General features: G+C 39.9%; 3 protein-coding genes and 1 non-coding gene across 5 annotated transcripts in view; 2 read left to right on the top strand and 2 right to left on the bottom strand.

Moving 5' to 3' along the window:
• Positions 1-21,331: 21,331 nt before the first annotated feature.
• On the bottom strand, positions 21,332-21,437 carry LOC131238301 (small nucleolar RNA R71). The gene has a single exon (XR_009167705.1). It is a non-coding gene; the product is annotated as a small nucleolar RNA R71 (small nucleolar RNA).
• Positions 21,438-41,684: 20,247 nt separating this feature from the next.
• LOC131236527 (CHD3-type chromatin-remodeling factor PICKLE-like) lies at positions 41,685-118,123 on the top strand. The gene is made up of 18 exons (XM_058233764.1): positions 41,685-42,094; positions 50,303-50,385; positions 50,475-50,769; positions 51,317-51,387; positions 51,678-51,974; positions 58,220-58,284; positions 61,771-62,192; positions 63,182-63,306; positions 67,102-67,291; positions 73,638-73,726; positions 81,739-81,923; positions 82,011-82,165; positions 85,787-85,845; positions 99,281-99,361; positions 99,494-99,606; positions 116,585-116,705; positions 117,089-117,116; positions 117,215-118,123. Exons 1-18 carry the CDS (start codon positions 41,824-41,826, stop codon positions 117,841-117,843), a joined length of 3,279 nt encoding a protein of 1,092 aa, XP_058089747.1. The 5' UTR covers positions 41,685-41,823; the 3' UTR covers positions 117,844-118,123.
• A 3,734-nt stretch (positions 118,124-121,857) lies between these two features.
• LOC131236526 (probable inactive ATP-dependent zinc metalloprotease FTSHI 4, chloroplastic) lies at positions 121,858-140,436 on the top strand. Of its 2 annotated transcripts, XR_009166781.1 has the most exons (18): positions 121,858-122,183; positions 122,890-123,145; positions 123,580-123,955; positions 128,925-129,183; positions 130,149-130,280; positions 131,768-131,842; positions 131,916-132,041; positions 132,143-132,252; positions 132,331-132,409; positions 132,508-132,645; positions 132,737-132,848; positions 133,940-134,103; positions 134,239-134,344; positions 134,480-134,556; positions 138,928-139,071; positions 139,161-139,327; positions 139,955-140,062; positions 140,152-140,436. XR_009166781.1 is itself a non-coding variant. In XM_058233763.1 (17 exons), the coding sequence occupies exons 1-16, from the start codon at positions 121,905-121,907 to the stop codon at positions 139,302-139,304; spliced, it is 2,577 nt and encodes an 858-aa protein (XP_058089746.1). In that variant the 5' UTR covers positions 121,858-121,904; the 3' UTR covers positions 139,305-139,327; positions 139,955-140,436. The 2 variants fall into 2 exon arrangements, 1 of the variants encoding a protein (XP_058089746.1); XM_058233763.1 differs by having other exon boundaries at positions 139,955-140,436.
• A 1,645-nt stretch (positions 140,437-142,081) lies between these two features.
• The window catches only part of LOC131236525 (pentatricopeptide repeat-containing protein At3g21470), a 2,014-nt gene continuing 539 nt past the window's right edge, over positions 142,082-143,556 (bottom strand). The window contains exon 1 of the mRNA XM_058233761.1: positions 142,082-143,556. This exon is cut by the window's right edge and continues 539 nt beyond it. Within this exon, the coding sequence (XP_058089744.1) occupies positions 142,201-143,556 (1,356 nt within the window). The 3' untranslated portion in view covers positions 142,082-142,200.

The following is a 143,556-nucleotide window of genomic DNA, read 5'->3' as shown; positions in this document are numbered from 1 at the left end:
TGGTTCTACGACCGGACCGTCCGTGTTGGTTCCTCTGACTGCGTGGGCTACTGAAAGGAAATTAGGCTGAATCACTAGCCGGAGATAAATTTTTTAGAATGCAGAAAAAAAAATAATAATAAATAAAAATAAAATAAAAATTCAGCGGTTCAATTCAACTCTAAAAATCAAAGTATACTATTATCACTGGAAAGCGTGATTACGGGATAATAGCTTATTTGTGGCTGTAATAAGGTTCAAAAATCCATGTCTGAATGTGGCCACAGTGTGTGGCTATAAAACGAGGCAAACGAAGCTCTTGGATTTTAGATTCCTTCTCTCTGGGCAGCGTCTGTCATGAGGAGTGACCAAAGAGATTATTCGCAGCGTACACGTCCACATGGTGCAGCTGTGAGAGATCCAGGGCATTTGCTTGATGGACCCCCGTCTAACGGGATGGGGCTAAAATAGCAGGAAAGTATTCAGGTTAACTGGGACGCACGCTGTGAATTTTAAGACAGGCCGTCGGGCAATTTTTTTTCTCTAACCTCGTTTTTTTTTTTTTTTTTTTCTGTGGCCCACTCCGTAAGTACGCTGGCCTAATTTTTGAGCCAGGAAATGTTCACGATGGTCCTGACTGATGCATGGTTGATGCCGCTTACATTAGTACCCTAGCTACAAATGGTCCTTTCTATCTGTCCTTGCATGGCTCAAGTCCTGGTGGCTTCTCTTGGGAAAGTCGAATCGTCTGTTCTGCTCCGCGTGGCATACATACACGGTGATCAAGACAGTTGTTTCTGTGCCTGATCATGAATGGGGACGCGGATTAGATACGGTCTGGTTGAGTAGCAATCTCGCTATTCAAGTGACGTCACCCGGTTTTTTGGGCTCCACTGTGATATATGTGTTATATCCAAAGATTCGAGACACCATTTTAGAGAATGATCCAAAGATCGAAGCAGATCCAAAGATCAAGTGGACTCTTCACGTAAAATAGTGGGGATTCAACGCTTATCATCAAAAACTTCATGGGAGACAAAAATAGTTTTTGATCAAGCCAATATTTATGTTTTCCTTCGTTCATGTCTGTATTTACTCATAGACAAATTCGACATCAAATAAACATCCTCGTAGACCTAAGAATGAATCAACAGTGGGCATCACTATCTCCGCTATTTTCTATGGTGGGCTTCACTTGAGCTTTTGATCTTTGGCTAGTGCCATAAAAGGATCTCTCCAAATGGATGGATGGTGTGGATACAACATATACAACATTGTGGGGCTACAAAATTTGATGATCGTCACTTCAATAGTGAGATTAGCTATTTAACCACTCAGTATCTAATCCGCATCCCATGAATGGATGGCAAGCTCGTTGGTTGCATCTAAACTAGGGACCTGTCTAGGAGCATGGATTTAGAACCAAACACCCTTGATTTGAAATTTCCTGTATATGAAATCCACTTATTGTGTTTGGCACCCTGGATTAAGAATCGACTTTAATCCAAAAGTAGCTATGCATGGTGTTGATGCAGAAATCTGGCTCACCCTCTCCGAGCTCCGAGCACTAGTACCAAGCCCTATAAGCCTGCACAGGATGAAAACAAAGGAGATCCTGGCTAGAGTAGGAAACCCTCCGATGCCAAAGTCAGGCTAGGATTTTGGGACTAAGTAGTGTAGATGGGTTTCGGGTGAGAGATTTTGCATACCTGTATTTGCAAATGAGTTCCCTATTTATACTATTTGGTTGGAGTTAACGTGTCCGTCGTTCTCGACACAATCTCCGCCATTACGCGGGAGTTAAGCGACTGGAGGCGTTGGCGGTTACCCTGAGATCATGTGTCGGAAGTCACTCCTCGCATGCGTTACTGGAGATAATTCCTGAGCGTAATTATAGATAGTTCCATCTGAGCCAACCCTTTTTTTACGAACCTTACTAATGACGATCCGAGTCCATCGGTAGGCCGAGCTCGATCACTTACAGGTGAGGATCTAATCGGGGTCACAGGTTGGAGCATATAATGACTTCTTCTGGGTTCCAGGTCGACGTGAAAGCTCTACAAAAAAACTTGGCAGCCAGGCACTTGATCTATTAGTATCCACGTTACACTGACCTGTCAAGTGACCTACTCGGATTCCAGATGGGTCTAACTCTGAGTTCTGCTTGTTGGCTCGGTGGGAGAGTGCTTTACTTCTAAGGTCAGTGACACTGATGCCGTCGTGATTCTGCCGAGCTGAACAAGACCATTTTTCTCATAACAGAAGCCCCCTACTAAATGCCTTAGAATATGGTCTGTCACACCCCTCATGATGACAGATCGACATAATCGAGGCGAAGCTTCGCTATCATGGATCACTGTTATCGAGGGGACATACTGCGCCGACGACTCTTCGATCGCTAGCTTGTTAGGGGTGAACACATGGCGACGGTTAAGGATCTGAATCGTCTGAGGGGAGTAGGTTGTTGCTCGAGTAGACATCGGAAGGGGGGGAAATGACTCAGCGCCGATCATTATTTAATGGTACTATCATGAGGCTCAGTAAACATGACGTTCGGGCTAATGGGCCATTGCCACGTGTGGTGGAGTGCTCGACTCAGTGACCCTTCAGCTCCAATGATAGTTGTTTGTCATTATTGCAGTCGGCTAACTGAGGCTATAAAAGCTAGTTTCCTTTCTCATTCGAACTCTCCTCCTTCCTGCCTTTAGAAAGTTTCTGCTGCAGATCAACTCTCGAAGTAAGCGATTTCTGGTGAGTCTCTCCTCTCATTCCCGTCTTCTTTCAATCTTTCCTTTAGCTTTACCATGTCGAACGGATCGAACGAAGTTCACGCTTTTGAGGGTGACTCCGAGTCGGAGAGCATCGACTCCAGGCACGGGGACTCGGAGGGTCCATTGGAAGCAATACCCCTCTGACACCATGCTAAGACAATCGTAGGCGCAAAAGCCAGGGCTCGCCCTAAAGGGACTAAGAGAATACCCTGAGACCCGGCTGGTAGGGCTGTGGCTGGGCCATCGAGTGGTTGATCCACTGAGTTTGTCCCCGACGGCTCGGTTCTTGTTGAGTCTTAGATGGCTGGGATATGAGCTGAGTATCAGATTCCTGACTCTGTTTATATCCGTGCTCCAACCCCTCATGTTGCACCAAGGGACCCATCTGATGGAGATATCGCGATCTTCATCTGTACCCTTCAATGCGGGTTGCAATTCCTGCTCCACCCCTTCGTGCACATGATGGTCGTACAACTGTAGTTGGCTTTGGGCCAGCTTGTTCCTGACGCCTGGAGGACCTGATAGCCTCTTACGTTATCTGGCATCAGCTCAAAAACCAAGAGCTGATGCCATACGAATTCATGTCCATATATCAGGCCAAGCACAACCCCTTCAAGTCGTGTTGGTATTTTTTTTGGCGATGACTTATCACGGCCCAGGCCTCGTCGCTAGGCTCCCCTCTTCCAACAAAGAATGGAAAAATAAGTGGTCCTGAGCATTGGGAGAGTGGGAAGCACCTGCGTCCGAGTTCGGTGGTCTACGGGTCAGAGTGCCTACACCAAACTCTCCACCCCAGGTTGAATCTTTCAAGATGTATGCTCCGCCTTTAACTTCTAACCCATTCTTTTCTGATCTGATCCCTTGTTACCTTTTTACAAGGTACCGAAGGGTCCTCCCAAACTCTCTTCCTTTCTCCGAGCCTGGGTTGCAATGGCCAGAGTATTGAAGGAAGAGCTCCGCATCTAGCACCACATCACCATTCTAGACAACCTTCTTTAGTCCGGCCTTTGTAGATTCAAGCCTTTCCCTTATGCTCTAGGTAACTTGTATGTAGTTTTGAATGCAACTTAAATTTTCGTTGTAGATGTTCCGCTGAGCTGAGCTATTTTACACAGGTATAACTGAGGCTTCAGGATCCAATAAGAAGAGGAAGCAGCTTTCTCCTCTCAGCGTGATGATGCGCGCCGAGCCTCGCATGAAAATCACCGCGCAGAAGAAGAAGAAAGTTCTTCATGTCGAGGCTGAAGCCACTGCAGCTCCTGCCTCCACTCAAGAAATCCCTTTAGCTATTCTTTCTCATCCGCCTGGGGTGGAAGGGGAAGTGGTCGGAGAGACCATTGTTGTAAGCCCTTCCTGCTCTAGGATCGGAAGGGAACTCACGGTGGAGGGTGAGCACATTGAGCTTATGCCCGCTGAAGTCGATTATTTGGTCGGCAAAACCCAATCTTTGCCCAGGGGTGGTGACGTGCCTGAAGTTGAGCTTCAGGCCTCGGCCGCCGGTGGCTTAGCGGAGCCGCTGGGCTCGTTCCCCCCGTTGGGTCGGGAGAATTTCCCTCCTTATCGACTGGGCCGCGAAGCATGCACCCGAGGCAGGGATTGCCTGTAACACCCGTTACTTTTCTTTAATGGTAGATACTTGATCCCACTGTTCTGTATGATGTGGCCCACTTGAGCATTGGATTGCCATCATTTTTAGGCCCTTGCCCTAACTTGACTCGACAAGACGGATGGACGGAGTGGATTTTCCCCACCATCTTTGTGGGTCGCACCATGTTTTTGAAAAAAAATAAATTAAATTAAAGTGACGTGCTAATGCACATCACTCCTCTCACTGTAACCAACCCCAACTCCTGCTCCTCTCTCCCTTCTTCTTCGGCTAGCACTCGCATGATCCGAGCTATGATCATTAACCATTCGTCGTGTTGGGACCCACAGCATAATCCAAACCATCTATCATGTTCGGACCCTGAAGTAATCACATTCATTGAAAACGCTTCCCCGGATTCCAACTGTGCGGTCCACTAGAGTTTCGGATCTGCTTCATTCTTAAGCTCCCAATCCATCTCAACCTGACAAAACAAATGAATGTTTTAAATCCTTCATCATGCACCTTAATGGACCACATCATCATCATCATCCATTTTTCACCAAAACTAGGATTCGATTACAGTTTTCGCGCAAGCAGTGAAGTTAAACGAAACTTCCGTTCTTCCTTCCAAGCCCCTCTCCCCCCCACACGATCCGCCTGAAACCTTTATAACCTAATCTTAGCCACTCCTTCCCCCTTCATCCAATGGTTCTAAATCTTCGAACGCCTCATGTTTCAAATAACTAATCAAAATCACCCAGATATCCATTTTGGAGTCTTCTTTTTTTATTTCTTTAAACCGCTTGCGTTAGCTACAACCTCCAACTCTCCAAACACTTTAAGAGCTTTCTCCAGCGTCAAAAGCCAGGGGCATCAACGGTGGGAGAAGGACATAAATAAGAGAGAGAGGGGGAGAGAGAGAATGAGATCGTGAGAAACCTCATGAGTCATTGAGTTATAGCTTTTCATGACTAGTTGTGGGACATGATCTAGAGGAAGTAACTCTAAAGGAAAAACACAATAGGAAAGAATAGAAGAATAAGAAAAGAGGAAGAAGAAGAAAAAAATGAGGAAGAAGATAAGAGAGAATCACCGCCGAATCGACTCATCGAGTCGAACCGTCGACTCTTCACATTCAAACAAATTCCAAGTTTAATACAAACCTTGTATGCGATCCTTGATAGGTAGACCCTCTAACCCATCTGATTCAAAATAGTACTCTAGTTAGGGTTGATGCTATTGATTAATTTAGTCAATTCATTGAGTTAACTCAGTGAGTCATTGGGTTGAGTACTTAGATTTTGGCTGAAAAATATAAACATTAGTTTAATCTATGTATGACCAACAATTGTAATTTCATGTCAGATGACTTCATCGATTTACATAGAAACTATAAAGAGTTGCATTGAGTCACTTAGTGTATAATGCATTCAACTGAGTCGAACTGGAGCAGATTCGGATCATCAGCATGTTAAGATCAATCATACATTAAATTTCAACACACTAGATCAGGTGACCTTCCCTGTTGAAAATTTTAGGTTTATATATATATATATATATATATATTGATTTGATTATTTATTATGTATTAAATTTATTTAATCATTGTCATTAGTTGCATATTATTTTATTTGATTTCTTGGTTTTATATTATAGAGATAATTTATTTGAGTTATTATTTGACTTTATTTTTATTATCGTGGCATGCTTAAATTATAATTATTTTCTTATTATTACATAATGAAGAATGTATTTTAATTTACAGGTGCTCTGCCCTGGGTCATTCCCGAAAGGATCGGCACAGTACGAGTGCTCTGCTGAGGGTTATACCCGAAAGGATCGGCACGGATGCTCTGCCTCGGGTGATTCCCTAAAAGATACGCACACACGGGTGTTCTGCCCTGGGTATTACCCTAAAAGTTTATTCACTGGTATTTTGCCAAGGGTCGTTACCTAAAAGGATCAACATAGGTGCTCCGCCGAGGGTCATTCCTTAAAATGATCAACACACACGAGTGCTCTACCCTGGATTGAACTAGAAAAGATTTTAGATGACTATCTTATCTTATTTTGTTATTATGAAAAATAATTTGTTATTATTGTCACGTAAAATGCTGATTCAATACTCATAATTAATCCTGTTTATTTTATTATGTTGTATTGGTGTTAAAGTAAAATTTTTAATTTTGGGAATGATTTGACCCTACGAGCCGTCGCGCTCACACCCGTATAAAGTCTTTTGCAGGGTTTGTATATGAAGAACCAGCTAGGCAAGATTAAAGACCTTTATCTTCGTTTATTTAAAAATCAATTAAAATTCAATATATGTTGTTATTATTTATTTTTGAATGTCAATGTAATTAAAGATTGATTAGTGGACAATATTTAATGACAATGATTAGTATCATTTTAGTTGCTCTGATTACCTTGAAGATGCATGAAATAATGTGGGTTGGGGTATATATTTTATTTAAATACAACTCATGGTCCTGAAATTCGGGTTCGGGCCTAGCCAACTTAGGTTTCGATTTTCGGGGCGTGACATCGACAACACCCTAACCCACGGCCCTGAATCGTTCATTACAGACTTCGCTTCAGTCTGTTACATGATAGACTCTTAGCCTTATCCAATCTGTTCATTTTGACTTCGTATTATTTCTAACTCTTATCCATATTTCAGGCGTTGTCGATGTTCATGTCGGTTCGGGACAAGTTACGGGCGATAATCCGGATGGAGGCGAAGAAGGCCGAGCTGGCCTCGACCGAGGAACAGGAGAAGCTGAAGGGCCTGGTGGCAGAGGGGCAGTTGAGGGAGTTGATGATCCAAGGAGAGGTTAAAGAGCTCCAGTCCCACTTGGACTTGGCTGAATCCGAGCTGGCAGACGCGAAGGCCCATCTTGGAAGGGTGGAGGACGACAACGTTCGGCTGACAGTTGAACTAGGACAAGTCAAGCTTGATGTTATTGCCGAGTTAAAGGCGGTTGTGGAGGAAGCCCTAATTGTGTAGCGAGTCGAGCTCGAGGCTTCAACTGTTTCGAGAGTTGTTGCTGCTGTTAAGGAATTCAAGTCTTCAGCAGAGAAGGCTGTCGAGGTCGATAGGGTCTACTTTTATGGCTATAATGCCCGTCTAGATGATGTAAAGGACCTCTATCCAGACCTCGACCCCGACGCTTTAGCTGCTGAGGACGCTGAAGACATACCCGCCGACCAGCCCACAAGTATTGGTGCTCCTCCTGCCGACCAGCCTCCTAGTGTTGATGCTCCCCCCTCGCGACGACTGAACTATGTTCATTTTATATTTTTTTTCAACTGGATATTACGGTGCTTTGGCACTATTTTGATTACTATACTTTTTGTTGATTTACTTGTTGTTTACGATGTTCGTCGAATGGCAAGCCGATCTCTTCTTTAAGGGTCAACTCGTCGAAGGGTTATATCTCTACACGTGAGAGATGATCCTTCGTAGCATGCTTGGGTGACGAGGCGAGCACTTCTTTAAGTGATCGGCTCGTCCGCGAGACTTGGCCCACACTTGGGGTCTCATGTAGGATATATAGGAAAAGCGTAGAAAAATGCATCTTTTATTTGGAGCGTAGATTCATCATTGGTAGTGTCCACCTTTACATTGATTTATTTAAAGAAAGTAGATTTCAGATGTCGGCATTCCATGGGTGCGGCAGTGGACGCCCCTCCAAGTCCTTGAGATAATAGGAGCCAGGTCTAGTCGAGCTGACTACTCGATAGGGTCCCTCCCAATTTGGTCCCAGGGACCCAACTCCACGTTTCGCAGTGTTTTAGAACACACGACGAAGGATGATGTCTCCCTTCCAGAACCGCCTCATCTCGACCCTGAAATTGTAGAAACGAGTAACCTATTGATGCCGAGCCGCGATCCATAGCTCGGTTGTATTCCTCAATTCCTCAGGCAAGTCAAGACTTGTCATTATATGCTCGACGTTCTCTCCGTCCTGATAAGATTGTACTCGAGTAGTGGGGAGTCCTATCTCGACGGGAACAACCGCTTTAGTGCCATAAGAAATGAAGAACGAGGTTTCTCCTGTTGTTGACCGGGCCAGATGCCTTTTGCTTTTTCGAGCTTGGTTTTGAGATGATTCTTTATGATCTTATTCACGGCTTCCACTTGACTGTTGGATTGGGGATGCCGAGGTTATGAGTACGCATTTCTGATGACGAGCCCTTGACACATGCCCTTGAACCTATCATTGAAACTACTTCCCATTGTCTGACAATGGTGTGAGGAATGCCGAACTGGCAGACGATATTCTTCCAGACGAAGTCTGTCACTTTCTGCTCGGTGATCCTAGCAACAGGCTTGACTTTAGCCCATTTGGTAAAATAGTCGACTGCTACGATTGTATACTTAGTCTGTCATTTACGTTGAGGCAGTGATCTGATTATTTCAATCCCCCACTGGGTAAATGGGAGTCAACTCCTCTGTCGGCTGCCTTGGGACGGCCGCAAACCTTTGCCATTTATTACACTTCTGGACGAAGTCTCTGGAATCTTCTCGAATAGTCGGCCAGGAGTATCATTGGCGAATAATCTTTTAGGTTAGAGCTCGGCCACTAGAATGATTCTCGCAGATCCCTTCATGAGTCACTCGGATCACATACTCTGCATCATCTAGCTGGAGACATCTCAGGTATGGCAAGGAAAAGCCTTTCTTGTACAATATATCTCCTATGATTGTATATCGTGCTGCTCCGAGCCTTAGACGTCAAGCATCCAGCTTATCCTCGGGGGTCTTGCCATCGTTGAGGTACTCAACTATCAGATCCATCCAACTTGTGGTCATTTGGACGGGTTGAATGACCTTATGGACGAGACGATCAATGCTCGGCTCGCCGAGGAATTCCACTGGGACGATCCTCAGAATACTCCCTTCAGTGGCCAAGGGCTAACTTCGCCAGAGCGTCTGCCCAAGAGTTCTCAACCTTGGGTATTTGATTGATTTCGAATTTCTGGAATTTACTCATGAGTTTTCGAGCTTGGCCGAGATAGGCCACCATTCTAACTTCCTTAGCCTCATATTCTTCTGATATATGATTTACGACAAGTTGGGAATTGCATCGGCCATTGAAAGTTCAGATTCTTAAGGCAATCGCCAGCCTGAGTTCGGCCAGTAGAGCCTCGTACTCCGCTTCATTATTCCAGACTTGGAATCCGAGCCTTATTGCGTACTAGACAGTTGTTGAGTCTAGTGCTACAAGCACAATCCCTGCTCCTCCTCATTTTGAGTTCGAGGAGCCATCTACAAACAGTACCCATTTTTTTTGCAATATTTGTCTTTGCTTCGAGCCTTCAGCAGGTGGAGAGGTCTTGAGGATCATAAGGTTTTCTATCTAACCGGCAGATGCGCCCAGGTCGGATGTTTCAGCTTCACTGTTCTGAGCGGTGAACTCCACTATGAAGTTGGCCACCGCTTAGCCCTTGATGACAGTCCTAGGGGGATATTCGATGTCGAATTCACCGAGCTCGATTGCCCACTTGGTCAAGCGTTCGGATACTTTTAGCTTCTGAAGTACCTAGCGAAGGGGTTGGTTGGTGAGGACGACTATGGAGTGTGCTTGGAAATATAGGCGGAGTCGTCGGGCAGAGACTATTAATGCCAGAGTGAGTTTCTCCAGGCTCGGATATCTCGTTTCGGTTGGGACCATGGCTTTGTTAACGTAATAAACTGGAAGCTGCTTTCCTCCAAACTCTTTGATGAGAGCCGAACTTACGGCCAAGGATGAGACTGCCAAGTAAAAGAGCAGTGGCTCCCCTTTCTCTGGCTTAGATAGCAATGAGGGTGACCACGGATACTACTTTAGTTGTTAGAACGCTTGCTCATAGTCCGATGTTCACTCGACCTTCTTATTGCCCTTTAGCTACTGGAAGAAGGGGAGGCACTTGTCGGTTGCTCTGGAGACGAACCGACTGAATGTAGCTACCCTCCCGACGAGGCACTGGATCTCTTTCAAGGTTTAAGGAGAGCTCATGTTCAGGAGAGCATTGACTTTGTCCGGGTTCGCCTCGATCCCCCTCTTGCTGACCTAAAAACCAAGGAATTTTTCCGAGCCCACGCCAAATGCACACTTGGTTGAGTTCAGCCTCATATGAAACTTTCGCAGAATGGATAAAGCCTCAGCGGGGTCTGATATGTGGTCGGGTGCTTTGACGCTCTTTACCAACATGCTGTCGATGTATACATCCATGGTTTGGCCGATCTGACAAGCAAACATTTTATTTACTAGTCGCTGATATGTTGCTCCCGCGTTCTTCAGGCCGAAGGGCATGACTCGGTAGTTATAGAACCATTTATCTGTGACAAACACCATCTTCTGCTCATCTGAGGGGTGCATTGCTATCTCGTTATAGCTAGAGTATGCATCCATAAATGTGAGGAGCTCATGCCCAGCCATGCTGTCGACCAGTTTATCAATCCTGAGGGAGAAGTTGCCCTTGAGGTAGGCTTTATTTAGGTCAGAGTAATCTACACAGACTTGCCATTTTTCGTTGGCCTTTTTTACGATCACAACGTTGGCGATCCAGTCTGGATAATGGATTTCTTCGATGAAGCTTACCTTGAGCAACTTATCCACCTCCTTGGTAATCGTCGTATACCTTTCGGGCTCGAAAGCCCTTCTCTTCTGCTTGACTAACATTTGCTTTAGATCCAAATTCAACCTATGGACCATCACTTAAGGGCGATATTGGGCATGTCTGGATGGGACCATGCGAAGACATCTCTGTGCTGTCGTATGAACTCTAACATATGCGTCTACTGGTCGGTAATCAGTGATGATCCGAGTTGAACTGTTCTGCTTGGGTCGATATTGTCGAGCGAGACAGTCAGGAAATTTTCCATGGAAGAACTTCCCTTCGAGGTGCTCTCCTTGGGATCGAGCACATTGACTGTAAGGGTTTGCTTTGACGTGCCCTTTCTAACGGCTATAGAATAGCACCACCGAGCTTCCCGCTAATCTCCTCGGAGATAACCGACTCTTCCAACAATAGAAAACTTCATCATTAAGTAGTATGTAGATATCACTGCCCTCATGGAGTTGAGTGACGGTCGTCTGAGGATGACATTGTATGTTGATGGTGTGTTTAACACCAAAAAGTCCACCAACAAGGTAATGTTGAGTGTCGAATGTTGCATCTCAGACCCCAGTAATTGCCTGATTTTACGTACATGATAAGGTTTAATGCCATATTTTAATCGTGTTTTTATTACAGGATGAAATCAGGAGTGTGTACTGAAAGATGATGTTAAGAACATGGATTTGGCGCTCCAAAATTACCAGAGCACGGGATGGACTCCAGAAAACCAATAGTGAAGATTTTACACGCCTGAGATTGAGGAAAGCAAGGCAAAGGGGCTCGAAAAGGGTCCAGAATGCAAGATCACATGTTTCCCGCCATCCGATCAACTCGAAACTTCATACACGTGATGGGGACCATAAATTAACCGTACATATTAAATTTCAGCCATTGACGATCTCGAGAAGTGGTCTAACGGCCAGATCAGCCCCTTAATTCATTAAGTGGGGCCCGCTGGATATCTGGATATACATCAATTTTGGTCCTGACGGTGGAAATAATATGAGAAAAAGGATGGACGGTGCGGATTTCTCGAAATCATCACAGTGGACCTATATCTATAGCATGTGTACACATTACACTTCTGGACGAAGTCTCTGGAATCTTCTCGAATAGTCGGCCAGGAGTATCATTGGCGAATAATCTTTTGGGTTAGAGCTCGGCCACTAGAATGATTCTCGCAGATCCCTTCATGAGTCACTCGGATCACATACTCTGCATCATCTAGCTGGAGACATCTCAGGTATGGCAAGGAAAAGCCTTTCTTGTACAATATATCTCCTATGATTGTATATCGTGCTGCTCCGAGCCTTAGACGTCAAGCATCCAGCTTATCCTCGGGGGTCTTGCCATCGTTGAGGTACTCAACTATCAGATCCATCCAACTTGTGGTCATTTGGACGGGTTGAATGACCTTATGGACGAGACGATCAATGCTCGGCTCGCCGAGGAATTCCACTGGGACGATCCTCAGAATACTCCCTTCAGTGGCCAAGGGCTAACTTCGCCAGAGCGTCTGCCCAAGAGTTCTCAACCTTGGGTATTTGATTGATTTCGAATTTCTGGAATTTACTCATGAGTTTTCGAGCTTGGCCGAGATAGGCCACCATTCTAACTTCCTTAGCCTCATATTCTTCTGATATATGATTTACGACAAGTTGGGAATTGCATCGGCCATTGAAAGTTCAGATTCTTAAGGCAATCGCCAGCCTGAGTTCGGCTAGTAGAGCCTCGTACTCCGCTTCATTATTCCAGACTTGGAATCCGAGCCTTATTGCGTACTAGACAGTTGTTGAGTCTAGTGCTACAAGCACAATCCCTGCTCCTCCTCATTTTGAGTTCGAGGAGCCATCTACAAACAGTACCCATTTTTTTTGCAATATTTGTCTTTGCTTCGAGCCTTCAGCAGGTGGAGAGGTCTTGAGGATCATAAGGTTTTCTATCTAACCGGCAGATGCGCCCAGGTCGGATGTTTCAGCTTCACTGTTCTGAGCGGTGAACTCCACTATGAAGTTGGCCACCGCTTAGCCCTTGATGACAGTCCTAGGGGGATATTCGATGTCGAATTCACCGAGCTCGATTGCCCACTTGGTCAAGCGTTCGGATACTTTTAGCTTCTGAAGTACCTAGCGAAGGGGTTGGTTGGTGAGGACGACTATGGAGTGTGCTTGGAAATATAGGCGGAGTCGTCGGGCAGAGACTATTAATGCCAGAGTGAGTTTCTCCAGGCTCGGATATCTCGTTTCGGTTGGGACCATGGCTTTGTTAACGTAATAAACTGGAAGCTGCTTTCCTCCAAACTCTTTGATGAGAGCCGAACTTACGGCCAAGGATGAGACTGCCAAGTAAAAGAGCAGTGGCTCCCCTTTCTCTGGCTTAGATAGCAATGAGGGTGACCACGGATACTACTTTAGTTGTTAGAACGCTTGCTCATAGTCCGATGTTCACTCGACCTTCTTATTGCCCTTTAGCTACTGGAAGAAGGGGAGGCACTTGTCGGTTGCTCTGGAGACGAACCGACTGAATGTAGCTACCCTCCCGACGAGGCACTGGATCTCTTTCAAGGTTTAAGGAGAGCTCATGTTCAGGAGAGCATTGACTTTGTCCGGGTTCGCCTCGATCCCCCTCTTGCTGACCTAAAAACCAAGGAATTTTTCCGAGCCCACGCCAAATGCACACTTGGTTGAGTTCAGCCTCATATGAAACTTTCGCAGAATGGATAAAGCCTCAGCGGGGTCTGATATGTGGTCGGGTGCTTTGACGCTCTTTACCAACATGCTGTCGATGTATACATCCATGGTTTGGCCGATCTGACAAGCAAACATTTTATTTACTAGTCGCTGATATGTTGCTCCCGCGTTCTTCAGGCCGAAGGGCATGACTCGGTAGTTATAGAACCATTTATCTGTGACAAACACCATCTTCTGCTCATCTGAGGGGTGCATTGCTATCTCGTTATAGCTAGAGTATGCATCCATAAATGTGAGGAGCTCATGCCCAGCCATGCTGTCGACCAGTTTATCAATCCTGAGGGAGAAGTTGCCCTTGAGGTAGGCTTTATTTAGGTCAGAGTAATCTACACAGACTTGCCATTTTTCGTTGGCCTTTTTTACGATCACAACGTTGGCGATCCAGTCTGGATAATGGATTTCTTCGATGAAGCTTACCTTGAGCAACTTATCCACCTCCTTGGTAATCGTCGTATACCTTTCGGGCTCGAAAGCCCTTCTCTTCTGCTTGACTAACATTTGCTTTAGATCCAAATTCAACCTATGGACCATCACTTAAGGGCGATATTGGGCATGTCTGGATGGGACCATGCGAAGACATCTCTGTGCTGTCGTATGAACTCTAACATATGCGTCTACTGGTCGGTAATCAGTGATGATCCGAGTTGAACTGTTCTGCTTGGGTCGATATTGTCGAGCGAGACAGTCAGGAAATTTTCCATGGAAGAACTTCCCTTCGAGGTGCTCTCCTTGGGATCGAGCACATTGACTGTAAGGGTTTGCTTTGACGTGCCCTTTCTAACGGCTATAGAATAGCACCACCGAGCTTCCCGCTAATCTCCTCGGAGATAACCGACTCTTCCAACAATAGAAAACTTCATCATTAAGTAGTATGTAGATATCACTGCCCTCATGGAGTTGAGTGACGGTCGTCTGAGGATGACATTGTATGTTGATGGTGTGTTTAACACCAAAAAGTCCACCAACAAGGTAATGTTGAGTGTCGAATGTTGCATCTCAGACCCCAGTAATTGCGATCACTCCTTCTGAAATGACTTTATCACCCGCAAAGCCGTGCAATGGGGTTCGAATGGGTCGGAGGCATGACCTATTGATACCCATCTTGTCAAATAACTCAGAGTACAAGATGTCAGCCGAGCTTCCCGTGTCGACCAGAATGCGGTACACCTTCCGATGACTATAATCACGATAACCACCAGGGCATCGTCATAAGGATGCTGAATTCCGTGTACATCATCCTCTGTGAACGTCAAGTTGCACAGGCTCATTTGAGGTTTCTTGCTCGGCCTATCAGCTAAGTGGATGTAGTGCTCAGGGTCAGTACTCCGAGCATGAGCCTTTCGGGCTTAGTTTAAGTCCCCGTCCCCTGACGATCTCCTGCATATTGTCCGGATCTCAGTGCAGTCGTCCGCTGCTCTACTCGGAGGCTCATCCTTCCAAGCCTGTTTTTCTTCCTTTGCGTACTGACGCAAGTGTCCCTTGCGAATAAGAGTCTCAAAATTTTCTTCTAGGTTGACATAGTCATTGGTGTTGTGCCCATGGTCGTGTTAAAAATGACGGTATTTGCGCTTGTCTTGTTGGCCTGCACCCGTTTTCATGCAACTCAGACACATCAACAACTTTTTGTCTCAAATCTCCAAGAGGATCAACTCCGGATATGTATTAAGAGGGGTGTATGAGTTGAATCGGCTTTCAGGCTTTCTAATCGGCCTTTAGCTGCGGGATTCATCCTCATCTGACCTCTTTCCACTCGTGCTTGGCTGGAATGGGACATCTTTGTGCTTTTTGTCTCAGGAGGAGTTTTCTGTGTGTTGGGCCCCCTTCTGAGAGCTGAAGAAGTCATCAACATTTAAGTACTTTTGGGCTCGATTCATAAATTCTTCTATCATGTTCGGAGGTTTTTCCTTGTTTAGAATATGAATTTCCCCTCATTAAGCCTGAAGATTATAGCGGATAGAGCCATCTTATCGGAGTAGTCGTCGACCTGCATCACTTCCTCGTTGAATCTGAGGATGTAGTCCTTCAATGCTTCCCCGTCCTTCTGCTTAATGATGAGTAGGTGTGCGGAAGGTTTCCTGCGTTGCTTTCCCACAGTGAATTGTGTGAGGAACACTTTACTGAGCTCAGCAAATGAGCCAATAGACTTTGGTTTCAGCTATCAATACCAGTCTTGTGCGGCTCTTGTCACGCCCCAAGCTCGGAAAACAAGCTCACAAAATTTTCGATCGCCGAATCCGGTGCCGATAGCCTCTATAGTACCCCACTCTCGGCTCTCAGCGCCCATATGCCAGATTCCGATCCTTGGATCCTACCAGGAGGATTTTCTAACGTACATTTATCTCGTAAGAAGCATGACCACAAGTTTACCCAAATACAAAGGTAATATCATCATCACATATCCACTAATATAATCATTTGAATACAGTACTGAAAGGGAAATACATATGACAAAATCAAAGCTCCAGAGGTCCGCTGAATGCTCCAAGCTCAATGCTGCTGCAACCTGACGCTACCTGCACGCATCTATCGTGCATAAGATTATAAAAAGCTTAGAGGGTGATGAAAGTGTATGCACAAGATAAGTGCTAAGCACACAAATACAACGCCGTAATCATAAAATATCAGAAATACTGACAAGATCATGAATCATAAGATATCAGAGTAAGCGAAAATACTGACAAATCCATGACTCACACAATATCAGAGTACACAATACGCATCAGCTATATAAATGCGGAATCATAGAGAGCCAAATATCATATGCCAATGATGCAATGCAATAGGCAAATCCTGAAGAGTCACGAATATCAGCAACCCTATCTAGGCCATACATCAAGCCTGCGTGTATCGCGCGATCATGTGGGGATAACTCTGTCTCACAAGGAGTCCCATAAACATCTCAGCCCAATGACATCTCCTTTAATCAATCATCTATCACAACATGCATACGAATGATGGGGGTCCACAGAAGGATGGCGGATCGAGTCCAGATATCAAGATAGACTCACTGATTTAAAATGCGTCACGATAGTTTAGAAAAGAATTCAACTTATAGCCACCACAACATCGGATAATGCTCTTGATGTGGGACAAAGTTTTGCCTTCACTATGTGCACAGTAGCCTACCAATCACTGATAGCTCGCTCAAGTCCTCATACCCCGCCCACTCAGTGTTCGCCCACGTGTGCCCGTCCACATGTGATCACAGTGATGGAGCGTCACAATATCCCTCACCGAGGGCAAATCTGAGTTTAAGTGCAATAAGTGGGCTTCCTTACCCTCTCTATCGCGCAATAAACTAGACTTCCCTATGGGGCCCAATATATACACAAAGTAGGCTCCAAGGTATAGGTATCATGATTTTATGCTGTCACATAGTTATAATCGGTATCAATAACTGGCATCGACAATTAGCCTCGACAATGTGGACATTTAACCAACATTGCCCCCAAAGAATGGCCCACATAGAGCCTAACACATCGTGGACCCATGGCCTCACGCAAGGGCCTAATACATATCACTATGGGCCTCACTCATGGGCCACATATACATTACAATGGGCCACAACAGTGGGTCTCAAATGAATCAAAGTGGGCCTCGACACATGGGCCATAAATACATCGCATCGGGCCTCATATACATCAAGTGGGCTGCAACAACGGGCCGCACCAATGGGCCTCAAATACATCAAGTGGGCCTCTCACATGTCACAATGGCCCTCTACCCATGCACTCCAAATACATTTCAATGGGCCTCAACCGATGAGCCTCAAATACATCTCAATGGGCCTCATATATTCAAGGTGGGCCTCAACTATGGGCCTTATCACATCAAGGTGGGCCTCAATAACAGGCCTCATATATCACATCGGGCCTTATCAAATGGGCCGAAACAATGGGCTTAATATATATTACAATGGGTCATAACCCATGTAGAGATCATTCGAGAGCATTTCGCAAGAATGAATCGTATCGAAAGATCATCTAAACCGCACTCCAAATATAAGTGGTGATAATGATTTCCACCATTAAAATTCCCAAGGCCTACCATAAATCTGATCATAAGGTCACACAGACCTGAATTAAGAGGAAAAACAAATTTCCCATTGATCCAAAACTTCTGCACTCCCAAAGGATTTCAATGGTAGATGTTCAATCCTCACTGTGCGGTATGGTCCACTTGATAAATAGATCTGTCTTGTTTTTGCCTCAAGCCTTAAAATGAGCTTGCTAAAAGAATGGACGGTTTGGACACATCCATCAGGGGTGGGGTCCACTGGCCATCCAGCGAATGGACGGCCTGCTACGTATATGATAATGCTTAATGGAGTATTTTAATTGTATTTTTGTTACAGGATGAAGTCAGGAGCGTTAATTGAAAATTGATGTTAAAGGCATGGAATTCATGATCCAAAGTTTCCAGAGCACGGGATGGACTCCAGAGAACCAATAATGAAGATTTTACACGCCTGAGATTGAGGAAAGCAAGGCAAAGGGGCTCGAAAAGGGTCCAGAATGCAAGATCACATGTTTCCCGCCATCCGATCAACTCGAAACTTCATACACGGGATGAGGGCCGTAAATTAACCGTAAATATTAAATTTCAGCCATAGAAGATCTCGGGAAGTGGTCCAACGGCCAGATCAGCCCCTTAATTCATTAAGTGGGGCCCGCTGGATATCTGGATATACATCAATTTTGGTCCTGACGGTGGAAATAATATGAGAAAAAGGATGGACGGTGCAGATTTCTCAAAAACATTACAGTGGGCCCTGTGTATGCAGAGTGTGCATCGTGCACACTTGCACCAGCTGCGCACCGCACCACCAGGACGGTCAGCGCCAGCGCTGACCCGCGCTTCTTCGTCGAAAACGGCAGAGCCGTCCAGCGTCTCCGCAAACCGAACCGCGGTCATCGGTTGTGGGGCCCATCTAGTGTCCAAATGGACAATCCAAACCGTCCATCCGCTTCCTGGGGCCGATATTATCATCGCCTAGATGTCCGTTTGGTTCCATGCATGTGTACGGACGTTGACTGCTGAAAAACGCAAAATGGACGGTGAGTTCAAAACTCTGTGGGCCACCGCAACTCTAACTTGAAATTGGGCATTCCTAGCCGTTTTTTCATCCTCCATGCAATGGACGGAGTAGATTATTGAAATAATTATCAAAATGGGTCCCACCATTGCCGCAGCAGCGGGTTTCGCGTCCGTGTAACGGACGGTCGCTGTCCGTTTTTGCGAAGGATTGTGGGCCCTGTACGTCACCCGTACGGCCTATCCGAGCCGTCCATCGTGTAGAGGGCTTCTAGAGCTTCAAAACCATGTTGATATTCCTCGCCCATGCGTACACACGTGTGCGGTACAGAGGCCAAAAGTAGACTGCCCCGGGACGTTCAAAACTGAGTTTTTTTGAGATTTCTTCTGTGGTCCGCGCTAATGGACCTTCAAAACCACCCATTCTTGACTGAAATTTCGTTCTGAATCCAATGGACGGGGTGGATTTTCCAGAAAATACCTCTGTGGGGCCCACCAATCGCTTCGAAAATTTGTACTCCGAGTCCTTCTACGACTCAGCCACCGACGCCATCCAGCGGCTATAAAAGGGGAGTTTTGGACGTGGGAAAGGCATTCGGAACCAGGGGTTCCAGATCTGGAGCAAGGGAGAGAAGAAAGAGAAGAAAGAGAAGAAAGAAGAGAGAAAGAGATTGTTTGGTTTGACGTTTCTTTTATGAATTTTATTTAATATTTTTTATGGATTTTATGGGTCACTAATCTCTCAGCTAGGGCTGAGATGAAGCCCCTAATTTGATTAGCTCTTGTATTGGTTGATTTACTTTGAATATTAATTAATTTGTCTCTTTCTCTAAGTGGGCTTTATGGGTTTAAATTCTATACTTCTCCATCTATGAACTTGATTAAAGTATATATATGGATGTTGTTTGGATGCTTATTATAGGTGCTTGTGTCTGATCAAGAACAAGTTTCCCATAGAGGAAGAAACAGGGTGCTTTAATGAATGTACATTCCATGTACCCGACCAAGGACATGGGATATGTCATTCATGGCATTGCTTAAAGGAATTAGACAGTCTGTATGCCCGATTAAGGACACAGATTGTGCTTTCTCTATATAAGTGGTATCAATCTAGATCAAGGTGAATCAACAGACAAAACAAGGGTTAGGATAATTAGGGGTGGATTCGAAAGTCCTAGTGCTCTCTCTCTGATTGAATTTTCTTCCCTGTTCTTAATTAATTATTTTTTCATAAAATTGTGCTTAGTAATTCATTCCATTATTTGTTGGATTAGTTAAGGAGAATCATAGATTTGAATTGTGACGACCAGTCCTCGTGGGAACGATCTCGTAATACGTACCGTATCTACATCTGATTCGTATACTTGCGAGTTTAAAAATCATTTAAATCATGTTGGTTTAAATAAAACATCAAGTTTTTGGCGCCGTTGCCGGGGACTGTTTCGTTCCAAATTGAATTTGGGATTCTCTCTTATCATAATTCATAGTCTTAGTTTTTTTTTACTAACTTTAGAAACTAACCTATTTCCTGTTTTGTAGGGACCTGACATAAACTACTAATTTGGTAATCTCTTTCCAAATTTTCTATTTTTTTTTCTTTTTTTTTTTTCCAATTTCTATTTTTAGAATTAAGGTTTTTTTTTTCTTTTTTTTTTAGAAAGTTTCTATTTCTAAGCTATTTTATTTTTTCCTATTTTCTAATTCTAGATTCTGATTCTTCTTTCAAGTAACTTTCTATTTTCTAGTTTAAGTTTTATTATTGTTAGAAGAGTCTTTAGGTTTTATTTTTTTTTAGAAAGTTTCTCTCTTATTTTCTAATTTCCTATTTTTTAGAAATTTTCCCTTGCTTAGGATTTTTTTTTCTAGCATTATTTTAGTAAATTTAATTTATTTTTGTTTTCTTTTTGTTTACAGGAATTGAGGAAGGAAGCTGCTAAATAACATTGTCTTCAAAAGGAGGAGCTCCCTATTCTTCATACATCAATCATCTCCTTTTCCGGGTTCTTTCTTCCCATTCTTATTTACATAGTTTTAACTTGTTTTAGAATCTCTTAGTTTCTAGGTCTAGTTTTATTTCTCTTAGGTTGCTTCTTAGTTTAGTTTCTTTCTTACATTGCAATAACATAGTTTATGCTAGGACGTAGATCTCTGAATATAGAACTAGCACTGTTTGATCCTGAGATTGAAAGAACAATTCGTGAAAGATTGAGAAATAATCCTGTTGAAATGGCGAATGAGACTGAAGTTAAAGCTCTCAAAGATTATTCAGCTCCTGTCCAATTTAATGCGCCTTCATGCATAGTGTTGCCAACCACTACGGCAGCACACTTTGAACTTAAACCTGGAGTCATACAATTGTTGCCATCCTTTTATGGATTGGACAAGGAGGACCCATATCATCATGTGAAAGAATTCTTAAACATTTGCTCCACCTTTAAGTTCCAAAACTTCTCAGACGATTCGATCCGCCTACGCTGTTTCCTTTTTCTTTGAAGGATAAGGCGAAAGCATGGTTGAATTCTCTAGAAGTTGGATCTATCACTACATGGGACCAACTGTCTAAGAAGTTCTTAAACAAGTTCTTCCCCGTTCACAAAACCAATGCCCTCCGTAGAGAAATTACTAACTTCACACAAAAATAGGCGAGCACTTTCATGAATGTTGGGAAAGATGGAAGGACTTGCTTCTTAAATGTCCTCACCATGGTTTTGAGAAGTGGCAACAAGTTCAATACTTCTATGACGGTCTGACACCACAGAACCGTCGCATGGTTGATGCCACCAGTGGAGGGTCATTCATGACCAAAAGTGATGTCGAAGCGTGGAACTTCTTTGAAACCTTGTGCGAAAATTAACAGCAATGGGATTATTCAAATAGAGGTGACAGAAGTCCCCAACCACAAAAGAGAGGTGGTATATATGAGATAGGAGTCATGCCAGAGCTGAGCGCCAAGCTTGATAACCTGACAAAGAAAGTTGATGCTCTGGTATTAAATAATGGACCACCACAAACAACTCAAGTCGAGGCATATGCCACATGTTCTAGTCCTGCCCATCCTATGCAGTCTTGTCCATCTGGTGCAGCATTCCCGAACTTCTCTCTGAACAAGTTCATGCTATGAACACTTTTCAAAAATATGGGAATGATCCTTACTCGAACACATACAACCCAAGGTGGGCTAGACATCCAAATTTCTCTTGGGCAAAAGGACCACAACAAGGAGGACCATCTGGAAATCCTCCCATGCAACCGCACCTCCAAGTTGGCAGTCAACAACCTCAACAGTTCCACAATATCAACAACTGCCTACACAATCAAGGAAACCATCTATTGAGGATACACTCCATCTTTTCATGCGAGTTCTCTCCAATTCCAAAAAGACACCCAACAAACCTAACTGGCCACCAGGAAAGCTTACATGCAAATGCACAATCCATTGCCAAGTGGAAGTACAAATGGGTCAACTAGTCGCTACATTGAGTGAGAGAGAAAAGGGCAACTCCCTAGCCAACCCGAGGCTAATCCAAAGGGACAGATGAGATTGGCTCTAATTCCAACCAAGGGCAATATCATGAAAGCCAAATCGATCACTACCCTTAGGTCATGCAAGCAGATTGATAATAGAATAGAGATGCCTGGGGATGAATCAAATTCTAAAATAGAAGATCAAGATGAAGCAGAGAGCCATACCAATGCATCCAAAGTCCAAAAGCTCTCGACTCTCCAAGAGCCACTAATGTGCCACCTTATGTGCCCAAAGCACCCTTTCCTCAACGTCGGGCACCAATAAAGAAAAGAAATAACTTTGATGAAATCTTGGATGTGTTTCAAAAAGTGCAAGTCAACATCCCGTTGCTTGACGCTATCAAGCAAGTCCCTGCTTACGCTAAGTTTCTTAAAGATTTATGCACTCAAAAGCGTAAGCAGAATGTTCATAAGAAAGTCTTCCTTGCAGAGCAGCTCAGCTCTATGATTCAACATAACACCCCTCCTAAATTTAGGGATCCAGGAGCTCCCACCATTTCTTGCGGCATAGGAGATCATAAGATCGGGAAGGCATTACTTGATTTAGGGGCGAGTGTCAATTTGTTACCATATTCGGTTTATGAGCCTAGGACTTGGTGAGTTAAAACCGACTAAGGTAACATTACAACTAGCCGATAGATCTGTCAAGGTGCCTCGGGGTGTTATTGAAGATGTGTTAATCCAGGTTGATAAATTTTATTTTCCAGTGGATTTCATAGTTATAGATACTCAGCCTGTCCAGAATCTTCATAGTCAGATCCCAGTCATTTTGGGTCGTCCATTTTTGGCCACATCTAATGCTATTATCAATTGCAGGAATGGAGTTATGAAATTGTCCTTTGGTAACATGAATATTAAACTCAATGTTTTTAATGCAGGACAACAACCCTCAGATTTGGATGACATATTTGAAGTGGACATGATCGAGAGCCTTGTGCAGGACTCCTTCCGTACATCTTTTGAAGATCCTCTTGAGACCTGCTTAGCACAATCGGGCATGGATTTTGATATTGATAGTCCCATCCATGAAGTCAATGCATTGCTCGACTCTACTCCTATATTGGAGACTGAAAAATGGAGAGCGAAAGTGGAACCTCTCCATCCCTCTGAGACTCTTCTTGACAGCATAGCTCCCAACTCTGAGAAGACAAAGGCGAGCAGGCTGCTTAATGTTCTTAGAGCATATAAGGCAGCAATTGAACGGAAGATAGTGGAAATACAGGGAGTATGCCCCACGATATGTATGGATCATGCTGTGGAAATGTCGCATAACATGCAAAGGAAGCGTGATCCTAACATAGAAGAAGTCGTTCGAGCAGAAGTCCTTAAATTATTTGACGACAGTGTCAGTTGCCTTATTTCAGATAGCACAGTTCATGGGAACTCACATCACTTATCTGGGATCGGCTAATGAAAGTGTTGAGGTATTCTTGTTTGGCTGAAGACGTTAAACTTAGCACTCATGGGAGGCAACCCAGCCTTTTGCTTTATTGTATTGCTTTTTATTTCATTCATTTTCATTTTTCTTAAGTTAGTTACTTCAATGTTTGTGGGTAACATTACTGCAAACCCTCACGAGACTACAACTCGTCCACTAGGGGTAACCTAGGGGTTTAAAGGCTTGTTGCATGCGCTAAATGCAATCGAGAGCACCTGCGAAAGTGGTATAGGTAGGATCTTCTTTTCTTTTTCTTTTTGTTATTTTTGCTTCTGTTAATTTCTCTCTTGCCCTAACTTGCTCTTACATTGATAATTTTGGGAAGTCTCTTGATTCTCCGTCCAGGTACTATCTTTCCCTCATTCCTCTTTTATTATTCGTTGTCCCATGTGCATCGCATGATTATTTCTTTTACATTGAGGACAATGTAGATTTTAGGTTGGGGGTGGGAGATTAGGTAACCTAATCAGTATTTTCTTGGTCTTGAGCAAAATGAGCAAAATTTGTGAAAATTTTAAAATTTTTCTGGAATTTCTATTGAATTCAAAGTGATTTTGAAGGATAGTTGTGATTTTACCATTATAAGCTTCATGATGTTGGTAACTAATGACTCTTGGATTCGGCCATCTGCTTGATTTCACAGTCCATTTTGATTTGTTAATCCATGATTAGACGTTGTAAACATTGATTGAGTCATGATTTCACATATCACATCTCGCTCACACATTAAGCTTTCGGTTCGATAACTGAATGATTAACTTGGTAAAAAGAAGAATTAAAAGGCTAAGTCACATAATCTTCACCATAGGTTTGCTCCCTATAGGTATAAATTTGATTCTCCATAGTTGACTTATAAAAAATGAGGCGACGAGTTTTCGCCATAGGTTTGCTCCCTATAGGTAAGAATTTGATTCCCCTCATTTGCGTTACTGCTCATAAAGAAAATCAAAGGTTGGTAAAATTAAAAATTAATCTGTGAGATAAGTGTTGGTTTCAAGCTTGGTTGTCACGAATTACCAATGATATCATGAGATTGACAATTGGATCTCTTAATGTTTGTAAGTCGAGATTACACTTTACATTCATGGAGCTCGATGTTCAGAAATGTTCTAATTAATGGATTAATATGTTGAACTTGATTATGAAGTTTACTGTGAGCTTGATTTCAGGAGAAAATTCTACTTACCATTCATGAATCTTAGAATTTTCACATCTCAGCTGTCTGTTCACAAGTTACCTGAGTTACAGGAATCATCTTTTATTTCTAAAATTATTTTTCGCATACTTTGCTCGGGACTAGCAAAATGCTGGTTGGGGGTTGTGATTAGGGTCAAATATTGCATATCAGACCCCAGTAATTACCAGATTTTACGTATATGATAATGCTTAATGGAGTATTTTAATTGTATTTTTGTTACAGGATGAAGTCAGGAGCGTTAATTGAAAATTGATGTTAAAGGCATGGATTTCATGATCCAAAGTTTCCAGAGCACGGGATGGACTCCAGAGAACCAATAATGAAGATTTTACACGCCTGAGATCTGAGGAAAGCAAGCCAAAGGGGCCCGAAAAGGGTCCAGAATGCAAGATCACATGTTTCCCGCCATCCGATCAACTCGAAACTCCATACACGGGATGAGGGCCGTAAATTAACCGTAAATATTAAATTTCAGCCATAGAAGATCTCGGGAAGTGGTCCAAGGGCCAGATCAGCCCCTTAATTCATTAAGTGGGGCCCGCTGGATATCTGGATATACATCAATTTTGGTCCTGACGGTGGAAATAATATGAGAAAAAGGATGGACGGTGCAGATTTCTCAAAAACATTACAGTGGGCCCTGTGTATGCAGAGTGTGCATCGTGCACACTTGCACCAGCTGCGCACCGGACCGCCAGGACTCGAAAACGGCAGAGCTGTCCAGCGTCTCCGCAAGCCGACCGCGGTCGTCGGTTGTGGGGCCCATCTAGTGTCCAAATGGACAATCCAAACCGTTCATCCGCTTCCTGGGGCCGATATTATCATCGCCTAGATGTCCGTTTGGTTCCATGCATGTGTACGGACGTTGACTGCTGAAAAACACAAAATGGACGGTGAGTTCAAAACTCTGTGGGCCACCGCAACTCTAACTTGAAATTGGGCATTCCTAGCCGTTTTTTCATCCTCCATGCAATGGACGGAGTAGATTATTGAAATAATTATCAAAATGGGTCCCACCATTGCCGCAGCAGCGGGTTTCGCGTCCGTGTAACGGACGGTCGCTGTCCGTTTTTGCGAAGGATTGTGGGCCCCGTACGTCACCCGTACGGCCTATCCGAGCCGTCCATCATGTAGAGGGCTTCGAGAGCTTCAAAACCATGTTGATATTCCTCGCCCATGCGTACACACGTGTGCGGTACAGAGGCCAAAAGTAGACTGCCCCGGGACGTTCAAAACTGATCTTTTTGTATTTTCTTCTCTGGGCCGCACTAATGGACCTTCAAAACCACCCATGCTTGACTGAAATTTCGTTCTGAATCCAATGGACGGGGTGGATTTTTCATAAAATACCTCTGTGGGGCCCACCGATCACAGCTGCGAAAATTTGTACTCCGAGTCCTTCTACGACTCTGCCACCGACCCCAGCCATCCAACAGCTATAAAAGGGGAGTTTTGGACGTGGGAAAGGCATTCAGAACCAGGGGATTCCAGATCTGGAGCAAGGGAGAGAAGAAAGAGAAGAAAGAGAAGAAAGAAGAGAGAAAGAGATTGTTTGGTTTGACGTTTCTTTTATGAATTTTATTTAATATTTTTTTATGGATTTTATGGGTCACTAATCTCTCAGCTAGGGCTGAGATGAAGCCCCTAATTTGATTAGCTCTTGTATTGGTTGATTTACTTTGAATATTAATTAATTTGTCTCTTTCTCTAAGTGGGCTTTATGGGTTTAAATTCTATACTTCTCCATCTATGAACTTGATTAAAGTATATATATGGATGTTGTTTGGATGCTTATTATAGGTGCTTGTGTCTGATCAAGAACAAGTTTCCCATAGAGGAAGAAACAGGGTGCTTTAATGAATGTACATTCCATGTACCCGACCAAGGACATGGGATATGTCATTCATGGCATTGCTTAAAGGAATTAGACAGTCTGTATGCCCGATTAAGGACACAGATTGTGCTTTCTCTATATAAGTGGTATCAATCTAGAGCAAGGTGAATCAACAGACAAAACAAGGGTTAGGATAATTAGGGGTGGATTCGAAAGTCCTAGTGCTCTCTCTCTGATTGAATTTTCTTCCCTGTTCTTAATTACTTGTTTTTTTCATAAAATTGTGCTTAGTAATTCATTCCATTATTTGTTGGATTAGTTAAGGAGAATCATAGATTTGAATTGTGACGACCAGTCCTCGTGGGAACGATCTCGTAATACGTACCGTATCTACATCTGATTCGTATACTTGCGAGTTTAAAAATCATTTAAATCATGTTGGTTTAAATAAAACATCATGGACTGCGCAAGATAATGGACGGCCTGCTAATGGCTGGATGGCATAGATAAGACACATACATCGTGGTTGGGACCCATGGTCCCTGGCCTTCCATCCAACCACGCACGCAGCAGGACGCTGCTGCAACATCCGCTGGATGTTAGCAGCAGTAATGCCTGTTGATATATATATATATATATATATATATATTAGTTTTTCTGCAGTTTTTCCCATGTGGGGCCCGCATCAGGACAATCCGACCCAGTCGTTGGATTCTATGGCTCAAAACAGTCTAAATAAGTCCAATATTCGATGTGTTTTGGTGTATAGAAACATCAAAGTGGGCCATAGCGGATTTAAACAGTAAAACTTACTGTTTTCAAAGATATGGCCCGCCAGATAATCGGATTGGCCTCATATTTCGGCTCAACGTTTAAAATGAACTGGGGAATGGAATGGACAGCGTGGATTAGTCCCATACATCAAGGTGGGGCCTACATGAGCAGCCCACCCAAAAACCTTAAATATATATACTTTTTTTTTGCTGTGAGTACATCCCACTGTTTGTTCACACTTTACTAAAAGCACGTCTAGCGTCCAGAGATGCTGGATGGACGTTGTGAATATATTCATCAAGGTGGGTCCCTCATGGACGTGGCCCACTTGATTTCGATCAATTCGATATTTGTGTTTTCCCATCACTCCAAGGTAGGGCCTACGTGGCTTGGATGGTGTAGATCCAACACGTCCATCAAGTGGGTCCCACGAAGGTGGACGACTTGGATAAATTACATACATCATAGGCCATCAACAAAGGAAGAAGAGAGAGAGAGAGAGAGAGAGAGAGAGAGTGATGGAGGGACCCCGACACCATGGGCCCTCCCTTCCATACATCACAACATACATCAAGCGGGTCTCATTACATTTAAATCCACCGATAAAAAATCAACGGTGGAGATCCTTTCTCCACCAAAATGCAAGGTCTAGATGACCCTATTTATGCAAGGAAGGTAAACATCATGATGAGGTTCATGGAGAATGGCCCCATCATGGAACGATCATGAGAATCAAGGTGGGCTATCGGCTACACCTAGGGTCCAAAGTGTGATCCATACCATCAATCGGTAGGCCTCACTTGGCTTATCATCACAGCATGAAATCTAGGCATATAAATCACCCACCATTATACCTCCTCTTCCTTCTTCCGCCAATGCATGTTGGAGCTCCAATGGATGAGATTCAACGGTTGAGATTGGTTTTGGATGATGAGATTGGGTGGTAGGAAGGTGGGCCACACCTAGCTTTCTCATGGAGCTTGGACGTTTACTCCTCTCATAGGGTTGCTTGCTTGAAAATGAGGAAATGAGAGAGAGAGAGGGGATGGGATGTAAAGAGAGAGAGAGGGGGATGGGTGATGGAGTAAGTGATGTATACTTGAGATGTAAGGGTGTGTAAGAGAGAGAGTTGACTTTGGGGATAGTGTTGTACTTGACATGATGTGGTGATTGATGGGATTGATTGATGGGACATGTTGTAGAGATTTTTTTGGGATTGCAAACGCGCGACATTTTCTTGAACTGAACGCGGGCCCACATCTCTTGGTCAGGGTATCGGATCGGTATGCAAGACATGGAATTGGAACCGCGGCCACGGCGCGGTCCCAAGGATATAAGTTTCGAGTTGAGCCGACTCTGATATAAGGGACACGACTCAGGGTTGCGCACAATGCTGATAATAGATCATGGGTCGCCGGAATTCAACCAGGAGGACCGCGAAAGCCTACAGAACAGTACAAGCTAGGATACAGGTCTTACAACTCTATTAAGCGTTAATGAAAATGCCTGACACATGATTGGTCCGGAGGCTGACTGAAGCTCCATCCAAGAAATAAGACTTCATGTGCTCGGTAGGATCCCCAAAACCTGAGTAGGGCATAATGGGAGGCATCTGAAACCTTAGAGGCATTACCGCACTCATTATCTTGCTGGTGAATGGGGGCTCCGTCTATTCCATCATCGCTTCTATGGTAGTTGGGGCGTGAGTTTTGTATGTCTGGCGCATCGTGTCGATTTGCCCTCGCGGTTCCTCGAGCAGAGTCTCCCAGGGATCTCTGTTCTCGACCACTGCTTCCTGAGCATGATCAAGCTCAGGAGTCCTTTCGTGTCTCCTCCGTTCCAGTTCGTGGCAGAGATCGGTCGGAGCCAATGCCGAGCTCTCGAAGACATGCGTCAGGGCTCGGTTCGATGGCTCCCTTGCTCGCGTCGGGATCCGACCAAACACGCCTCGTAAGGTGCCTTGAGACGCTGCAGGGGCTGGATGTTCAGCAACCACTAGAGCATTCACCTCTTGATCAAGAGGTGGATGATGTCTATTTATTTGTTGTCTCATCTAACTGACCCCATTAACTAACATTTCCATTTGGTTCTGTAATTCTTGGTACTTGCCTCCTCGATTCCTAAATCGCGGAGTAGGCTCTGTAGGCGCAGATTCTATTTGCAACTTAGAGGTCAAATTTGTGCCCCAGACGACTCAAGATTAACTGCAACAGTGGGTGCATGCATTTTCTTCTTCCCTTTTGCCATCTCTCCCTGATAAAGTAGGAGTGGTTTTTATTCGATTTCCCATGAAGGCACTAAAATGTTTATGCAGAAATCTGGTTCACCCTCTCCGAGATTCGAGCACTGATACTAAGCCCTATAAGCCTACACATGATGAAAACAAAGGAGACCCTAGCTAGAGCAGGGGACCCTCCGATGCCAAAGTCAAGCTAGGAATCTGGGTCAAGTGAGAGATTTTACATACCTGTATCTGCAAATGAGTTCCCTATTTATATCGTTTGGTTGGAGTTAACATGTCTGTCGTTCTTGGCACAATCTCCGCCATTATGCGGGAGTTAAGCAACTGGAGGCATTGGCGGTTACCCTGAGATCGTGAGCTTGAATTCGCTCCTTGCGTGCATTACTAGAGATAATTCCTGGGTGTGATTATAGATTGTTCCATCTGAGCCGACCCTTTTTTACGAACCTTACTAAGGATGATTCGAGTCCATGGGTAGGCCGAGCTCGATCGCTTATAGACGAGGATCTGGTCGAGGTCAGAGGTTGGAGCGTATAATGACTTCTTTTGGGTTTCAGGTCGATGTGAAAGCTCTACAAAAGAACTTGGCAGCTGGGCACTTGATCTATCAGTATCCATGTTACATCGACCTGTCAAGTGACCTACTCGGATTCCAGACGCGTCTAACTTTGAGTTCTGCTTGTTGGCTCGATGGGGGAGTGCTTTACTTATAGGGTCAGTGACACTAATGCCGCCATGATTCTACCAAGTTGAACAAGACCATTTTTCCCATAACACATGGTATATTAATAGGAGTTTGAATTTAATTATTAAATTAACTTTAATATTTATAAGTAGTGAACGTATGTGATGTTTGACACAATGATTGCAATAAGCTCGCTGAAATATATACTTTGCTCGAAAATGATGAAATTCTGAGTCTTGGATGGGCCATAAGAACAATATCACGATCGAGTGACTAACCAACAATTTTTATCCGTTGATTTACATGGACAATGTTTAGACGACATTGATCATCGTATAAAAGTGATTATAGTGATGTAATTGATAATCTAGTTATTTTTTGATATCAGAGTGAGACATGTGTCCATTAGATTAATAGTCCAGTGACACACATGTTACACATGTAACTCTTAAGGGGAATTTAGATGTAATTTGAGCTTTCAACCTACATTTTAAACTCCCGCTTTGAGGAGATTTGAAACCCCCAGTAACTTTATGGTGCCAAACAACAAGGGGATTTGAAATCCCCCCAAATCCATGGTGCCAAATGACCCTTGAGCAACAAATAATGTCAGAACAATATTCATATGCTAGTTTCCTTCGTTGACCCTATGTTGGCCGTCGGTTTGTTTTTTGTCACGCACCGCCTATGGAGGCGTGCCAAAATTAATATAACACTTGGATTCAAACTAATCATTTTTTACCCTTAAAGCATTAAATTATGTAGATTTGTCAAATCTTGGAAGTATGTAGCAGAAATCGAACACGAGAAGATTAGTCGTTGGATTAACTACTTGTATAATATTTGTAATGATTAGGCGATAATTAAATGGAAAGGTTCTTCCTCTGAATATAGGTTCAGCCTTGCCTTTTACAAGAAATAACTTTTCAGCATACCAACGCAATCAAGTAAGAAGAGAAACTTATAGTTTGTTATTGGGAATAGCTATTATATATGTGTGTGTGTGTGTGTGTGTGTGTGTGTGTGTGTGTGTGTGTGTGTAAACTTCTTTTAAAGGAATTGTTTGTTTTGGACAAGGATCAAGTCCCGCATATAAGAATAAACTCAAAATACAACTAAAATTTTGTCGCTATTCAATTATCATCATTCTTAAGATAGACTGAGCTAAAGGTAAATGGATAAATTTAATTCATTTGTTGGATCTAATTGCGTTGCTCCGCTAATTTTCCTACTATTTGTAGTTTTCTCATGGGATATGAGAATAATTCATATGATAGTTTTTAGGTTGTCATGGTGGCTCTTTGGCATATATCTTTAAATAATATAATGTTTCTTCCTCTTCACGGCACCTGAATTGTTGCTATGTCGGCCTTTCAGATCCATTTGTATCTTCGTGTCAATCTAACCATTTTTATTTTTTTTTGCTTGACAGCTTTCTACTCTTCCCGCTCAACCGTTTTTCAATCGATTGTGTTTCTCTATCAACATGCTATATATTTCTCATTCCATGACACGTGTCCTTTTCTAAATGGATTTCTCAAGAATTGCCATAAATAGGATACAACCCTTTTATACCATGGGGATTTTTTCTCAACCATTTTGCTAGCTCCCAATTATCAGGGTAAAAAATATATGGCCTAAGTTTGGATTGCATGGATTTAAGCATGTAGGGGAGCTAAAGATTGTGAGGATTTTTTGGGTATGGCCTCTTATAGAAATCCCTTGCTTAATACCATTATGAAGTAAATTCGTTGTCTTTTTTATGTATGGTATAAAAAAACACTACCTACTTTTTTCATTAATTAGAAAGTGATGAAGAGGACGGGTAAATCTTTTGCTTTTGGGTTACATTTGTATAACTATAATTAAATAGTAGTTATTTTCATGAGCACTATTGAAATATAAATTTTATGTTTTAGGAGTTTTTATTAGCCAGCAAGTAAATATTATACATAAGTGAAACGACAATCACTTAATTTACTTTCCCAAATAATTCATTTTATGAAAAGAATGTAGTGATTACTTTGTGGTGTTCTCCCTTTTCATTACTATCCTGATATTTCAAACCATGCATAGGTTGAAAAACTTAATTTTCCATTTTCATTGAAATCCATAGAATTGGTGGTATTCAAACACCCAATTAAGGGCATGTATGAATTGATGTTAAACTAGGGTATGCAAGGGCAAAGATATGACATAGGCTGGAGGTAATTTGACATTAGCATTAAAAAAATGAAACTCTTCACCCCTGTTTATTTTTCATAAGACGTGTGTATGTGTGTGTGCACTAGAACATGCCTTACATTTTAGTTTAAGACTATTGGGATTGTAGTCCCGCACAAATATTCTTTTTTCTTTTCCTATGAAGTTATCACTTAAAGCGTCAAATTAGATATAATTTATTCTTTCCATAACTATTTGTTTATTTTTTCTTTTAAAGAATAATGTGAGGATGAAGATGTGAAACCAGTCAATTTGATGTGGCATTTTTGCTTTTCAAGCAGGTGCATAAATTTTGTGGACATAAACTAAATGCTTCTCTTAATTTACCTTCAATGTTCGTATCACATTCACTCCATCCATTGGTTGCGATAACAAATGTTAGGGCATTAACTGAAAAATTTAATCAAGCATACCCAAATGTCAGGTACACCACTCAATGAGAAATTACAAGAATTGGATGTTGTTGGGATTTTTGCTGCGGAATCACACAGATCTAGATTTAGGATAGCAATACAATGACACCAAGCACACACAAGAGAATACAGATTTAACGTGGAAAACCCTAACGGGAAAAAACCACAGCACAAAGCGACAGATCTCCACTATGAAAATAGAAATTATAAAGAGAGAAGACTTACCCGATTCGAACAACCTCGAATCTCACCTTTGCTACACCCTTTGATTTCCCTAAAACACCTTTAGAAAGCCTTAGAATTATTTTCCATCACCAAGAAAAGCCCTAGGAACACCTATTTTTAGTTTAGGCAACTTCTCTTTCGCATCCCAGTTGCGAAAGGACTCAGATTTAAGACATATCGCAACAATTTTCACCATGTCTTCAATCTTCAACCGTGTAGCTTCTTGACCTCTTTTCTTATTATGCATCACATCATAGCTTCTCTTACACACTCCGTCTTCCTTTTACACCATCACCAAGCTCAAAGAAGTTTTACAGACCTTGAACTTCTCTACAGGAACGATCTAGGAGAGCATGTCCATTAGATCATAATCCACATGCCCAACCATCTTTGCTCCTGTCTTCTCAAAAGGAAAGACGTAATCTTCTTACCATCTCACCGTTACCCAATATTGTTTGTCGGGGTACTTGCTCACAACACTGACAGCCTGTGAAATAACCGGTCTAATTAAAACCATGGCATACACTGCCAACCGCATTCGAATAAAGCTCATGAGATATCTTGCTTTTCCTTATCTGTTTTGAGACATTTCCTGAGGAAAACTTGAGGAGAGATGCATAGCAAACGCTCTCCGATTTTGCCTGGTTCATCACATGCTTGATCAATACCTACCCAAGGTATTCTGCTCGTGATTACTAAAACCTACTCCTCTTCTAGTCTCAATGTCGAGAACCATCTTTGCAATCCCCTGATCCTTCATCCTAAATGTCTCACTTAACCGAGTCTTCAGTACATTGATTTCAGACACATTGATTTCAGACACGTCATAATTGGCGATCTTCATGTCATCAATTCCTGACTCCACATGAATTAATCAAACCACTACCTAGGCGACAGGTCGAACCATGACCTCCTGCAAATTTTTTTCTCAGCCCTTTAACTTCGAACCGCTCTAGTTGCTTCATGTATATCTGCTCTTCTAATTTTTCTTACAGAAGTGCAGACTCCACATCCATCCTTCCAGCTCAAGATCACATTAGCCAACCAGCGCCAATCACGGATCTAATAGACACCTGCTATACCGTCGACGCGAATATCTCTGAGAAGCCGATTTCTTCTCTTCGAGCATAACCCTTCGCTACCAACCTCGCCCTATATCTATGTTATATCCTCCTGAAGATCCACCTGCATCCAACCACTCTTCAGCCCACTGGAAGCTCCACTCGCTCTCATATGTCTGTCTGGTACAACGAATCCATCACATCGCCCATAGTCACCTTTCACTTCTCAGCACCAGGCTCACCTAGAGCCATCTAAATAAAAGATAAATCCCCTGCGATATTGGAGTCGTCCATGTACCCCACCGATATCCTGTGATCATGTCGTGTGACTCTTCTCACAGGTGGCTGCTCCACCTACTCTGTATCCCCGTCCGCGCGTCTCAACCTTCCTGCCCTGCCCGCTCATGTGGCCATGCCCAACATGCCACACACATGCAGAGGTGAAATTCGCTACATCCACTGCAGCTCTACCTTTTGAAATGCTCCCGATCAACCTATACATATTACCGAGTCGTTGTGCTTTCATGATTACCTGTGCCCCCTTAAATACCTTAAGAATACTATCAATACCTGTGTACTTGCATCCTTTTATCGCAAGTATACCAAGAAAAATCAGATTCTGTTTCAAATCAGGAACGTGCCTGACATCAGTCAAGGTACGCTCCACCCCATCAAACATCCCGATGCACACCGTACCAACGGCCACAACATTACAGGCAAAGCCATTGCCCATAAACACATGTCCACTATCGCACTCCCTGTAGCTAGCGAACCAACTCCGATGAGGAGTCATGTGAAAAGATGCCCCTGTGTCTAGCATCCACTTGTCCTTACGATCATCGTATGACCGCCTGATAGTAGACACAGACAAAACATCACCATTACATCCACTCGATTCATCTGACGTGGCAACATTGGCTTCCTTGTATGAAGCCTCAGAATCTTCTTTTTTCGATTTTGAATTTTCACAATCCTTCTTCACATGTCCTTCCTTCCCACAATTCTAGCACTTTACCTTTCATTTGCCCTTACCCTTGGATTTGGATCTAGAACCTGAAGAACCCGTACCTTGTTCAGAATTTCTACCCCTTATAAATAGTGCATCAGAAGACGTCCCCATGTTGCCGTTTATCTTTCTCATAACCTTCTCTTGAATGGCCGAGATAACGGTGTCGACACTTAGAGTTTTATTCGTACTGCACATAGTATCCTTGAATGACTCATACGACGCTGGAAGAGAATTCAGCAACATACATGCTTGTTCTTCATCTTTCATCACTTCCTCCATATCCAGCAGTTTGCAAACTAATTTATTAAAGTTGCTGATGTGAGCCTCCAGATCTCCACCCTCCGCCATCTTGAAGTTATACCACTGCCGCTTTAAGTGCAGGCGATTTTTAGAGGATTTTTTTGCATAGACATCCTCTAACTTCGCCCATAACTTAGCCGCAGTTTTTTCCCTCGTGACGCTGTAAAGAACCTCATCCGTGAGATATAAATGGATCGATGATAAAGCTTTCTTATTAAGAGTATTCCAATCATCATCAGTCATAGTAGACTTCTGCTCCTTAAGAGCACCATCTTCGCCTTGCTTGATTAAAGAACCCATCGTCTTGATTTTCCATAACTCAAAATTATTTTTCCCTGAGTACTTCTCAATCTCATATCTAATGCTCACCATTATTACTAATCCCTCAGATTTAGATCTGTGTCCCAACGATAGCTTTGATACCACTTGTTGGGATTTTTGCTGCGAAATCACACAAATCTAGTTCTAGGATAGCAATATAATGACACTAAGCACACACAAGAGAACACAGATTTAACGTGAAAAATCCTTACTGGAAAAAACCACGGCACAAAGCGATAGATCTCCGCTATGAAAATAGAAATTATAAAGAGAGAGGACTTGCCCGATTCGAACAACCTCGAATCTTACCCTTGCTACACCCTTTGATTTCCCTAGAACCCCTTTAGAAAGCCTTTGAATTATTTCCCATCACCAATAAAAGCCCTAGGAACACCTATTTATAGTTTAGGCAACTTTTCTTTCGCATCCCAGTTGCGAAAAGACCCTTTCGCATCCCAGTTGCAAAAGGACCCTTTCGCATCCTAGTTGTGAAAGGACTCAAATTTAAGACATATCGCAATAGATGCTCACGCTCGAAAAAGAGATTACAAGAATTAGATGCCCACACTCGAAAAAGAGATAAATATAAATGTGAACCAGGAAATGAAAATGATTTTATCTAATGCAATGATTTCTTCTATTTGAAAATGATTGATTGAGTAAATCAATATTATTTCCTTGAATTTCTCAATTTTCATATATAGAATGTTATCTCCCTTTTCACCCTAGCTTAAAGAAAATGAAACCTTTTATTTTCCACAAAATTTATTAGCATTGACATTTTCCTATTTTCATATACTTTTTGGTATTTCTCACTAATAGTTACCAAAAAAAAGTTATGAGGGCATGGAAATGACATAGGCTGCCATGATGTTTTAATGGCATTCACTCACTTCGTCCGTTGTGCCACTACATATTGGGACATAATGTTTGGACAATATCTAATGGTACCAGATTAACGACGTAGATACAACCATGTGACAAGTGTGATGTCTTCATAACATGCATTGAATATATGAGAACAACACATTAATATGCAATTTCTCGAAGAATAGCAGCATCAGGATGGTCTCCGGATGAGGACAAGTAGTTGTTAGCAAAACATCAACACTAAAAGCACATCTAAGAGATGGTTGTTACAATAAGATCGTGATCGATGAAGGCAAATCACGATTGGGAGGAGTGTAGCCATTATTTTACAAATGGTGACATCTAATATTGCCACGTAGGTAACAATTATTCTCAAGACATTGCTTGTAAACCTATAAATGCCATATAAGAGTTCAAAGTAAAGGATTTCGGCATCAATCCAAAACACAACAACTCAATAATCAATCCAACGCAATGTTGTTTATCCAGTCATCTGGGGTATTTATCTTTCTCTGCCACTTAATGTCAGTGGAACATTAGCTAAGTAAATCCCTACCTTAAACTGAATCAACTTAGTGATAACTGGTAACTATAACCACCAGATGTAATTTCCTTCAAGCTTCACTTATGTGCCTTCAAAACCTTCATAGGGCCCACTACAAAAAGTAGTGGAACAATGATACCCATGGTTGAAACCTTCCTAGGGTCAGCAATGATGTTTATTTTTCATTTGACTTGTTTATAAGTTTACATATATGTGGATAAAAAGAAAAAACAAATATCAACTTGATAATTGGTCCCATGAAATTTCAATGACAGATGTTCAATCCCCACTGCTTCTACCTTATGTGGTGTTGCGCGCTTGTATTTTGAATCAATATCAAAGTTAGACACAAGCCTTAAGATGATCTCGCAAAATGAATGTACTATGTGTATATAACACACACATCAAGCCTCATATAACTTGGTGACATTAAGACACTATCAAGATTGGTGGTGTCAGGTGTGTGCCACACCATGCAATCCGCTTTCACTAAATTACTGCATCCTAAAATTCTTGGAGAGTTGGAACAAAGGAAGCGGGTTGCTTGTGAGTAGGGGTGCACACGGTTGGGTTCCGGTTTCGAAACTAACCAAATAGTTAAGGAGATAGATGAATTGGTCACTACCAGCCGTTGATATGGACCATTCATGTGAAGGGGTCACTACCAGCCGTTGATATGGACCATTCATGTGAAGGGGGCCACCTGTAGTTCTCATCCCTTTTGAAACCGGATCCGAACCGTGTGCACCCCTACTTGTGAGGGCACAAAGTTTTTTTATATGCCTAAGGCTGTGTGGGGACCACAAAATTGCGTGTGGTAAATCCACTTTGTCCATCTGTTTCTAAGACCCCAATAAGCTATGATTCCAAAAACCAGACAAATCCAACACACATATGGGCCATACCAAAAGAAACAACGGGGATTGGACAAAGAAGTTTTGCTTCAGGATGATACTTGTCCCTACAGTTTATATGAGTGATAATAACCCCATGAACAGTCTGGATGACATATAAACGTCATGGTCAGCTCTAGGAAGGTTTCAATGGTGGATGTTTTTGTTTCCACTGTTTCATTTGTGTGGCCCACATGAGTTTTTGATCTTTCTTATATTTAGAATCCTGCCCTATCGTAGCATTTGAAAACAGATGGACGGAGTGGATTCAACAAGGACAACTCCGTGGGCTCCACACAACCCCGGGCACAGGCATATTGCTACTCAAACATTCTTCAGCTTCACTCGGATCGGTAGTGACCTGTCTCTGTGCAAACCAGGAAATAATTATCAATGGAAAAGTTCACTTCGCAGCTAGGCCTCACCACGATGAACGTATTTTATCGATGTATGTGGATTCATTTAGAAGGATATTTTACGGCATGAGTAAAAAATTCAGCAAATCCAAAGGTAAGGTGGACTGCACCCGAAGAAGCGATGGTTACATTTTCACGCATTGAGACCTTTTTAGGGTCAACCATGATGTTTATTTGCTGCGTTCATAATGTCAATTAAACCTGACCAAATGAAAACAAAAAAAAAAATCAGCTTCAACCAAAACTTTTGTTCCCACTTTAAGTTTTCAAGGCGTTCAATTCTCACTGTTTCACACTGTCTTGTCCACTGAGCTTTGGATCTGCCTCGTTTTGGGCTCATTCCATGAAATTAGCTGGAAAGTTGGATGAACCGCATGTATAATATATGGAAGTGGATTGGCTGGTGTACCAACTATATATATATCTTGTGTATTGACGTAAGTAAGTTATGTGGGTCTCATCATGAGGTATGTGTTATATCCAAACTGTCCATCCGATTTGGCAAGTAGTCTTAAGGCTTGAGCCAAAAAATAAGATAGATCTAAAGATCAATTGAACCACATTGTAAAAAGCAGTTGTGGATTGAATGTCTACCATTGAAACCTTTTGGAGGTCAAAGAAGTTTCGGATCAGTATAAAATTTGTTTTTCCTCTTCATGCATGTATTTGTGACCTTACTAACAGATTGGGTGGAAAATAAACGTTATAGTGGGCCCTATGAATTGCTATTTTTGGTGTGGTCCATTTGAGGTTTTGTTTAATGCCGTAAAACGATCTCAATTCGGTGAGCTCGTCTGAGCTGACAATTAAGATAAATCTAAATGATATTTGACCTTCGAAAAAGGAATCGGGAGTTACGCTCTTACCTTACGACTTGGAGGGGCACGTTGCCACGCTGAAGCGCGCACCACCTATGCACCGCAAAAGTGTGTATTTTTTTAAAAAAATAAATTTCCATTTTTTCCATTAAAAAGAAAAATTTCAATCCCTAAATTAGTACCCTTTTACTTTTTTTTTACTATCGGGTTGACGGCCATTAAAACGGACCAATGAGGTTACTATCCTAATGGGGCTTAACCTCGTTTTTGGTCAAAAGCGAGGCAAAGAAATTGGAATCAATCGGTTCTTCTATCTGGTAAAAAAAATAATGCATTACGCTACTTTGCCCATTACGTTTTGTCAAAAAGGTTAAAAGCCCATAGATAATTACCAGAAGTGTCCCGTGGTGGGCCCCTTATCTTTTTTTTTGTAAAAACCAAGCTGAATTAAACTAATTTTGGGCAAATATTTTTTCCCTTGTTCAATTAAAATAGCTGGTTAAGCATTTTCGGCACCCTTTGGAAACAAATTAAAAAGAGAAGGGGCCACTCACGGGCACTCTCCCCGTAAATTAACCCCAAACGAGTAAGAGGGCCCCTTTCCTTTTTTTTATCAAAAAAAAAACAAAAATGTGAGTATAAAGGGATTCCTCTATTTTCATAGATAAAGAAAAAATTACAAGGGAAAAAATTTCAAATACAAAAGTTAGAATACCTCGCCATCTTTTTACTAGTAAGGGTTACAACCGATTATCCACTCGAAACCTTCCCTTTTAAGCAGGAATTTTATCTCTCTTTAGTTTAAAGAAGAATGGGTTTTGCAAATGAAAAAAGATTATATATATATATATATACACGGTCCGGATCGGGTCGGTCCGAATCGGATCCAATCGGATCGGGTCGGTTTGGAATAGGGCTTATCCTAATTCGATGCGAAAATAGTTCAGATCTGAATTACACTACCCGATTCTGACCGATCCTGACCATCGGTTCTGTTCGAATCAGGTCGGATCGGGTCTGATCAGGCCGGATCCACTGGTTCGGGTACAAAATGCACAGCTCTATACACGAGCTATATAGCTTGTGTGTGGTACACCAGCCAATCCGGTTCCATAAGGGCCCGTTTGGCCAGTTGGATTGGAAGGGATTGGATGGTATTGGAAGGGATTGGATGTTAAATCCCGGGATTGGCCTGGCGTGCCAAACAGAGCCGGTGATCTGATACCAATCCATGGATCTTAAGACAATCCACTGACAATGCCTTTATTACCTTTAAATTCCATCCAATCCACCCTAATACTTTCAAATTTGCCAGGGACGTGTTTGGATAGAGGGATTGGAAAGGATGGGAAGGTTATTGGCCGGGCGTGCCAAACAGACTGGATATAGCAGTCCAGGGATAGAGCAATCCCATGGATCTCAAGACAATCCACTGACAACATCATTATTACCTAGAAATCCATGCCATCCACCCCAATACCATCCAATCCCTTCCAATCCACCCGGCCAAACGGGCCCTAAAATACACACATCACATTGGGCCCACAGAACTTCGACTGGTACCGGGCCACTACCGAATCCCAGTCCCGACAATCGCTGAACGCGGATTGCGTTCTAACTTCTACCCCCACCCGTCTCCAGCTAGGAACGGGCAGGAGCTATGAGTGGCCACCGTGATGTATGGGTTTTATCCACACCGTTCATCCATTTTCCCGTATCATTTCAGAATGTTCTTTAGGGACTGAGGCAGATCCAACGCTCAGGTGGACCACACCACATGAAGCAGCAGTGATAATGATTCTCACCGTTGAAACTTTTCGAGGGCTCACCGTGATGGTTATTTGCCATCCAAATTATTCATAAAGTTACATGGACATTGTTAAAGATAAAAGACAAATTTTAGACCGATCCAAAATTTCCGTGGCCTCCAAAAGTTTTCAACGCTAAAAGTTTAATCCTCATTGTGTGGTCCACTTTTGGATTGGATTTATTTAAGTTTTGGGTTTATATGTTGAAATGATACGAAAAAATGGATGGACGGTGTGGATAAAACCCATACATTACGGTGGCCACTCAAAGCTCCTGCCCGTTCCCGGGGTAGGACGTAATCCGCGTTCGCACTCGCTAACGTACGCGCAGTTCATTTATTACAGCCGCGCGCCCAATATTTCGCAACAGTACTCTCGGCTCCCGCTCAAACCCATCCCGTCCTTCCTCATAGATCCCTCTTCCTCTGAAAAAATGCCACTCCCCGTCTCGCTCTCCATCTGCAGCATTTCTCATTCTTGAAGCCTTTTGCTCTCCCTATGGCGCTTTCTCTTCCTCTCCACGGTGTCTCGGTCGGAGATTCTCTCCTCGTCTACTGTTATGCTGACCGGAAATGGTACTCCTGTGAGATTATCGAGGTCAGTGGCGATCACGACTGCGAGATCCTCTACGAAGATGGTGAGCGCGATCGGATTTCGCTTGATCAGATCAAGTTCATTGTGCGGCGGAACTGGACGGGTTCTATCCGGGAGAGGAAGAAACGGGGTGACGATTCACTCCAGACGATCAAGAACATTCTCTTCGACATGGGTATGAAAAAAAATAAAAAAATAACAATCCCTTCTGATTTTTTTTAGAATCATCGTTGAAAAACAAGGAGCTGTTTGGATGTACTGAAGATTACGAATGACAGAAAGTGTGAAGCCGTTTGGCTCATCCTTGAAATGCGGATGATGGGGCTTGTTAAACACTCTTCTTGCGAAACTGCTCCACTATGGGAAATGAGATGGAAATGGCTAGGAGAGTTACCATCTCTGTATGGCCGAAATGCACTCTTAAGTCACAAGGAAGCATTGGGTTGTATGCTATATGGTAACCTGCAGTACTTCCCGTCTGTCAAAGCGGGGCCTATGGTTTGGTGATCCAGTACATTGATCTGATGGCATCCTAATTCCAACAGGGGATATCCCAAAAGTCTGCTGTTGATCCTTATATTTTAAGTGGTAAATGAATTATAAGTAATTGAATTACAGTCTGTCTTGTTTGGCTTTCAGCTGTAATATGTTTACAACTAAATAGTTGTCTGTGTTTGGTTAACCAGTAAGTTGTTTACAGCCTGTAATTCGGTATTCATGCCTAATAAAGCTTGGAGACGTAAATTCAAATAAAATTTTCTAATGACATATAAAATCTTTTAATGACATATGAGCTTGATAAAGCTTAGAGAGGTATTTGCTGGTATTTACCGAGGAATTGAAAAATCAAACACCCCGTTAAGATGGATCATTGGGTTGAGTCTGTCCTAATAAAGCCTGGGGCTGACCTTATGCTAAACCAAGGATTAGGTGAGCCACTGAAGTGGGCCCACTAATTCAAATTCCCCTTTATGAGTTGTTGTCAAAATGGCCCTGAATAAAATACAGTACAGTTATTGGACTGTAAAAGTAGACAGCCTGCACCAATGAAATGGTTGAGGACGTCTATCCATGAAATTCTTCTATATGAGATAATATAGAAGAAGCGCAATCAAAGCTGTGTAGCATCAAGCATCATATCGCCCCCTATTACAATGGGGCACAAACCAACAGCTCTGCGGGGCCCACCATGTTCTTGTGATGTCACCATATATATCAATCGTTTTTGCCCACTCATGTTAGGACATGAGACCAAAAATGGATGGACATAGTGGATATATATAACACAATCATGGTGGCTGCATGTAGAAACCAATGATTTGCATCCATCCCCAATGTTCCATATGGCGTGACCCATTTGAGTCATGGATCTAGCTGATTTTTGGTCTTAGGACCTACCATCTAGGGTCAAGTCTAATAGATGGAGTGGATTTTACATATATAATATGGTGGGTCCCACAATCTTGGGTGTTTTGTGCATTGTGAGAAACATGCGTTGTATGAGATTTTGGCGAGCCCCAAACTCAACTTCCCTCCATTCTCCACACACTATGAAAAGAAAAGAAAAAAAACACAAAAACAAAGAAGACAGAGATAGGGGCATAGTTACAGGCGGGGGGAGGTACGCTGGTCGGTGAAGATGGTCAATTTCGGTGGATAATAGCTGTGCTAGTCGGAGTAGGTAAATGAGCTATAATGGTAGATTCCGGCAAATAAGAGTTGTGTCCGTCGGAGCAGGTAAGTGAGAGAGAGAGGGATTGTTTGGATACCACCGTTTATTTACTTGTGGCATAGAAAAGTTACTTTTGTAAGTTAGTTTTTAAAACACCCTTTCAAAAATAAATTAACACCTTTAAGTCACCTATAACCATTAACAAAAAAATCTTGCTTTTTAACTTTTTATTTTTTTACCCTCTCATCTCTCCACAGGATGGACGACCAACATCAAAGGTGGGACCCACATGACGGATGATCCACATCAAAGATGGGCTCTACATGATGGGCAGTGGACATTGAATGTAGGCCCCACATGATGGCCAATTAACATGATGGAGGGTCCATATGATGGATGCCCCACATAATGGGTGGTCCACATCAAAGGTTTGACTCGTAATGGTGAATGGCCAACATTTAGGCGAGCCCCGCATGATGGACGACCCACATTGAAGGTGAGGCCCACACGATGGACGGTCCACATCTAAGGTGGGTAGTGGACATTGAAGGTGAGCCCCACATGATGGATGATCCACATCAAGGGGGGCCCATATAATGGATGGTCCACTATAAAGGCCAGCCTCTAATGATGAATGGTCCACTTCTAAGGTGGACCCTAACATGATGGACAATCCACATCGAAGGTGGGGCCCACATAATGGACGATTCACATCAAAGGTGGGCTCTGTGTGATGGGCGGTGGATATTGAAGGTGGGCCCCACATGATGGACGTTAACATTGATGGTGGGCCTCACAAGATGGATGATCCATATCAAGGTGGGCCCCATAAGGTGGGTGACTTATATCATGGTGGGCCCCACATCATGGTTTTAAATATCAGTATCGGCGGGCGTATTGGCCCGACAAAATGATATGATATGACATTGTGCATTAGTATATGGTCGTATCAGCCCGTATCGATCATATGTTTTTTTTTTTTAAATTTAAAAGTTAAATGATATGGAAAAATATTAGAAAAATAAGAAAAAAAAGGTTATCCAAGAACCTATCAATTTTTTTAGGTGTTTTGACCATGTATTCAATGGTGAATCAGACCATTATTTGGTAAGAATATTGCTACTAGGGGTTGACCTTGTAAACAGAGAGGAGCTGAAAGATTTTCTGTATTTGAGACAGCCCAAAGGGGTTGAATATATAAAGATTATAGTCATCTATACAAGGAAAATAATAAAATCAAAATCCTCTATAAGATCAGAATCCTCTACCTATGAAAATGAACTATACAAGGTATACTAGCTATACAAGGTATACAAGGCATGTGAGCCCGTCTAACATCCCCTCTTAAACTAATGCTGGTCATCGACAAGTAATAATTTGCCAATTAGAAATGAGTGACGAGCAAAAGTGAGGGACTTGGTGAGAATGTCGGTAATCTGATCATGGGATGCAACATGTGGAAGAGAAATGAGTCCAGACTGAAATTTCTCACGGATAAAGTGATAGTCAACTTCAATATGCTTCGTCCGTTCATGAAAAATCGGGTTAGAGGCAATTTGAATGACACTTAGATTATTGACATGGAGTGGAGTAGGATTCTTCAGAGGAATGCCCAAGTTGGAAAGAAGTCCACGTAACCAGACAAGCTCACTACATGCAGCGGACATCGCCCGATACTCAGCTTCTGTGCTTGATTTGGAAATAGTGGCCTGCTTCTTACACTTCCAAGAGATGAGAGAAGTGCCAAGAAAAACACAGTAGCTAGTGGTAGATCTTCGTGTGAGAGCGCAATTGGCCTAATCAGCATCTGAATAAGCACGAAGGTTCAGAGTCGCTGTGGAGGAGAAGAATAGTGATCGATCTAGAGTTCCATGTAGGTACCGTAAGATGCGCAACACCGTAGTCACATGAAGAGTCCGAGGAGCATAAACAAACTGACTGACGACTTGGATAGCGTGAGCAATATCAGGGCGAGTTATAGTTAAGTAAACTAGACTCTCAACCAAACGGCGGAACAAGTCGGGCTGTGCAAGGAGATCACCATCGTCACGGCCATATTGAACGTTAAGTTCTAAGGGAGTCTGAATTGTCTTCTGATCCGTCAATGATGCCAAGGCGAGAAGATTCTTGGTATATTTACACTGGCTGACCAGGATCCCACGTTTAGAATGTAAAATTTCAAGCCCAAGAAGTATGTTAGATGGTCGAGGTCTTTCATCTTGAAGGATGATTGCAGAATTTCCTTTAAAGTCGAGATGCCGGTAGCATCTCTACCAGTCAGAAGTAGGTCATCAACATAGACGAGAACAATAACAATTCCGCGAACAATGGTGCGCAAAAATAAGGATGAGTCACGACTACTTTGAGTAAACCCAACACCTGTAACAACATCGTGAAAGTGTTGAAACCATGCCCGAGGTGCCTGTTTGAGGCCATATAGGCCTTTTTTTAGGCGACATACCTTATTGTCAGGGATTAAAGAGCCAAGAGGAGGTTTTAAATATACTGTTTCTTGGAGGTCTCCATGAAGAAACGCATTTTTCACATCCATCTGAGCAAGTGGCCAAGAGCAAACGGAAGATATCGCCAGAAGAGTACGAACAGTTTTCATCTTGGGCACGGGAGCGAATGTCTCATCATAATCAATTTCGTATTCCTGTTTGTATCCCTGAGCAACAAGTCGAGCCTTGTATCGATCCAATGATCCATCAGACTTGAGCTTCACAGAATAAATCCATTTGCTACCAATTAGTTGTTGGTCAGTGGGTTGAGTGACAATGTCCCACGTATGATTATCATCCAATGTCGCAAGTTCTTCTGCCATAGCCTTCTTCCAATAATCATGAGTGGCTGCCTGAGTGTATGAAGTAGGAATAGAGACAATATCCAGAGTAGCATTCATGACAGACATAGAGCATATCAAGCGATCAGACTCTTGATGTACACAAGCGGAACGGTGTATCGAGGTAGGTTCAAGATTTGCAACAGGCACAATAGGTTCGGGTTGAGTAATATGTGGTGGATCTGTACGTGGTCGACGCGAGTAAACTTGCAGCGGACGAGGGAGAGTACTCGAGGCAAAATGAATATCAGGAAAGGTGGTTAGACCAGGAGATTTTGGGGCGTGTGGAGGAGGAAAAGATGAATGAAAGGTAATATGTTCAAGAAAACTAACATGTCGTGAAACCCGAACACGACGAGAAACCAGATCATAATATTGAAAACCCTGTAAACAGAGAGGAGCTGAAAGATTTTCTGTATTTGAGACAACCCAAAGGGGTTAAATATATAGAGATTACAGTCATGTATACAAGGAAAATAATAAAATCGGAATCCTCTATAAAATCAAAATCCTTTACCTATGGAAACGAACTATACAAGGTATCTAGCTATATAAGGTATACAAGGCATGTGAGCCTGTCTAACAGACCTACTGTAAAGTGTGGTGTTGAAAAATAATTTTTTGTTAAATTTGTAGCCTCTAAAATATAAATGTTTGTTAAAAGAACTTAAACCTATGTTTAAATAACATAGATCAATCATTCTCCCCCAAAGAAATCTTGGAAGCAAAAAACTCAACAAAATATATAAAAAATGGATAATGGCTCGAATATAAGAAAATAATTTAAATCTAGTTGTAAAGGGTAGATATATGTTCAAAACAAACATATGTTAACCTAGATCTTTCATTCATATCATTTCTCTAAAATTATTTTTGATTAAAACAAGAAAATGCCAAAAGTAACCCAAAAATAGAAAAAAATTTAGAAATTATTTATTTAATAATGCATGTGTGAAATCATTAGATTAGAAGACTCTTCAAGCATTGTAACAACGATTAGTGGAAAAAAGTAATTAATTTTTTTCTTCTAAATTTATAAAAAAATCATGCATAAAAAAAAAAAGAAAAAGAAAAGAGAAACTCCAAATTGAGGCCAAATTATTATATCCATAGTATGAGAAGACTCCTTAAGCATCATAACAACAATCAATAAAAAAGTAGTTAATTTTTGTTTGAAATTTATAGAAAATTCGTGTGTAAAAAAACGAAAAAATCCAAAATCAAGATCAAATCAACCATGATTTGATTGATTTGGTTTATAGTCTTGTTTCGAGATTTCAGTTTGAAACAAACACACACACGCATATAAAATTTTGCAAAATTGGGCCTTAAAGCTTGAATCCTTTGATTTGATGCAGGTTTTGATCTTCAAAATTGACCTAGATCTAGTCGGAAATGGCTCTGAAAGATTTCCTATCTAAAAAGAAATCAAAAGGATAAGAAATGAAGGAGAAAAAGAGAAGTGGATTGGTTAGAAGCTTTTATAGCTGTATTGGTTCATCTAATACAGCACAGGAAATTTCAGCATCCAAACATGGCTTGTATTCCATTTACCTGGAATTGATTTACCACTTGTAGATTTTACAGGCATCCGAATGACCCTAATTTGGTAGCTTACAAATATAAGGCATTTGATGTATTTGGGCCGCCCCTGTCATTGCAGTACCCATGAGATCAAATAGTCTTGATCATAGGTGGGGACTGAAATATTGCAGGACATTATCCAGGTCCAACACTGGAGAACCTGATGGCCACTTTGAATGCAGAAAGTATATTCTTAGTAATAGTACTAAAAATAGTGGCTTCACTTGTTGGGATTTTGGATCCGTTGTGCTGCATGGCTTTTTTGTTTTGTTTTGTTTTGTTTTGTTTGTTCATAATTTAGGTCTGTTTGGCTGCCGCTGCACTAAAGATCACGAAATCTCATGATCTTTCACCGATTAATCACGAAATATCATGATATTTGGTGTAACCCAACACAAGTATCTCACATATTCATTTCTTTTGGTCAATTTGACACATGCATTTTCCATTGAAAGAAATGTCCAAGATGGCATGAACAGAATTTTACAGTGAAAATATGATGATCAAGGAAACAAGGAAGCTTGTTTGAGTTGGATTGGGTAAGTTTTGGGTGGGGTTCTTAGCCTAGGCTCAGGTTAGGATTGGGTTTAGGCCGGGGTACTTGGGCAAATTCCTGTAAAATCAGAGATTTAGATCAAAACCCTCCACAGGGCACCAATTGGGGTTAATGATCAGGACCACGTATATTTATGTCTGCACATCAATGTAACTTTTTTTTTTTGATCTGTTCAGCACATCTCAAATCATCTATTGAGGTTCCAACATTTTTCTGCTGATGTAACTGAAGTTCATGGTTCATCCAATAAATATGTTTGCCGAGGTTGTACCACCTTTGGGTTCATTATTTGGTTACAGTTGAAACGTCTAACTTTAGACCCAAGTAGCTTGGATTGTCTACAGGAATCAAGAAGCTCCAAAACTGATTTCTTGATCTTCAAGAAAGAAATAAGGCTCATGTCAGTAATGTTCAAAAAATTCTGCAGAAATTACCTTCAAGCTTGAAAAGCGAAGACCTGAATGATGTATGCCCTGCATCCATCAGATGATGCCAGCTATATGAATGAGATGTGGGTCATATAACACCAAAAAACCACAGTCAAATGTAACAAAACACAGATGTTGGGCTTCTCTTGGTGAATCTAATCTAGGGTTCTCTTCATGCTAAAGGCCATAATATTAATGGAGAAACACAGATCAGAGAAGATCTGAATGACATATTCCATGCGGGGGCTCGCTTTGGTGTTAATCAAACTGTATTTATGTTCCCACTTAAAGACCCCAATAATGATTCCACATAATATCATTTAGGAAGAACAATGGTGATTAGTCACTAGTTACATGGTTACTAAATAACTCAGGTAACAACTTGGTTGTAAGAATTTGCTGTGGTGGTTGTTATGATAAGTACTAAAGCACTCTGAGCTTATGTAAAGGGCACTCACGAGTTGCGGGTTCGAAACTACGGTGTTGGTTGTTATGCCACTCCACAATGTCATCATATCTTTTCTAATGCAAGTCGAGGCTCTTTTTTCTTTTCCTATGGGTCCCTTATATGTTATTCCTCTTTCAAAGCTGCAACTTGCAGAAAAGAAAGAGTGTGCAGACAAGGATCTGTTGAATTGCCTGCACTTTCTGGAAGATGTTTTGACCTCACAAAACCAAATCCTAGTCTGCAGAAGAGCTTGCACCTGAATGTATTAAACAAACATGACTGCCGTGTTGTCAGTTGGCGAACATTGTATTGCTGAAGGATTGAGATCTCGTTTATGATGTTGAACTGTGACAACATTTTTGGGAGGTAGCAATTATTTGCATTATTTGGTTCATTATGGTTTATATTCTCTGTATCTGGTCTAGATCCTCTGCGATGCAAGATGTGGCGGGTGACTTGTGGGTCCCGAATGGCATGGAGCAGTCCACTACCAGCTCTAGTGATTGTAAATTACAGCATGAGAATACAGATGATTAACAATCATCTATGCCAGCAGGATCAATTCCAAACAATGGAAAGGATATGGTGTCACCTACTGTTGCTGGAAGTGCCACTGTTGAAGGGAAAACTGTCAGTAGTTCTGATCAGAAAATAGATCTAGTTAGTGTGGAAGCTATCAATGCAAGGAGAGGTTGTATGATGTTTTCTTGTTTAATTCGTTCGCATACAAGCTTGTAGAATTTTTCCTCAAAGCCTTATTACTTTTCTGAGTGATTTATTTTGCCTTTTTATTGTACAAGTGCATGGAGAATAAAGTCATAAGCTGCTTAATAGTTAGAAGTTTTGCTTGCAGAGAACACAGTTATGCGACGGTCCAGCAGACTCCAGAAGAAAGGATTAACTAAATGCATACCAATTCCATGCTCAAATCAAAGGGTTAGCCATATTGTTTTTTGGTTCTTATGTGTTCCTCATGAATGACTTATTATCGAGTGCCCTGTTTCACATGGTTTGTTAATGAGCAGGAAGGCCTTTCAGAAGCTCCATGTTTGAGTATTCAGTCTCCCTTGTGCTCAGATGAGATCAGAAGTTACGACGAATTGAGTTCTGATTCCCTGTCTGTTTCTGCATCCAGCCAACCACATGATGATTTTGATAGGAAATACTCTGCTGACCGTCCTCTTGTGCGTGCAAGACACAGAGCTACTATTCCTAAGAAAAGAAAACAAAGCCTCGTTCACCATTTGAAGGTGTCTCGGGCCAAAAGGAGCAGAAGATCTTGCCTTCCACATCAAATTGAATATTCAAATGGGATTGCAGGTGAGGTTGATGTGAGTACGAAGATTGTATTAGCCTTGTTCCAGATTTTCTCCTTTGTTTTGTTTCTTAGCCTCTGCTAGAAATTGGGGCTCATGTGGATGATTGCTGTTGTTAAATATTTGCTGCTAAATGCTTTTCGTAAAATTAATTCCTGACATTCCCATCAATCCAAGGGCTCTATTGAATAAACTGTCACATTTCTTCCAAATTGCATTTCAACTTCTACAAATGGAACTGGATTTCTTTATTATTTGGATCCTTTTCCCATTTCTGTACCTTGTAGTCACTAATCCTCTTATCTTGTCAAATACTTCTTGCTAATGGTGCCATTTTGGTGGAGGCAGTCATAACTGGAATTATTTTCTTGCTTCTTCCTCATCATTGCTCCATGAAATTTCCTCTCCATTTTGGTGGAGGCAGTCATAACAGTGAATATCCTGACCTGTAATTTGAATTTTTGTGGATATGCACATAGTTTTCTTTAATCACACATGATCCTGTTGACCAGATTTTGAACTTGCTAAAGTTGTTGATGATTTTGATGAAGGGGATGGTGGGGAGAATCAGAAAGTTGGCCTTTATGGGTTGTCTGGCAGGATGCTCTGTTCTATTTGTCAGGTTTTCAACTCTTTCTGCATTTTACTTTTTTGGTCCCCTTAAATTCATTAGGCATGACTTCAAAGCACACAGTGCACACATCTTGTACCATCTAAAGATGGTTGGTGAAATCTAGCAAGCATTTCAAATTGGTTATTCCAAAAATCCATTCTGAAAGGAGTGTATGGAATCCCTCCAACCTTTATTGGATGGTGGAAGATATGTGGACACTGAATCTTGGTGCACACTGGGCATACACAGTCATTTCTCTAATTCTACGTTCACTTTCATCTTGATTTTATATTGTGCAGATAGGAGTAGCTGAAAATTTTATGCTCAGATGTGTGGGGATTGGTTGTTTTTGTGCTTTCCACACATTTTGTCTTTATCCTCCTTTACAACGAGTTCCTAAGATGGATTGGCTTTGCCCTTATTGCAAGGATGACCCATTGTTTACGGGCATGATGACTGAAGACAGGAAGCTGACACCAAAGAAAATTGGGAGTATTATTGGTCGAAGAAGGATTGTTATCAACCGAAAGAAAAATGTCTTACAAGATCAATTCCTAATAAAATGGGAATTGTTCTCTCATCATCATGATTCGTGGGTATGGTGGTCATTGAAGCATGTCCATTAAACTAATGTTTTCTTAGGTTAAATTACACACTTCACTGTCCTACAGGCTTAACCCTTTATTTTTCAATTGAATGGAGCTTCGTAGTTTTGCAGGTGATACGTTGATGCAAGGTTGCAGTTTTGCTAACCTTTTTGTCCATACCTGATTATTAATCACATTAGTGTGTATAACATTGTACCTTTGTCCTTCTTGCATGCAAAAATCTTTTGATGTTAGATGACCATGGCAGTAAAATTACTGATAGATGAGCAAAATTGCATTTTCTCGGACTGAGTCGATTACCTTAACTGTGAAAGGAAGCAACACCAAACAAAGTGTTTGGAAGAATGGGCATATTTCACTCCTTTGATTTCTAATAACAAGGAGTTGGTTTCACGTTTCTTTTCCCTACATGTTTTGCTATCTTTTCTGGTTGGAGATTTGAATCAATTGTCTACTATTTGAAAAGAATCACATGTTTTTCTTTTTCTTTTTCTGTTTCTATTTTTTTTTTTTGGGTAGAGGGGGGTGGGGGATTATTCTCTATATTCCATTTTGAAACATATACAGGCATTTACATTGTTAAAATTCATGTGCAGAATGTGTAGGCCAGAAGACTAAACTACTCTTGATCATGAACAAAATGCTAAAACACATCTAGTAGTGGACGCACAATGTTGGTATAATGAGATGAATTGTCCAAACGATCTCTTTGAAATTTGCCTAGTGGCAATGGTGCAAGGTGTCATGATATGCATGTAGTATGTCGTCGTCATCTTCTAGAATGGTGAAAGCATAATTGGACTAAGTGAGATATAGTCCCTTTGAATGCCAAGTTTTCTGTTCAGAAAATGATGGATATTGCCTAGATCCTTCATCTCGATTGTTGGACAATTGTTAAAATGAAAAACAAGAGATTAGATATCGTCATTGATGTATATGAGTCGATTGTTTTATGAACCTGGATTACTTAGCATGATTACACACTAATTGACACTTTGTAGTTAGCATGATGACACACTGATTGACACTTTGTAGTAGTTGAATTTGTTGGGTCCTTAGCGTACAAATGCCGTAGAATATAGTGGAATGTAATTTGATCATGGGACCCATTCAAGGTGTCCCGTATCGGTATCGGTTGGCGTAACGGTGCCCTCCAAAACCGATACGGATATGGGGGCGTAACGGTGATACGGGGGTGTAACAGCGCAAATTTTTTTTTGCCAAAAAAATATGGATTAAATCTGGAATATTCTAAGCATTCCAAATATGCATTCATTTATAAATTGGAACATGTTTATAGTGGTGTAACGGTCCACTCTTTGGTGAGAAGTTGTTTCGGATTGTCTGATGAATTTATGGACCAGATAACTTGAATTTGACTACAAAATTCATATATTTAATTTTCTAAATATCTAATTTATATACTTAACAATTTGATATCATTTCTCCCAATAGTTCTTTTAAAAAATGAAATTAAATTCAGGAAGATCGCGTTGCCAACTTGGGGCTGACTCGGAGAACCAATCCATGCCCCAAATCAGCCTCAAATTCATGCAATTTATCGGCATTATCCCACTTGTGAATTGGTGGACATTTATTGGATAGTGAATCATGAAAAAACATCAAAAGGCCCTAATTTAAAAAATAAGTGTCCACAAATTAACAATTAAAACTATTCAAACAATTTGATTTTGGCATTTTGAGTTAGCAATTACAGTCCATAATTTAATTGGTAAATTTTAAGTTAATACACGTCTCGTGTACAATTTTTTAAGGGCCCAAATTAGGTAGGACTCAGATTGTGAAGTGTAGCACACGAGTGTCAAAGTTTTTGGACCCCACTTGTGATGAATGTGTTATATCCGCACCGTCCATCCATTTTGCCAAATAATTTTAGGGCATGAGCCCAAAAATGAGGCAGATCCAAAGCTCGAATTAGGCAAGACTCGAATTAAACGACTATCATTAAAAATTTATCGGGGCTACGAAAGTTTTAGATCAAGTTGACATGTGTCTTTTCCCTTCATCCACGTTAGTGTGACCCTATTAACAGGTTAGATGGAAAATAAACATTACAGTAGACCCTAAGAAATTTTTAATGGTGAGCATTCTATAACCACTGTTTCCTATGCTGTGGTCCACCTGAGATTTGGATCTTACTAATTTTTTGAATCATAACCTAAAATGATGTGGCAAAATGGATGGATGGCATGGATAAAATACATACAGCATGGTGGGGCCCATGTGGCACGTGTACATTTTATTAAATTGTGCAATGTGCTACGTAACACGTACCAGTCCATTCATTTGACGCAAGCAAGTCCTGTGGGTCTGATCATGAGGTATGTGTTATATCTAAACCGTCCATTCATTTGACGAGCTCGTCTGAAGGCTTGACACGAAAAATAATACAGATCTAATTATCAAGTGGACCACACTGCAAAAAGTAGTGGGGGATTGAACATCTACCATTGAAACCCTTTTTGGGATCACAGAACTTTTGGGTCAATATGAAATTTGTTTTTCCTCTTCATTCAGGTCTTTTTGACCCTTTGAACAGATTGGATGGAAAATAAACGTTATGGTGGGCCTACGAATTTTTTAATGGTGAAAATCATCATATCGTTGCTATTTTTGGTGTGGGCCAGACGATCTTTGGATACGATTCATTTTTTGGCTAATGCTCTAAAATGATATTTAAAAATAGATGAATGGTGTAGATATAATAAATACATCGCTGGGGAGCCCATGTAACTTTGATCTCTTTTGAACCATTTGTATAACTAGGAGCTCGAGGAGTGTCAGCGCTCGTCTTAACATGACACGTACCTACAGCAGCTATACTACACCAGTCAAACCGCTTTCGATTTCAAAAGAAAAAAATGGGAGAGAGAGAGAGAGAGAGAGAGAGAGAGAGAGAGAGAGAGAGGAGGAGGAGGAGGAGGAGGAGGAGGAGGCCTGGGCTGCAGCCACAGTTGCAGCCGCAACAGGGCCGCAGCTACAGCTATAGCAGGGCGAGAAGAAGAAGAAGAGGAAGAAGGAGAAGAAGAAGAAGAAACTTTAGGGTTATAGACCATAACGTTTGTTACGGTACCGTAACAGCTGTTATGGGTTGTAACGGCCGTTATGGTCCCGTAACGGCCGTTACGAACCCAAAAAACAGAGGTGCCCCGTTTCGGGGCCGAATCGCGTAACGGTTGATGCCGTTGCCGTTACGTATCGGCTGTTACGGCCGAAACGTAATCGATTTGGGATACCTTGGACCCATCCCAAGAATCCTCGTTGGCAATAGTATCAGATTTTTAGCATTTAACAAAATATATAAACAGTAGAGATAATACCTGCATGCGATGTGCACGAAAGAGATGTTTGTAATGCCGATCTGTCAATGTCGATCTTTTAAACCAATGGGTCTCTCCCTGATCTATCTTAGTACCGGAGAGTCAAGATAGCCTAACGTCTAATCCTCTTGTAGGTGCCGAGGAAGACGTATACCATCCACACAAGTGGACCACACGCGAGGATAATAGAAGAAAATGGAGTGGATCTCCGCTCTCTTAGACTTTTTCTCTTTTTGGTCACACTCTCACGTCCCATGGGGCGGTGATGTCCAGGGCTAGCACTTCCTCTTTTCTGGGATATGATCATATAAATAAGGAGGGGTTTGCTGGGGATTTGTGTTGCGGAATCACATAGATGGATCTAGGATAGCAATCCAATGGTACCAAGCAAACACGAGAACACAGATTTAACGTGGAAAACCCTTTCAGGAAAAAACCACGGCACAAAGCGACAGAATTCTACTATGAAAGCATAAATTACAAAGAGAAAAGGACATACCTGATTTGAACAACCTCGAATCTCACCCTTGCTACACCCTTTAGAAACCCTAGAACTCCTTCTAGAAACCCTTAGAATACCTTTAGAAAGCCTTAACATACTTTAGAATAGCCCTAGGGACCCCTATTTATAGTTTAGGAAACACCCCTTTCGCACCGACCTTAGAATAGTCCGGAAATCGCCTAAAATTACCTAGTCCGCGTGTGGTCTGCGTAACCCTCGACTAGTCGAGCTAGGGCTTCGACTGGTCGAAGGGCACCCTCGACCGTTCGAGCCTGACCCTTGACTGGTCGAGCAGTGTGGACACCCAAAAAAATATGCTCGCTGGACTTCGAGTCGAGTGGGCCTCGACCGGTTTAGTGGACTCTCGACCCGTCGAGACAGGCCCTCGTTTGGTCGAGCAGCGCGTTGATGATGTGAAGACATCACTTCTCTGACAACAGGGTTAGGATTGTCAAATCACCCCTTGTTTTAAAAGCTTGAGCTATTAGATGATGGTGTATCAATGTATATCAATGGACTTTAGCACTTCCCTGTACGTGCATGGTGGAACTCCGCACGAGAACATACTGGGCAAGGGTAGAGGAATGCACGCAACTCACACTTAGGTGGAGGAGCAATTACAACTCACACCATAAATGGCCCCTCGTGGGAGAATATATTAGGGAAGCATATTTGCTGCTCCTGGGAGGGATTCGAAGTTTCGAACACAAGACCTTCCTCTCTAATACCATGTCAAACAACCACTTGCTCTAAAAGTTCGAGTTGTTGGAGGATGGAGTATTAATGTCTATCAAGGGACTTTAACACTCCAACAAGGGTTTTAGAGGTGCACCCAATTTGGTGCTCTGCCACCCTATGGATTTTGGTGTAACCTATTGTGAAGTAAGCTCGTCAATCCACCTCATCCATGCATATACTCATAATTCAATCCCTCTACTGTTATAGCGTATCTACTAATGATCATATCCCATGCCAATTAGAAGTGGATCATCAGATCTGGGCTATCAGGTTATTATCAAGTGCGATCAAAGTAGTTTTAACGATTAAAAAAAAACTTTAACGGTTAAAAACCTTTGAAAAACAAATTAAAACATTTAGAGTGGATCTCCTGTTGGCCCGTGCAAGAATCAAAGATTCTTGATGGAAGTACCTAGCCTTGTCCACTTTATTGGCCCTTGCATGGACCTCGTAGGAAGAGCCAAAGCTGACTAGTCAAGATCGTGACTCTTGCCCGTCCTCAAGTCTAAGGATTAAACCATCTTTCATGCATTATCAAGTTTAATTTCACGATCACAGTTTAAGCTAATGGCGCCCCACACTGTTGACTTGATCTTGATCCACCAATGTGAGTGACCAAAGATCCGAACTTAGATCTTTCGTTTATGGCACACTCACAATCTTGTGCAGAGTAAGGGAAATGCATAAAATGACACCAAGTTGGCTCCCAATGGTGAAGACTGTCCATCCTGACCGAAGTCAGTTCCCCTCACACTAAGATGATCGTGCATCTCATGAACTGATATCCACAGATGTGTTACACGCACCTGCGATGGTCATGGTCTAATAGGATACTGAGATCCATGGACTATGACCCTCCCAGGTCAATGACCATCATGTCCAGTCTCAACTTCCCAAGGACTACCATAGGAATTACTCCTCAACAAACCCAATGAATGAGAGCAACACTAAATCTGTCTAAGGCATGTCACATATCCAATCTAGGACCCATGGTCACCACAATCAATGACTGAGATATGCCCAATCACATCCACATGGCTAGTGGATAAGGGCACGGATGGTTTTCTAGGGTACTAACTCCAATAAAATTTGTAGAACACTAGGCCATGTTCATGCTTGTTTCAACTTGTACATAAATTTGTGAAGGCAACAGACGTGAGAAGGTAATCAGGTATAGATCTTCAAAGCCCGATGGTTGCTCCATATGGACTTCTTTAGAGAAGGTACTGTGAAAGATGACACTCCTTATGGCTATCTTGTGAGTACGTCAAGTGTGACTCATCGCCATATGGGCTTTTCTTAAATGGTAAGTCCTCTATCGATGATCTCTCTCTTTTCTTTTTCCTATAAAAAAAATTGATCGAGTGTCTGTTCTCCCAAGCCTCTTTAGCACTGGGCAAAACCAATCAGTTAGGTTTCACTAAAAGATACTCATGTTTATGTTGTTATTTGTGTAAAGACCTTAACATAGTTTTATGCCTGTTTTTGTATATCTTCACTTTATGGGGACATTCTGTTGAATATTTTCTTGAGGAATTGTATATTTCACAAATCATAAGATATTTGCACCGCGATTGATTTTTTATTTTTATTTTTTAAAAATTATTTATTTATTTATTTATTTAATTTTTTAATTCTTGTTTTTGTTTTAGGTTCCCATGGAATGGGTCAAACTAATTGATCGTGTTCGAATGCATAGATTTCAAGACAAAAATCCGTAAGCCTTGATTTTTTTTTTTTTTTTTGACATTGGAGTTATTACAGTGTTCACTCTTTAATATCAGAACTTTTATACAGCAAATGCATTTGAGTTGCATTCTACATTTGGATTATCATTTGAATATGTTTGATGTTTTCCTCTTTTGGTTTTCATGGGGTTTTATTTATTTATTTATTATTTCTGTTTTTCTTCAATGACTGTTCTTCTCTTTCTTGTAAATAGCTGAAACTCACTTTTTTTGGGGCACGGAAAAGATGTGTTAGATATGTGTCTTCATACAGTCATGCTAATATGTAACATCACATAATGTTGGCTTAACTTGGGGCTAGTTCGTGTTTGACATGGATTGCCTGAAAGCTTCTTTTGTTGTCCAGTTATTCCAGACCTACTGGCAAGGCAACTATTTTATTCTTGGAGTTCTGCAGAACCTGTTGCAGTTCCTTCTCCTTGGAGATGGTTACTTTGCAAATTTGCCTGCTTATTGGTGTTTTTTGGGAATTGTTCCAAACTAGTTTCCATTGTCTTTTGAGAAAACTGTGGATATATACATTACCTTGAATGGTGTGTAGGCAATTGTGATGATAATGTTGTGGGTGATGGTGATGATTACCTAGTTCTTATAAAAACATTGCTCTGTTTGATAGAAATGTTAATGGGACCTCTGAACATTGATATGAAGCTTAAGAGGACTTTAAATACAGTTTTTTGTGGTACTTACAGCACATTTAGGGAGGGAGGGAGGGAACAAGAGGAAGGGAGGGAGAGCAGATCAAAGTTCAGAGTCGAAATATTCTTGGAGCCAATTTGTTGAAGTTGCATTAGTGAATCTGCATCTTTGCAAGTCTATTATTTATATCGTTGCCATTAACATGTTTGGATAGATTTTAGCTTGATTATGAGCTAATATTGTTGAAATATTCCTGAATTCAAATTCATGATTTATTTATTTATTATTATTATTATTTGTGGTGAATTTGGGAACTGTATCTGGATTGATTTTAAGGTGATTATAACTGAGTTACCTTTCGCATTTCATTGTAATTATTATCATTATTATTATTATTATTGCCGATTGGAAATGATGATTCCGTGAAGATGGAACAACATCTTATTCTTGTTTTTGGACTCATTTCATTAGTTACACTTCTCATCAGTGTTTTGAATAGCGACCATAGCGTAGCTACGATGCTACGTAGCATTAGCAAAAAGTGTAAATCCCTCGTAGCACACACTACAAGGGTCATAGCGTATGTAGCGTCGTAGCATGCACGTAGCATATGTAGCGTACGCTATGCCTTTATTTATTTTAATAAATGGTAATTATATTTTCTATTTTGTACTTAATACTCTCAACTTGTGGGATTTTAATTCCTTTTTGTACCTTGTGGTTCCAATTAGACATTATTAATTATAGTTTGCTTAAAAAGTTGTTGATGTGATAATAATTTGATTTGGCGTATGTAGCATGTAGCTTATGCTACGTAGCACAACTTAGCCATAAATGTGATGTAGCTCATGAAAATAGCGTAAGTCGTGTATGGCCTACACCACAAACTGATTTGCATATGTCATGTGATACATAGCCTGTTCTACACTCTACATAGCTTACACTAAAAGTTATTTTTGATACATAGCCTGTTCTACACTCTACATAGCTTACACTAAATGTTATTTTTCACCAAAACATTAAAATCAATTGCTATTTTCAATAATTTATTTCACTTTTCTTCTTCGAATAAAAATTAGTTAACTTTTTCAATCATTTTAGCAAAATAATATTACTAGCAGTATCAAATCAGTTTGGTTGCTCATTCTTTATCTTTGTGCTTAATTGTTGCCTAATTTTCCTCTCGTTTTAGGTTGTGTTTGGTTGCACCAAATATCATGAAGAACAACCTTAATTAAAAATCTAGAAGTAGTGTGTAGCATACGATACACGTTATGTAGCCTATGCGTTACGCATTAGAGTGGTGAACGCTAGATTACAGGCTATTAAAGCAACCTCAATTAAAAATCTAGAAGTAGTGTGTAGCTTACGGTACACACTATGTACCTTACACGTTGTGCTATAGAGTGGTGAACGCTATGTTACATACAAAAAGAAGAACCAATATTCAGGATGCCGACAGCTGATCCTACAGTTGCAGTTTTCAATGTCAGTTTTACTATTTTGAAACTATTTACCAGTTATACAGTATAATCAAGGTCCTTTCAAGTCTAGTCAAACAGTCCAGTCAATGTTGGTGTTTGACTGGTCAAAGTTGTTAGTTATTAGTTAATAGTTTACAAAAGGAAAGTTAGTTTTCATTAGACAGCTGCCATAGACTTATTTTAGAAATTAAGTTTTCTACAATTGGCATTGCAAGCTATTCATGCCTTTAAATACTAGGCATGAAGTTCAGTTTCTGGAATAATTTTTAATAAAGCAAATATTGGTTATTTTCCTCTATTTTGGTATGTCTCCAAGACTTGAAAGAAGGTCCAACGTCTTGTTCATATCCAGGCAAGGTGTGTCTCCTTACCCGTTACATAGGTTGTGTGTATTAACTTTTAGCTATCCCCGTCCATTATTTCTCTCTCTATCTTTATTTTTACTTTTGGTTCACATGCATGCAACCTCATCCAACCACTGTTCCAATTCTCTTGGTTTTATAAACTCTAATTTCTATCCGCCCTTGTATATCTGATGTGCATGAAAGTTACCCTATAACCTTGGTGTTGACTCTATCCTTTCAAGTGATCACTTGTCGTTGAATAGTTGGCTAGAGCTTCTATAGAAGTCTTTGAGCTTGGATGAAGGATGAATTAGCGCCAGTTATTAGAACTTGTGCATTACCTTGGGCACTTCTCATAATTTTCTTTGTGGTTCAGTTGTAATTGTGTTGGTAGAAGTTAGAAATTCTTCTTTGGTTGTAAATCTGCAGGGGAAGTTTTTTAATCTGGGAGTCGGAGAAGAAACAACCAGAGAAGAATCTCCGATTTCTACTGTCCCAACGGAACTTTATTGATGGGGATCATTTTGGTGCTTCTTGCAGAATTCTCTTCACTGCAGTCTTGTATGAAAAGAAACTTGTTTATGTGTATGCAATCTCTGCGGATTGAAATAGCTTGGATGTTGTTAAAGTTTTGTTTTGAGAGGAATGCATTTGAAATTTGTTACTTGAAACATAAATAATGTAAGATATTTGAGGAGGTTATTGAAGCCTCCAATCCATGAACTAACAGGAACTCCCTAACGTCTTGAATGGCCCACAATCTTGTCTTCACTTTATTTTTCTAGAACTTAGGAGTGCCTCTTGCCTAAATCTTTTTTGGTTATGCTGTTTTTGCAGCTTGTCTTTCCATATACCTATTTGTTTCCTTTGTTCTTGTCATGTTCCACGCCTTTGCTATACTTTTTTGTCCTATTGTCAGTTGTTGGGCTTCAAACTGCTCCCTCCCTCCCTCCCTACATGACTCGAATGTGGTTTCTGTTTTTTGCAGGGTTGTGGGCGATGGTTTTACTGTAATTGATCCCAGAAAGGCAGAGTGGTTTAAAATAGACCGTGTCATTGCATGCAGGAGGAAGTTTAATGCTCATAATGTTTGTGAAATTCTGAACTTATCGCAGGCGAGCCAAGATAGCAGGGAATTTGAATTTCTTGTGAAATGGATGGGTCTTGATTATAGTGATGTGACATGGGAATCATCTTGCATGGAAGAACTGTTGACTGAAATCGGTAAACTTGTCCATAGGCACCAAAGAGCCATTGAAAGAAGTGATAATTATTGTTGGGAGTCTCATGTCCCACAGTTAGATGTGCAGCCAAGCTATTTGAAGGGTGGCATCCTATTTGACTATCAAATGAGAGGACTCAATTGGATATTGAACAATTTTATATCCAGGCGAAATGTTATCCTTGCAGGTTGTGGAGACTAAACCTTTTTTCGTAAAAAATGAACTTAAGAGTAATCTACCAGTTGCTTATTTGCTTTCCTTGTTTTAAAATATCTTTTATGATGTGGCCTGTGGTTTGAGCAGTTGGTTTTAATGTTTGTTTTTAAATATTTTCTGCAAATAATTTTCCTTGTAGGTCCCTTTTATGTTGTAAATCATCATTGAGTCTTGAATGGTTAGATTATGGCCTGCCTCTGCAAACTTAAGTACTTCTGAGGCACGATTTGATATTTAGCTCCAAATTTGATTCTCATTTTTGTTTCTCACTATTTTTTCCTTGTTGGAAATTTATCTTCTAACTAATTTATTAGTGAAAGATGAAAAACATTATACAAGGTTTATCATATTATATACATCATGGAGGTTCATTGTTGAAATAACTGTATATGGGGTGGTATTGGTCACGTGCATACATTGTCCAGTGGTACAATCCACCAGTCACTCAACAACCCAAATGCTTTTATGCGACACGTGGCATGCCCAATCATTGGTCTTGATCGTCCATTTAATAATCCCAATGGGTGCAACCCATGTTAACAAATAACGCTGATCGGATGATCCCAACTCTTGAAATGTGGGCTCTTTTGTTACATTGGTTTTTTTAATTATAATGAGCCATGGATTGGATTGTTACCATCATCAAACCCAAGTGCTTCTTTGGAATCGTAAGCAATGGGACCTGCATCGATGATTGGCTGTGGCACATGTCACTTCAATGCTTTGGGGATGTTGCTAATTTCCCCATGAAGGTGGGGCCATTAGCATTTTCCTATATATATATATGTGTGTGTGCGTGTGTGTGTGTGTTCTACATGTTCCTTGGTCAAGTGAACTTGCATATGCATATTAGTAGCTGCTATCTCCTGACCCATCTCAACGTTCAAGTTTTCATCATCTCCTTTTTGAAGTATGAACTTAAAAAATAATTATCGTGGTTAATCTTTCTCTTTTATCCAGATGAAATGGGACTTGGAAAAACAGTCCAAGTTGTTTCCTTTGTCCATTGCATGATGCAAGAGAAGCTTACTGGCAACCCTGTCCTCATAGTTGCTCCTAAAAATATCCTTTTTCATTGGGGGAAGGTGAGTGGTTACATGCACCTCCTTGTTGCCTGTATTCATTCTATTATATTTTGTTTTCATAAAACCGCATGGCTCAATGTAAAATGTAGATTGCTAGCTTTTCAGACAAAAGTACAAAAAAATAAATCATCATCATCATCTAAGCCTTATCCCAATTGATTGGGGTAGGCTACATGAATCCCGTTCCGCTGTTCCACTCTATTAAAGGCCAGACATAGGTATATAAGTGAAATTAAAAAAAAAATCTATATTGTCATCACTATTAATATAGCTGTGTCCCAGCTATTTGGTGTCTGCTTTATGTCCATTTCTAGAATAAGAGTTATCACAATTGGTTGGTAAGAATTCTTTGATTGTGCTCACCAGACATCTAATCTACTCCTTCACCTCAATATTGACCAATTGGTTCATCTCTTCCTGGTGGAGTTTCCAAAACAATTTTCAATACAAATAACTAAATCTGCATTAGATGCTATTAAACAAATATTTGTGCTCTTGAAAACCCTAACTTTGGCGTAGTTATGTATCTAACCGGAATGAAGAAAGTATGTTAAAATAACCAATTATGCAGCTACCTCTAAAATCTCTACACACCTAACATATCTAACCAACCCATAAAAATGAAAAATAACCTCATATACCTCATATCATGTCAGTAAATTTAAACTCTGATATTGCACACTGGTATGACCAGATTTTGAAATTAAGTTCATCAAAATATGGTGCTGCTTGAGGTGAGGGAGTACTGCATGAAAATAGGACAGCAAGAGCCTGTGAAACTCCAACTGTTGTTGGCAATGTGAGAACCAAACAATAATTTTTCAGATGATTGCTTCTCTTGGTCTTTTTATAGGAAGGTGATTAAAAAAATGTGCATTATTTGGCTTCAGGAAAGAGAATGAAACCACGAAAATTCTCATTTATTGTAAATCTCTGTACGGTACTGGCATCCTCAATGGGGCAATCATTTAATTTCATTCCTAGAAAATCCAAGGACTTAGTCGAACTTCTTGCTAAGAATTGGGTGGATCACTAGTCTATTTATCAGTCCCACCTGTCGATCGTCTTGATTATTCACTTGTATTGTATACGTATCTTGTTTCTATGGACAAGGTTATGTTATTGAGTAACAAGAAAATGTGTGTCAATCTGTCTTCTAAGTTCTAACTCCCCCCAGCCATTCCAGCTTCATTTTCAAGTTCCTCACTTCAGAATTTGATTGATCTGAATTCCTACCCACCTTGTACAACATGTCATGTCTGGTCTTTTCATTGGCCTCACAAGTGTTTTCTCTGTACTTGAGCACTGAAGGACTCAATAGGGGAAGGAGAAAATGACTGAATGACTTCAATCTAGTGCTAGTTGTCTGATAAAAAAACCCTTATCCAGTGAGGTACATGAAACATGTTTTTCAATTTGAATTAAATGGGAATATTTGCTATTCCAACAGTGGGTGGTGTGAACCATCAACTGAGTTTGCAGAAGACTTACTCAAGAAGCATATAGAAGGCAAGAAAGAAACAAAATAAGTTGCCATGTCATGTGTTGCTCCTGACAGTAAGCAATGCCAACTACTAGAAATAGAAATGTAAAGAATTCATGCCTGACCCAGGAGCCAAGTTGCAATATTCATGTCTGGTATGAACTGTTATGTAAGATCTGAAGATATTGATGGATGGTATAGTGGAAGATGCAGGTCAATTGACTAGCTTAAGTTGGGTACTTGCCTGAATAAGGAAGAGAGAAGGTGTTGGCTGATTATTACACGAGCCATTTTAGGCCTCAGTTGAGGATACTGATGCAATACCTATCTGTCGTATGATCAATGCCATTGCAGGAAGATGTGCAAAGACCTCTCTTCTTTGCCTATCTGGGTGACTTGTCTAGCCTTCGCCCTCTTAAGAAGCTACACTAAAGAAGCTAGACTATATTTGAAGTTGCTTTGGTGAACCAAGGCTTTCCGACAGATCTTTTCACTAAGCAGGATTAGTATAACTTTGTTAAATGGTCCATAACTTGTTCGCTGTCTACCGTTTGCTACAATATCATGTTTTATGGGATCCATTTGCTATGACCAAGTCCCAACTTTTCAATAAATGAAGTTTGAAGAATCAATTGCTGGTCCAGGAATGGATTCATGAATGGTCCTAAAGTTTTATCCTGGGAATAATCTGATGGACCAAGTCCATTGAAAAAAATTTGCTCCATCCAAGTTGTTGCTAACTATTTCAGGCTTGGATTGTCTGCGATATCATTCGAAGACATTGTAGAGGAAATGATCTTCATATTTCTAATTTGTAGTGTGTGCTTCAGTCCATTATGAAATAGATTTGAACTTCGTTCAATAGAAAGCTAGATCCCATAAGATTTGATAATATCAACAAAGTACACGATAAGTAATGTGGCTGGCGAAGCTGGACAAGTTTCTTGCACTACTCTCAAATAAGATTGAAAAAGCTGAAAAAAATCCAAGAGAGGGGCTAAACGAGAGTCTTATTATTATTATTTTTTCCCTCCCTTTCTGAAATCCCTGTAGTTTCAGATTGAAGTGAAAAACATATATCTAGAGTGGCGGTTAGATTTGGAAAGAGATCTTCCAGAATTTTAGACAAATACAGAAAATTAACTTGAAACAATCTCCACAAGTTTTTAAAGAAAATAATCATAAAATTTTGAAAAAAAGTCTAGATCTATTGACTAGTGGGGATTATTGTTGAATTTCTGAAGTCATCAATCCCTTAAATGAACACAACATTATGGATCACACTGGTTGGAAGAAGATAGCAGTTGATTTACATGCAAAGAACAAAATGTCATAAACACACATGTGTGCTCGCGCACACACGGAGTTTTGTTAATGTCCCCACCTTCATGGGGAACCTTTAAAATGGAACACGGACCTATTGTTGATCTGAACCATTCATTCATTCATACAACTAGGAGCAAGCCGTGGTATGGCATCACACCGATCGGATGATCCTAATCCCCTTGAATGGGGCCAGTTTGTTACAACTGTCCATTGTTTATGAGCCATAAATCACTTGTTGAATCTATCCGCTAGATGTTTCAAGATGATGGTTGGACCTGTTTTGCTTCTCTAGTCAATCCTGACTATCCAACCAGTTGGACTGTACAAGTTCTAATGCAGGGGCATTTTCACACCAGGCTCGAGTGGGGTTGTCTGTGGGATGCAGGGGCACACTCGGGGTGGGCGGCTTGTGTGAGGCGGGCCCCACCCGTGTGAGGCGAGTGGCTGGTGTGAGGTGGTACCCATGTGATGTGGGGCCCACAAGGGGGGTTTGGCCGAGGTCCTAACCCATGAGATGTGGGGCTTGTGCCATGAGATAAAGGGATTGATTCGCCATGCGCCAACAATTCGAGCTTTTAGAGCAAGTGGTTGATTGTCCTGCATCAAGTCCTCATCAACATCCTGTAATTGTCTTATTCCCTTTTGTAGATACTTATAACTAAGACATATCATACACATTCCAATTGGCAGTGAAAGCTCCCACGTGATCAGAGGTTTAAAATGTAGGTTTCCTGAACAAGAAACAAATTTGAAGCAGCATCTTCCTTGAAAACTTGCACAACTTCAGTACCAATGGGAGAAAGACATGGCACATTTCTGCCCTCTGTGATGTGCTTTTGTATTTGAAATCTAGTCAGACTATTAGTTATCTCACAATCTTACCGTAATCAGCATTTTGAATATAACAGGATACGTTGAGCAGTCATAGTTTGCTCGTCTTCTTTTCTTCACAAGGGGATGAATATAGTTTCTTTTCCTCTTTACAGGAATTTTGCCACTGGGCAGAAGAGCTTAATGTTGTTATTTACCAAGGGGAGAGAGCTTCACGGCGGTGTATCCAGGACTATGAGTTTTTTGCGTCTGGAAAGGTCTTATTTGATGTTTTGATAACAAACTATGAACTGATTCTTTCAGATAACCATGTTCTGCGGAAGTTTAAGTGGTCTGCTATTATTAGTAAGATCCTTTTCTCCCTGGTTACTCATGATCTGTTCTTTCCAACAAGGCAACAACACATGAAATTCTATTGTTAAGGATGCAAAGAAGCTTTCTTTATGATCAAAGGAGAATGTGGTTTCTTTGAACTAATACTGCTATACATCATCAATTTCTTACATATTTGCTTTCAGTGGTTTAATCTTTACAATGGCACCCTCTCCTGCTGAATATTCTTAGTTCTCTTGTCTTTGTTATTTCTATTATTGTGGTTTCATTTTAGTATGAAAGAATAATAGCTATGGCACCTTTTCCTTTCAATTCATGTTGGAATATTTAAAATGGTTTGTGTGGCCTGATTAGATAGTTTATTTTTTATATTGCTGAAGACTTTCCTGGAACTATGAGACAGTCTGGAGTTTTTTGTTGGCAGCGGCACTAGTGTTGAATCTGCCGTTTGCATTCTATGCCTATGGTGTTGAATTTGTTCAAATGGTACTCTTTTTTGTTTCTAATAGATTGCTAGGACCTGTTTGGGCGCTATCCATTTTAGCCCCGACAGGTGTGACTATAGGCTATGGACGCCTGTTGGGTGGTAGCTTAAGGTTTAGGATCACGTCACTAACACAACCAATGTTGTCATATCTCGCATATGTGATCGTGTGTGATTGGATATGTGCAATGCATATGCAATCGCACATTTGCATATGCGGTTGCATATAATTTATTTATTTTTTTCAAAAATTTAAAAAAATCTGGAAAATAAGGGGAAACTAAGGAAAAAAAAGAAAAAATATAAGAAAGTAGGGGAAACTTTTCTAAGTTAATAGATAACTAATTTTATATGTTTAAAATATATTTGAGTGAAATAAAATCAATTAAATGTCAAATCATTAACATTCGACAATATAGTTAACAAATGCCAATTAACACTTAGTAAGTAAACAAAATGAGGAGGTTATTTATTTATTATTGATTGTAGAAAATGAACAAAATAATACTAAATGGTAAATGCTAGTATATGCATTGATCTATTTGCCATTGTGGCATATGATCACTACCACCATTGTCATCATCTAAGTCATCTCCGTTTTTCACACACATTTCTTCTTCTGTTTCTTCATTATCTGTATGTACTAATACTTATCAACATCCAATAATGGATCTTCAGCCTGATCATCTTCTCATTCTTTTTTCTCCTTAATCTCTTCCACGGGTTGATTGTTATTACTCGCCCTCTATCCTTTGCCTTCGAGCGTAAGTAGAAGTACATTTTCCAGGTATCAATTCGTATATGGCATCTTCAACTTGTGCTCATGTCAAGTTTTCGCTAGTAGATACGGGTCTTCCGTCTCTATGAGTCATTCGTTATCTGCGTCCAACTCATCTAAGTAGATATGGTCAGAAATCAGGCTTTTCTTTCCTAGTTTATAATCGTTCACGGAATTTTTGATTTTATTGGACGAAGACCAAGTCGTTGGTCTTCTTTTGCTCAAGGCGATTCCTTTTCTTGGTGTGCATTTGGCATTAACTATTTAGCTAATTAGTTTATACTTACAAGTTGAAGTTACAATTACCAAACTGTAAGTCTGTAACATATTAACATTTTCATTCCAAATTTACTGCCTCGAACGTGCTCTAGTTGCGCTCGCAACCGCTGGTAGAGCACGTGAGTTCAAGAATTCTCATGACCAGCTTGTGTAGAGTTGAATCATTCCTGTTTGGGTCTACTCTATAGGCAACCCACCAGTTAGTTGAGAAAAATAATTTAAGTAGGTTAGATTTTGTAGATTAGATTATAAAAAAACTATTTATAAGAGAGCTAAAACATTCATATTACTTACTAGGTACATAGTGCTTTTGTTGGATCGGAAAAAGCGAATAAACATGCTGGGTTAAGGATGTAGGCGACTGAATACAATGAAGATAACATTTGACTGCCCCATCTACTATCTGTAATATTTATAATGAGCTTGTAATCATGCTCTCTCTATGTTTAAAATAGTCTATGATCTTATTTTTTGCCCTCTTCATTTCATCATATACGTAATCCATTGGAAGCTTCTCATCCTTGTCCATCAATCACAACACAATGAGTAAGGGCTCAGATGCTTTTAGTGCCTTTACCACTTGAGTCCAAAAAATTTGTCAAAGGATTGTTTGTTAAACCTGTTTGCCTTTAATCTTTTTTGACCAAGGTCCACTTGTAAAATCTGTCGACACAACAAAGCTTCTAAGTTCTGATTTTCTTGCATGTAATCTTTGTAGTGTTAAGAAGGCTATAGCGAAATAGGTGAACGTTGGACGTTGCAAGTTACTCCTAATGTGTTTTTTTCATTCGACTGAGAAGAAGGGCGTATTTGTACGTAAAGACCATGATTCTTCTAGCCCTTGCAATCACTTTTAAAAATAACCTAGCTACATCTTCTAACATCATATGAACACGATGGGCCGCATGTGGTTTAAAATAAACTATGCCTCTTTTTCATAAGAAGTTGACTGGCGGCTACATATGAGGTTGTGTTGTCTGTAGTTACCTGGACAATGTATTCCTCATCTATTTTCTCAACTACACTATCTAGTAATTTAAAGAAGTAATTTTCAGTGTGCGAATGACCCGATGCATCCACGAACTTCAAGAACATTGTCCTAGCTGGACAATTCATCAGAAAGTTAATGAGAGACTGATCGGATCTATTGGTCCATCCTTCGGCCATGAGTGAACATTCATATGTTTTCCACGATTCCTTATATTGGACTATAAATTATTGTATATAATCAACTTTGGTTTTGAGGCACGTCTCCCTCATTTCATGATATGAATGAGGTTTAAGCCTAGATCCAAATTGACTGATAGCCTCAACCATAAATTCGAAGCTTTTCAATTTAATTGTGTTGAAAGCAATGCCGGTTTGGTAAAACCACTTAGCAATATATTGAATAGTAGGTTTTTTTTTTTTTTTAATATTTTAATACCGGTTTTGTAAAGTCGTTTGAGCCGGCCCTTTGCCTCAACCCGGGGGGGGGGGGGGGGGTGTGTTTACACTTACACTAGTAGTAGTTGAAAAGGGAAAAAGAAAAGAAAATGAGAAAGAGAGTTAGAGTTACACTTGTAGTAGAAAAGAATATGTCTTGCTTGACTCTTGTCACTTGATTTAAATGTAGAGAAAGAGATATAGATTCAAATTTCAATAGAAATGATCAAATGAATGTATAGATCGTAGAGAATGAGAATGAATAAATGTAGAGTTGTATATTGAAGAAATGAGAATGAATGAATGTAGATTGTAGACTGTGGAAATGAGAATCTAGATGTAGAATTAGAAAATGAAATGAATGAGAATATGAGATAGATGTAGAACTAAAAAATGAAAGGAGAGAATGTAAATTACTAAATTGTACTAATAACTGATAGTAATTAGTAAGAAATGAAATGAGAGAATGTAAATTAATAAATTGTACTAATATGATAAGATCATATAGGTGTGGCTCCCCGGACGGGTGTATCAAACCGACTTTTGCATAAGCTGATCTCATGGTAGGGTCAACCTTTTGGATGTCGTTTTTTTTTTTTAAATTTAAATTTTTTATTTTAAAACTTTTTCGAAGATACCTTATGGATGTCGTTGAAACATGCAATAATGAAATTGCGGTCCAATTGGTTGGATATGAGCCAATCTCATATTGCTCACACATAGTATCTAATGCATGCACACACACGTGTGTGTGTGTGTGTGTGTGAGAGAGAGAGAGAGAGAGAGAGAGAGAGAGAGAGAGAGAGAGAGAGAGAGAGAGAGAGATCTAACATTTTCATTGTTTGCATGTGAATACATGGTTTAGAGCAAATGCACAAACAATCCATGTTTAGTGGAAAGAAGACTAGTGTTCGATGGTTAGGATATTCCAATTTGGGAGATTTTTTACGTGTGGTTGTTCCAGGGTGTGGATCCGGTCATCAGATCAATTTTCTTGAATTAACCAACATGGGCTCAGTGTAGAGCATAGGAGTTCCCTGTTCATCACAATCATGAAACTTGACATCATATACATATGCGTGCATGCATATATGTGCATGGTGACATATCAACTTCTACAATGGTATGGGGATAAGGGCCTAAAATTGTTTTTTTTTTTTTTTTTTTTGTTTTTGTTTTTCATCTTTATTTTTTTGTTTCAACTTTGGAGGAAGCTTAGGAAGTCATTTTAGACTAGCTATGCCTATTATGGGGGTCAAAATGAGTATTTAGTGGGATTTGAATAATCAAAGTGGAATAGATCATTATAAGAATGGTGCTTTAGGCTATCAAAATGGACCATTTGAAAAAAGAGAGAGTAAAACCCTCACTTTTTGGTGTTTTCATCACATTTTGTTGTATTTCAATGTGATGAGCCTTAATCCACAAAATCAAGCATGATTTGTGTTCAATTAGTCTCATTTGGTTGGCTTTAAGCAAGTAGTCAAGTTGGCAGTCAACATTCTTATCGAAGAATGGTTTGATACACGATTTATGTTTATCTATAAAACAAAAAGACAGATTTTTGGATTTATCTCTTTTTCTTTTTTCCTTTATATTTTCTTTGTATTTTTACCCTAATTTTATCCTTAAAAAAATGCTTTTTGGATTTATCTTTTTTCTATTTTCTTGGTATTTTTACCCTAATTTTATCTTGAAAAAACGATTTTTGGATTTATCTTTTTTTTTTTTTCCTTCTATTTTCTTGGTATTTTTACCGTAATTTCCTCTTCCTCTTCTTCTTCTTTTCTCTGGGGTCAATATGCCCTCCAGATATCGATATTCAAGGTATTATGTAATGGTAACGGAGGTATTACGTAATGGTAACGGTTGGTCGGTTGATATGCTACAGCTATATTAGCTGATATGGCCTTGTAACAATATATATCATATATGTCCTTGTAATGGCTTAAACTTTTTCCTTCGGAAATAAATTCTAAAAGATTATTCATGAATTTTCTTAAAAAAAAAGTGAGGATCCCAAACATATTTTCTTTTTGGGTTTTATACATGTATTTGATGGTAAACAGGCCATTCTTTGGTATGAATGATGTTTGTCAGCTGGTGTTAACTTCACCTGTTGACAGTCAACCAAATTAGCCATAATTGAACATAGGTCGAGCATGATTTGGTGGATTAGATTCCATTACATATAAGTACAAAAATATAAAGATGGAACAATGAATAGAGAAGTGATAGTTTACTCCTGATATTTCCCAAAATGGTCCTCTCCACTTCAGTTCATTGAATCCAACTCAAATTGTGTTTTGATCCTTAAAATTAAGGCTATCAACGGGTTGGGTTCAGCCATGTCGTGTAGTACCTGTACCTGGATTAACTTGGTTCAGGTCTTAAAAAGTTTGGGTCCCGGTCAAATTCTTAAAAACCTTCAATTGGATATGATCGGGTTCAGGTACCCGTTCGATACCCATCGTGGCTTTGCACCTAGGTTTCCAGTTGAGTTTGGGACAGATAAGAGCATTTACATGGTTGGGCCTACTCAAAGGATGGATAGATTGTTCACATGGCACACTTCAACACTTCTTACACATGTTTGGCTTAGGAAACCTTGTTCTTTTGTTATAGTAATCGGTAATATTAAAAATATACAATGTTACTATTAGAACTAACTAGACCTTGACCCAGAGCCTACTAGACTTTACCTAACCCAACTTTAACCGGGTCCATCACATGGACCTAACTTGAGCCAATTAGGTCCAATTTTTAACCAGGTCCAAAAGGTGAGACCTGACCCTAACTTGCTTTCTTCACGGGCTAGAAAATGGGACCCGTACCCATTAAAATTGGGCTGGGTCCATTGGGTACTTGCGGGTCCGGGTACCCATTGACAACCCTATACAAAATAGTCCTACATCTAGTTTAAACTTAGTTCTAAGCTTCCTTCATGGTTGAAATCAATAAAGAAGTGAAAAAACAAGAGTAAAAATAAAAATTTCAAAATGGGTCATTTATAGCCATATTAGCTTTTAACAGTGTATGGCCCTACAGTGGGGCGTGTTAGCTCGTATTTGCCAATACGTGATACGGCCCTTTTTTTCAGAATTGATGGATTCACCCCGTATCGTGTAACGGGGGTGAACATTTCCTTCATGTAATGACCTTTACGGTTGTAAAGTAACCATTTATAATAAATACAATGCAGATATTTGAGACCATGTGTATGTGATGCCGAGTTTGGTGATTGCGATGAATAGGGAACCTCTCTGTTGTGAGGGTTTTGTTGGTTGAAAAATATAACTGTCTATTAGGTTATATATAGGTACTAATCAATGCTTTTGTTTTGGTTGATTCAGCCTTATCTTATATATTCTACTTCTCTTTTCCTTTTCTAGTTGATGAGGCTCACAAGTTAAAAAATCTCGACTGCAAGCTAGGACGCTGCCTTAAGCAATACACCACAGACTTTCGATTGTTACTGACTGTAAGTTTTGTTTTGTGGTGTCTTTGTTATTCTTAAATCATGAGGTCATGGGAGTTGAAAACAACTGTATGTACAATTGCTTTGTAAAATCACTTGTTACTTTGGCAACCCATTGTTCTTATTTTTATTCTTTTGATGGATACATTTTTAGGTGTGTTTAGTTTCTGTGAATAGGAACATGAATAATAGTTTATCAGCAATATCACTATTCCTGTTATGTCGGTGAAGAATGGTATTATTCCATGGGAACTGTTTCTCTGAGAAATAGCCTTTGTACTCAGCATATATCTGGATTTCTTCTCACTATTGGAAGAATTACAGAATAACATGTCATGGAATGTGAAAGTTTCCGTTTGGCAGAGTTTAATCAATCAGATCCACCTCCTAATCCCTTGGGAATTTTCGAACGGTGTTTCTTTCACCATTTATTTTCTTATGGTTATGTGGTGGGATCATCACAACTGTTTAAAGACTTACTTTCTAGACCGTAGTTTTTGTCCTTACATCGTATTTCCTATTTTGTGTGGATCAATAGACTCCTACCACAACCATTGTACAAGTACATGAATTAACTATCATGCAAAGGGTATTTACAACTCACCATTTTATCCACTAAATCCCCAAAGAATTCTCTCTCCCTCTCCCTCCCTCTCTCTCTCTCTCTCTCTCTTTATTATTATTATTATTATTATTATTATTATTATTATTATTATTGAATTTAGCGAGATTCCCAAAAATGGGCTTTCTACATTTTCTCCATCTATCCTATATTTTGGATCATTCTGGATTTACAGTTGGGACCAGTGAAAATAATCATATTAATTTTAAAAACAAATACATGATAATTCATGTATTTTTTTCCTTCAAAAAGAGCATATTCAATACATAATAAATTGTAAAGTTGCTACAAAGGCCTACTCCTATGTTGGCTCTTATACATGCTGACTCGGCTTCTTCCCCTTCTCACAATCATTCCTTACGTAATGAGTCTCATTTCTTTGATAGGTGTAATAAGGTACTATTAGAGGCTACTTTGGCCAATGTGTTTCATACCCGTTATGATAGGTAATGGTCGTGACCGTTACGCGATATGGTGGTGAAATGGGGTAGTTGGTTTTTTGGGATTGTATTGGCGGTTATGGGGCATAACGACCATTACCCTCATAATGGTCGAAAATGGCCACTTTTTTTTTTTCTCTATTTAAATATGTTTTTCTCCTTAATTTCCCACTTTTCTCATTTCAAAAACTCTTCTAAATTATTCTACAACATATTTGGACCACTCTTACTATAGTTTTTAGGATTAAAATTGTAGATTGAAGTGATTTGAGAAAATAGAAGCTTCGAGGCAAGATGTTCCGTATCCGTTATGATACGGCTGTAAATGCTGATACGTATAGGTAACAGGTTGTGACCGTTACGTGATATGGACGTGAAATGGGGCAGTTGGTTTTTTGGGACCGTAATGGCCATTACGGTGCATAACGACCGTTACTCCCATAATGGTAAAAAAAAAGGCCACCTTCTCTCTCTCTCTCTATATATATATATATATATTCACTTGTCTCATTCCAAAAACTCTCTTAGATCATTCTACAGTAAATTTTGACCACTGTTACTATAGTTTTTAGGATTAAAACTATGGATTGAAGGGATTTGAGCGAAAGCTCCGACGGTCATTTTTTCAAAAAATTGAAAAAAAGTGGTATTTATGCTTTTTTCCTGATTTCTAGTTCAATGCTTGATTGTGATGTGTAAACATTAGAAACATGTAACCATGTTCATAAATTCACCAGACAGCCGATACAATACTCAGTAATGAGTGGATAGTTATGCTACTATAAACATGTTCAAAAAAAAAAAAAAGAACACATATTTGCCATATTTACATTATTTTAGATTTTCTACTCTCTCTCTCTCTCTTTTCAGAAATTTTCGTGCATATATATATATATATATATATATATATATATATATTTCCAACCGTGATGGAGGTCGTAAAGGTTGTTACACACACATATTGGCCATTATGGCTGATACCCATATTGGTAATGATGGTGACTGTTATAGCTACCGTTACCGATACAAAATACCTTGACTCTGGTTGTTGCTCAAAGAGGCACTAAAAGAAGTTTACCCTATTATACAATGTCTCAATGGGGTTATACTATGTTAGCTCGATGGATAGATTCTTATCAAGCTGCTCTATTCCATTTGATAACTCATGCCCATTCGAAAGCATTATCTTTTTTAGGATCTGGATCAATTATTCATCCAATGGAACCCATTGTTGGATATTTTCCTGATAAAAGCTAGAACATGGTTATAATGGGTGGCTTAACAAAATATATGTCAATTACAAAAACTACTCTTTTGTGAAGTAGTTTTTTTTTTTTTCTTTGTAGTTAATGATATTTGGTTGTATTCAGGATTTTTGCAATAATAGTTTGTTCAACCACAGGATTAAATGCATTCTATTTGTTTGAGAGAATTCCTATTAATTGCATTCCAGTTTTCAGCATAATTCAAATCCAGTCTACAATGACTATTTACTAGAATCCATTCAAATTAGTCAGATGGTTCCTAACCTGTCAAATCGCCACTGGTCTTATGTTACATTGTTGTTTGGTGTCTAATGGCTGCACATGGTTTGGTGTAGAAATCAGTCTGAAAAATTCTCATTCGCAAAGTTTCCCCTTCTACTAGAGCCTAGTCCCATTAAACACCCACTACTGGATATTGTTCCTTTGTTTTGTTGCATGATCCCATTCATTACACATACACAATCTGTTTTGTACCATAGCGGCCGATGTCAGTTCATGATTTCCGATTCTTTGGAATTTGGATATCAGGGACTTGTGTTCTCGTTCGTTTAATGATCAAAATAGAATTCCTCATTATAAAGAACACATCAAAATCATTGTATATAATATGCATGGCGAAGAGCATGACACATTTGGCTTACATCCCACATGGTAATAAATTCCTATTTTGTGCAACCGGGGAGCTTACACAAACTGTTACTGCAAACTCATTTCAAGTTAGTGATATTAGAAGGTCAAACCTTCCGGTTGGGCCCTTCATGTCATTTACATTACCAGTGGTATAGATGAGCATGTTCAGATGATGCTATACCTATTTTAGCAAACCTTGCATAGCTTTAATAGTTGAACTTTGTTAGGTGAAATTAGTATCTAAATAACTATTTGTGTTGTTACTATGAGATTATTGAGCTTTTGTTCAAGATGTTGCTTTGTCACTTTATAAACTGGTTTTGTTTGTACCCTTAGTTACCTCACCATGTTTTTGCCATTAAAAATTTCCAACTTAAATGACCACAAACGATATTTCTTGTCTCTTAACTCGACAAAAAATCTACGTGTGGGACCCCAATCCTTTGAAACATGGCCCAAGCATACTCGTGCCCTAATATGCACCATTGATTGATTGTACGTAGCACCCTTGTGTACCCAACAATCCCACCCAAGTGATTTGTGCCGGATGCCTTCAAAACTCCTGTCATGTCGACCGCGTTGCCCCTACAGTAGAAATAGTGAAAACTGTGCGTCAATTTGATGCTCCGTTAGTGAGATACAACCCGTTGAATCCATAGCCCAAATTGTGTATCTTTTAACATAAGCAACCTCTATTTTGCTAGGCCCATTGGACTTAGGCCCATGTGGGCCTAAAGCGTACTTTCTAGAATATATGAATTATCACAAGATAGGATAAAGCACTACATGACAAATAAAGAGCCAACAAATATGAGACAAAAATGCTTTCTACCCCAAATGAAGAGAATGGCCTTTAGCAACCATTTGAGCCTTTAAGTGTTTCACTGAGCCACCGGGATTTTACTTAGCCATATACACCCATTGACACCCAACCCTGTGTTTTCCAGTAGGCAAGTCAGTTAGGGTCCAAGTTTGATTGTTATGGAGAGCAATCATATCATTTTCCATAGCTCATTTTTATCCATCATGACTAGGAGTTTCCTAAAAAGAATGAGGAACAAACATAGATGAATATGACAAAATAATTTATGAAAGGAGATAAACCAGTAAAGGCAATAAAATGAGAAATAGGATGTCATGCACAAGAACGTATATCCTTGCAAAGAGCAATTGCTAAGTTGTTTTCATTAGATGCTAAAAAAGGAGATTCATGAATATGATCTTCAAATGGATTCGAAGGATTGGTGGAAGCAACAATTGGATGAACTTCATTACCATGCTTCGGACGTCTTGAGTAGACTTGCACTGATAGAACTAAACGTTGTACAAACATTTCTTTTGATGTAAGTTTTTGTGTCAGGTAAAATGAGAAGAGTAACAAACATCTTTCTAAACTGCAATGATTTACTGTCTTCAAAAACTACATGGTACTTTCAAAGAATGTGGCGTTAATTAAGATGTAATGTTTGTGAGAGATAAGATTGTAGTGTTTGTATCGTTATTGGGTACTTGAGTGACCAAGAAAGATACATTTGATAGTCTTAGGTTCAAACTTATTAAAAACATGATTTAACTGATGAATGATAGTCTTAGGTTCAAATTTATTAAGAACATGTTTTAGCTAATGTACAACACACACACACACACACACACACACACACACACACACACACACCTGTAAATACCCTAGGAATGACAAAAAACAGAAGAATATTATCACAAGAAAAAAAGGGTAAATTACTATCCAAAACATATGAAGGCATGTAATAAAATTGCATCACTCTAAAAGAGCTTTGGAACTTTAATCTTAAATAACAAAGCTTGAGCAACCTTTAAGCGTCAATTCTTACATTCAATGACACCGTTTTATTTTGGCGTGTGTGCACATGATGTTTATTAGGTAATGCCACGAGATGAGAGATATGGCTTAAAGTAATGAGATACATATTTCCTAGCACTATCAGAACGTAAAATACATAGCATCGAATTGTGTTTGCACTTTCATATGAAATTCTTTAAAGCAGAAAAGCACTTCAGAATGATTTTTATTATTATTAAATATAGCTAGGTTATGTGAGAATATTCGTCCGCAAACTAATAAAGTACTTGAAGTCAAATAAATTAGTAGTATGAACTAGACTACACACATCAAAATATACTAAATACAAAGGACTCACTCCTATCCATATGAGACAGAAATGAGACTCTATGATGCTTGCTTAACTCCCAAGCTTCGCATACTAACTCAGACTCATAAGACACTAACAGAACAAGAGTTTTTAAACTACTTAATGAAGGGCACACTCGAGGTAAGTGGCCTGTGTGAGGTGGGCCCCGTCTGTGTGAGGTGGGTGGCTCGTGTGAAGCGGAACCCATGCGAAGTGGGGCCCACGAGGGGGGTTCGGACGAGGTACTAACCCATGAGATGTAGGGTCTGGGCTATGAGATAAAGGGATTAATTTGCCATGCTCTATCAGTTCGAGCTTTTAAAGCAAGTGGTTAATTGTCCTGCATCATATAGCTTTTAAAACCTTCATTGATCGAACTTAATTCACCCAAGCTGGCCTACTAATGAGGTCCCAAAACACATCAATTGTGTGGTTAGAACGCTTATGATGAGAGCACTATATGCAAAGCTCTGTGGAGCATGATCATCAGAGATGTACTGTTTATCAAGCCAACATTGTCTTGAGGAAGAGAGATATTCATTATTTTGAGAGTTGCTTCTTCATTTTTTGCCTTTGAGCATAGTGGATTAGTGTGAATCCGTGGACGTACCGAAATGGAACTACATAAATCTCTGTGTTGTGGTTTGCATCTTTTCTTTCTTTCTTTTTTTTATTTAAATTTTTTTAAATTTTTTTATTTTTAAATTTGACATTGCTTAGTGTGTGGTCAAGAAGGGATCTTTCTTCCATCACTATCGATTTTCACAACCACGACTATGATTGCAACCAAGCTTTCTACTACGACCTCCCAAGGTATTCCTACTACTAACGCGACCTTCTCCTGAATTGTACCCTTATATTGTCCGCCATGGCTATGTCACCACTACTTAATCCATCTTCCCTATCAAAGGAAGAAATATATGTCGATTGATCAAATGAAGATGGAGTCCGTGGATTTATACTAGTTTCACATTGAATAGGGCAATTGCCTTTGTAGTAGATGGAACTTCATTATCTCTAATAATTTGAGCTTGCATAGGTTCAAATTTAGGATGAAGACTATAAATGAATTTAGCGAAATGATATTCCTCTGACTGCCGTCTCATGGTCTCATAATTAATTGATAGGAGTTGGTATACACTCAACTCTTCCTTCATACTCCACAATGTCGACAATCCTCGTTTACACTCTTATTTCCTTATTGAAGAATAAAAATATTTTGAAGCAACTCATTATATGCATTAGATTCTTCTCACTTGAATGCTTTAAAAAAAAAAAAAAAAATTTTGTTTTTCCAAACTTCTTCTGGCATTATAGAAAAGATAAGATTTGCATTAACATGTAGTTGCATGCTATTTTATAAAAGAGCTCCAATCTGAGCATTTTCTACCACTTTATCTTCTTAATCTTTTGGGCTCTCATTAGGCTTAGGAGATGTTAAATAATTTCATTCTTCCTATAAGAAATACTTCTAAGAATGTGGCTCGGTAAATAATTTTTACCAATTTTGTTGATGTAATTTGAAGATTCATCGACTCGGATGAAGGTAGAAGACTATTCTCTGCATTATTCTTGACATCCTTATTTAAGGAAAATGAGAGATTAAATAACTATGGAAGAACTTGAACTTGCATTGACCAAACACTTACTTCAACAGAGCATATGTTACCATTAAGTTTGATTGATGAAATTTGAAGATTCATCGACTTGGATGAAGGCAGAAGGCTATTCTCTGCATTATTCTTGACATCCTTATTTAAGGAAAAGGAGAGATTAAACAACTATGGAAGAACTTGAACTTGTACTGACCAAACACTTACTTCAAAAGAGCATATGTTAATGCTCACCTCCACATACATACAGGCTGATTGATGGCAAATATAAGAAACCCTTCATTTGCTTTGACGATCTTTATACCCAGACTTGATCCTCAAATCTGACCATAGATGCAAGATGGCTCACTCTAGACCCTTAGAACGATATGCGAACGTGGGCCTCAACCACACTCACGAGGCTCAACTACAACCCACCATATGGTGGTTGAATAACAAATGAAGGAGATTTCTGTAGATCAGCCTCCAAACAACTTTGGGTTTCACCTTGTGGAGAAGAAAAGGGAAGAGGAGAAAGAAAGTGAAAGAAAGGGGAAGGAACATGATACCTGATATTTTACCTCTCTAAAACCATGTTCCTTGAGTTAGATTGAGGAATAAGGGAGAGAAGTGAGAGGAAGCAGGATAAAAGAGAGAGAAGGCTTAAAAGGTGGTGATGCGCCTAGCCACTCCTCTTATTATCATTAGGGTTTTCATAATATGCGCAAGTATGAAAATATCCTCATGCTTAAGTTATTCCATAAACCAAAGCCCACATGCTTAAACTCTATGCTAACACATCTCCTTAAGGAATAAAAAAAGGAATAATAGAATAAAACAACTGAAACCATAATCACCAGGTGAAGTGGGCCATCATGGTCTGTCAACGATGTAAAAAGACATGGACAATGTTATATGACTTTCAAGTTATCAGAAGTATGGTATTCATGCTTTTCTACAACAATGATTATTAGATGTTTGGTTTTTGGTTCCATAGATATGTTAATTCTTTTGTGTATTTAAAATTATCACTGGGCGCACATTTTGTTGATTTTTGCCCCTTGTTTTTCTTCAATCATTTCTCAAATTGTTTATGCTTTTATGAATAAAGGAAATTGTTTAGCATTAAGCTTGAAACCTTCTTGAGCATTAGTTAATGCTCTAAGAACCTTCATGTTTTTTAAGAGAAAACCACAATGTTTATTTGTAAGTTCTTGAATTCAGTTGAAACCTTTACTGTGATTTATATCAATCAAAGTACATATCATTTTACTTGATGTAGTCAATGACTTTGTTAGGGAACACCACTTCAAAATACGTTGCTCGAGCTATTTGCATTACTTCATTTCCTTGATCCGGAAGAATTCTTTGATCCAAGGGCTAAAGCGGAGTCTTTTTCCAATATTGGAATGGGTCTAGCAGATGGAAAAGCGTTAGATTATGACACAAAAATATCTCAAATTCATGAGTTATTAAGGCCTAGGTTAATATTTCAACATCATACTGCTTGATTTAGCTCCATTATTTTTTTCTTGTATACTAAGCTACTTTTTTTTTTTTCTTAATCTAGGATGTTGAGACGGATGAAGTTAGATGTTTTGCCTCGGTTGATTCCCGCCAAAAAGTGGGTCGAAGTTCCTTGTGCCCTTACAAACATCCAAAGGGTGCTCTACATAAATCTATTGACAAAAAACTATGAAGAGTTGAATAAAGGAATTCATAGCGGTAGATCCCACACCTATTTTCTTGGCAATATGTTACTTTTTACATTCGTGATCATTTATCTATCTATTATCTTTTCATATAGTAGCTTGGTTAAGCTTCTTTTGCATTGTATGTTTAGTGTTAGTATGTTGTGTTAATGCAGTCAAGAAGCAATTAACATAGGAAAAACTACAAAACTAGGAAGCGCCACAAAGCAAAACTTGGAGTTCCCTTTTCCAAAAACCTAAATGCATAAAGCAAAAGAAATTCAATGATCAAAATCTTTCTACTTCTCCATACATCTTGTAGGTTAAAGAAAAGAAGACCCTAATCGAACTATAGAATGGAAAACAAATATTAGTTTTTTGTTTGATATAAAGGCATCAAAGAAAATCAAATCTAGGAGCATATGAGTTTCAATACTAACACCTAGATAAGTGAACAAGTAAAAAAAGCTACATGGATAAGTGACAAAATTAGTTTAATTTCAAATCCCAGTGGTTGATTCTACAAACCTAAAAAATTTAATCATAACTAGCTAACATTAAAGAAATAAAAAATACCCTAAAGAGTGAAAATTCGTAGCTGTTTCCTCATGATTTTTGGGATTCTAGGATATCTATGTGCATGTATAGATGTTAGTGTATGTTAGGAGTTGGAGGTTATTATTGTTGGTGCTTTGTACAGTTTTTAGGTGCTCCTATGGTATACCATATTATTTTGTTATTGGGGTTTTATCAATGTTGTCAAATTGCATATGCGATTATGTGCGACCGCATATTCCTGTGCGCATATGCGACCGCACAATCGCGCATATATATATATATATATATATATATATATGAAAAATAAGGGAAAAATTGGAAAAAAATATAAGAACTTGAGAAACTTCCCTAAGTTAATAAATAACAATTTAGTAATTTTACATAAATAAAATTCGATTGTGAGAAATAAAATCAATTAAACAATGAATGAAATACATCAATATTCGACAATATAGTTAACAAAACAATCAATAAGGTATTTATTGTGCAAATACAAGTTACATCTTAATGTTTATTATTTATACACTACTCACAAAATAATACTAATAGTCTAATTGTCTAATACTATATGCATTGATCCAATTGCCATTGTGGCATTTGATCACTACCATTGTTGTCATCATTAGAGTCATCTCATTCTTCCACGTATACTTCATCTGTTTTTGTTTCTTCATCGTCTTTACGCATTAATAGTTCGTCAACATCCAATGGTTGATCTTCAACTTGATCATTTCCTTCAATCTCTTCCACCGACTGACTGCTGCTACTTGCCCCCCTCCTCCGCCTTCGAGCCAAAGTACCTTCTTCAGGTGTCGATCTGAATGCAACATCTTCAACTTGGTCCCATGTTAGCTCCTCGCCTGCAAAGACTAGAATGAATGTAGATTATAGAGACTAGAGAAAGAATGTAGAATGTATGCTCTATGTAGATTCTGCAATCTATAGATTAGAATGAATGATGAGAAATAGAATGTATCAATGAAGAGATATACAATGTAAGAGAGAGAAATAGAATGTAGAATGAACTAGATTGTATGCATGTAGAATCGCATATTCTAGAATGTAGAGAATGAATGAAGATAAATAGAATGAATGAATGAGGAGATGTAGAATGACTCAGAGAGAGAGAGAGAGAGAGAGAGAGAGAGAGAGAGAGAGAGAGAGAGAGAGAGAGAGAGAGAGAGAGAGAGAGAGAGAGAGAGAGAGAGAGAGCAACTTAACTTTGACCTGCTTACCAGTTTGTGATTTGGTACTAAAGACGTTCAGTTATTTGGGTATTTTCGTCTGAGAAACCTCTGTAGGAACTAGAAAGTTTGGGGTGTTTCCTCCATGTAAACTCTTACTGAAGAGATCACAACCTTGAAGTCTCTTCTTCTGTCTTCTTGCCGTCATAATGTCATTTGTCATCAGCCAGAGCACATTCAACTGCCCGCTGTGTCGTTTGCTGTTGATCCAACTGACTGTTGTAGGGTTTGCCTTCAATCACAGAAGATTCAACCGGCTATGGCACATTTGTTTTCAATTGAAACACAGATATCCCATCTGCTGTTGCCTCGCTGTATATTCAATTAGATTCAACTTCTTGGCGTGTCATTCTCCATTTACTCAAAGCAATCCATTGATCATGACAAATCAGAGCTGCATTTGCGGCATTCACTGCTGGTCAAGATGGATATTAGCCTCTCTCTCTCTCTGGGTTTTTTTTTTTTTTTTTTTTTTTTGAGGTTTTATTGAAAGCTTGCAGAGATCTAGACTGTGGACCCTGTCTTCTCAGTAAACATTGTTGGGAAAATCTGTGAAGTTCCTAAGTATTGATTGGTGGAAATAAACTCTTATTTCGAGCCATATGTTTTCTAGGGGATGCATGGCGCATGTGCACTAGATACAGAGGTTTGGCTTGCCCTAGGACATCCCATGCCATACATAAGTTAGGATCCAAAAATCATACTGTTTTGGTGACCCTAACTACTCAATTTGTTAAACAAGAATAATTAGATACAATTTGATGGGCATGCTTAGTGTTAGAGTGTTAAGGTCCCTTGATATACATTGATACGCCATCCTCTAAATGCTCGAGCTTTTAGATCAAGTGGTGATTTGACATGGTATCAGAGCGGAAGGTTAAGTGTTCGAATCCTGGAAGTAGTAAATATGACATCAGAATATATTCTCCCACGGGGGGCCGCTTATGGTGTGAGTTGTGAGTATCCCTCCACCTGGGTGTGAGTAGTGTGTCCCTCCACCCTTGCCCAGTATGTTCCCGTGTGGAGTTCCACCCTGCACGAGCGGGGGAGTGTTAAAGTCACTTCATAGTGAGTGTGACATTTGTTTGTTGGACATATGCACGAAAACTGATGAAGTTGGTTGGGAAAATGCGAAGGAATTTCTAGAAACTAAATTATTTGTTGCTATAGCCCGATTATGACGTTAATATGTTGGCCCAAGCCCATCCATAGGGTACTCCTTGACATGTATATGGCGTATATGCACGAAATACAACAAACCCAATTGAGAAAATGCAAAGGAATTTCTAGAAATTAAATTATTTGTTGCTATAGCCCTATAATGAGGTTAATATGCTGGCCCATCTGTATGGTACTCCTTGACACATATATGGTGATTCGAATCAGCAAATCTGGGTTGGTCCATAGCCCAAAGATTGCGCTTAGTATTCCAGTCAGTTGACCTCTCACTAGATATTGATTGTTGATATTCTGTTTAACTATCTATTTGATAGTCAGCAATCGGGAAATTAGGAGGAAATCTGTGGAATATCCATGTGTGGCCCATATATTTAGTGGTCAAGATTGCCATTTGCATATGGCACAGAATGACCCCATATAAGCCTCTATACGTGGCTCTTGTGTCATATATTTTTATTCTTTTTTGTTTCTCTCTCTCTCTCTCTCTCTCTCTCTCTCTCTCTCTTTTTGGGTACATTGTATGTCTATGTGATTGCCCTTTTGTTCTTAACTTCTTGGTAGAAAAGCAGCCAACGATTAAATGTCTTTGCAAAATGAGAGCATCTAGTTGTCTTCTTTTAATAAGGGTTGTTATTTCCTCATACTTCTCATGTTTTACTATGTTGTTTTTGCAGGAAGAAAGATAACATTGAACTTCCTTCTTATGGAATTGAGGAAGTGTTGTAATCACCCAGTAAGCTGCTGCTGTCACAGATATAAATAATCTCTTACTATTTTGCTTCTTTTATTTTTAGGACACTTCTTTTGTTAGTGAATGTTCTTGCTGAGTGCGGTCAATATCCGTTCTTCACTTTGCAAACTAGTTAAAAAAAAATCCTTTGGTTTCACTACTTCCACGTTTGAAGTTTGAATGTATGAGTGATTGGAGTGATCTTGTAAATGGAACCTTAATACCTTATACAATTAAGCAGTTGGCTCCATTTCTTCAGCAAAGCAGGCATTGTTTTACCTGTACTTGCATAAAAGTTCACGTGAAATGCTTGGTTGGAGGTCATCTAAAGCACATTGATATCGCCATATTATGCTAAACAGCCGCTTCTGATGCGATCAGTAAGAAATTAATTCAAATATTTATTCTACCATTACTGGTATTATGCTCTTGCACTAGCCCTAGCTGCAAAATCCTGGAAGTAGACCTATAATGGAGATCTCAATTCGAACTAGTATCTGTGTAATGGAAAGGATTCTAACAAAAACCCTCATGTTTTGACCAATCCATCACTTGCGGGTAGTGTTTGTAGTATTGGTATCGTTACATGTATCACTGATTAGGGATACGGAACACGTATCTATATGGGCGATACCAAGAAATGTATCGCTGATTGAGGGAAACATGGGGAAAACTGTGTAATTTTTAGTGGAACTTTAGGAGATGCTAAAATACACATTTACATATTTAGGAATCGGAAAATTGCAAAAAAGAACCCTACATAATAATTTTTCTATTTAATAGGGGCCAAAAGCATATGTTGTCATAAAAAAATTAGTGCAATAGTAACAAAAAATAAGTTCATTTCATACCAATAACATCATTAGAAACGCAATAGTCTCTTAAAGTTGTTTCTAAATAAAAAAAAAAAAAAAAACTCATAAATCCATGCATACATACATGTCTATCCATCCATCCATCCATACAATTTTCACCCAAATCACCCTTAGGCTTTGGATTCTTAGTTAGCTAGAGTTGTACACGAGTCAAACCGAGTCGAGCTTGGCATAGCTTGACTCGGCTTGGCCACCAGCTGACCCTGGCTCGAACTCGGCTCGGCTCGGTCTTCGAGCCTGACTGGCCAGCTTGACTTGATTCAGTCAGCAGCTTGGGCTAGTTCGAGCCAAGATCGAGCCTGTGCAACATTTTCTCAAACACATGGAGTGCTCCTTCAATTTCTCACAATATGTAAAACATCAACAACATTTTACAGGTATTTCATCAAACACTCAGTAGACAACATCAAAATCAAGATACAAGGCTGTTTGTTTCATATCCATACCTTCCTCACCACCAGCCGACACTTCGTTGAGTCATTTCATCAAACACTTGGTGAGCAACATTAATATCAAAATAACCGAGTCACTGAATTGGTTCGATCCGAGTTTGATTCGAGCTGGGGTTCGATCTGAGCTCAGACAAGCTTGAACTCAGCTCAAAATTTTTTCGAGCTCCAAAAATCAGCTCGACTCGGCTTGAACTCAGTTTTGAACCAAGTTGAATCGAGCTTTTTGGAGTCGAGTCGAGCGAGTTAACCGAGCTAACTTGGTTCGTGTACAACTCTATACTTAGCCCCTAACACATCCTCTAATTACAAAGTCTATTGCTCGAACTAACTTGCTTGTGAAATTTCCCAATCTACCCTCCAAACTACAAATTTAGACATGTGGCATCAGCTCATCTCTCTAAATTCAAATTGGAGTTCCAGCTTTTATCTGACGCCACTATGATGTGATCTTGAGCCACAACAAACCCACATTAACTCTACGCATTAGAAATTCAGATCTAATACCACTGTCAATCCGTGCGCTTTGTGGAAACACGTTCAACGAGGATAGAACAATTGAAGAAATAATAACCAATAAAGCAATCACGCACAGAACACGATATTTTACGTGAAAAACCTTTATGGGAAAAAACCATGGCACAAAGCGACATAGATCCACTATAATCAAAACCTTAGAGTTTACACTACTCACCTTCTTCGAATACAGAATCGCCTGATCTTCCCTTGCGATGCACACCTAAAAAAAACCTTAGCCCCTTGAGAAATTCCTTCCGAAGTCCTTCCAAGTGTCTAGAACCCTCTCACCTCGCAAAACCCTTGCCCTTAGAGAGAAAACACTCGTATTAACTTAAGACCTAATCAAAATTGGACTTAAATATTTTGATTTGTGCTAGTATGCGTAAACCATTGGTCGGATCGAATGGAACCTTCGGTTGGACAGAAATGAACTGACTCACACATCGTTTGAATTGAAAATGTGCAAATCTTTAGTGTACAAACTGTGATTCACCCCTTAATTTGGTTGGACCGAAGATATTCCGGTCGAACCGACAATGGCCTTCTCTGCGCTATTAGATTGGCAGAATCCAAGGCATATCACACAACAATCTCCACCTTTGTTTGCATTATGCCAAGTAATCCTAAAGATCTCACGTGCAACCTTCACATTGAGTGTATACTGCTCCCTGCATTCTCCACTTGGAACATAGCCCCATCTGCACTCTTGTGCAAGGGTGCTCAATTTCATCAACGCCTGGAGAGATTGATCAAGCCCAAGTAATTCTTGAACTTCTTTGTGGCCATTGACTTTGTTAACATGTTCGCGGCGTTCTCGTTCATGTGAATCTTTTGAAACAGAATCTCTCCTGAAGTAATGAGTTCCTGCATCTTGTGGAACCTCATGTCGATGTGTTTGGTTCTCGCGTGATACACTTGATTTATCGTTAGATGGATAGCACTGTGATTTTTGCAATGCAACCGAATCACCTCCTGCTTTAACCTGGGTTCTCTTACTAGACCTTTCAACCATAATGCCTTATTTAACGCTTCTGTCGCAGCCATATATTTTGCCTCGGTTGTAGGCAATGCTATCGTAGATTGTAGCGTATATCTCCAACATATCGGTCTGCCTGCTAATGTGAAAACATATTCTGTAGTGGACCTCCTGTTGTTCAGATAACCTGCATAATCCGAATTCACGTAACTTACAACTCCACCTGAAGCTCCATATCTTTCGAACATGATTGCAATGTCGACTGTGCTCCTGAGATACTTTAGAATCCACCTAACATAATTTCAATGCTCCTTTTCTTGATTTGCCATATATCTGCTAACCACACTAATTGCCTGTGAGATATTTAGCCTCGTGCAAATCATTGCATACATGAGAGTCCCCACTGCACTCACGTACAACACCCGTGACATAAATGAAATCTCCTCTTCTGTACTTGAACACAACCTGGCTGATAGCCTAAAGTGAACTGCTAGAGGCGTGCTAACCGGCTTAGCACTATCCATATGAAACTTCTTTAACACTTTTTGCACATCTCTTCTGAGAAAGCCACAGCTTTCCAGACTCTCTATATCTATATATGTCCATGCCTAGGATCTTCTTCGCAGCACCTAGATCCTTCATGCGAAACTCCTTGCTTAATAGAGACTTAAGTAAGAGTATCTCCTTCTTGTCCTTTGCAGCAATTGGCATATCATCCATGTAAAGCATTAGTAGAATGTAGGATCCTTCTCAAGCACTTTGTAATATACATAACAATCATACTTACATTTGGTATAGCCAATCTCCACCATGTAGGAATCGAATCGCTTGTACTACTGCCTTGGAGACTGATTTATCCCATACAATGACTTCTTCAGCCTACACATGTGACCTTCTTTACCAAGCTCCTCGAATCATTTAGGCCGTTGCATGTAAATGACTTCCTCCAAGTTCCCATGAAGGAATGCCGTCTTCACATCGAGTAGCTCCAATTTCAAATTGGATTATGCTAGTATAGCTAGTACACCCTGATTGACGTATGTTTCACAACCACAGAGTAAACTTCATTACAATCTACTCATTCCCTTTGTAAGTATTTCTTTGCTACAAGCCTTGCCTTGTACTTTTCACCATTTTTTTTTTTTTTTGTTAATGCTTTCTTTGTTCCTAAACACCCACTTGCACACTATAGCCCTTTAACTTTTTGGAAGTTTCATGAACTCCCATGTCTGATTCCTATGTAGAGATTTTATCTCCTCTGCCATGATTGACATCCACTTCTCGCCATCCTTTCCAGACTTAGCCTCTTGAGAGGTGGACATATCTTGGAATTGAAGTTGCTCGCTCATCATCCAAATTGGTCTTGTCACAACGAAAATATGCGCTCGATCTTCTCATGGAGACCGGCATGTTAGGGTGCAAGCCTGCTACCACTCCCATGGATACTTCACAGAAGCTTCAACCAGATGATGGTCCTCTCCTTACTGATCCCGAGATGTATCGACGACTTGTAGGCCGGCTTATTTACCTGACTATTACTCACCCAGATCTCTCATTTGCAGTGGGGGTTGTTAGCCAATTCATGCAAGCTCCCTGTACTTCTCATCTCACGGCTGTCTACCGCATACTTCGGTATTTAAAATCAGCCCCGGGTCTTGGCCTCTACTTTCAGTTGCATGGTCATCTTCATCTTTCTGGCTATTTCGATGCTAATTGTGCAGGTAGTACTTTTGATCGCCGCTCTACATCCGGCTTCTGTACCTTCCTAGATGGCAATCTTATAAACCTGGAAGAGCAAAAAGCAGCCAGTTGTTGCCTAGTCCTCAGCTGAAGCTAAATATCGTGCTATGGCTCATGCGACATGTGAACTTGTGTGGCTTCGCAATCTTCTTGAAGAACTTGGCTATCCTCCTTCGGGTCCTATTCCTCTTCACTGTGACAATCAAGCGGCCATCCATATTGCTCGTAACCCAGTTTTCCACGAGCGAACCAAGCATATTGAGGTTGACTGTCACTTTATTCGGGAGAAAGTCGCTTCTAAGGAAATTGTCACTCCTTTTGTTCGATCTGGGGATCAACTTGCTGATGTTCTTACAAAATCCTAGAGTCGAGATGCTCTTCATCGTGTTCGCGACAAGTTGGGCATGATCAACATCTATGCTCCAACTTGAGGGGGAGTATAGAGAATGCTAGTGTATTATATTTATAGTGTGTCCTTTTAGTGTAAGTGCATGTGCACACTTCCCTATTCCCCTGCAGTGTACTATATGTTTTTTCATAATAAAATATTATGTGTTAGGGCATGCAAGCCTAACACATATCATCTCTCCCAAACTCTCCTCCTCCTCTCTCAATATTCTCATCTCTTCTTCACATTATCCTCATCAAATCTTTTTCTACTAGGAATGTCATATCTCCACTCTTTATGAACAATGTGAATGAAATCATGTCCTTGAACCCATATCGAACTAGGGCTCTAATGTTTGTCTCTCTCTGTTCCTGGCTATACTCTCTTGGGTATCCTGCTAATTGTTTTGGTCAGCATCTTACTCTTGTTGAATTTCATCTTCAGTAACCTACTCAATTGACTCTACATGCACCGACAATTTCTCTGCATCACTATGTGTTTCTGACTCCTTTGCAGCGTCATTGTTGGTCTTCAACATTGATGCCTCATCAAATATGACATCTTTGCTAATGACCACCTTTTGAGAAACTGCATCCCAAAGCTTGTAACCCTTAACACCTTTCTCTTACCCAAGAAAGATGCACTTTCTAGATTTGGGATCCAACTTCGACCTTTGTCCTCTTTACACGTGGACGTATGCTGGACACTCAAAAATTCTCAATCTTGAGTAATTGACGTCATTGCATGTTCAGACTTCCTTTGTAATCTTGGAGTCTAGCGCTTTAGATGGTGACCGATTCACAATAGAGCATGCCGTGTTAACCGCCTCTACCCAGAAGCTTTTAGGCAGCCCCACATTCAAACACGTACTTCTTGCCCTCTCCAATAGAGTTTTGTTCGTCCTCTCTGCCACATTGTTTTGCTGTGGGGTCCCTGGAGTTGAGAAGTGCCTTGTGATGCTTTGTTCCTTGCATAATTTCATGAATTCCGCCTCTCTGTAATCTGTACCGTTATCTGACCTTACACACTTAATCTGTCTCTCGGTTTGCTTCTTTACTTTCGCCTTTCATTCCTTGAACTTGCCGGTCACCTCAGACTTGTGCTTTAAGAAGTGGATCCAAACTTTCCTCAAGTAATCATCTATGAAGCGCACAAAGTATTGTGCTTCTCCCTTAGACAGTACTGTCATCGTCCTCCATACATTAGAATGAATATAATTGTGCACCTTTAGTATGTATAATAGTATTGAACCTCACCCTACACTGCTTCTCATTAATGCAATGCTCACAGAAGTCCATCATGCACGACTTAACTTCCTTCTACAGTTTCCGTTTATGGAGTTCCATCATGCCCATCTCACAGGTGTGGGTTTGACTCCCCTCCTTGGCATTATCGATACACGTGGTTGCGGATGATTGCGTGTATCTGCAGGGAATAGTCTCGCCTCAAGAGGGGCGGGGACACCTTGTGTTGTAAAAGAAATCATGCCCCCTTTGCTCATATACCGTAATCGCATATGCCATAGATTTTTGTCATCTGTGCCGGATGCTACATGTGAGGTGGTAGCGTCATCACCTATAACCATGTTCCCAACCAACCCGTATAGATTTCCCATCTTATTCCCCTTCATTAACACCATTGCACCTCTGGTGACCTTGGTTACATCGCCAGATGCGGTGAACGCGCACCTGTTCATATCTAAAATCCCTAAGGATATCAAATTTATCTTCAGATCCGGGACATGCCTGACATCACCTAGAGTCTGTATGACTCCATCAAACATCCTTACCTTGATGGTCCCTATTTTGATGGCCTTACATGCTATGTCATTCCCTATCAGAACACTTCCACCATCATAGGACTTGTAGGAATCGAACTAAGTCCTATTCGGGCATATATGATACGAACACCCTGAATTGAGTATCTATGTAACATCTCGAATTTTCACAGCCAGAGTTTATACTCGTGCCCGAGAAAATCGGGTCTTAATGATGTATAAATTGAATGCTTTTGAAAATCACACATTATTATTATTTTTTTCATTTGGATTATGTCCATATACATTCATGAAGGTAATATTCACAAGAATAAAATTGACTGATTTGATTATTTCATCAGAGTAAAGAAATTCAATAAATAATTAAATGCCTTCTCAATGGAAACTTATTACATTAATCGAGTTCGCAGCGTAAGTATAAAACTAAATAATAAAACTATCTTCGTATTCTTTCAGTATATTCTTCTGTAGGGAGATGATCCTCTAGGTCTTCAATCTGTACATCACTTGTATCATCTGTACAGTTGGGAGAGGGTTAATGCCCTACTCATAATGATGGTTACCCTTTAAGATTAACAATAATTCAAGATTCATAAAAGCAATGTAAAAGTTCTGATATGTCCCGTACTCCACAACTACAAGAGGTATCAATATGCATAAGCAATCTATATGAGATGCATGCCTAGCAAAGTATATGCTGTTTATCACACTTAGCGATCGCCACAAGGTGCAATATGATTAGAGTTATCCAACTTGCCCTGCATCCCATACTACGGAGATTCGTCGGTGTCCCACGTTTAACATGGATTTATGCAGTTATCTTAAGACGAACACAACACATGACTGGGTGAATCACGCAACCCGGATTGGAGCGATTAATTGCGACATCCAACCCCCAAAAGAAAAGACCGGTTTGGAGTAACTAAATGCCACATCCAACCCTCAAAAAGAAAAGAATTGATGTAACACGTATATATAACGATTTACATACACCAAGTTGTGCACCATCACCCATGAAACATGGAATTATGGGTCGCCCCAAGGCCACAATTGAAAACGTATTACGTCCACGATATTTATTCGATCGCTAGAAGAGGGATACCCAACATCGTACTTGCACCAAAAAGGGAAATCCATTGAATCATGGGAGTTCAGGAATATCAAGACACATGCCCAAACCTTTTAAAAATAGATAGCACATGGCCAATACATAAAGAGGAGTCGTAATGGCCAATGTAATAAAGAGGAGAGTGACGATGGTTAACTCAATAAAAGAAGAGTAGCAATGACTAACTCAACAAATAGGAGACCGCCAACGGCCGATTCAATAATAAGGAGAGTGGCAATGGCTAACCCAATAAAGAGACGAGTGGCAGGGCCAACTCAATAAATTTGGTAAGGTAAGGGCAAGGCTTGTATCCATGGCCCCACATAAATTCAGAAAGATCACTTGTAATCAACATTATATTGTAAGCCAAAGACAAATAATTGATGGTAAAACATATAATTGTAGTGAAAATTCAAAGTAATATGAAAGCATGTAAAAGGCAAGATAAATGAAGGCATGTAAAAGGCAGGATAAATATAGCAACTTAAATTAATGTAAGCTTAAAGGATAAAACCCTCACATCAAGTGTTGTTTCTTCCTTGAATTCAAGTATACATCGAGGAATTGAATTCTAGATTTAAGCTGTTGGAAAAGGAGAAAGAGAATGTGAGAGGGAGGAATACTTGGCATGCTCTCTCTCTCTCTCTCTCTCTCTCTCTCTTTCTTTCCTTCTCTCTCTCTCTCTCTTTCTTTCTTACTCCATTTTCTCCTAAGCCGGATGGAAGGGAGTTTTCATTGGAACGTATAGCCTCTTACGCAGCTTGGTTTACGTAGTGGAAGGCGGCGTAGTTTACCTTATGCAACTCTGTTTATGCGTAATGAGGAATGTAGGCATCTGATACCTTACGCAACTTTGATCTTTTTCTTATGTCCTCCGTAGGTTAGATTGGATCTGGGTGTGCTATCATATAGACGCCCTAGATTTCTTGATCGTATTAGTGACGTAGAGTAGGAATCTGCACAGTTGAAAACAACTTCTTGGACGAGTGCGGCAGATGCGTCTTGAGTTTTGTCTCCGCAGAACTGGGGAGTGCTGACCTTCTGTTCGTCCTTCTTTCGGACAACGTAGAGAGGGTCAGGCATCCCTTTCCTATGCTTTGGACGGTTCGAATTTAGAACCAGATCCGGTTATTTTGTGTCGTGGAATGCCTTGCGACATGGTTTTCCTGTTGAAAACGTGTAGCAGAAGGATTCTTCACTGCCCTAGTCGGGGAGTCTTCCGATTTTCTAGGTTCTTTGGTTGGAGTCGGATCTCTCTCCGACGTAGGTTGGATGGCTAAGATGGCCCCAATCAATGGTGGGTGTTATAGAAGCTTAGATTTCCTACACAGCAATCCGAAATAGTTTCTATTTTCGGTTCTCTTCCTCACATAGTCCATCTGAGATTGGATTTGTGCCCTTATTATATATCGTGTCTAGGTGGATTAACTCGGAGTTCGTTCGAAATTGACCCAACTATCGAATGGACGGTTTGGATCATCTACGTGGGCCATGATGGTGGGCCACAGACGTGCAAAACACGAGAAGTTTACGATTTCGAAACCCATTGCACGCACCATTGTTGGCTCGTGTTTGTGTGCATGCACGTGTGCATGGGTGTGTATGGACGACATGGGTCTACTCGGATTCGAGTCCCTCAACATGATGGACGGTTCAGATCATCTTGATGGATGATTGAGGTGGGCCACGACTCGTCCCAGCAGACGGTCTTCCGTCGAGTGTAGAAGGAAGAAAGGAGATTGCTTTCTTTACTTGATTTTCATCGGGTCAAACCTTGTTTGACCTGATCCCTCCTTCAGTGCACTACTGGTGCACGAGTGCTATGTATATGCACTGCAAGTGGGGTCCACTTGTGATGATCCTGGGAAATCTACACCGTTCATTCATTTTTCCATTTAATTGAAGGGGTTGAGCCCACATTTGAAGCATGTCCAACGATCAGGTGGGCCCCAAAATTAACGGTTAATGGCTGACCTGCCCATTGGGTCACTTTTACAATGATCTAAGGGCTGGAATTCGACATGTACAGCTAATTTATGATACTTAGGCGTAATGTAAAATTTCACTTTAGACGGATCGTGGGAACCGTGTGATCAAGAATTTAGGAGTCTAGTTTAATAGCATTTTCGTAATTATTGTTGTTCTAAGAGTTTTGTGAAATCTAATGAGTCTACATGGTTGTAGGCGCGTTTCTAAATAATTATTATAAAAGAATTTATGCCTAAATCATCATGGATGAAGGGTTATTCGTTGATTTAGTTAGTGGAACGTACATGTATTAAATTACGTGATCAACGGTCGGATGACTTGATTCGTGGGTGGGGATTGTTCTCAAGGATTAGATACGTGTCAGAGTATAGATGTTAGGTTAGGATAGTTAGATTTGTATACTACACGTGTACATATTAAGTTAATTTCTTAGTAATGCTCGAGAACTTTCAATGCTCGGGTATTGAAATGTTGGGGGCGTTACAATCTAAATATCTGAAAGATGACTTGTACCTAAGGAGATCGGGAGGAGATCTCCTTTTGAGCTCTCTTTCGTTACGCTAGCTGATTCGCTCGTGTTCCTTTTTCCCTTATTTTTTAGACCATCCTTCTTTTTATGGCAGTCTCTCTTGAAGTTTCCCTTTACGCCACAATAGAAGCATTTGTCCTTAGCCTTTAATTTCGATCTAGACTTTTTCTTCCTATCAGATCGAGATTGCTCCACAGATCTTCCACGTCCTTGACCCCCTTTCTCACCTAACCCTTCTGCCTGAGAGTCCTTATCGCTTGACTTCTTCCTCATCTTGTTAGAAACGAGTGCCGTGATGATTTCTTACAGCTTCACTGTATTCTTCATATACAACATAGTAATAGTGAGATTGTCATATGATGTGGGAAGCGATGCTAAACGTAGCACCTCTTTATCTTCTTCCTCGATCGTCTCTTTGAGCCTTAACAACTCGCTACATACCTTGGTAAACGAGTTCACATGCTTTAGGAGATCGGATCCTTCCTTCATCCATAGCCCAAAAAGTTGTTTCTTCACTAACAACTTATTAGTGAGGGAATTTGCCGTGCATAAATCTTCTAGTTTCTTCCACATCTTTAGGGGTGATTCTAATCCAGAACGTTGTACACGACTTTATCTGATAGACACAGACGGATGGTGCTCATAACTTTCTCCCTGAGTTTGTTCCAGTTATTGTTCGACATCTTCTTCGGTTTAGTCTCCAACAATGCCTTCCTCAACCCCCGTGATACTAGAATATGCTTAACCTTCCGTTGCCACAAACTGAAATTGTTCTTCTCGTCGAATTTTTAGATATCGAATTTTGACCTTGATATCTTTGTTGAATTCCCAAGCGTCCTTAAACCTAACTCTCTGATATCACTTTGTTGTGTTAAAGCGGGCTCGACTCCGATACAACTTTGTTGTAATCACGAAACCAAGATCAACCCATGTGATGTGTGTGGGGGTGTAAGAGTGTGTGTCTTCACCTTTCAAAAAAAAAAAAAAAAAACTCTGATCAACCCTAAGTATTATAAATTTAGATATAATTCCACCTTCAATCCGTGTGCTTTGTGGAAGCACGTTCAACGAAGATAGAACAATTGAATAAACAATAACCAATAAAGCAGTCACACACAAAGCACTATTTTACGTGGAAAACCCTTATGGGAAAAACCACGGCACAAAGCGACAAAGATCCAATATAATGAAAACCTTAAGAGTTTACACCGCTCACCTTCTTCGATTACAGAATCACCTGATCTCCCCTTACAAGCGCACCTAGGAAAAACCCTAGCCCCTTGAGAAAATCCCTTTTGAAGCCCTTACAAGTGCCCGGAACCCTCTTACCTCGCAAAACCCTTGCCCTTAGAGAGAAAACACTCGTATTAACTTAAGCCCTAAATTGAAACTAGACTTAAATACCCCGATTTGTGCTAATTTGTGTAAACCGTTGGTCGGACCGAAACGAACCAACTCACGCATATCGGTCGAACTGAAAACATGCAAATCTTTAGAGTGTGCAAATTGTGATTCACCCCCTAATTTGGTTGGACCAAAGATATTCCGGTTGAAACAATAGTGGCCTTCTTCGCACTATCAGATTGACAGAATCCAAGGCATCCTGCACAACACATTATCTTGGGATATTTTCCACAACTAAAACTGCCTCCAAACCTTTTCGAATTATTATTTAACCTCTGTATCGACACCCCTATTGATGCCACTTGTCTATCATATATGAATTTCCTACCCTTTATAAAGCCCACGAAATCCCTTAAAATTACCACTTAGCGTCCTTAATCTCTATAATTTGCCCTTTCTCAAAAAATGGGATCTTGCCTCTTTTTATTCTCAATATCTAAGCCCAGGAGATTATCCCTGGCAACTCCTCACTAACCCTTAGCTAAAACTCTTGCAACAAGAAGGAGAATTGATTGAGAATTCAGCATAATCAGAGAAGAAAAATGAAGAATTCCAAGGGATGGGGTTAGATCTAAAGACCTTTGTGATTCTCATATTTGAACAGGCTAAGGAGTATGCCACATACTCCGAGCTTTAGGATACAACTCATATAACCTTTCTCAAGTAAGAGAAACTCTTTTATCTCTCAGTTTTCCCTTTTCACTTTTGTAAATTCTACTAAAAAAGAAGCCAGCAAGACCCTCTGTCACAGCTTAAGTTGATCGAAATTGGAGTCACTCAAATGGTTCCACACACTAATAAGCTTTCTTTCCTTTTTCAGCAATTCTCTTTTGTTTTCATAGATCTTTGAAAAACCACACAGAATTTCGCTTCTTTTGATAGTAGAGGCCACAATTTTGTGGGTGGGGAAGTGACGAGGGGTGCCTAATACCTTCTTTCTCCATCACTGAGGCCCTTGTCTGGATCTCCAGTTTGTGGACTTTTTGGAGTCAATTTGTCAGAATTTTGAGTTTCTAACTGGCCTTGTGCAGATTTTGCTCAAATTCGGTTAGTGCTTACTCCTACATTTTCCACCGTCTCTCTCATCATCTATTGAGATTGCCGGATCCACATCCACACTATGATGTCACCAAATTGCTATTCACATTGCACCAAATCTCATTTCCCAATAGGCCTTGAAGCATATTGGCGTTCATGGCCTTTTTCATGAGGGGTTACATAGAGCCTACTAATGCTCTTTTGTCAAGAGCGATGATCAGTTGGCTTAGGTTTTCATGAAATCTCTTGGAAGGGAGAAAAGTTCTGGGCAATTGTAGATTAGCCAGGCGTTCTTAACTTACCCTCAAATTATGAACATGTGGTTTTATTCTTTATTGCTATACTCATATAAATGCCATGGTGTGCTAGAGGAAATTATGTTTGTGTGGTGATTAAGTTTCTTCCCATTTCATCTTTCATCACAAATGAAACATATCTTAGAAAACTGTCCTCTTGCCAATTGTCTTCAAGAACCTCTCAGCATAACCTGGGAAGCTCTATCATTAATTACCATGTTGTATTTTACTGAATATAGGCAAACCAGTCATGAAGTGTAACGTTAATGAAAGCATGGGTGTGCACTTCACCCACTTTATCTTCCAATCTAAGTTCAAATTTTTATCATATATTGTTCTCCTTCGTGCAGTATCTTTTTCCTGGCCAGGAGTTGGGTGAAGTTCCCGTGTCATTAGTTGCATCATCAGGGAAGCTTCAGCTTTTACAAAAGGTCTGTTTGTATGGTGTCACACACATATTTGCTAATTGCCTCTCTTCTTCCGTCTTATTTGCCAAAACTGCGGTAACTTTTTTATGTATAGAAAGCAGAAACTCCATTATTTAAACTTTTGTATGTCTGCAGTTGCTTCCTAAATTAAAAGAGAGAGGAAATCGGGTATTGCTTTTCTCACAAATGACCAAGATGCTTGATATTCTGGAAGACTTCTTGTTGTTCCTTGGGCTAGCATATTTTAGGTGAGCATTTCTGAGGATGTTTCTGAGGTTCAAATTATGGAATTCAAATGATTTGCTTCAATTTCTTAACAGAGGCTGCATTAGGTATTTAAAATTTTTTACTTTGCTTTTTCATTATGAATCCTTCAAAGCTGTTACATAATAACTTGCTTATGTGAGATTTGTGATGGTTGTATTTTATTAACATTGGTTGAAATTCATGTTTATGGATAAATATGGTAGATCATGTTTCGGGCATATTGTGTGCAATTTGCTTGGTGTGTTTCACAACATAATCCCCTGGCTCCCCCATTTTTGGTAAATGATTTTAATTGCAAGTATTTGATATGGCTAATATGCAATGGCTGTTATTCTTTTCAATACGAATACCTAATACTTCCATTATCATTGTTGATAGTTGATGGCTTTATGTACTAACCTTATTGTTCAAACTTCTAGGAAGTCATGCATTTAGACAAAGTGGCCAAACTTTCTTGAAGTCATCCTAGACAACAAATTTCATTGTAAATTCTCTAACCAGCAACCATTCTAACTTCGTTACCATCTATTTCAATTGTTTATAAATTTACTACAATAAGAGAACCAAATTGCCATACATAGACGTGTTGGGTGAAAGTGTTGGATAAAAAGAACCTTGAATCACATGAGTTGTTTTCTCTATTGAATGTATACAAACAGATGGAAAGGTATAGTATTTATAGGCTTCTCAAGTCTATTTAGGAAGATTCTTGAGATCTTCTCAAGCTTATCTAAAGAGATCCTAGAGATCCTCTCAAGCCTATGTAAAAGATTTGCATAGATTACAAGAATACCCTCATAGAAACTACCGCACTATTTCTTAATTTTGGATTGCTTGATGAAGCATTTATCGTGTCTAAAAGCTTAGTAGTTTTATAGTCTCACTGTGATGACACCTAAGGGTCATGACTTCCTATTTTATAACTGGGTAAGTTTGTTTGGGTTGTGATCAAGGTGTCCCGTTGCAGTAATGGTGGGCGTAATGGTGCCCACCGTTACAGATATGCTGAATCGGCGTAATGGCCGATACACCCTTTGTTTGCATCATTTTTTTTTTTGCTCCAAAAAATCTAGAAAATTGTAACTATTCTAAATATGCATTCATTTATAATTTTGAATATGTTGATGGTAGTGTAACGGTTCAGTCTTTGGTGAGAATGTTGTATTGGGCTTTAATTATCTAGCTATATAATATCAATATGAATTTATCAGAATGGATGTAATACCAAAATATCTCCTATTTGTAGGTATTGGTGTATTATATACCTTGCGACTTGCACACATTTCATTTCAACATACATAGTCTAAGTACTTTTGTGTCCTATTATGTAATTCATGTATTCAACAATTTAATATAATTTCCGCCAATAAATCTTAAGGAAGAAAAAAAAATAGACTCGGTTGAATAGTGTTGCTGATTTGGCGGACTGTTCGATGCGCCAAATCAACCTCAAATTCATGTAATCTGTTGGCACTTATCCCACTAATGGATTGGTGGACATTTATTGCACATTGAAGAATGAAAAATATCAAATGGTCTTATTTCAAAGAACAAGTGTCTACAAATTAACAGTGAAAATCGTTTAAACAATTTAATTTGGGTTTCTGACATAGCATCAACAGTGCCATAATTTAAATTATTAATTTTGAGTTAATGCATGCCTCATGTATAATTTTTTGGGTCACGTACATCCCACCTTGATGTATGTATTGTATATCAATGTTTTCCATCTGTTTTACCAACTCATTTCAGGGCATGGTCCAAAAATAAGGTAGATACAGATCTCAAGTGGACCACTAGTGGGTGAGGCCCTAAATGTGGGACCTACCTTGATGTATTTGTATATGTAAACAAACCAAAAACAATGAAGGCTTTGGGGAGAATTATTATTCTTTTTTGTGTTTGAGACAACCCTAAAGGGTCGAATATATAGAGTTTTACAATGACTATACAAGGTAAGATGATAAATACAAAATCTTCTATACAAGGAATGTGGCCTGTCTAACATCCCCCCTCAAACTAATGCTTGTCATCAAAAATTAATGTTTGCTAACTAGAAATGAGTGTTGTGCAGAAGTGAGGGACTTCGTGAGAATGTCGGCAATCTGATCATGGGATACAACATGTGGTAGCGACATGATCCGAGACTGAAACTTCTCGTGGATGAAGTGACAGTCAACTTCAATATGCTTTGTTCGTTCACGAAAACCCGGATTTGAGGCAATCTGAATGGCACTCAGATTATCTGCATGGAGTGGAGTAGGATCTTGTAGATGAACGCCCAAGTCAGAAAGAAGTCCACGTAACCAAATAATCTCACTACAAGCTGCTGACATTGCTCTATACTCGGCTTCCGTGCTTGATTTGGAAACAGTGGCCTGCTTCTTACACTTCCAAGAGATAGGAGAAGTGCCGAGAAAAAGACAATAGTCAGTGGTAGATCTGCGTGTGAGAGTACAATCGGCCCAGTCAACATCTAAATAAGCACGAAGGTCCAGAGGGGCCGTGGATGAGAAGAATAGAGATCGATCCAGAGTTCCACGTAGATACCGTAAGATACGCAATACTGCAGTCATATGAAGAGTTTGAGGAGTAGAAACAAATTGACTAAAAACTTTGACGGTGTAGGCAATATCAGGACGAGTCATTGTTAAGTAAACCAGACTCCCAACCAAACGGCGGTATAAGGTGGGATCCACAAGGAGTTCACCATCGTCACGGCCATATTGAACGTTAAGTTCCGAGGGAGTATGAACTGTCTTCTGATCCGTTAAGGAGGCCAAGGCGAGAAGATCCTTGGTATATTTATGTTGGCTAACCAGGATTCCACATATAGAACGCGAAAATTCAAGTCCAAGAAAGTATGTTAGATGACCTAGGTCCTTATCTTGAAGGATGACTTCAGAACTTCCTTTAAAGCCGAGATGCCAGTATCATTGCTACCAATCAGAAGTAGGTCATCAACATATACAAGAACAATGATGATTCCATGCTCAGAGGTGCGCAAGAATAATGATGGATCATGGCCACTTTGAGTAAATTTAGCTTCTGTAATAACATCATGAAAACGTTGGAACCATGCACGAGGGGCTTGTTTAAGACCGTATAGAGCTTTCTTCAAGCGACAGATTTTATTGGCAGGGATTAAAGATCTAGGAGGTTTCAAATAGACTGTTTCTTGGAGGTCTCCATGAAGAAAAGCATTTTTCACGTCCATCTGAGTGAGTGGCCAAGAGCGAACTGATGATACTGCTAGAAGAGTGAACAATTTTCATCTTGGCCACAGGAGCGAATGTCTCATTATAATCAATTCCGTGTTCCTGTTTGTATCCCTGAGCGACAAGTCGAGCTTTGTATCGATCTAATGATCCGTCAGACTTGAGCTTCATATAATAAATCCATTTACTAACAATTAATTGTTGGTCAGTAGGTCGAGTAATAATGTCCCACGTATGGTTATCATCCAATGCAGCAAGTTCTTCTGCCATAGCCTCCTTCCAACAATCATGACTGGCTGCCTGATGGTATGAAGTAGGAATAGATACAGTATCCAGGGTAGTATTTATGGGAGACAGAGTATATCAAGCGATCAGGCTGTCGATGTACACGAGTGGAACGACGTACCAAGATAGGATCCGGATCGGTTATAGGTACAGTAGGGAGAGTAGTAGGTGATGGATATGTACGTGGTTGTCATGAATAAACCTGCAATGGACAAGGAGGGGTACTCGAGGCAACTGGAATGTCAGGAAAAATAGTAAGACTAGACAAGTGGTGTAGGCGAAGGAGGAACAGATGAATGAAAGGCAATATGCTCAGGAAAAACGTGTCGTGATACCCGTACACGACGAGAGACCCGATCATAGCAATGAAAACCCTTCTGAGTTTCTCCAAATCCCAAGTACATACATTTGACTGATTTTGAGGAAAGTTTGTTACGTTCACCTGATGCCAGATGAACATAACATACACAACCAAAAACACGAAATGTGGAATATGTAGGAAGAGAACCGGTGAGAACAAAGTAGGGAGATTTACTATTCAGGACTGTGGTTGGTAACCGATTAATCAAGTAGACTGAATGCATCATAGCTTCCGCCCAAAAGGAACGAGGAACACTCATAGCTGTCATTAAGGTATTGGTAGTTTTAACAATATGACGATTTTTTCGTTCAGCCACCCCATTCTGTTGTGGAGTATCAGAACAGATGGTCTGATGAGTAATCCCATGACTCTGAAGATATGTACGAAAAGTTGTGAAGAGATACTCTCCCCCTGAGTCAGAGCGGAGAGTTTGAATTTTTACTTGAAATTGTGTGTCCACCATAGAATGAAATATTTTGAAATTTTCAAACACCTGTGACTTAGAGTGCAGAAAGTAAATCCAGGCGTAACGGGTGAAATCATCAATAAATATAACATAATATCGTAGTCCAGAGAGAGACATAATTGGGGAAGGGCTCCAGACATCCGTATGCACCAGTTCAAACATAGATGGTGATTTTGTAGTACTTAGAAGAAAGAGAATACACTTACTTTTTGAAAGGCAACAAGAAGAACAAGAATAATCCAAATCACTTTTATTAAGAGAAATATTCCTTAACATGCCAGAAGAAAAGAGCTGAATCAAACGATCAGAATGTGGATGACCCAGGTGAAAGTGCCTGAGTTTCCACATTTTATTTGCCAAACAAATATCCGAGGAAGAGGGAGAGAAGAAACAACAAGCTAGAGTAACGGATGGGTGAAAGTCTAGTACGTACAAACATCCATACCGCCTACCCTTCCCAAGTACCTTTTCTGTTGCCAGATCCTGCACAAAACAACAATTTGGAAGAAATATGACTAAGCAGTTATTAGATGTAAGTTGACCAACAGAAATTAAATTTGAGGAGAGTTCAGGGACATGAAACACATCACGAAGGGTAAACTGGTGATGGTCAGAAGAAGAGAAAGTTAAGGAACCAACAGACTGAATTGGTAGTTTAGTGCCATCTGCAGTAGAAATAGCCTGATTGTCAGTATAGGGACGAATATTGCAAAGATGGGAAACATCATCAGTCATATGATTTGAAGCACCAGAATCGAAGAACCATGGAGAAGATGCGATTATACCTGACATACCGGCTGTAGAAAGGGCCTGCACGATCTGCTGGAGCATTGCAGGAGTTAAAGGTGAGGAAAGACCTTCAACAGAACCAGTGGATGCAGTGTCACTAACAGAAGGCTCGGAAGAAGTAGTCATAGAAGTAGCGGAAAGAGCACGACCACGACCTCGACCAGCACGTCCACGGTCGAGGATGCGTAGGCACGTGAACGACAGTCCTGAAGACCATGACCAGTCCTTCGACAATACGCGCACCAATCTTTGCACTGAACGACGACATGTTCCACTTTGTTATAGTCGCGACAAGTAAAAGGAGTGTAACCACGGTTTGGTGCAGAGGTGGATACAGTAAGTGCCAGGTCAGATGGTCCTTGAGATGTCCCCTAAGAGAGGACCTGTAGTCGTTGTTCCTCGGTTAATAAATCATTAATAACCAAATTCATTGAAGGAGTTATACTACGGTTCAGGAGAGTAGCCCTGCAATGCTCAAATTTCGGACGTAGTTTCATAAGAAACTGTCTAACTTGCGCATTCTCACACATTGTGTGGAATATTTTAAAGTCATTTGGAAAGTCGGGATCCATCATAGCTATCTCTGTCCAAATTGTAACCATTGAAGAGTAAAAAGATTGAATACTTTTGTCACCCTGGGTAAGGTGAACCAGATCTTGTTCCAGGCGGTATAACCTAGCCGCATTACTCTGTTGATATATTGTCTGGAGATGCTCCCACATAGCTTTAGCAGTGCGATGTGGCGTGAGGCCAACAACTATTGGTCGATCGACGGAATCAAGAATCCAGGTAATAATCCGTCCATTTTTCATTTCCCAATCAGCCATTCTGTCGGCATCGGTGGAAGCGGGGATAGTAACAGATCTATCAATCAGTCCCTACAAACCACGACCCTTGAGAAAACTTTGAAAGTAGATGGCCCATAGATTGTAGTTGGTGCCATTGAAACTACATCGTGGGGCCTCTGTATGAAAGTCTTTATCCATAGATAGGACAAGATAAAAAAAACGATGCTGAAGAAGAACGTACCTTGTAGCTGAAGATCGGAACAACAACCAGCAAAAGAACAAAAGGGATCAAATGTAGCAAAAGAGCAACGGATCAACAGAGCAGGACGTGCAGCAATAGGTGTAGTAGTAGATGCTGTAGTAGAGATCGGATGGAGCAGGAGATAATGTAGCAGGGATCAGCTGTAGCAGGAGATAATGTAGCAGGATCGGATGCAACAGTGATCGGAAGTAGTAGAGATCGGACGTGCGTAGGTGTAGCAGGGACGTGCGGATAGGCTTGGGGAAGATCGGACGAGCGTAGGGAGGGCCGAATCTGGCAGGGCAGGGCCGGATCTGACAGGGGAGGAGCTAGATCGAACAGGGGAGGGCCGGATTTGACAGACGGTGGGGCCGGTGATGAAGAGATGCCGGATTAGGATCGGTATTGCTTTGATACCATGTAAACAAACTAAAAACAATGAAGGCTTTGGGGAGAATGATTCTCCTTTTCTTTTTCTGTGTTTGAGACAACCCTAATGGGTTGAATATATAAAGTTTTACAACGACTATACAATGTAAGATGATAAATACAAAATCTTCTATACAAGGAATGTAGCCTGTCTAACAGTATATTCATGCTATCAATCTGTTTTGCCAACTTATTTTAAGGCATGGTTCAAAGAATAAGCATATCTAAACCTCATGTGGACCACTAGTGAGTGATGCCTTGAATGTGGGGCCCACCTCGATGCATTTGTTGTATATCCATGCCGTCCATCCTTTTTGCCAACTCATTTTAGGGCATGGTCCAAAAAATGAGGTAGATCCAAATCTCTGGTGGACCACGGAGTAGGGATTGAATTCCCACAATTATAAATTCTTGTTACTACTATTATTATTGGATAAGCTGCCATTTGTGTTCTCCCTTGATCCAGGTCCATGGGACCCTATCAACAAGTTTGGTGACAAATAAACATTACAATGGAAGGAGGAGCGGTGGCAACGACGCCGTAGTAGCCCCGAAGAAGAAGAAAAGAAGAATCATGTATTTTTTTTTCTTTCGTTTCTTTTGTGTGTGTGTGTATGTGTGTTTTTTTTTTTTTTTTCTTTTCTTTTAGGGTTAACCGTACGTAACGATCGTTATGGGACCATAACGTTTGTTATGCCTTGTAACAGCTATTGTGGTTCGTTTTTTCTAGACCTCATTTCAATTCCGCATCATGTAACGGTAACTGCCCTTACCGTTATGTATCGGCCGATGCGTAACTAATTTGAGACACCTTGGTTGTGATCATACTCGCACTTGTGCACTTGATCCCATCAGAGCTCTGTAGTTAAGCATGCTTGGGCATTTGCGTAAAAGATAAGTTTGTGTAAAATATAGTTGCACAAAGCATGAAACAAAACAACAACAGATGTGGGTGCGGTAGCAGGAAATCATTTGTTTCAAAGTGTTAGTAAGTGTCAATAGCTGGGAAGTGGGACTAGGAGCGAGAGTGTGAGTCTGAAGAGGTAGCAATGCATGGTTAGAAGGATCGTGCAACTATGGTTTAAAATTGATATAGCTAAGGCATATATATTGATGTCCATGTGCAAATTTGATACATGATGATGGATTTTGTATGAAGAGTCGGAAGGTAAATAATTTGATTTTAATTGATGAATATAGGCCACGTGTGATGGGGACCAAGAACTACTCTAATTAAGAGTGAGTTAGTTCAAGTTGAAGCCTTTGAAAGGGGAAGGTGCAAATGGATGTGGGTGGAGGTAGTAAGAAAAGATTCGATTTATTGTTAGTTGAGGAGATTGCCTTGGTAGTGAGGAATATGATTTGTGTAGCCGACCCCATTTAGTGGAGAAGGCTTTGATGATGATGATGAATTTGATGAATTCAAGCCACATTAATGCATGGGCATTTTCACACCGGGCTCGAGTGGGGTTGCCTGTGGGATGCAGAGGCACACTCGGGGTGGGCGGCCCATGTGAGGCGGTACCCATGTGATGTGGGGCCCACGAGGGGGGTTTGACCGAGGTCCTAACCCATGGGATGTGGGGCTTGGGCTATGAGATAGAAGGTATTAATTCGCCATGCTCTATCAGTTTGAGCTTTTAGAGCAAGTGGTTAATTGTCTTGCGTCAAAGTAGTATCAGAGCCATAGGTTTAGCATATGATTTTTGCGTTGCATTTAGGTTAGAGTCACATCTAGGGTAGAACTTACATATAGGGTTATTAGAGCAAAGATTGCATATAGAATTTAGGATAACATTGCAGATTTTTGTTTATAGTTTGGAGTGTCTCATTGTTGAATTTTCAACTGGTGTTTTGCACTTATACCACTGATGAATATTTAGCGTAGTAATCTCGGGTTGTCACCTTGCTGAATTTTTAATTCGTAATTTTCAGACTACACTCTTGCTGAATTTTCAGCTTGGTACTCTCAGATTGCCATTCTGCTGAATTTTCAGCTTGGTACTCTCAAATTGCGATTCTGCTGAATTTTCATGGTAGTATTTTAAGTTAACAACTTGATGAATTTTCAGATTAGTGTCTCTAGTGTGTCTAATTTGATCTCTAGGTTGGTTTTGTTTTTGTCATAACATTACCCTAGGATCTAGGTTTTCCCCTAAGAGTTACCTTATGTATGGTCACTCGTTCTAGACGTGGTTTTGGCGTACACCCTACTATGAATCTAGAACAAATTATTGAGGCCCTTAACATTATGAACAACTGTTTGACGACCTTGAGCTAAATTATAGAAAGTGATGATTAGCTCATGAATTTAATTTTTCACACTTATGCCAAGTTTGGTGGCAAAAACTGTAAGGTGATCATTGATAGTGACAGTTGTATCAATGTGGTCTCTGCTAGCACTGTGGACCGCTTAGGTGTGCTAGTTGTTCCTCACCCTAAGCCCTATAGAGTCTAATGGGTTGATGCGTCTTCGATTTCAGTTTCTCAGCGTTGTCCCATTCCCATCCAGTTTGGTTTTTATATAGACACGCTGTGGTGTGATGTTTTCCTATGGATATAGGCCACATCATTTAGGGTAGGCTTTAGTTGTATGACATGGACGTAACACTATTTGGTCACTCGAATACGTGTTCATTTTTGTATGAAGGCAAAATGATTGTCTTAAAGCCTCTCCGCCCCAAAAGTACTTCGGAAAAGGAGGACGTCAAGAAACATGGTCTTGAAGACGTGATGAAACTCCAACTTGAGTTTCTTCCTATAGTTAATGCCAAAGAGTCTGAAAGAGAGACTAAAACTGATTTGACGCTGTATGCCCATATGGCAAGTGAGGTCACATCTAAGGTTATTATGGAGATGCCACCTAAGGTTACACCCGAGGGTAGTGTAGAGTTTCCATTTGAGTTGAGTCCTATATTGGAGGAGTCTAGTGTTGTTATTCCAGATGACATACCGGATGAGCTTACACCCGTGCGGGCTATTCACGCGTTGACTCTACCAAACCTTCGTCGCGATCAAATGAGTCCCAATGAGGAATTGGATCCGGAAAGACAAGTAGATGAGCCTAGGGACCTTATAGATTGCATACTCATGTCAGTGTTACACATGCCTTCAGAGTCTGCATATGCATCTACACGACATATGCATGACTTGCATGGGGGAATTAGAAAAGAATCAATATAAGTAATGAAACATACAAAATGATTGTTGACTCACATCATAGGTTTAAAGGGTTTGTTGTGGGTGATGAAGTCATGATTAGAATATGTCCAAAAAGGTTTCCACAAGGAATCGTAAAAAAATTATAAGCCCGTAGCGCTAGACCATATAAAATCTTGAAAAGATTGGGTTTGAATGCTTATGTGATAGATCTTCCACCTAACATGGGTATCAGTTCCACATTTACTGTGGAAGATCTTGTACCGTTTCATGGACCTTCCCCTAACCCTCACATGAATTTTGATGATGATGCCCCTGACCTGTCCCATAACCCACGGCCATTACTTGACCGCTCTTCTCAACTTTTACCACCCGTACCATTCATACCTACAAGAAGAGAGGAGATAGATGATATCTTAGATGAAGAAGCGGTTTCCACACAACATGGAGGTTACCAGGAGTACCTTGTCAATTAGAAGGGAAGACCAAAGTTAGTACGTGGATTACATAGGCAGAGCTTTAGTGACGAGACTCGGATCTCCTTGAGCATCACTGGAGCTTTATTTCACAAGAGGCGAAATCTTCTCAGCTGAGGGAAATTGATGAGGACATCTGAGCACCATACCAGAGGAGGGCTGAGCCAGTTTCCTTATGGCTAGACGACCATTACATGGGGCCTACTTGGCCCAATTCACATTCCTAGCCACATTAAAGACCCCACGTGCATGTTCATGCATATTTAAATACTCCACACCGGGAAGATATACGTGAGCTGCATATAGGAGCTTGATGGACACATCAGACCGTTGGATTGGGTGGACACGATGATCGGACTATTAGATCATCATCATCAGACATCTTGATCGTGGACCCCCATAGGCCATGAAATAGTTTAGTTGTTTAGATTATTTACATGCTTTGTTATTTTGGTATAGCTTATATTTGTGTTGACATTAAGGAGTTAGAAACATGTTTTAATTTATTAAGCGTCTTTATGTTGAGAATCTTATTTGAGAGCGTCTTTTTGTAAAAAGGTCTTTTTTGAGACTATAAAAGAGAAAGATGAGTGTGTGAAAATGCTGTTATTTTGAAAAAAAAAAAAAAAGCTTTATGTTTTCTCTTCTTCATGTGATTTGGAGCTTGGGTGTGCTGTGATTCCATTCTCTATTCAATAGAGGTGCGAGGCTTCCATCTATCATCTTCTCTCTTCCTTTCTATCCAAAGAGGTATTTTTTCAAAAAAACTTCATCTCTCTTCTTCCATTCCTATCCAAAGACCATCTAAATCATATATATATATATATATATATATATATATATATATATATATATATATATATTTGCAGCTTTTCATAATCCAACTTCAATTCCAACCGAAATCAACAATTGGGGACGAAAAAACCCTAATTAACGACCCACACGTTGCGAGCCCATAGGCTGACCATATGGACAACCGCTCAATCATTTGATTTTCCCTTGCTTCCCCCATCAAAACCCCTTGATTCCCCATCTATTACCCTACCTTAAAGCTTAAATCCCCAATTAAAACCCTAATTCCAAAATTGCTAATTCCCATGAACCTTAATTTTTCAAATTTCAGATTTTTCCCTTTCTAACCCTAATCATAAAACCTATAAATCCGTTCCTTGAGTGTGGAACGTGCCTATGCTAAATTGGAAGTTCTATCATTCCATCGGGCCTAGTTTTTATTGATTTATATGATTTCTTAGTATGCGGGCATGTGACTTAGGTTAAATTAGATTTTATTTCCTATTGTTTACTTTTAATTACTTGGTGGGTTAGCATCTTTTGTTAATTGAATTACTTTATGGACTCTTTCATAATCCACGTTGCATGCTAGCATTAAATCATGTGTCCTGCATCACACATATTCATCAGATGGATCCTAGACCAAGTGGGCCTTGCAAGCAGGTTGATTAAAGATCAAGCTCATTTAAGTGTCTCTATTAGAGATCTATACCACTTCAGCTGTCTTGACATAATATCTGGATCATATCAATGGTCCGATCGGACAACTAATTTTTAAATGATAAGTTGGTCTCCTTTGACAATATATTGAATTAGTATTCAAATGAGCCCAAGATTTTGTGATTTTGACATCATTTTAGTGAGGTATTGCCCATTTACGGAATGCATGTCTAGTTGTGACGATCTAGGGCTATTTAGTTATTTCTAACATTTCAGTGAAATAGATGGTTCACATTAAAAGTAATAGATGGGCTCTGTTGCTTTGAGGAGAAGTATATAAGCATGCAAACATCTTTTCTAATCAATGCTTGACTATTTTGATTGAATATATGGGTTAATTCTAGTTTTTCATTGTTTCCTGCGATGGGATTCAATACCCTACTGGCACAATACTTTTAGGTGTTGTTTGAATGCTTGTAAAATTTAAGTTACAAACACTAATACACTTGTAAAGAGTTTCACCCTTGATGTGTTCAACATCACAGTTGAACATAGAGAACATTGCTTGCAATCCTACAAAGATCTGAGTGGCAGCTAGGGCCTTAACATCCTTGGCAAGGATCCTGCTTGAATCCTTCTGTGCCCCGGGGTGACCTCTCTTGAGCCTATCATCCGACTCCTGAACTTCAGGTGGCCCCCCAATCAAATCTGCTTCCTGCTGCCCTTCCTGCCCGCCCTACCAACTGACTTGGCTCCTTGCATTCTAGGTAAACTGTTACCATATGTAGTTACATTTTACGCTTGTGTTCAACTAAGTCATAAAGTGTTTACCATGTACAAAGTGGGTATCACACAACATAGAGCTTGGTGGAACAAATCCCACCAAAATCTTCAAATGACATAAAAAGGGTTTGTTTTTCACCTAAGAGTACATCAACGGACACATCATGGATAGATTGGATGTCCTGCACCCATCACAGTGGGTCTCGTACACAAGCTGGGAGGTTTTTAGCTGTAGGTGTCCCGTTCCAACTGTTCCCTGTCGTGCAGCCCACCTAATGAGTCAATTGGCCTGTTTTTTGGGGCCCTGGGAGAGCATCAAGGGGCACACATGATGGATGGATTGGATTTATCATATACATCATGATAGGCCCCCACAAACAGTGTGTATATCAACTATTGCCTTTTCTATGTATATTGTCTTTGCAGGTGTAAGCCCTTTATCTATAAAATGAAGTGGCTTTTGCAATGAAAAAAATGGGTGTTTTCCTGTAAACTTTTAGCAACTTGTAAATGCTTTATGCCCAAAATTTCCCATCCAAACACTAGTAAACCCTTTACACCGAAAACAATTTTACAAGCATCCAAACGACACCTTAAAGCCACTTTGGTGCGATGCCATTGAGTTTGAGTGGTGCCGTTCTACATATTTATCCCTTCTATACCATTTTGGCTGATTGTGAGTTGATTGAACCTAAATTGTGGCAAGTTGGTGTCAGTGTTCGAATTGTTGACGAGAAATCGATAATATCGGCGATATTATCGGTGTCGCTGAACCGGCGATACTGAAATCCCAAGTTTTCGTTTCTCTTCCAAATGTCAACGAAATATTGGCGATATTTTCGATTTTATCGAAAAAATAGCTATCGTTCTCCTTATTATTGAAAAAAATTGAAATAAATATAAAAAATATATACAAAAAAGTTCTCTTACCTTTCTTTTTATCCAGATCTACCCGCAGAAGTGGATTTCGGCTAGATTTAGTGGGCCAATCGTTGTTGATAGCTCTGAAGTTTCCGAGGTAAGAAAACCCTTTTAAAAAACCCTTTTGTTTTCTTCAAAGAAAGAGATTTGAATGAGAACTTGATTTCACCGAGATTTACGGAGATTTTGGTTCGGATTTGAAAAAGAAAAAGAAAAAGATAATTTCAAGATGAGATTGATTGCAGATTTTCGAGAAGAAGAGAGAATTTCGTAAAAACGAAAGCTCTCTTGCGTCCGCTCTGGGCGGGGATTAGCTAGGTTGAGTATACTGACAGGTTGAGTAGCGAGACTAGCTATGGAAGTGATGTCGGCAAGTTCCGTGGGCCCCACCATGATGTATGTTTTGTATCCACACTTTCCATCCACTTGGAGAGATCATTTTAGGGCAATATCCAAAGAACGAGTTAAATCCAAAGCTCAAGTGGACCCCATCACAAAAAACAGTGGGACAATGACGCCCACCGTTAAAAACATCTAAAGGCCACAAAAGTTTTAGGTCAAGCTGATATTTGTGTTTTCCTTTATTTCATGTCTTTTTTTAAACTTTTGAACAGGTTGGATTCAAATAAACATTATGATGGGCCTTAGGATAGTTTCAACTGTAGGAATCACTCTCCCCACTATTTTCTTCGGTGGGGTCCACTACAGATTTTTATTTGCTTCATTCTTTGGTTCATACCCTGAAATGATATCTAAAAATGGATAAACGGTGTGGATATAACACATACATCATAGTGGGCCACAGAACTTGGCGACGTCACATTAGTAGCCGACTCGCAACTCAACCTGTCAGTATCTATCTAATCCGTGTCCTCTCACACCAGTTGTATAGCTGCTGTATTGACGTCAGCAAGTTCTGTGGATCTGATCATGAGGTATTTGTTATATCAAAATCGTCCATCATTTTGGCGAGCTCCTCTTAAGGCTTAAGACGAAAAATAAGACAGATCTAACTATCAAGTGGACCACATTGCAAAAAGCAGTGGGAGATTGAATGTCTACCATTGAAACCCTTTTTGGGGTCACAGAAGTTTTGGATCAATATGAAATTTGTTTTTCCTCTTCATTTAGGCCTTTGTGACCTTATGAACAGATTGGATGGAAAATAAACGTTATGGTGGGCCCTACGAATTTTTTAATGGTGAAAATTATTATCTTGGTGTGGTCCAGATGATCTTTGGACATGATTCATTTTTTGGATAATGCTTTAAAATGATCTCTAAAAATAGATGAACGGTGTAGATATAATAAATACATCACTGTGGGGCCCATGTAACTTTGATCTCCTTTGAACTGTTCGTACAACTCGGAGCTCGAGGAGCGTCAGTGCTCGTCTTCGCATGACACGTACCTGCAGCAGCTATATAGCTGGTGTGTGGTACACCAGCCAATCCGCTTCCAGTTTTAAGGGAATGGAATCCGCTTCCAGTTTAATGGTGGGATTTAATTGCTGCTGTTTCCTTTGATGTGGTCCACTTGAGATTTGGAACTACCTCATTTTTGGGACCATGTACTAAAATGATATGCTGAAATGGATTAATGGGGTTGATTTCTCGCATATATCATGGTGGGCCCACGGAACACTGTCTAGTAGCCACCTCGTTATTCACAATGATAAAACACATGCCATACAGTGGGTACCACAAAGTCGTTACACCAGCAGGACGTGATTTGGCTAGTGACGTTGCCACTGTCAAGATGGCTAGTGGTTGGTGCTATGTGGGCCTAATCATGATGTATTTATTTGATCCACGTTGTCCATCTATTTTTTCAGATCATTTTAGATTTTGATCCAAAATATCAGGCATATATAACTCTCAGGTGGACCACACCACAAAAAATAGTAGCAATTGAATGTCCACCATTAAGAACCTCCCAGGGTTCAGTGTAATGTTTATTTGACATCCAACCTGTTGATTAGGTTATACAAACTAGTTTGATACAAAATTTGTGCCCCTTGAGAAGTTTTTAATGGTGTGCATTCAATCAACACTGTCCTGTGATGTGGTCCACTTGAGATTTGGATCTATCTATTTTTTGGGCTTATACCATAAAATGATCTGGAAAATTGGATGGATGTGTCAATATGTCAAACAAGTGCCATATCCAAGCCATCAATCACCAAGTATACCAATATAAAGATCCCATGTCTCAAGAAAGGTGTACTTTTTTAGTTCATTAACTTTTAAATGTCCTAATTATTATATGTTAGCTGCATTTGTATTATATGAACTCATTTTGATTACAATTGGAGTGATTTCTTATGTCAGTGTATGCTTTTTGGGCCCCATTAAATGAAAACTTATTATTTAATGCATTTTTTGTAATTTTTTTATTCCTAAATATGCAAATATGTGTATTTAGGCATGCCCTGAAGTTTTACTGAAAAATTCCATCATTTTCCCCATTATTCACCCTTTTTTTTTTCCCTCACATTTCCGGTTATCGGCGATAAGGATATTATATCTTTATCTCCAGTCAGCGAAACTTGTAGTGATACCGACAACTCAAACACTGGTTGGTGTAGGATTTGAGCTTCAAATTGGTACATATTCATCCTTTAGTTGAACGTTCAGATTCTTTTCCAATCTTAGCTGTTCACATAGAGAATACTTCTAATTTCAGAGGTTAGATTAATACGGTTTCATTGTTTCTCTTTTATATTTTGTCGGAGAGTATTTTTATTACAAAGGTTAGATTACAGTCTCATTAATTCTTTTATCTTATTATTATTATTATGTTTTTATTGGTCAGAGAAAGAAAGTAATGTGTCTATGGCTAGTTGGTAGGCACTACTACTATGGGAAATATTAGAGTAATAGGTTTTAGATTAGAAATAACCAAGGGTATCTTAGAATCTTCATAATAATATGTATGTACTTGTATGCGTATCTATGTATGCATGCATGCAGTGTGTTTTTTAGTATGTGTGGGTGTGCGTGCATGCACACTTGTGTTTATAGATATCTTGAGTACCAGTAGTGTTTGGTGAAAGTTTTGCTTCAGTCTCGTGTTCTTTGTGTCCTAGTGACTGGTGGATTGGGTCTTGAAGGAATGGAGGGTTTTTGGGCTTTTAGCAAAGGACGGCCCGGAAATTTGGCTGGTGGTTGTTTAATCAGTGGGATATTTCAGCTCTAGTTTAAATGCTGCAAGGCTAGCTCTCTAAGTTAGGTTGCTTTGATTTGGATCTCTTCTCTTAGAAGACAATGAATTGACCATCCTCCAACATTCATTGTTAATTGATCCTATATACCAAAATGAACAAGCAAACCTAACAAGTCAGTGTCCTCATACATTCTTTTGGATATCCAAAAGGGAACTCAACTTTCCTCACGATCTTTCGTATGTACAAATTCTTCTTCTTCTTCTTCTTTAACGAGTACATCTAGCATGTTTTCTTTTCCTAAAAGTGGGCTTTCTTCAGATCTCCTGGACTTTTTTTTTTTCCTCAACTCTTTTTTTTTGGTCAACTCTTGTACAACTCTCAAGGTAAAAAAAAACTATGCAGTTTCTTGGATTTCCATTTTGCAGGATTGATGGAAATACCTCCATGTCTGCAAGGCAGCAACAAATGAAGGAGTTCAATAGTCCAGAAAGCACGGTCTTTATATTTCTTATTTCAACCCGTGCAGGTGGCCTGGGGATTGATCTGGTATGCCTTCTTGGCAATGCTGTATTAAACTCGTAACCATTAAATTTGTATTCTATGTTTAATTCTAAGCCTCATATGTCTGCATGCATATGGTGTCTGTTGTTTGTCATGTCTAGATACGGATGTTAGCAGTTTGCAAGTATTTGTCCACATCCATTTTGCACCCACCCCCACCCCCCCCCCCCCCTTTTAATTTTTTTATTTAATGCATGTGAATGGGATGCATCACTTGTACATGGGACACAGAGAAGCAGTGCTCTTTTCCTTGTGTCCATGCAATGTTGTGGCTGTGCATGCAGTTTTGTGTTTGTGTAATACACGAAATAAAAAGAACCTGGCAGCTATCAGATTCATCGACTGACTGAAACACCTGTTTGTAACAGCCAAGTGCCGATAGAGTCATCATATACGGTATGTGTTCTCTTAAGGTGTTTTGGTGGCATTCTTCAATAACACTGTTGGCAGTGTTCGCCAACAATATCATTTAACTTGCACTTCATTTTCCACAGATCCTGATTTCAACCCATTTATGGATTTACAAGCCCAGTCAAGGGCCCACAGGATTGGACAGACCCGGCCTGTGGTGGTCTATCAACTGATCACCAAATGTTCTGTTGAGGAGAAAATACTGCAAAAATCAAAGAAGAAGCTGGCAGTTGAGAATATGGTGATGAATCCTACGAAGAAGCTAAAAGTGGACGAGCTGCAGTCAGTGCTGCTTCATGGAGCCAGGAAGATTCTCAGTAAGAAATTCACACATGCCACATCAATCCATTACGACGACAAAGCCATTGAGACTCTCCTTGAGCTGGACCCGGCACCAGCTGACAAATGTACTCCAGAAGAAAACGACTATCTCGGTGCTATAGAAAGTTTTGTTGCAGGCTCTGAGAACAAGGAGCTGCCCCCATCTCCCAAGGCACAAGAATGGCAAGAAATTTTTGGGCCCATCAAAGATTTGGGAAAGAGTGAAAAGCTCGGTAGGGGCAAGCGTCAGAGGAAGGATGTGAAGTATGTATATGATGATGGATCTGATTCTGACAGCGATGATATATACTCATCAGACAGCACCTCGGTTGAAACTTCTTCAGACAGTTCTTCTGGATATGAATCAGAAGACCTCCATGAAGACATCTGACCGCTATTAGAAAGGTTAAGCATGCTTATTTTGTAATTTTGTCAATATCGATCTGTATCGTTTTGATCATTTTGGTAAACGTACATCTCCCACCCCACATCAATGTACAAAGCAAAAGATTATAGGAGAAACATATGTAGTAAACCCTATAGAAGGAATTCCAGGACTGTAACTAAATTGGTCTTTCTATTCAGTTTCTACCTACATTTGAAGACTAGAAATGTAATATTGATGGAAGATGACTATGACGAGATTTTATGGAAAAAATGTTTACGGAGAATGGCTGCTCTTTTGGAGTTGAAAAATGCTCTGACAGTCCAATCGATTGATCTTAACTCTCCATTAAGTCCAGATCACATTTCATGGATACCATGAAAGATTGCACTGATCAGATGATCGAATCCATCCTCGAGTTGGCCTTTTTCTATAGCCATCCTTTTACCAATTCATGGATGGGATGGTCATGATTGCCTGACAAGCGATTCTTTAGAATAATTAGTAATTCATAATGGGGCCTAATAAGTAGATGGATCAAATTGTTGATTGGACCTATTTTTGTGTAAATAGAATTCACCATCCATATTAAAGGACACTGATCAAGATCAAATGGTCAGTATTTGACAGAATCGTGTGCTGTTAGCATGTTAGCCAGTGAAATGTGCTCTGGACCTAATGAACAGTATAGGTCAATGGATTGGATTATCCCAATTCAACTACAATCACTCCAACCCATAGTGCTCTGAGGGCACTTCTTCATTTCTTCATCTCTTAAATTGTAAATTTACTGAAATGCCTCTCTGGATACAGTATGAATGCTGGATGTACATGGGTAAAAAAGTGGAAACCTGCAAGGGGAGGACTCATCTCTTCTAGCAGCATAGATATAGACATACAACATTGCCCTCAGTCTTACTAAATTCAGGACTGAATGTCAAATTCAGTAAGACTACAAAAACAACATATAAGATTGAAGATTATTATAGCAAGACTTGAAGTATGAATGAAAAATGAACTTGGAGCTTCCTATTACCATGCAAACTCATTCCAAGGAAATGGAACTTATTAAATAATCAGGCAAAGCCAAGATGGACTTACAAACTCCCTAACATAAAAACCAAAACTAGATGTATGCATTTGGTTTTGCAATGAGATAACCTTCTACAGCCTTGAACATTCCCACCATGGTTTTCATAATTTCCTTTGTTTCATCTTCTTGTGGCACGCTCCCTTCAACTGTCTCAAACTCCCAGCAGAACTTGTATATGCTCCCACCGTCATTTCCACCTTTGAACTCAAAAGCAAATGTACTGGATTTCACTTTCTTACCAAGCAGGCCACCCTTGATCACCCTCAAGGATAATGATGCTTGATATGATTTTGGGCATGAGGTTGTGGGAGTCCTTCAAGATCAACTTCCAGAGTCTCGGCAGTCGGATTAATGGTGAGAGGGAGACAGGATTTCATGACTCACTGTACCGACAACCATGATTTCAAGCCTATTAATGACTATATGTATATATGTTATTTATTTATTTATTTTTTTTATTTTTGGGCGGTAAGTGTTTGGGGCTGAGCTTATGAAAAGACAAGAATTTACATGAAGATTTATAGAAGTAGGGGAGGGAGACGTGAGTTCTATTTCTTAGGATTCTGTAACATTCCAATTCAGGCTCTGTTTGTGGGCTGAGACAAATAACAATGTAAATCAGGAGATCCCTTGCTTTGTACTTAACGAGGGGAATGGAAGGGGAAGAGGTATCCAACGACTAACCATTCACTGTTATAAATTTAATAGCTTTTAAGAGGAAGAGGAATTATAGGATCCTCGACAATAGGCTTTCAATAATATAATCTGGTTTTTAGTAGTGAAAAGCGGCACACGTCGGAAATCCAGATTCCAGACCATTGGTCCATTGGGCCCACTATGAATGGATCATTTCCCAAATATATCCTTAGTAAAATAGTATTCACCTTTCATTTCGTGGCCAACGGTTGGACCATTAAGCAGAGAAATGCAGTAACAGTCCACATCCATCTAAAAGAAGGCCTGGTGTTAGGATTGTATAATCGTGGCGATTTGTTTGGGAAAGGATCTATCGAGGGGAATGGAGCAAGTACCCGGGAGTCGCTTTTGTAAGATAAGGCATTTGTATTACTATAACGAGAGGAGCCAAGGACATTGGCCCCGCCATGCATTTGGTTTTTTTTGAGAGTCATGGCCTTTGATATTCTAGAGGACATCAAATGAGATTTTTTTCGTTAATAATATTTCTGAAATTTTGAAAATGTTTGTGATTATAAGTAGATAACTTGGATTTAAATGGTGTCAACGGACAGCTAGGATTTTGTCCCTCCTTCCTGCCACTTTTTTTCCGGCTCCAGTACACCATCCTTTCACTATTTGTGTTTTTCGTGTACTTGACACTACTAGCTCATCCAACAAAGGCTATGTGGAGCCCATTGTATTACTGTGTAGCATCTATTTGTGTATTTTTTTGTACCATTTCATGTTAAGATGTCAATCCAAACAAGAGGTTAATCTATATCTGGAGTGGGCAACAAAAAAAGAAAAAATGTAGATGGGTCACGACAGTTCATGACATTCTCTATCTCTATGCATGTTGAGCATCTTTTTATTTATTTATTTTTTCTTGTTCTCTCCCTTCCCTCTCCATGTGTGTTGCATGTGCCAATTCCTCTAGTTATATGATAACGATCACCTGCACCTTTTAGATGTTCTCGCACAGAAATCAATCTAGTGCAATCATCAGATGGCCATCACTTTAGAAATAAAGGGACCGCTTAGACAACTACAACTAAGTTTCCTTCAGTAGCACATTTGTTCGGTAAATCATGCCTACATGATAAATGGACTTGATTGATTCTTGGGCCGGAGCGTCTACTCAACGGTGGCATGCATGGGCGTAGCAAAGCCCTGATTGTTTGGGATCATAGAGCAGGAATATGATTTAGAAAATTACTAATTCATGCATTTGCCTAAAATTTTTAATTTGGAAGTTCCAAGCTTTTATAAATCCATAAATTTCATCATCATCAAAGCCTTATCCTAACTTCTTGAGTTCAACTACACAAATCCTATTTCACCATTATACTTTATTGAAAGGGATTTTCCCCTCTCCAGTGGCATCATCCCTGTGGCCCTTCACATATTCATACGTGGCAGGATATTTGCATATGCAGTTCTTTTGTTTTTGGGAGTAAATAGCTAATAATGACTTTTGAGGGGTGTTTGTTTGGGAGGAAAATAATTAAGTAATTATCCCTCGAAAATAGCGTTAAATGCATGGAATCAATGACAGATTGAGCACCGTTAAAATCTGTGGGTCCTACAGTGATGGTATGTGTGTGATCCACACCGTCCATCCATTTAGCATCTCATTTTGGGGCAGGTTGGAAGCTCATGTGGACCACACCATAGAAAACAATGGGGTTAATGACGTCCACCATTCAAAATTACAACCTTCCCGGGCCCACAGGGATGTGTATCTAATCATCCAACCTGTTCATAAGATCACATTGACGTATACGAAGGGTCTACATAAATATCAACTTTATCCAAAACTTTTGTGGCCTCCAAAAAGTTTTCTACGATTGGGTGTTCAATTCCCACCATTTCCTATGGTGCGGTCCACTTGAGCTTCATATCTGCCTAAATTTTAGGCTCATGGGCTAAAATGAGCCGAGCTAGTGGCATGAATGGACGGCCGGGATAAGATACCTACATCACAGTGGGCCCCATAACTTTTCCATGTGGAAATTGTATCAATGTAATTTATGAAGTCGGAAGCTTTGTAAACATGCTCCCTGTCAACGTCAACCTTGGGACTGCTGCTGTAAATACATGGGTAAATAATCATAACTCATTTACCATGAGTTACACTGGTAAATGAAAAATCAAACACCCCAAAACACCCTGCCCATACCCGACTCAAAGTGGGCTGGACTCTAGCCGGTCCAGCCCAGTTGCCACCCTACCGCGAGGTAGATAAAGCAGGCATTTTCTTCCCCTCTACCCAGAGGCAAGCGGGAGAGAGCCAAAGATGATTTCTCAAACCGCAGCAAAACCCACCCCACTCTTTCTCTTTCCAAGACTCTCCTCTCATTCCAAAACTACAAGAATCCAATCCGCCCTTTTCCCATTCCCCTCATTCCACCAAAACGCTTTCGAAAACCTGGCTCTAAGGAGGAGCTCCATTCTCCTCCCTAGACCCCAATATCTCAGAATTCCCGCCATTTCTTCGAGTCCGGATTCGAATTCTGTTGCCATTTCGAGCGCAGAAGACAGCATAGAAGATGTTGAATCAGCCCGCCTTTTCGAGGTGAGCAATTTGAGAAGCATTTTCTACGGAATTCTCAGTCTACAGCACTTTTTTTAATTTTTTTTAAATTATATTTTCCGGTAGGTTTTTAGTGAGAAGATTATCTTTTGTTCGAACACGTTGTTGTGGTTTTATTTGTTGAATTACTTAGGTTACAATACAGCTATCATGAGATGCATCATTTTCTTTTTCTCTTTTGGAAAAAAGATTGCAAAGTCCTGCATTTTGGATTCAAAAACCTAAACTCGGTACACGAGTATTCATACTGTAACAATATAATTCAAGACCATTTGTTTCATTCAAGACTCTGAGTAGTTGGTAGCCACTGTGTAATTCCTTTAACTCTGTACAAATTGGTTTTCAGAAACTGAAGGATGTAGAAGGGGAACAGATAGATAAATTAGAGAAACCTAAACTCGGCACATGAGTATTCATACTGTAACAATATAATTCAAGACAATTTGTTTCATTCAAAACTCTGAGTAGTTGGTAGCCATTGTGTAATTCCTTTAACTCTGTACAAATTGGTTTTCAGAAACTGAAGGATGCAGAAAGGGAACAGATAGATAAATTAGAGATACCTAAACTCGGCACATGAGTATTCACACTGTAACAATATAATTCCAGACCATTTGTTTCTTTCAAAACTCTGAGTAGTTGGTAGCCATTGTGTAATTCCTTTAACTCTGTACAAATTGGTTTTCAGAAACTGAAGGATGCAGAAAGGGAACGGATAGATAAATTAGAGAAGCTGGAGAATAAGGCAAACATGCAGTTGGAGAGGCAGTTAGTTATGGCTTCATGTTGGAGCAGGACATTGCTGACCATGCAAGGAAAATTGAAGGGAACAGAGTGGGATCCGGAAAACTCACATCGGATCGACTTTAGTGAATTCTGGAGGCTTCTCAACTCTAATAATGTACAGTTCATGGAATATTCGAATTTTGGCCAAACCATCTCAGGTGAGTAATCTGGTTTGGGTATTGGTAATCATTATAGTGTAGATTTTAATGGGATTGTTTCTTTTTATTCGTGGGGTTGCTTGCATTGAATTTTCTAACATTTACTGCTATTTGGCATTGATATCGACTTCCTGTAAAATATTTTTGGCAAATCTATAGGGAGGCAGGTTTGTCATTTGTCAGATTGTTCAAAGCATACATCATGGAGATCATCGTATGTGTTAGTTACCATCTATACGTTATATATGGTTACCTTTAATGTTCCCTTATTTGACATTTTCTAGCTGGAAAATTGTCAATGTTTGCAACCATTACCATATGCTCTACATATTAACATTATAGACTGGTGGCCTTTCATTTTGTATTTTCGTTTCTTTGACAATTTCCAGCAAAAGTGATGGTTGGTTGTTCCTATGGATGATTTCTTCCTACAGTGATTCTACCATATTATAAAGATGGCAAAAACGAAGAATCAGAAGGAAATTCTAATAGGGAAATAGTTTTTCGTCGCCATGTTGTTGATCGGATGCCAATTGATTGCTGGAATGATGTTTGGCAGAAGTTGCATCACCAACTGGTAAATGTTGATGTTCTTAATGTGAACACGGTGTCCGCAGAAGTCTACTCCACTGTTGCAACTGCTGTTATTTGGTCTATGCGTCTTGCTCTTTCAGTTGCTTTATACCTCTGGATTGATAGTTTGATGAGACCAATATATGCAAAGCTAATACCTTGTGATTTGGGAACTCCTACAAAGAAAGCAAGACAGCCCCTCAAGCGCCGAGCACTTGGTTCTTTGGGCAAGAGTCGGTAAGTGGAAAGCAATTCACTGATGACCTAGTTCTGTGATTACCTTTTATTTTTCAATTCCTGCTAAGATTTATAATTTCGATACTTCTTGTTTACTTGAGTATATAAATTTATTTGATTAACAATTTTCATTTGGATCAAATAAAGTTTTGTTATTGTAAAAAAAAAATATCAGTTTTAATAAATAATAATACTCAGATCTGGATTAAAATCTGAGTGCATCTGATGTAGGGCCATCTGATCATCCAATGGGACATCTGGAACCATTAGTTTCTGAATCGCCTGATCTAAGATCAGGCCCTCCAAGGGTTCTGATTAAAGATCAAACTGCAAGAGCGTCTGGATTAGACTGCTTAAATATCTGTACCACTTCAATGGTTCTAATGTAAGATCTGGTCAGGTCAGGGATCCGATTGGACTCTGGGGCCTAAGATTGAATGGGCCGGATTATCCATGAATTGGACTGTGGGCCCATTGATCCAATCGATAGCCTTTTGGGGTTCTGTATCCAAACCATGTAAGGGAACAACGCCCTTTTGTATGACTTTATAGGCCTCTACATTCATACAGTTTTTTGTATAGATTAGAAAACTAGTACTAGGACTCTTTAGGATTGTTTCCTTATTTATAAGTAGGGTGACATGCAATGCCCAGTGCACATGTTAAAAGACATTCAACATGTGACAATGTAGAAATGCAATATCTAAGTCGTTCAGTAGAGTGGCTCCATGGTGTATGTCTCATCGCCCAAAAGTAAAATATGGATAGTCTCAGTTTTGGATTGCTGCATCAACTGATGATTCTGACTATCCAATCAGTTGATCCACACATAACCATTGAATGTGGATTGTTGATTATAGATATGTTCACATGCAAATTGAATGTGGATTGTTGATTATAGATCTGTTCACATGCCTGTTTCATTAGATCACATCTACACTACCCCAATCAGGAAAGGAAAAAAGAACTGCAGAAAAAAAATTTATTCTAAGCTTTATCCCAACCAACTGGGTATGGCTACATTAATCCTGTTCTACCATTTCACCATCAAGTACTATATCCTCAGTTAAAACCATAGGTCATCAAGTCTTTTCTTACTGCCTCCACCCACATCCTCTTGAGGATTCCCCTTGCCCTTTTAGAATGGTCAACTTTTGAACCGACTTCTAACCAGTGCAATTCTTGGTCTCTGTTGCCTATGGCCAAACCATCCAAGTCTACTTCCCTCCTTTTTCTACCTATTGGTTTTGCTCCAAAGTTTCCTCAAATGTATTCATTTCTAATTCCATTCTTCCTCATCTGAGCATTCATCCATCTCAACATCCTCATTTCAGCTCCAAAGTTTGGTCTTATAGATATGTTAAAAAAAATTCACTTCAGTTTGATTGTTATGCAATGGTTGGATAAAACTGTAGAGGCACATCTCCACTTCATCTGCCCAGCTTTAATTCTATGAGAAATATCCTTCTCATCCCTCTGTTCTCATGGATTATCGACCTGAGATATCGAAAATGGTCATTTTGGGTACTTCCTGATCAACAATCTTAGCCAACTCCTCATTTCCACTTCCAATGTTATTAAAACTGCATTCTCTATACGCTATTTTCAGCTGATTTATTTTTATTTTTTAAATTTTTGAGTAACTAACTGTATACTCCATTAAGGGTCTCTTCTCTTGGCTCGATGGTAGACATTGTGTGTTTCATCTCTAAGGTGGGTTCGAGAACCCATGCATGCGTGGGGTGGTAGTGTGTGTGTTTCTCACCTTTCAAAAAAAAATAAAAATCATAGAAAGGAAAGGAAAGGAAACACCATACCATGAAACTAATTTTCTATTGTTTGAGAAGACTTTTTTGGTGAGAATTGATGGGAAACACTATTTCTCACTTCCTCTTTTTATTGGAAAATCAACAAAATTATTTTCCCACCTCTCCTCCTAATAAACTTTCCTACAATAGAAGGAAAATGAAAATTTCAAGAGTTAAACACATGTGCCACTGCCATCTCCAATTGCCTCATATATGTGACATATCCAAATGTTCCACTATCCATCTTCTATTTTGTCACACATATGCTACCATCCATCCTCACTTGGGCTTCACATGTACAAAGCACCTCAAATATACCACATGTGCCAACTTTCCATTTTCCATCTTTTGTTGTGTCACGCGTGCCACCATTCATCGTCACTTGGGCCTCACATGTACAAAGCATCTCACATGTGGCACATGTGTCAATGTTCCATTGTCCATCCTCTGTTGTGTCATACATGTGCCACCATCCATCTTTTGCTTGCAACCCACATGTGCCACTGTCCATCTTTGATTGCTCTATACACACTACATGTGACAATATGCCACATGTGTCAAAGTGCCTAGGTGCACACATGCTGCCATCCACCTTCGAGTGCTCTTGTGTCAAATGTGCTAATTTGTTGCTTGTGTCACATTTATCATTATACAACTTCAAGCACCCCTCATGTATCATGTGTGATACCATTAAACCTAAGCACCCACAAGTGCCATTGTCTATCTTCAAGTGTTTCATATGTGTCACATGTTAATTTGGCACATGCCAATGACTACCAGGATTTTTTTATTTTTATTTTTTTTATTTTTATAAATTTGACCAAACAATAAAATGGGAAACATGCCCCAAATTTTCTAGGAAAATCTTATTTAAAAAAAACATGGAAAACAAAGTTTTCTTTCCCACAATTACCTGAAAATAATGTTTCTCGAGAAACAATGTTTTCTTTCCCATGCTTTCCACAAATCCAAACAAGCCCTAAAGGAAAGATCCGAAGATCATACATACAACTAGGAAAGGGTAAGCAGATGAAACAGTCGGAAGGAGAGCCTGGACCACCCCGTTACATGAAATGTTTAACTGTGGGGGAATGGACACTAATCGGCTGGATAAAACCACTTTCATCCTCTCTCAAGCCCTTCCATCTTGATGATGACGTTCCCAATCAAGAATTGCCCCTTTAACTTTGTCAATCAGGGATTCTAAGGAGATTCAAAAATCGTTTAAAATAAGATTGTTTCTTGCTTTCCAAATTTCCCAACAAATGGCCAAGGGGACCATGTTCTCAACAATTTGCGATCTCCTGAGCCAGGGCTGTTGCTCCAACAATGGGCTCCTCTTCCAGAGTCGTGATTTTGACCCAGGATGTATTGAATACTTAAGGGTATTCCAAACTATTTCTGCCCATTTGACAGTGGAGGAGTGGATAATCATGGGATTCTTCATTGGCTTTACACATTATAACACTTGTTAGGAATGCACATACCTTGCCTTTGCAATTTATCAATCATCAATTTTTTTTTTATTTTTTTTGATGGATCGCAATCAACGTGAAGACTGAGACTCTAGGAGGGCTGATGTTTCCACAAATGTGTGGTGAACTGGGATTTGGCTTCTGTCGGGGAATGCTTGAATAGGGATTTTACAGAAACTCTCATGGATTTTTTCAATTTTCACACTCCACTGTTTCCCACTCTTTACACATTATAACCGGACACCGTAGAGCATCCCTAGCAGGGTCTGCAAATCAGCCAATTCATCATCCTCTATATTCCTTCTAAGAACTATGTTCCATGAAACATTGTCCCCATCAAGCTGAATGACACACAATCCTTCACCGAGATAATCCTCTTGGGCCAATCTGTACTGACTAGGGAATCTGCTAGCTAATGCACAGCTAACCCAGCCAAAGTCTTTACAAAAAATACATAGAATCTCCTCCAGTGACAACTATTTCAGAGCTTTCCCCCATTGTTTTGAACAATCTCCCATTCTTTTTTTTTTGGGAAGATGACAACAGTTGTATTAAAATAGTGCTGAGATGGTGCAAAAAACTATACCTCCTGTTCTGGCTATATCCTTCCAAATCCTGGATACCTGAGGTCCTCTGAGCAATACCAGGGGTCCCAACCCCTGTCAGCTGAACTGTATTTTTCCATGATAACTCTTTGCCATAGAGCTTCTCTTTCCCTACCAAAATGCCACCACCATTTACTTAGAAGACTTATATTCTTTTCTTTTGTCTTTATGATGCCTAGATCCCTGCTTCCTTAGCTTTTTGGACCTCTTCCCACTTCATCAGATGAAAGTTATTTATATCCAAGACGTTTCTCCATAGAAATTTACGCTGAATCTTCTCGATTTTAGCTGCAATCGCTGCCGGGATATTGAATAAAGAAATTGCCCAACTGATTTTAAACCTTTAAATTCTAAAGCATTCCTCCATACTTGTAGCTTTGCATGTACGGATGTACCCCCTCCGTTATCTCGTCAATCACAACCATGTCATCTGCAAAGAACACACACCACATGCTTCCTCCTATAAATGCCTCATTAACCCATCCATAGCCAGTGAAAATAGATACATGCTCAATGCCAACCCTTTGTGTAAGCCTATGGTAATTGGAAACTCATTTGTCTCTATACTAGTGGTCCCTTAATACTCCCTCATACAAATCCTTGATCATGTCAATATATCCTCTTGAGATTGTGGAGAAAAAAATGATTAGCATATTACCAATCATCAAGTGCAGGAAGAACCCTTGCTATTGAACAATGCAAAAAAAGAAAAGAAAAGTGTCTTTCATGATAAAAGCAGATAGACGAGATAACTGATTTAAAAAAATAAAATGGTACTCTGAAGGGAATATATAATGTACAGCTATGGCTTGTATAAAATTATTAATAAATAACCAAGGAAATATGTTAAACATGATCAGAAGCAAATGTGACTGATTTCCTGCAATGCATCTTTCTACATGCCATGTGTTCATGCGGTATTGTAAGAGTGTCTCCCAGATACTTTTGTTTGTTGCATATCACTTCAAGAACTCATTTTGGATTTTAAATGATGATTTCTTTAATGCAGTGGTGAGAATGGTACATAGTGTACAAAGCTTTTACTGGAAATCTGTATCTTTAATATTTACTGTCTAACCAGGGCGAAATTCATATCAGCAGAAGAAACTACGGGTGTGACTTTCAACGATTTTGCTGGTCAGGAGTACATAAAGAGGGAACTGCAGGAGATAGTGCGTATCTTAAAGAATGACGAGGAGTTTCAGAACAAAGGCATCTATTGCCCAAAAGGGGTGCTTCTTCATGGACCTCCTGGGACTGGTAAAACATTGCTGGCTAAAGCTATTGCTGGTGAAGCAGGGCTTCCTTTTTTTGCTGCAAACGGCACCGACTTTGTAGAGGTGAGAAGTGGTTTTTTCTTGACATCTGTTTTTGTATTGTAATTCATCGCAATGGAAATAGAGTGCAAGAACGAGTGCAGGCATCCTCAAAGCAACCACAATGATGACGTGCTATATGTCAGACAATCTTGAATTGGAGGACACTAAACAACTGTCTAGAAAATTGTACTATCTGGTTCCATTTTTTGTCCTAAGTCATGAGTCACCCTCTATTTGGCCAAAAGCCCAATAATCTGCTTTTATTTGCCTTTTTAGCTTTCATCAATGGGACAAGCCGGAGCTGTTTTAATGGGCCGTTACACATGCATCCAGAGCAGACTTAATGCATATTTCCCAATTGAACTTAGTTTCTTTTTAATTTTCTTTTTTATGTTTATTTATTTTTACTTTTGATATGCCTCCAAGCTGTTTTAATAATCACATTCCTGTCCACCTCGGGCTCCAGATTCTTCAATTCACCACTGCAGGGCCGTTTCTGCTTTCTCTTTTAATCTTGCACATTCAGGATTTTTTTCCCCCTAATGTGCCGTGGGGTTGACAAAAAACTGATTACCCGTGCCCTCTGATTTATCGGTGATCAGAGAAGTATTTTACTTGATGTTAGTCAACAATATGGATGTGGGGCAAAACTTGCTGTTGGTCATGCTATTGATCTAAGCTTTTTGAAAATTGAAACTGAATAGTGTTACATAGGTTTACATCTAACAGATAGCGGCATGTTTATGCATTCTGAACCTTATTTTGTGTTTATTTAAATATTGCACTAAAATGTATCTCAACCACACATCTATAGTCTGTAGCATGGGATGTACGAGCAAGTTTGCATGCTATATAACGCATGAACATCTTGCATATGGACATATTATTGCGTACAAGGTATCAGATTGCTGTTCTCTGTCCTGCTTGAATATTGTCTTAGTTAAGTTCCATGGGAAGATTTCCCCCTGCTAACTTTACTCTTGCAGATGTTTGTTGGTGTTGCAGCATCTCGTGTCAAGGATCTTTTTGCCAGTGCCAGATCGTTTGCACCTTCTATTATATTCATTGATGAGATTGATGCAATTGGCAGTAAGCGTGGTGGACCTGATATTGGCGGGGTGAGCTGAGATATTATGGTTTTGTTCTTGTTAGTGCATATCTTCCAACTACATAGGATTATGCATGTCATTTTTTGCTTTTATTTTTGTAATCCCTGTTTTCTTGATGGGATACGCTTTTGCTATTTTACGTTTTTACTGGAAACTTTCCCAACATTTGACCCCTTTGATTCTTACACTCAAAGGATGCATTTGTCATGCTGGATATTATTTTAGAGGAGTTCACCAATGAATTATTTTTTGTGGAAGTGGAATGAAAACACTACCTTCTAGTATAGTCAAGGTGGTTTGCCAAGTACCTGACAATCCCTAGGTCACTGAATCTGTCTATTTCCTTGGGTGTTGTTGTCTAGGCTTTTATAACCCTAGGAATGAATAATCAAAGAAAATGGCTAGTCTAACTTGAGCAGCACCAAGGAAATAAGAACATTAGGATTATGCATCTACTGTTTAAGTCTCATGAATTATGATGCTTTAAATCTGTATGATATTCAGGACTTTTGATGGTTGAATGGTCTGTGTCCCCTACTACTTGGTGATCGCCTACTCAGGGGGATCAGCTGCCTGCGATGTTGTAGGTGTGCTGGCTACCGAGCTACACATTTGATGGCGGTTGCCTCAGAAATATTCAAGATTGGGTGATCCTAAACTTTTGATAAATGGTCCACAAACAATGATTAAGGAGACGGTACATATTCAGGAATTAATGATCAAACGGTTGAAATATTTCAATATGAGTTTTCTTTTTGGTATACCACATCCACTGTGGGGACTGTCATATAAATGTTTCGGATCATTGACACATGACTCTAGATCCAATAGTCCTTACTCCAGACATATCCTATGACGATACAGTGGACATTTTTTTGAGAGAAAATAGATCGGACAGTGTAGCAAACCTTGAAAGAAACCAACTTTTTCTGTTTTTTCCAACCACTTCTCTCCTCTCACACGCTTCCAAACCACTTTCTCTCTCCATTAGCATTGCATGTGCCAACTTTCTAGTATTTCCTAATTACTAACAACGTCATAAACCATATTGCAATAAGGTGATCTGTTCTGCTTTGATATTCACCTCTCTCCTTTGAGTCCTTTTGCCCTTTAGTCTTGCTATTTTCTCAATTATCATTGGGATTCTGAATAATGCCTTTCTAGGTTGCGCATATTGCAAGTAGGTAATTTGATTTGTGATACCACATTATGGAAAATCTGAATGTGCTGCTGGAGCTGTTGTTTCCTTTTAGCAAAATAACCGATAGGTTATCATATCTCATTCTTTTATTTATCTACTTTATGTGCCTCATGCCACTTTATGCAACCAATGTTGGTTTCCAATAGCTGAAAGCCTTTATTTAGGGTGCCACTTCTATTTCAAAATTTCATGATTTTGAGGAAATTCCAGATGTAAAGTTGCTTATCTCTGTATTTTAGCTATCACTATTAGGCACTGTTAGTAAATAATGGGTTTGCTCACATATGGATTGTAGGGTGGCGCTGAAAGGGAGCAAGGTCTGCTTCAAATACTAACTGAGATGGATGGGTTCAAAGTTTCAACATCACAGGTATGCATTAAGAACTGTCCTTTTTGTTCTAGAGTAAATATTATCTAAATTTCTGTTAAAATGGTTTGTTCAGGTGTTAGTTATAGGTGCAACTAATCGACTGGATATTTTGGATCCCGCTCTCTTGAGAAAAGGTCGTTTTGACAAGATTATAAGGGTTGGTTTACCATCCAGGGATGGAAGGCTGGCCATATTACAGGTATCCTGTCCTCGGTGTTGGCAGTGTTAGATTCAGCATCATTATGTCTTCTGCATTAGATCTTGGTGGAGGTTCTCATGTGTGGTTCACACCTATAACAGGTGCATGCTAGGAATAAATTTTTCCGGTCAGAGGAGGAAAAGGAGATCCTTCTACAAGAAATTGCAGACCATACTGTGGATTTCACTGGAGCAGAGCTGCAAAATATATTGTAGTTACTTCTAATGAATTGTTTCTATTTTCCCATCAGGAGATTTTTTTTTATAACCATCTTGCAACTGATTGGCAGGAATGAAGCTGGAATTTTAACTGCAAGAAAGGATTTAGACTACATTGGACGAGAAGAACTATTGGAAGCCTTGAAGAGGGTAGGTGTTTTGTTTTGTTTTTTTTCCACTTACATGGATAATTATAGTGTTTCACTAATTCAACTGTGTGCACATGTTCTCAATCTACGCACTTGCAGCAAAAGGGTACGTTTGAAACCGGTCAAGAAGATAGTACTGAAATTCCGGAGGAGTTAAAGCTGAGGTTGGCATACAGGGAAGCAGCTGTGGCTGTTCTTGCATGCTACTATCCAAATCCTCACCGTCCTTTCACTGAGGTCAACGCGAGAATGATTTCTTCATCAGTCGATAATTTGTTTCATGATCAGAGGCTTATTTGTGTTAAACCACATCTGGAATTTGTTGCAGACTGATATTCGTTCCATTCGCAGCAAGCCAAATATGCGTTATGCTGAAACTCCTGGAAGGTTTTTTTCGAGGAAGTCAGATTATGTTGAATCTATTGTCCGTGCATGTGCCCGTAAGTCTTATATCTCTGGTTCCTTTACTTACTTTTTTTTGTCCTTGTGCCAAACAGTTCACCTTCTGTGCTTATTATTAAGAGGTCGCTTTCTGTATGGAGGATGTTCGTCATATTTAATTTAATTGCTTTATCATTAATTTGGAATGTATGTTTATATTCAGCTGCCATTTTGTATTACTGTTTCTGATAAAAATTGATGAAGTTTGTGGTGGTTCATATTTTACATCTTGTTGTCTTGTCATGATTTTTTTACCAACTGTTCAGTTTGGATGAAAGTGAGAGGTGTTTCCCATTGTCCGATGCACTTTTTTGCATAACACCAAGGTCTGGAGATGCTTCATATGGAAAAGAGTTTGTGTACAAAAACTTCTAACATGGCACTAGAACTGAAACTCTTAAAAGCCATCTCATTAGACTTGATAATTACTTGGGGAAGAAACGTTCAGGACTTGTACACTGCATAGATTTTGAGCTCCACTCATACTGGTTTTGTCCTGTCATAATTGTTATGTAATCTACGGGAAAGTAAAATTGGGAATTACAGGTCCATGCTTGACCGCCAATAAAAAGCCTAATACAATAAGTAACCCACTTCCTGTCTATGGTATGCAATTTCTGCTTGAGATTTTGGGTCATCATCATCATCATCATTGTATCCTTGGCCGAGCTAGTTGGATCATATGCCTACTTTCTGAATAAATCCCTCAGTGGATTTTCTCAACTTCCTTACCTGCCAAAACATCCAAAATTTAGCAATGTTGCATCCAAGCTTGCAATTCCATAGTGTGTCAGAGGTTCCTTGGTTTCATTTGCTCCTTTCCTCTCGTTGGAAGACCTGACAACAGAACTTTGATAGATTATTATATAAATTAAAGCCTCTTTAAACCTAATGCTAGCATTGAACCCTTAGCTATAACCAGTGAACCTTTTGACCTAATAATCAATTGATCCTCACGGTCTTTGCATTTTATTTATTTAACAAGTCATGAAAGCTATGCATTGGAAGCATATATTGATTGCCGAATTATGCAATGGTTCCAAAATTTTCAATGAAAGATTTTTTGAGACGCTAATTGCATGATTGACAGCTAGAGTAATTGAGGAGGAGATGTTCGGGATTGATAACTTGTGCTGGATTTCTGCAAAAGCTACAACCGAAGCTTCTACCTTGGCAGAAATATTAATTCTGCAGACAGGAATGACAGCATTTGGAAAGGCATATTATAGAAATCAAAGTGATCTTGTACCACATGTGGGTTAATGGTGTCCTGTCTAACAATTTTCATTCAAGGCCTCAATTTTGCAAGTACACATTCTCCTAACTGGAGTTTAGAGTCTTTAGACTGAATAACATATTAACTTGGCTTTTTCAAGTTTCTATTCACAGCTTGCAGCAAAATTGGAAGTACTCAGGGATGAATTCATGCGCTTTGCTGTGAACAAATGCTCATCTGTGCTCAGAGAGTATCATTCTGCTGTTGAGACAATCACAGGTCATACTGCTCCATTGTATTGTACCAACTGTTTTAAATCTGCTTTCTTCTATCAATTCTAAGTACTTCGCCATTATGGTTTTAGTTTTTAAATAGTTGATGCTAATGGAACTTACACTTTTATATCGGTTGTAGATGTATTACTTGAAAAAGGAGAAATTAAGGCAGAGGAAATTTGGGATATATACAGGAAGGCTCCACGAATACCTCAGGTTTGTATTCTAGCATCTATTCTGTTGCTTGCAATTCTGAAAAGCGCTGGCTTATTTGTATCACAATATTTTTTTAATGTTACTCTTTCATCTTGTCACCTGTGTGCCATTTTTGGAAGTTATTGGTTTACGGAAGTTACGCATCTGGTACAAGTGTTAGTTTAACTCTACAGTTTCCATAAGAAACTTCCAAATTTGAATCTGTAGGGCTACTTTTCCCCCATTGGTGATCTCTTTCACAAATTATTAGAGATCATTGACTCGCAGTTAACCAAGTCTTCATTTTCTATTTAGAAGTCAGTAATGGGAATCCTGTATGACCAAATTCCGAGGATTTTTGGTGCTTTGAAGCAGTCTTGGGTTTGAGAGTTAACATGGCGAAGTCCAAAATGTTTGGGGTGAATATGGAGGAAGAGATAAAGAAATATGCTGATTTTTTTTGATGTTCGGCGGGTCAATTCCCAACCACGTTTGTGGGCCTCCCGCTGTGTATAGGGAAGCCCCCGAAGTCATTATGTGACAAGTTTATCGACAGATTTGGATCGTATCTTGCAAGATGGAAATGCAAATACCTATCCCTGGGCGGTCGGCTCACCCTTATCAAGGCAGCGCTGTCGAATCTCCCTCTCTATTTCATGTCTCTATTCAAATGTCCGGTGTTGACATTGGCAAACCTAGAAAGGCTTAGACGGGACTTCCTATGGCATGGGAAGGAAGACAAGAAAAAATTTCACTTGGTTAGTTGGAAGGAAGTATGCAAGCATATTCAAGGAGGGGCAGGTATAAAAGATCTTAAAAGGATGAATCGGGCTCCCTTAAGCAAACGGACTTTTTTTTTTTTAACACACACCCGACACACACATACCCACGCACGCCATAGTGGGATTTCACCACCTATGGGTATCGAACCCAAGTCTCATGTTAAAACTCCTCGGAGTCTACCACTGAGGTAAGGACTCGAACCCTAGGCAAACGGACTTGGAGGCTAGGGACCGAGAATAGAACTCTTTGGAACAAGTTGGTCAAAAGCAAGTATGGGCGCTCAGAGGGAGGTTGGTGGACAAAGGACTCCTCCAACTACAAAGCTTCGGCTCTTTAGAAAGGAGTCTTATCCATTAAGGCGGAGGTCCTCAAAGGTACTGGTATCGCAATAGGGAACGGCGAATGCACTCGCTTCTGGGACGACATTTGGGTGGGGGAAGAAGCACTTAGAGTTGCTTTCCCGTGTATCTTCCGTCTCGCCCCTAATCAGTCCATCACAATGAATGCATGCTATTCAGTCCTTGGGGGAGTAGTGGTGTGGAATCCGGTGTGTAGAAGAAATCTTCGAGAGCAGGAGGTTGAAGAATATGTAGCGCTCCTTAATCGCATTCACAGTAGTAAACCGGATCAGTTTACCGTAGATAGACTAGTCTGGCGTCTCGACAAATCAGGAAAATTCTTGGTTAAGTCCTACAATTATATTGCCAGCAATCTTCCTTCAATCGAAGAGGCATCGCTATACCATGTTTGGAAATATCAAGTCCCACCCAAGATAGTGGTCTTTGGATGGTTGGTTGGCAAGAAAAAGGTCCTCACAGTTGATAATTTGAGAAAAAGGGGCATGTTTATCACTAATGTCTGCTTATGCTCTATGGAAGATGAAGAAACGGTGGACCACCTCTTTGTTCATTGCGCGTTCATAATCAGATTTGGACAGAAATTCTATCTCATTTTCAGGTTCCTTGGACCTTCCCAGATTCAGCTCGTGGCCTTCTTCAGGCCTGGCATGGTATGAGGTGTGAAAAGCAAAGGTCTAAGCTATGGAGAATGTCTCTCTTGGCTGTCTGGTAGGCCGTGTGGGAAGAAAGGAATGGGAGATGTTTTAATGGTATTACTAACTCGGTGGAGTTTACTGTTCATAAGGTGATTCACTTAATAGTTGAGTGGGCCTCTTTTGTCGAAAAGCTTAAGGGTTGTAATTTGCTCTTTTTAGGAGAGTAGTTGGTCTGGGTCCAGCTGTCCCCTTTGTTTCTGTTTTTCTTTTGCATCCATAAAGTCTTTGTTATCTTTTAAAAAAAACAAAATTTGAGGATTTTTTTTTTTCTTTTTCTTTTTTCGATGACACTTGGTTCTGAATACGCAAGGAACAAGAAAGGGATCATGCGCCATTTCTTTCCGCTCGAAATTTTCTTGTTGGAATCAATTAATCGCTAAACTGTGTTGTTAATTGGATAAAAAAAACCTTGCATTGGGTCATTCAAATGTTGCAAGGGATGATGATTTCATTTGCTCAACCATATACCTTTTTTGAGGGAAACTGAATTTTTTTAAGTAAGAGGAATAAATGCTGCAAAAAATGGGGATGACCATATTGTTATTTTGCATTATGGCCCATGACATTTTCACCTTATACTTTGAAAAGCCGTGTTCCTAAATCAACCACGTATTTTATTTATTTATTTATTTTTCATCTACGATCAAACATGTAGGTTACTGGGTATTTTTTTTTTCCCCCTTGAGTTGTGTCTTTCTGGCTGTTTATACTTCAAGAGAACTGTGTTCATATGGCTTTGTCGTAGTAGAAGTGGTTTCACCTGTCCATGTTTCCTTTTTCTGTGGAGTCACCTGGTCTTTATGGAAGAGTACTTTTAGTAGTTTTCTGTTTGCATCAAAATTCTGGGAGAAAATGGTCGTTGCTCATAAATGAGAAGGATGAGCCGGAGGCACGGGGCACACATGGAAAGAAATGTTTTAGGCTGTTTGGAGTATTGACATTGCATTGTGTATAACACCCTTGGGATGTAGAAATATTGTTGAAACATCAAGAAATACACTGAGGGAAACATTGGGGAATTTTACAAAAATGGTGGAATGTTTTAGTGAAACTTCAGCTGTTAAAACATTACAAGAAGACCATGCATAAGAGTTTTCCATAGTTAATGGACAAAACTATATGCTGTTGGCCATAAATGATGCAATTATATCCAAACTGAGTTTATATCATTCACTTGGCATGTAAAATTTTTTTTTTTTTTTTGTTTGTTTTGAAAGGTGATTCAGTTGGTGTATAATACAAACAACAAAACACAAATATTCCAACAAAAAACTAAAAAAGAACATAAAAAAATATTCCTTGGTGTTAGATCCACATGGAGTTACCCAGATGCGAAGATTGCCTGTTATGCTTGATGAAATAAGAAATTTAGCTTCAATAAGATGTTTTTATCTCAATAATCAATTAAAAAAAAAATGAAATTTAGCTTCAAGGACAAACATTCCGTTTCATATGTTGGAAGGGCGGTAAACATAATTGTAACCAACTTTCTTAATCAATCGCGTTGTTGTCCTTGCCATATAGGCTATGGCAAAGAGAGGGATTGAATCTTTTTATTTTTATTTTATTTTTATCTTTTGATGGGCAAGGGATCGAAACTAAATTAAGGGGGAACAAGTATGTATACCGATTGGAGATTCACCACACCCTCTTAATTGCACAAATAGAGAAGAAATTATCCAATAATAGGATGTGGAATTAATTTGCAAGTCTTCTTGTTTATTCAACTAGAAACAGAAGGAAGAAAATCCCTCTATGGAATGTAGGATTGGGTTTTGGGTCCTGGATGGCATGGTAACGAGAAATATCACATATATCATGGAAATAGTGCAGATATCATGGGAATACTGCAGATATCGCAATATATCGCCACATATTGACGATATGGTCGTTAGTACATTGTAATTTTTGTATTCCAGGGTGGTGTCATATACCACACCTGGTGATACCGTGATATCAACTGATATTGTCGATACATTGAATACTGTTTGGAAGTACGGGATGGGTAGCAGAGGATCTTTTTCCAGGTTCTATCATAAATTTAATGCATAGAGATAGATGTACAGATTTTATTTTATATATATATTTTTTATAATATTAAATGTCACATTTGCTTTTCTTTTTGAAAGGTTATCAAATGTCATATTTGTGTGAATAAAATCTATTAACTTGCTCCGATATATGGGCTTGCATTCATGAATGTGTTCTATTGTCTAAGTTACATTGAATTGGTTCTTATGGTGCACTTAATTTACAAGTTGTGTAGTACCTCAGCGCCTTGTCTCTGCTGTTAATTGTTGAAATTGTTGTTTACTGTTTCAAAGCCGTCTCATATGATGGTAGCTTGCTACTCTACCTCTTGCTATTTCTAGCTTGGGATGGGCTGGGAATTTCAATTGGGTGCATTTTGCTCCTCAACAATAATGGTCTTAATGCCTAAGGCTTAGTATGGAAAAAGTGGACTACACACACACGCACGCACTCTTTGGGTTGCATTGAATCTGTAAAGATTGTTTTGCTGAAGCTCATCTTCCTTCATGTGCTCATCATTGCAGCCAGCTGTGCATCCAGTTGATGAGTATGGGGCACTCATTTATGCTGGACGATGGGGAATCCATGGGGTTTCTCTTCCAGGGAGGGTTACTTTTGCACCAGGAAATGTGGGTTTTGCAACATTTGGTGCACCTCGGCCTCTGGAGGTAATGGAAAATAATACATCCATCCTTTACCATGTCGAGATGCTCCAACATTGTAGCAACTGATTCAATTTATTTTTTAATCCATGCAGACCCAAATTATTAGTGACCAGACATGGAAGTTGATAGATGGCATTTGGGAGAAAAGGATGCAGGAAATCAAGGAGGAAGTTTCTATGGAGATCAAAGAAGATACAGAGAAACCACAGCTGTTGATGGTTGATCACTTCCTTTGAGAATTCGTTGGATATTCTCTATGGTATGCACACACACTTCCTTTAAATGTTTTTTTTTTTTCCTTTTTCTTTCTAATTTTTTTCAATTACCAACTGCTTCAAGATTGGATGGTTGATCATTTTTTCCTTTGAAAATTTGTTAGCTATTCTGGATGGTATGCGCCACCTTGCATGGCCTGCTTTGTGATTATCAAATACTTAAAGATTTTGGCCTTAAAGAAAAAGAAAAAAAAAACAAGTAAAAAGAAAAGGTTCAAGATTTGGTGTTCTTTTAAATGGAGAGTGCATAGTAAAAATAGCAGAAATCTCCTTGTGAGCAAACACAGCTCACCTCGACTTTGAAAGCCGATGGAACTATTCCAAATGAAGGGTTTTTTTTTTTTTTTTTAATAAATAAACTGTAGATATCAATCTCATCACAGTTTTAACAAGGGCAAAAAAAAAAAAAAAAAATAAAAATCTCTAGCCATAGTTTCAGTTATTATTTTCTTGTGCACTCTGGTCATGTGAAAGAGAATAGCATTATATATTGGGTTCTTAGTGTTTGACACGACTTACTCCGAAGTGTAAACATTTGAAAATGAAAAAAAAAAACCATCAAAGATCTAACATGTCTATAGACTGACACGAGCCAGCTGACTTTGTTGCAGATGTTAGTTGAATTCTAGGCCAATTGGAATTCAGAAAGGGTTCCAATGATCATCCTGCATGAGGGCATTAGCACCTCAAGTGTCTTTTCCTAAAGAAGGCCAGCTCTAGTAAGTGTTTGATTTCTTTTCAATCATATTCTTCACATATGAGAATGCTAAAGATTTCTCCGAAGTTCTGATGTGCAATATATAAATAGCTGTAGATCCTAAGAGGTATAAGCCTAGAACGGCCCATCAGATAACGGAGTTGGTGGTGATTTGAGATATGAGAACGTGGGCAATGATAGCCCTTAACAATTTTGTAGCATGCTAATGATGATAATGTAAGGCACTAGTGCCATGTATAATTTTCTTTGTACATGCTTGGCATCACCCCAGTGGTAAAAGATTCTAGTGAGCATATTAGTCTTTGTACATGCACTAGCACATCATCTGGAATTTTCCCTTTTCTGAAGGCTATGTAATCATATGTTGTATGACCATGATCCAGCTGGCTATGGTGTACTTCCATTCTTCCTCATGCATGTGATTGGGATAAATTTTCTTTATTTGAGATCAATTTTCCATTAGCAATGTAGATCTACCTCCTTCCGTTTATGATTTGTTGTGTGGGATATACAGGTCCAATGCATGTATAGATTTGTTTCAGGATTTAGAGAAGTGATATAGTTAGAAGATTTGCTCCCTCATTGCTAGAGTAGGTGATATTTAAATCACTAAGATAAAATGTCAGATTGTTATCTATTGCTGGAAAGATTGTGTGCAGTTTTGCACCAATGGTTGGTGCCCTCGACAATGGGGAGGGAATCTCATGCATTTTAAGAAAGATTTTTATAAATTATTGTCAATAGCCACCATCTCAAAGCAGGAAGCAGATTGTGTCCCTTCCCCCGCCTGGATGAACTCGGTCCAGGCGGGGGCTTTGTGGGGCCCACCATGATGTCTGGGTTTTATTCATGCTGTCCATCCATTTTGCCATCCCATTTTGTGACATGAGCCCAAAATTGAAGCGTATCCAAAGCTCAAGAAGACCATACCACAGGAAAGTGGGGATTGCTTTACAGTTGAAAACTTTTTGAAGGCCACTTGGATCAAGCTTATATTTATTTTTTCCCTTCATCCAGGTCTATGTGACCTTATGAACATGTTGGATGTTAAATAAACACCATGGTGGGCCCTAGGAAGGTTTCCACTGTGGGCATCATTATCACCTCTGCATCCTGTCGCATGATTCACCTGAGCTTTGGGTATACTTCAATTTTGGGCTCATGCCCCATCTATTATTATTAAAAAATATAGAATGATATAGACAGACCCAACTCTGCAGAGAGCGTGGTGGGTAAGGTGAAAGCATACATGATAATCTGAAATCGCTGTGGTCATTTGCTTGGATCCTGCATGGCTTCCCACCACGGGATGATCAGAGCTTGCTGATATTTGCAGAGCATATCCCTATCATTTCCTCAATTTCATACCTATAAAATCAAGACTAGACTATCCATTTCCTAGATGGCAGGGACTAAGCCACTGTACATGGGGAGTACATGTACGTTTGTACAGGCACTCCAAAATGTTGGGCCCAAATTGGATGATCCTAACCATTACATATATATTGTTGAATTTGGATGGTTTTAACTATTTGATAATGGCTGTTGGATTTGGCTGACTGGCCATTCTGTTGTTAGCCTTCCATTTGATGGACCATGAGTGTGAATTTTTCATTTAGCCATGCACTGATGATTGAAAGCGAATTTCCATACTGGTGCAAATGGCCATTGGTATGTTAACCTGATAGCACGCGTTCCTAGACAGGCTTTGGATCCTCACTGTCAAGAGCGCTCTTAGATTGCAGTTTTTGCGAAAACCCAGTCACCTCTATACATGCATCTCTGCATATGGCCACATACCCTCCACAGTGGTTCCCAATATGCAAATGTCATGATAAGAGATCAGGCTGTTCAACTCATCAGGTGGGCTGCACATGCTTGAAAACAATGGCAACTTAAGAAAGATTGCAAACAGCCCACGTTTGACATACACCTATGGCACACCTAATGATTTTACTGGCCTTCCTTTGGGCTAGGATTGCACCATCCTGCTGCGGTGTAACAGGCTTGCGAACTCACAGACATTTCAACTTTGCCATGGTTGAAAAATTGCCCCTTTTTCATCAAGAATCTGCTATGTACACTACGCATACAATACCAGAACAACGTATAGTCATCAGATTCCAGTCTACAATTCAACTAAACTCCACCATATAGCTGATAGATCCGAGAATCCGCCTGTGCACCTGCATGAAACTGATGCTCAGCTCTTCCCACCATAATTGAACTGCATCCGGGTGTCTTTTGCACCCGATTCTTCACCATCATCGTCCTAATCTTTTCTGCTTGCTCCCATTGATCCGAAGCAGCATAAATATTCGACAGCAGCACATAATGTGCATTGTCCACAGACTCCTTGTTGGAGTGTGGCATACCAACCTCCTGCAACACCCACTCCGCCATCTCCATATCTGCATGTATTCTACAAGCTCCTAGCAGCGCTCCCCATACTGCATCATTAGGCTTCATGGGCATCGTCTTAATCAAATCATAAGCCTCGTTTAATCTTCCCGCCCTCCCAAGAAGGTCGACCAAACACCCATAATGCTTAATTCCTGGAACGAGGCCATATTTTCCCTTCATCTCAGTGAAAAACTCTAGCCCTTCCTCCACAAATCCTCCATGCGCGCAGGCTGAAAGAACTGCAAGGAATGTAGTTTCATTTGGTTTCTCCCCGGATGACTCCATTCGATCGAAAAGCTCAAGAGCCTCTTTGCTGCAGCCATGGATGGCAAGGCCTGTAATCATTGCATTCCAACAGACTTCGTTCCTTTGCTTCATCCCATCAAAGATTTGTCTTGCTCTGCTTACATCCCCACATTTCGCATACATATCCACTAAACCATTTAGAACAAATTGATTAAGCTTAATTCTGTTACGATTTATCAGTTCATGGATTTGTTTGCCGGTACCCAACAAACCCAATTGTGCGCAAGCTGATAGTGCATTTGCTACCGTTACTTCGTCTGGTTGGAACCCCTCCGCCTGCATTTTTTCAAATGCCGTCAGAGCTTCTTCACAAAACCCGTTCTGAGAATATCCTGCAATCAATGCATTCCAATTCACCAAATTCCTACTAGGGATCCGATCAAAAACCTTCCTTGCCTCCTCAACATCGCCCTTCTTGCAATAGCCAGCGATCATGGACGACCAGGCAAAGAAATTCCGCTGTGGCATCTCTTCGAACACCTGCCTTGCTGCCTCCATCTCCCCATTACTAGCATACCCATTGACCATCACGGTCCACGTCACCACATTCCTCATCTCAAGCGGTGCACGGTCAAACAGTTGCCTAGCAGCGGCAGTGTCTCCACTCCTAGCAAACCCATCGATCACCTCGGCCCATGTTACCGGGGTCCGCTCTGACATCCTTTCGAAAAGAAACGACGCTGAGCCCATGTCGCCATTCGTCGAGTACCCGCCAATCATCGCATTCCACGTAATCACATTTCTATCAGGCATTTCATCGAACATCCTGCGAGCGCCAGTTACGTC

Source organism: Magnolia sinica, chromosome 2 (assembly GCF_029962835.1).
Source record: "Magnolia sinica isolate HGM2019 chromosome 2, MsV1, whole genome shotgun sequence".
Taxonomy (NCBI): Eukaryota; Viridiplantae; Streptophyta; class Magnoliopsida; order Magnoliales; family Magnoliaceae; genus Magnolia; species Magnolia sinica.
Note: the sequence above shows the minus strand (reverse complement) of the source record. Positions and strands in the feature narration are given on the sequence as shown.

Excerpts from the sequence above, each read along its gene's own strand:
- LOC131236527 (XM_058233764.1), top strand. The coding sequence starts at position 41,824 with ATGGCGCTTTCTCTTCCTCTCCACGGTGTCTCGGTCGGAGATTCTCTC. Across the intron at positions 99,607-116,584 it reads CTTGGGCTAGCATATTTTAG|GATTGATGGAAATACCTCCA; the intron begins GTGAGCATTTCT and ends TCCATTTTGCAG. Across the intron at positions 116,706-117,088 it reads GTGGCCTGGGGATTGATCTG|CCAAGTGCCGATAGAGTCAT; the intron begins GTATGCCTTCTT and ends TGTTTGTAACAG.
- LOC131236526 (XM_058233763.1), top strand. The coding sequence starts at position 121,905 with ATGATTTCTCAAACCGCAGCAAAACCCACCCCACTCTTTCTCTTTCCA. Across the intron at positions 123,146-123,579 it reads TTTTGGCCAAACCATCTCAG|TGATTCTACCATATTATAAA; the intron begins GTGAGTAATCTG and ends TTCTTCCTACAG. Across the intron at positions 132,253-132,330 it reads GCAGAGCTGCAAAATATATT|GAATGAAGCTGGAATTTTAA; the intron begins GTAGTTACTTCT and ends ACTGATTGGCAG.